Source organism: Microcaecilia unicolor, chromosome 2 (assembly GCF_901765095.1).
Source record: "Microcaecilia unicolor chromosome 2, aMicUni1.1, whole genome shotgun sequence".
Taxonomy (NCBI): domain Eukaryota; kingdom Metazoa; phylum Chordata; class Amphibia; order Gymnophiona; family Siphonopidae; genus Microcaecilia; species Microcaecilia unicolor.
Window position 1 is genome coordinate 522,264,974 of NC_044032.1, and position 124,154 is coordinate 522,389,127.

Consider the following 124,154-nt stretch of genomic DNA (forward strand, 5'->3'; position numbering starts at 1 on the left):
AGGTTTCCTGAGCTATTTTCCAGGTCGTCTACCTTTGCAGATAGTTCCCAGTGTTCTGTATTTTGTCCATAGCTTCCCATAGCAGAGGGAGAAGCATCTTCTAGTGCTTAAGTTTGCCTGTCTGTCTGCGTCAGCCAAAGACTTTCAAAGTTGGACAGTTACTCAGGTCACTCCAATTTAGGTTCAATCACTCTTTCTACTGCTGCGGCCAGCTGTGTGATAGTTGTTCAGTTAAGAAGGAAGCCTGCCCTACAATGGCTGTCCTTCCATCTTGCCATCCACTGCTCGGGTCTTATCTCTTTCTCGTTTCAATCCTTTTCTTACCATGTTGCCCGGTGATGTTGCTAAACATTTGTCATTTGAAAGGGCACTTTAATGGTCATTCACAAGCTGAAAAGTGATGATATAGATTCTTATAAGATTAAAAGGGGCGCGAGAGTCTCTGAGAGCATTAAAACGTGTCTCACCCTCTCAGTGCATCACATGGTCTTATTCTAAACTAGTAAAAAAGGCCTGTTTCTGACACAAATGAAACGGGCGCTAGCAAGGTTTTCCTCGGAGTGTGTATGTTTGAGAGACTGTGTGTGAGAGAGAGAGTGAATGTGCATGTTTGTGTGTGAGAGAGAGAGTGAGTCTGGGTGCGATGTGTCTGTGAGAGAGAGAATGTGTGTGTGTGAGATAAGAGTGTGTGCAAGTGCGTATGTGAGACGCAGTGAGAGAGAGAGAGAGACAGAGTGTTTCACACAGATACAGTGTGTGCGAGAGAGAGAGTGTGTGTGTGAGACATAGACTCTGTGAGACTGCGTGTATGAGACCAAGAGAGTGTGTGAGTGACTGTGTGACAGAGAGTGAATGTGATACCGTTTGAGACATAGAGTGTGTGAGAGTGAGCGAAAGACATTGGACTGTGAGAGATGAGAGAGTGTGTGTGTGACAGAGATACCTCCCCCCCCCCCCCTCTCTGGTGTCAGGCCCCTCTCTCTCTCTGGTGTCTGAGCGTTACTGTGCAGGACGCTGAGCTCTGGCTGTGCTTCAAGGAACTGACCAATCCTAATTAATAGAATGCACCTCCAATATTCTGAAGCCGAGAAACCTCGTGTGGTTGGCCACTTCTGCTTGTGACGAACCTGGAAGTAACATGATGTCAATTCAGGAGATGGATACAAGAAGAGTAGGAATGCCCTCAGCCATGCAGTCCGCTTACAGAATGTTGGAGGTGCGGTTTTATTATATAGGATAATTCTTCTAACCAATCAAATGTATGAGTCCAGAATGGCTTACAGAAGAGTCGATAAATTACAATACAGCAATATGTGAACACAAAACAAAGACAAACAGCAACTCTCTGTATCTCATTCTTAGCTCTTTCCTTCCTCTTTCTGTCTATTTCTACTTTCTCCTCATTTGGTTAATTTATGTTGTTAATTTTAGCAGTACTTTGCAGTTGTGGATGACTGCCTTCTCTAAACTGTCCTATCTGTGGGTTTGAAGGTGGTGAGGCTAATCTGGGATTTTATTATTTATTTGCTGCACTTGTATCCCACATTTTCCCACCTATTTGCAGGCTCAATTGGCTTACAAATATTACAATGACATATACACATTATGGAATAAGAATTCACAAACTGAGCACAATTTTCTATGCAAAGATTTATTTACTAAATAGGGTGCATTAAACATTACCTCAGAAGTGTGCCAACAACTACGACAGTGGCATGACAGCTTGCACCTACTAATTCGCACATTAACAGCAGATTGTGTCAGGAGGCAGGAACAGAGTGGGTGTTGGGAGGAGAATAGGTGTGCAATGCATAACGTGGTGAATGCCACAGTAATTAATATTCACTAACTTCCATTGTGCAGTTATCATGGGTTCACTTAGCACCTTCTCGATAGGAGGTGCTAAGTTCAGCATGCTAAATGCAGCCATGTGTTAATTGTAGGGGATGTATTGGGCATGCTGCCAACACAGTGTGTAGCCTCTGCACCTGATACACACTAATTTGTGCCTATATAGTTTACAATTTATTTATACTTGATAGACCCTTTTATCTGCTCATACAGGTCAAAGTGGTTTACAATGAATAATTACACTGCATTACGTTCAAAATGTTAACACTTAAAAGACATCCTCTCCCCAACAGTGTGGGCTATAATATATGATCGCACCCATTGGTATTTTTATGTTCTTCCTCAAGCCCAGTCAATAGGGGTTTATGCTGTGTACAATTCTTATACAGCTTTCAGTAGCATTTAATTCTATTTGACAGCCTTCTCAAATCACTAGTCAGCATAGCTTCCTGTCCAGCCTCAAACCCAGTGAACCGAGCTCGAGCTTCTATCCCTAAACCTCATCAGAACCCCAGGTTCAGATATGGGAAATAGATATGTGGTATGAACAACTGAAGGGAAAACTTAGGGATAGTAGTGATCACCATCATCATGTCTTATCTTCAATCTGAAGATCAGCAAGTATGGTATACTAGTTCAATTTGTGAAGGAAGAGAGCCTTCTGGATTGTATTTCTGGTATGGTATGTCAAATTTTACCAACACTTTATCTGCAGTTTTAGTGCAGTTTGCTCTCCCACTCTGTCAGTGTCGGTCTTCCGCCTTGTGTCTGTGGCAGAAAAAATCTTTCCAGAACCAATTCCAAGAAGGGGGTCCTCTTTACTAACTTGCAACAAAGTTTTGCAGTGACTGTAGGTTAACGGCTAAAGCTGACATGGGGTAGGTGCAAGACCTCTACTTTGATAGTTGTGGACAGTCCCAACAACTTGATGTTCGATTACTGCAAAGGAAAGTTCTACACCTTGTTAACTGAACTGCAGATAACATAATAAGTTAGTTACAGTATTCAGGTGTTATTAGCTGTTCAGTGGTAGGGTCAAATTTAAGATTTTGGCATTCATGTGCAAGAGCAGACAGCAGATCCAAGAGAGCGGGATGGAGAGGGGGTGTCAGATGTCAGAGAGGCAGGAGAAGAGCAGGGGGAGGCCATAGTATCACAGTGGTGACACTTTTAAGCAGCACATGCACTTGGCCTTAAACTAAGTGGGGGTCGACTTCTCTTTGGCCAATATTTTGGAGCCTTCAAATTTTGGTGCCCTAGGCAGTTGTGCATGTTGGCTGTGCCTAAACCCACACACCGTTCTATATTATCTGTCATGTAACAGTTAATACGCAGTAACTACCTTTGCATTAACTGTAAGGCACATTCTCCAGTCCATTCTCCCATCCCTTAAACATTAGGCATTAACATTTAAATTAGTGTAGTAACGCTGGGTTTCCACATTAATTGTTAGCATATTACTTCATTAACAGCTAACTCAGCTTAGTAAATAGGCAGCTGTAGATCTCATTTTTATGCACAAAAAGAGACCAAATCTACCTCTTCTATCAAATGAATTCAGGATGGGTGGCCTTGTATAGGCTGTACAAATACGTTCAGCTAGATCCTCACTCAACTTCCTAAAGGAAATTAATCAGATGGAGAAGGACTGAGCAACAGAAAAAAGCACAGGCATTTGCAGCACATTTCAGAGGTTACCATTGGACAAGGATATATTTGACATCCGATTTTTGTTTGGGTTTTTTTTGTGTGTGTGTGTGTGTGGGGGGGGGGGGGGGGGTTGTTGCTGTTATTGGAGTTTTTCAGAAGCATGGACTTCATTGTTTCTGTGTCTTAAATGTCATCTTCAGTTAAATTCGCAAACTGTTACTGTTCAGAAAAACAGAAGTCGCCAATGTTCCCAAAACCTGCTGCTGGTTGAATAGTGGCAGAGGCTCATTTATATTCAGCGCCCTGGCTGAAAGAAATAAGAAGCCAAGCTCTCACAGGAAATGGCAGAAATGAGATGCCGTGCTAAGAAAGCTGGATAATTATAGAAACAAAATATCAGCTCTTTCCACAAGACAGCAGTTTCAGCAAAAAGATGAGAGAAGCACTAGCCCCCTTTCATTCACCCAGATCGGTACATTCCAATTTATCAGAACAGCTGAGTATTTTAAAAAATGACCTGCAGGCAGTATCAAATACATTTGACAGAATAAGAGCAAAGGAGTTAAACAAGGAAGGAGAAAAAAATAGGATTTATCGCATCATTAATAATCTTGCAGACCTTAATTCTGCAACATTCCAGAATTACATACATGGTCAAATATTTCCTCATCCTACAAAAGGATATCTGAGATAATTCTGGGGACATTCAGCCCTGTCCTATATCCTCCTTTGTATAATTATTTTGTAACATCTCCTTAGTACACAGAATACAAAGTCAGGGAAACCTGAACTGAAAACAGAGACACTGTTGGAACTTAAAGACTCAGAGGGCAGATCCATAGGCACCTCTTTCTGAGATTTCCCACAAACTAAATAAGTAAACAATCACAATCCCCTCTCTTATCCCCACACTCCCCATGAACAAATCTATAAAACATATAATTGGACATCATAGGCTGATAGTCAGTAGACCTTAACCTGCTGAATGATTTATCCGATTATCTACAAATGGATTTTCATTGAGATATCTGCTTATCTCAGCACTGCTGAATATCACAGGTTAAAGCTATCCAAATAATGTAAGCTGTGGCCCAATATCACTGCATAAAATTAAGTGGTTAACTGCTGAATATTTTCCCCCCTATTTTGAACCCTGCTCCTGGAATGCTCATTTTCCCTCTCAAACTTAAACTGGATACATTTTTGGCTGGACATTGAGCAGTTTGGCCAAACTTTACTCAATCTGGGTCTGTGGAGGAGAGAATTGAAAGTTGGCAATTTATCTAGGTTAGGATCATTTGAAAACTGGACCCCTAAACCTTTGAAATATTAAACTTTAAATGAACATTCAGATGTGGTATCACTTCAGTGTAGCAGGATGCCAGAATGTTACCTTCTAAGAGGAGGAACATTCTGGTTCCTTGTTCCAGAGTACAGCCATTCATAGCAATGACAGGAGGACTAGTATGAGCAAAGTCCGGTAGGAGGTGGTCTACAAATTAGAGGGAAGTATAAAAGAAGGTATAGAGAGGTTGCCTAGGGTCATTCTTCCCTAGAAAGTGTCCGTCATAGAAGCCAACGTATCAAATGTTTGGGAGGTGCTAAAATCAATGGAAATTATCCCTCCCTGGACACAGTCAATGAGTTTGCTCAAATACTACAGGTGCTCTAGCACTCACAGCACCATAGAGGTGGCTCGTATGAGTCTAGTAGAGTAGGCGATGAAGCAGTGGGCATCCATGTTAGGCATCACAGACCAAGAAAGGGATCTAGGTGTCGTCATTGATGATACATTGAAACCTTCTGCTCAGTGTGCTGCTGTGGCTCAGAAAACAAATAGAATGTTAGGTATTATAGGAAAGGAATAAAAAACAAAAATGAGGATATTATAATGCCTTTGTATCACACCATGGTGCAACCGCACCTTGATATTGTGTTCAATTCTGGTCGCCGTATCTAAAAAAGATATAGTGGAATTAGAAAAGGTGCAGAGAAGGGCGACGAAATGATAAAGAGGATGGGACGACTTCCCTATGAGGAAAGGCTAAAGCGGCTAGGGCTCTTCAGCTTGGAGAAAGGCGGCTGAGGGGAGATATGACAGAAGGCTATAAAATAATGAGTGGAGTGGAACGGGTAGATGTGAAGCGTCTGTTTACGCTTTCCAAAATACTAGGACTAGGAGGCATGCAATGAAGCTACACTGTAGAAATTTAAAACAATCAGAGAAATATTTCTTCACTCAACGTGTAATTAATCTCTGGAATTCATTGCCAAAGAATGTGTTAAGGCGGTTAGCTTAGCAGAGTTTTAAAAGTTTTGGACAGCTTCCTAAAGAAAAAGTCCACAGACCATTATTAAATGGACTTGGGGAGAATCCACTATTTCTAGGATTAGCAGTATAGAATGTTTTGTACTTTTTGAGGATCTTGCCAGGTATTTGTGACCTGGATTGGCCACTGTTGGAAACAGGATGCTGGGCTTGATGGACCTTGGTCTTTCCCAGTATGGCAATACTTATGTACTTATGTATCCTGCTCTGAGGCCCATAAAGGACTTTGGTCCCCTATCCCAAAGACCATGGAAAAGGAGGAGATGAAGGAAGACGCCTGGAGTGGTGCTTATTTCCCTAAGAAAGGAGAGTAGGAGATAACAGTTTAAGCCAAAACCTCAGCTTAATCCCATAGGGCACAGAGAGCCAGCACAAGGAGAAAGGAAGGGATCATAAGAGGATAAACAGAATAAAGTCACTACAGTGTTCCACAGTAACAGTGGAACCCAGCAGTGAGTGAGAGTCCATGTGGATGATCTAGTGTGAGAGAAGATAGGACTCAAGCCCAGGATGCATCCTACTTGCGTTAATCCAGCAAGGTCATGCACATCATGGAGTGAGAGGAGAACCAAGTCCCTTATAGGGAGGAGGAATTTGCCAGTGTGTAGAGTGTCTGCACAGAGAAGAAGGAGTAGATGGAGTGATCAGGGTCTATTTCAGGCCCTAGGAAATAGAACTGCACTAAGAGACTGAGGCGGAGAACAGGTGCTTTTAGAGGCCACTAGCCAAGCTGATTCAGTCAATGGATACTCAGTTCTACATCTACACAGATGATGTGCAGCTACTCATACCCACTAAACCAAACTTAACCTCAGCCCTGACTAAATCAACTACCTATCTGCAATTCAAGAATGGGCTAAAAATAACAACCTCTGCCTGCCCTGAACCCAAGTAAAACTGAGCTCCTATGAGTCCCTCACACACTTAGGCACATACCTGCCATCAAAATCTCTTTTGGGAGATACAAACTTCCCTTTAAGTCACATGTCAGGAACCATGGGGTACAGCGAGATTCAACACTTATGTTGATCTCCCAAATCCAAGCAACCTTCAGGAGCTGATTCTATCATCTGCAACAACTACTCTGCCTCTCTCTATACCTTGAGAAGGCAAGTCTTGTCACAGTGGTTCATGCCATGATAACATCAAGACTGAATTACTGTAATGGGTAAAGTGTAATAGGATTTGATATACTACCTTTCTGTGGTTAGGTACATGCATGCCAACTTAAGATCTATTCTATAACAGCAATTTTGTGCACAAAACAAAACAAGCAGGAGCGCTGCGCCACCAACACTGGACAGGACCATGGGGTGGGGGGGGGGGGAGGAGGAGGCTGTAGAGGAAAGAATCCAGAGGGAGGGCTACCGGCCCTGCTCTGAAACAAACAAAAAAAAAAGCAGAATACTAGGTAAACAATTTTTAAGAAGTATTGCAATGCTATATCCCACTGGTCATGATCCAAAGCAAATGGGATGCTTCCTTAAAGGCAATTCCAGTTGCTCCACTTTGTAAAATAATCAGCCCCAATCCCTTCATGAGATACTAGGGATGAACATTGCTGGTCTAAACAGGATCAGCTGTTGGTCTGTATGGTACATTGCCTGGCCTATTTATTCATTGCTCTACAGTTTCCTCAGGAAGGGAGTCTGTAGAAGAGAACATGGGGGGCTACGTAGGGGAGTCTGGGAGAGCATCGGGGGGGCAGTGTGGAGGAGAGCATGAGGGACAGTAGAAGAGAGCATCCGGGGGGGGGCATGTAGGGGAGTCAGAGAGCCTGAATCAGGCTTGTGCTGGTCCTGTCCCATGGTAGCAGCTGTGTGGAGGAGAGCATCAGGGGAGGGTGGCTGTAGAAGAGATTCAAGGGGCTATGTAGGGAGTCTAGGAGAGCATCAGGGGTCTGTGTGAAGGAAAGCATGGGGGAGGGGCTGTAGAAAAGAGCACTGGGGGGGCTGGGTGGAAGAGCATGGGGATTGTACAGGACAGCATGGGTGGGGCTGTGTAGAGGAGAGCATTGGGTGTATAAGCTGGGGAAGGATGAAAGAGAAGATAGCATGGTCAAGGAAATGGCTGGAGAAACAGCATGAAAATATGGTGGGGGCGGGGGAAGGACTGGAGAGGCAGCTTCAGAGAATGGAGAGGAGGCTGTAGAGGACAGGACCAGAGGCTGCTGTGTAGAGGAGAGCTGTTTTGTCCACAAAAGAAGTCTGCATTGAAGGGGCCAGAATATGAAAATAGACCAAGTCAAAGGTAGAAAAAAATAATTTTACATTTTAAATTGAATTTCACCTTTGGAAAATGAATTTATATAAAATCAAAACCTTCCAAAAAATCTCATAGACTCTAATAGCACCACTTCAGTCTGATGGAAGGAAAAAAGCCTCAGAATTTATGCCCGCACATAACAGTACTGAATTCTTATTCAGTCATTAGCAAAAACCTAACTATAATACTAAGTGATTCAGTTGTATTTATAAACTTCTCTTTAGAGAATACTCTAATGTAGTCTGTAAGGTTGCTCAGATCTTCCCAATGCTCACCTGAGTTGTCCTGTAAATCAACCGCTGCATCAAGGATTTTTATACTGGATCAGAGTTTCGCTATCAACTCCATTTACATTTCTGCAGCCAAACAGACAAATAACTCGAGTGCAGCATGAAAGTAATAATCATATTAGAACCAATCTCTAAGTTACTCGTGCTGCTCTATTCCTTGCAATTGCTTCAAAGCACTTCAAAATGGCATCTTGCCATTCTTATAGAATCGAAAAAAAGAAATTCTTGCTAGCGAGACAGCAGGATTTAGCTGGTGTGTGCAGATAATGGTAGGGCCACTCTGTTGAAAGGAGTCTAACACACACGCAAACTGTGAGCAAGACTTGTGTTGACATCAATACATTGCACTGTTTATTTATTCTATATTTCACCAGGGATTTCCAAACTAATTCAATATAAATTCTACTTTAAAATCAGCGATCACGATTGCTACTGCGTTGTTATTTTTTGAAGTCCGGTTGTGGACTCTATGTGGTGCCTGAAGGGTGACACAGGATGGTTGTCATGAATTTTTGCGTATATCTCTCCGACTACACTGTGAATAGCCTAACTTCCAAAGGATACCATAGTCTGATGGTGTCATGAACTTATGCCGAATAGTCGATACTGTTCGGATCATTGCTGTGATCAGCCCGACTTTCAAAGGACACCATAGCACGAGCCAAGCACTAAGGATAAGTGAATGAATACATTTCTATATTTCACTATATAAGGTTTTTATGAGGACAATAAGGAAATTAACCAAACTTCTTTTTGTAGAATAGCTTGGCTGCAAGCCAAAGACCCTAGGTGGGGACAGAAGGCAGAGGCTTGATGTATTAGTGTGAGTACGGGGTTTTTTCCTTGTCAACATATGTTGAATCGTGGGTAGCTCTTCCAGGTTTTTTCCCGATATTGTTGGTTTTGTAGTTTGATGTCTCACTTTGCTAATTAAAATATATAGTGAAGGAAAAATAGAGTTTTTTTAGTTCATTCGTTTTTCTCATGTATACATGAGGTTTTTTTTCTCTCTGTTTTTCTTTCACTGAGACCTAGGATAGTACTCTACTCCTGACTTTAATAGTGGATTGAGCATACTTTAAGTATTTTCCCTATTAGGAGCTTGAGGTTTCCTGTTGATTAATTTAAAACTAATGATTTCGTGGGTTTAATCCTTTAACAGCAAAGAGAGACAACTACAAAACTTTTGTTTCAAACTCTCTTTTTAAAGTACTGTTTATTTATTTACATTTGTAACTGGGCAATCTGAAGGAAATCACCACCATAATGTTAATGAATATGTTAGATATTAAACCCAGATGCAAATAAATGTGCAGACAATCTGAAGTCCAAGTGCATGGTGTTTTAATACTGGGGCTTTAACACATGGTCTGAGGAGTAAAAAAGTTAGTTTTCCATCTAGCATTAGTCAGGATTGCATGCCTTTCTTCTATTTTGTTGAGTATGAAGGACCCACAATTATTTCTTTGTTATGTAGAAAAAAATGGGTCAAAAATAATAAGTTAAGAGGAAGAGGAACTGAAGTGATCCCCTCACCAAATGTAGAATAAAGGGGGAGGTGCCACAGCTGTGAATGAAAAGTCAAGGTCTGGAATGCAAACACTTAAATGATATAATACAATAAGATGTATGTGCAGAACAGCATTCCAGACAGGTACATGTGCATATTGTACATGCTTACAACTACAGGTACTGATATAATTTTTCTGCACAATTCTACTAATGAACACCCATGTGTACATGCCACGATGAGTGGCATGCTCTCCCGAGTATGTGCAAATTTGTGTGCAAACTATTCACAGACATGCAAGCTCAATGTGGCTTACATAAACCGGAGAGAGAGAGAGGGAACTCCAGGTGATACCAGATACAAATGAGAATAGTAGAGCACACTTTTTCTATCGGTTCATCAAGAAATTGTCCCAACATTGATCTTCAACTTTCTTACAATTACTTTTCTGCTTCTCTACCCACTCAGATTTTACTTTTTCTTCTTACCTTCAAGTCCTCAATCTCCCTTCTTTTTACTGCTTCTACCTACTAGCATTCCATCATTTTTCTCGTCTCCTTTGCAGCCCTTCCCTCAACCTTCCCATATCTTATTCTGTTCCCTAGCCCTCCTAATCCCGTCTCTCTCTTTCTCTCACTTCCTTCCCCATCCAGAATTTTCCCTTTTTCTCTTTCCTCCTCCATCCAGAATCTCCCTATTTCTGCCTTCTCCAGGATTGCACCCAGATGTCTTCCCTCTCTCCCCATCTCCCCCTCATCCCAACATCTGATCATCTCACTTCTCCCTTTATAGCATCTCATTGCTCCATGTCTTTCACCTCTCACTTACAACTAAGTCTGCAATAATAAAACAGTAAGCACAAGAGGACTCAGTCTCATGGAAAGGTTGGCCCTGCATAAGGAAGCTGCTGGCAGCAAACTGGTCAGTAACCCCATGTGCTGTTGCAGAAGTAAAGAACCAGAAGAACGAGAAGAGAGTGCACTGGCAGTTAGCAATGTCCAGAGACATCCGAGTCTGTACAGCAGAGGAAAAGCAGATAAAGGCATTGAGGAGGCATGCTGTGGCACTAGCTATATCTTCAGTAATACCTAAAGGGCAACAGGAGGAAGCCTTGTGAAGGCATGATGCACAGTGAACCAGTCACATGAAAACCTAAACAGGAGAGAAAAAGGAGCACATAGTCACTAATTGTAGCACAGGAAAACAGAAGCTGAGTTCTAAGTAATGACTGAGCAACTGGGTGTATGCTTCCAGGTTTGAGGAACAGGGTAAAGAGGATGATGAAACATGCTTGTTAAAGATGAAGAGAAAAGTTGTATGGATGAGGGAGTGGAGGAGTGGCCTGGTGGTTGATGCAGCAGGCTTTGATCCTGGCAACCTGGGTTCAATTCCCACTGCAGCTCCTTGTGACCTTGGGCAAGTCACTCAACCCTCCATTGCCTCAGGTACAGCAAACTTAGAATTTGAGCCCCCTAGGGACAGAGAAAATACCTGTATATAATGTGTACAATGCTGCGTACGTCTAGCACTATAGAAATAATTAATAGTAGTAAGAAAATTAAGTATGGATTAGACAGTTGCACAGGGACAGAAATTTCACCCATCCCCATGCGTCCCCACTGGGATCTCCTCCATCCCCACCCATCCCATGTGCTAAAATAACCCTTGTGGTAAAATAATTCATCTTAACTGTTGCCAGTGTTGACAACTTCCCCTTCTCAGTGCTTATGGGGATTTCAATTCTATCAACCATGTCTATTAATTTTTTTTGCGCTATTATAATTGGCATGGCACAACGAAAGGATAGTTTTAAGTTTTATTAAACACTTTCTATCCCGCCCAACAGAACAAACTATCTGGGTGGTGTACAGTCTAAAAAGAGGAAGAGAGAAGAAATGGATGTACAAAACTGACAGGAGACAAGAGGAACTAGGGTAGAACTACAATGTAGAAAGGAAAGGAAGGGGGGGGGGGGGGGGGGGGGGAACTACCATCCAGGTAAGAGAAGCCTCATCTGAAAAAGAAAAATAGGTAGATAGGTAGGATAGGTAGGCTGGTCTGGCACTACACTACTGTAGGAACCCCACAGGACCTGCATCCATCCCTGCAGGAGTCTTGTAGACATGGAGGGGATCCCTGTGAGAACTGCAGGATTCCCACTAACCCCATTCCTGTACAGCTCTGTAGTATAGATAAGCGTTCTAAGGTGACCGAGAGAAACTAGTAAGCCTAGCTAGAGGGAAAGAGAAGGGGGGTTGGGGGGGGGGGGGAATGAAATTTTGAATGGATGAGACTGGAGGAAAATGGGTGGGTGGGGGGGGGGGGGGGGGAGCGGCAGAGTAAGAAATCAGGGAGGCTTTCAGTGCTTTTCTTTTGCCAAACTAACCTTCCCAGTATCCGCACAGCTTTGCTCTTGACATTTTAATTTGGGTTGACTGGCCATGTTTACAACCCATAAACTCACTGCACTTTGTTCTCCCTGTTAACTTTATACAACTCAAGCACTACTTGCTGCACCATAACTATGGTCCCTTATGAAATGATTCACTAATGCTTTTTTACTATTCTGTATCTATGGGAAAAGACTTGATGAATCAGGCCCTTAGTCACATATATTAAAGTCCTACAGTTACATATTGATTTTCCCCCTTTAGTTATGCCCAGTAGACCCTGCCTCATTTGTCAGACGATTCATTTCATGTTTATTTAATATTGCTATCATGAAGAGTAATAAGAGTATTTATTATTTATATACCACCGTCAATATACAATCTGTACTACACAGGATAAATCAAATAGTGCAATCCCAAAAGAAAATGCCATCAAAGGAAGAATTGCCGAAGACCTCACTGAGTGATGGAATGGGAAAAATCAAACCAAAGCTCTTGTGTTTGCAGGTCCATGCTCTGCTGCCATCATACCATACTGCTATTGAGTATTAAGAAATAGCATAAAGCTTCTTTTATGGAAATATACTTATTTATAATGTTTGCTAGACTTAGTTTAAAGAGAAATCAATGCAACTTATATCATAAAACAAAGAATGTTTAAACATCAAGGCATCACAATACAATATTAAAACATAGAACAGGAAGAACTCACCTATTCCTGTATCTCTAGTCACCTGTTACCTACAAATTAGCAAAAGCCACAAGACCATCTCAGTCTGGGAAAGCTATTCCACACCACTGTCTTAGACACATTAGGGGCTAGATTTATTAAAGTACACCACCATGTTAGTGCATACTAACACAAATTAAAACAAGTTATTTACCACATGTCCTATTTTATGCAGTGGGACCAATTTACTAATAGCATGTATTAATAGTGTTAGCTAATGTAGTAGTGCACTGTGTACCCCAAGCGAGGGTTGAGGGTGTGCCGGTGGAAAGACTCAGGCAGACAACAGGATATAAGCAAAATAAGTACAGTGCACTCCATTTAAGTGCACGTTGGATAAGTGCATGCTCTATTTAATTGCATGCTGTACTTCGGTCCCGTTTTTGGCGCCATCAATTTCTATGGGGACAAACTTCGGTTTAGCGCACCACTGATAAGTGCAAGATTCGCTTATATGCATGGTTTAAGACCGCTCCTCTGCAGGAAAGATTCCGCATAAGCGCACGCGTGGAATATGGAAGCCGATTGGCATGTGACAAAGGGGCGGTAAATTTGAAATCTCATTGGTTAACTGCCACAGGCAGAAGAAGCGAAAGAATGTTGTTAGAGTGTACACTGGAGTTGTCGTCGTTGCACAACTGTAAGACTTTAACACTGGCTGAACGAATAGAAGTTCTTAAAAAATTAGAAAACAAAGTCAAGCATCTATTGCTAAAGAATATGGTGTCAACCCCAGTCAAATTTCACGTATCTTGAAGCAGAAAGATCAGCTTCTGGAAGACTGGCAAAACAATACAAATCCACACCGGAAACAAAAACGGGCGGGAAAAGCTGATGAGGTAGAAGATGCTCTTCCTCGGTGGTTTTCTCAAGTCAGGAGCAGACAGTTTCCTGTCAGTGGTCCACTGCTTATGGAGAAAGCTAATCAGCTAGCTGAAAGTCTTGGACTAACTGAATTCAAAGCCACTGTTGGATGGTTTGAAAGATGGAAGGACAGGAACAACATAAAATTCAAGAAACAGCATGGTGAAAAACAAGACGCTGATGACTTTGGTGCTGAAAATTGGGTTGTTTCAGTTCTTCTTACCATCTTGAACGACTTTGCACCTCGTGACATTTTCAATGCTGACGAAAACAGTCTCTACTGGCGAGTGATTCCTGATGGAACACTTGCATTCAAACAAGCCAAAACTACAGGAAGTAAAACGTCGAAGGACCGACTGATGATCCTCCTTTGCTGCAATATGGATGGGAGTGAGAAGTTGGAACCACTCATCATTGGAAAGAGCAAACAGCCCCGTTGCTTCAAGAATGTTAAGCAACTTCCTGCGTCATACGAGGCTAACACAAATTCATGAATGACTGGGGAAATTTGGAAGCAGTGGCTAAAGAAGTAGACACTAGAATGCGGGCACAAAAGCGTCAGATTTTGCTGCTTTGTGATAATTGTGCTGCACACAGTGATGATGTCAGGCTGTTTAATGTCAAGGTGGTCTTCCTGCCACCAAACACTACCTCTCTGATCCAACCTATAGATCAGGGCATAATAGCCAATTTCAAACAACATTATCGGGCTCTTGTGCTACGTCGTCTGATGAGAGTTATGGATGACCAGACTGGCAAGGATAAACATGCTGTTGAACTGGCTCGTAATCGATCATTGTTGGATTCCCTACATATGCAGAAAGAAGCCTGGAATCATGTTACACAGGCAACCATTGTGAACTGCTACAAGCGGGCAAGCTTTGTTAGGGATGTGGAGAGGGACGAAACAGATGCAGCTGTTGCAAACACATCAGATGAACAGGCTATTGACATCCCAGACAGTGTTACTGAAGAGGAGTTTCATCACTACGTAGCTGTTGATTACGATCTCAAACAGCTGACAACAGCACTGATGTCCAGATATGTGCCTATACGCAGGCAACGGCTGATGAAACAAATGATGAAATGTGCAGCGAGGCACATGCTGACGAAATTCAACAACCTCCTGTCACTTTTGCAAGAGCGCTGGAGAGTCTCAACACTGTGCGGGCCTATCTAGAGGTCACTGGATGTCAGTGCTATGACAGTTTTTACCGTCTGGCAGATGTAATCTATGGAACTCACAGACACAAGAGTGTACAGAGGACTATGACCGATTACTTCAAGTACGCCTAACATCAGTTAACAGAGACTGTATACTGTATGTATAATAAACAGTACTGTATATATGTTTATCAGATGTCAAGCTTTTTTGGGTCACAACAGTTAAGTGCACGCTCCGGTTAACTGCATGTATTTCTTTGGTCCCAGACCCCCAGTTCCCTGAAAGCACTCACAGACATTCTTTATCAGTCCAGACAGAGAGGCAATAAATAATATTGTTTATTCTCTTTTAAAAATTGAACAGTGGAACAAAATAGTGCAATTAGTAAACAATAACAGGTAACTGAAATATGGATCAATTATAGCACTAACTAAACATTTGCATACTTCCTAGAAAGTATTTGGGGTGATTAGGGCATATATTTGTTCACAGAGCTTCAGCAAAGAGATTTCTCTCTCTCTTCTCCCAGGCTGAAACTGACGCAACAGCCAGAAACAACTGCTGGGTAATTTCAAACTCCAGGTCAATCATGCCCAGTCAGCAAGTTTTAAAAGTATACTGCTCACAGTACTTTAGATTCACTTCTTCACTAAGTGAAACAAAAAGAGGGCATGCACTTTTTTTTATAACAACTTTAACATAAAACATGCACCATCTGCTGGCCAAACTAGAGAAATGCACTTCAAGAGTTAAGGCAATTTTACAGGTTTAAAACAAAATATTTCTTCACAGATTTGTATTAAGGGGAGACTCTGGTTGTGGCTATGGAGATCAGTCAAAACATAAGAGGCAGCTTTGATGTAGGTGTGATCCTGCTTTATTTACTCCCCCCCCCTTCTGAAAACTGAAGTTTAGTGAAGGCTAGACACAGGCTTACTTAGTTGCCTGGCAAAGGGAACAAAATGTCTACTATAGTAAAAACTTTAGCAATAAGGGTTGGGGTTGTGCTTGTTCATTTAGATGATGATTTAGATCGTGGGGGTACAGCCAAATGTATTGTAAGGAAGAGCAGTGGTCCCTGGTAGTATCCACAATTTTCCTTACCTTACTCCCCAAAATGGTGTCTCCACTATATAGAATGTATGCTAACCTCATATTAGTGTCCTCAAAGGACAGACTCATACAGTTACACAAGATGTCTGAGGATGATAGCAAATGCTGAGATTCTGGAAGACATATCAAAGACATCAGATGTGGAGCATGTGTGTTCCATACTCGGCTGCCTCAGCATAACATTGAGGCCAGATCAGGCTGGATTGGAAAAGTTTGCAGCCTTTTGGAAGATGATATGCATATATTGAACCAGATAAAGTTGATGCACTGCAAGCTTGGCAGATAGCATTGCATCCTGGAATACTTTCTTGTCTAAAGAGGGAAGTTATCTATGTGGGCTACCATTAAGACAGGCTATTTTACCACTAGCTCATGCTATTTTAGCACAGGTCTCATTTTGTGCAATGAGACCTAGCTACTAATAATCTGGATTTACAGTAAAATAACCTATCTTAATGGTAGCCCACATTGATAACCTGCTCCCTAAATGGTTCACGAGTTTGCAATCTTTATCAGGAGCCATATTTCAAAATTTTATTTATTTTTTTCATTCCCTATTCAACTACCACTGAAGAATGCAATAGCTTGACTGGTGCTGGCTGAACTTTATACTTGAATCCATCTTTTTAGACAAAGACAGGGCCAGATTAACACTATACTGAGCCCTAGGCAAGCATACATTTATGGGCCCTTAACATAGATCCCCATGTCTCACTTTTCTCAACACCCCCACCCCCCTCTACAGAGTCACAATCACTGTTTCCTGGGCTCCAGCTCTCACATGCAAAAATGAATATAAAGTCCAGAAAACACTACTCTCCCCTACCAGGATGTCATCTTGAAGCAAGAAACTATTTCCCTTCCTTGAGAGCATAAGTGCATCACTAACATGAAATGATCTCATCTTGCTGAAAAACAGTGCAGTATTGTTGTAATGATATAAGAGCAACTCATGCCAAACTTTACTTCATCAACCCTGTGGCCATATCAAATTCCAGTTGCAGTTCGTTTGTAGGGGCAATGTCAGAACTAATAAAGATGCAACTGTTGTGGAAACGTCACCCTTTCTAGGACCTAAATTATTTTAGAACCATGCTCCAGGCTTTAGCTGTGTATCAGTACTACTTCATGTTTCTCCCTTTCTCTCTCCTATATAAGCTTCAAGTTTTTGACTGGCTCAAACTAAGATTGTCACCATTTTTTTTTTTTTTAAATATTTACAAGGGAATGGTCTGGTATATTTGAAGAATACACTGGAACAGCATATCCCACGGCAACAATTTCACTCAAGTGGCTTTATTATCAGTTCCCACTTGTAAGGCAGTAAAGAAAGCCAGGGCAAGGACAAGAGTGGTTTCTGTGATGGCCCCTGTCCTCTGGAATAAACAACCAGTAAATGAAAAATAAAATCAAAACTATCTTTGCTTCCACAAGAAGTCAACACTTTGTTTTTTCCCTTGATGAGCAGTCTGAATTCTGCAGTTGGTTCATAGAAAACTAAAATGTCCCGATACCTAGGGTAGTCAATTTTTATTTTCTCTTGGATATGTTGTTTTGGATTTTGTTTTTATTTTAGTTTTGTATTATATATGTTTGCTATATATTTTAAACTTTGCACACTGCCTTGAGCGATCTTTTAAAAATTGAGAAGACTCAGTATTAAATATGACAGAGCAATTTTCAATGTTTCAGATGTGCCCACCAATCTGCAGCTGGGGAAAAAACCTGTTTTTATGTATTAATATTTTATTATTTAGCTGACACTTTTTCAGTGGTAGCTCAAGGTGAGTTAGATTCAGGACAGTAGGTATTTCCCTGGTCCCAGAGGACTCACAATCAAAGGGCCCTTTTGGTAAAATTTAGCACACGTTAAATGCTAAGAAGCCCATTTTATACCTATGGGCTTTTTAGCATTTAGCACATGCTAATTCCATTAGTATGCACTAAGCTTTCGCAAAAGGGCCCCTAAGTTTGTACCTGAGGCAATGGAAGGTGGGCGACTTGTCCCAGGCCACAAGGATCATCAGTCGGATTTGAACTATTGCAACCTCCTGCTTTAACCACTAGACTACTCCTCCACTCCCTGTTGAGTTTCACTTTGAATATTAGATTCAGCAAAGACTGAATACAAAAGAACAAACTGATTTTGCAACTGCATTCCTGCAGGTACAAATCACAAGCTGTAAAATATATATGCCCACAGCTGCCTCCTTTTCTTATGACTTGAAGTACATGTGCAAGATACCAGGTGCTTACTTATAGTTGTTAAGAGGAAGACAAATTTCAGCTCCTTGAATTTACTTACCTAGGTTACTTTATTTTTTTTCAACACTTTAAAACTGCCCACTCACAGGTCTAGGCAGAGTACAAAGAAACATGGCTATATTCTTTTGAGAACAGCTCTTTAAAAGACAAAAGATATTCAAATAGTCACAAAAAGCAATTTTTGTCTTATAAAAGTGTTTTAATTAGGTGTCATGTATTTCAGATGTACAAGAACAGCACATACACTTTGCATGTATGCATACATAAGTGTAATATACAATCTTTTAGCTACCATTCAATACATAAGTATTGCCATACTATGACAGACCAAAGGTCCATCAAGCCCAGCATCCTGTTTCCAACAGTGGCCAATCCAAGTCACAAGTACCTGGCAAGATCCCAAAACAGTACATTTTATGCTGCATAGCCTAGAAACAAGCAGTGGATTTTCCCCAAGTCCATTTTAATAATGTTTAACAGACTTTTCCTTTAGGAAACCATCCAAACCTTTTTTAAACCCCGCTAAGCTGACCACTTTTATTACATTCTCTGGGGGGGGGGGGGGGGGGGGGGGGTTATCAAAAACCAGTGGGTCATCTCACTTTCTTGCTAGTCCAATATATATCCTCTTCTGTATTCCCCCTCCCCCCATTCATATGGTATCCAGCACCAGAGCACAAAAAGGCAGTAAACAAGTAAGAGCAGGAGCAGGATAACAGCTTAGTAGAAAACAGAAGAGGGGCCAGCAGCAGCAAAGAATGTCCATGGCCATGGTTGATACTTGACTGCACTCATCAAAAGCAGCCAAATGCCTGCTCCGAGCTGGTGTTATTTCTGCGGCAGTAAAGCAGTTTGGGTTTGTGGGCTGTTCGTCTGAGCATTGGGAGGGAATGAAAAATTACCTCTTGCACTATCCTTTGGTGCACTCGTTGTCCTCTGCGCTAGAGCCCTCCAAGCATTCAAGTGCTAGCAAATGCGGGCACTAGTCTGGAGCTAATGGCGTCTAGCGCTTGCATTTGCTTCTGAGCATTGGGGCCTAGGTGGGAAGCAGGGGATCCCATCCTAGGCGCAGAACAGAGTCTGTTGGAGCTCAAGGTAGTAGCCCAGAGATATACACCTTGGTGGAAGGAGTGGATAGACAAGGGAGTCTGGTCCAGGGAGAAGATCGCTTGTTACATTAGTGCTGCAGGCATAGTCTTAGATTGTTCCACCCAGAAGGGATGGGTAAAGGACAGGAGGAATTGTAAATATGTACATTCTGTAGGAATTACAACTAGAAGACTTACACCATATCCCTGAGTTTGGCTCTGGATATATTAGAAAGTATCAAGCAGGATTAACAAACTAACTGTTCCATTTGCAGGTTTGAATTGCCTATTGCAGAAATTCAGTAACGTTCCTGTTGGTTTACATAAGACCTAGACTGGAGTCTTTTCTTTGTGTGTGAGAGAGTGATCGACTCCCTATTGAAAAAAGGAACAAAAGTAAGACGAACTAGCTCAAATGCTACGGTCTTCCAGATTTTTATCTGGCCCAGGCCTGCGCCCAGCTCAGTACATGGAGTGGTAAAGCAAGGCAAAGTAAGGAGAAAGACAGTTTTGTTTTGTGGCCCAGGTTGAGGGTTCCTGACCTGGAAAGCTAGTCGGTGCCCAGGACGATGGAGAGTGTGAGACCCAGGTTACACAAGCATATAATTAATCTTCTAAATGCCCTTCAATTAGAATTACCATCTACTCAGCAAATGAGCACCGAAATCTGCTGAAGCACACATTGCTCATAAAAAAAGAACAAAAAAAAAAAACCCTCAAAGGGCTCTGAGCAACAACCTTTCTTAAAAAAAAAAAAGAAAACCAAAACTGATGATCACACAGTATAAATGGCTTTTTTCAGAAAGCATTTTAGAATTGTATATGGTAAACTGCTATGCCAGCATTTACAACTGCAACATAATCTTTATTCCCTTATCATCAGATTAGCTATATGTGATAGGCTTCCTTCAGATTGCTGTGTTCTCTGCACCTAACTTGAATGATAAAGTACTTTAAAAAAAAAAAAAACAACAACCCAAAATGAAACACAAGAATGCACACCATTTGTACATGCAGACGTTTTAAACCCTATCCAAAGTTTTATTCTGAAGCTTAAAATATGACATAGTTGATGTCAGATAAAGCAAAGTTACTCACCAGTAGCAGGTGTTGTCCAATGACAGCAGGTTAAGTATTGTCAAACCTGGGTGATGCCACCTGATGGAGCCCGGTGTGGACACTGACTAGCAAAGATTATTGAAGAACTTTCTAACCACGTTCCACCAAAGAGAACTGGGCTACAGAGGAGGAGTTCTAGACACCAAACAAATTCTTCAGGACTGCCTACTCAAACTGGCTGTCACGTAGGGTATCCTGCTCAAAGCAATGAGATGTGAATCTGTGGATAGATGATCACGTCACAGCTTTGCAAATCTCCTCTATGGAGGCTGACGTCAAGTGGTCTACCAATGAAGCCATGGCTCTAACATTATAAGCCTTGACATGATCTTCTAGAGTCAGTCCAGCCTGGGCATAAGCAAAGGAGATGCAATCTGCTAGCCAAGTAGAAAATGTGCATTTGCTGATGGCTACTCCCATCCAGTTGTAGTTAAAAGAAACAAAAAGCTGGGGGGACTATGGATTTTAGTCTGCTCCAGATAGACAGCTAAGGCTCGCTTGCAATCTAAGGCAGAGGGGTACCCCCTATGCAAACCATTAGCAGTGGATATGTGGTAGCCTGCATGTTTTCTATCCTCCCTTCCTTCTCCCCCATGGTTCAGCAGCAGCTCTGATTTTTTGATCCATTCCGTTCCATTCACTCCCTCCGCTCCCCAGTATGAACAACAGCACTTCCTTTCTGTCCCTCCCGTGTCTGTTTTTAACTTGCCTGGAACGCTGCCAACATGAGCAGGTGCAGCGATTCAGTCAGCTGGCCTCAGGGACTTCCGCTAGGTCACATCTAGACTCCGATGATGCAACTTCCTCTTTCTTTGGAAGTGGGCCGCAGCCTAGCGAAGGTCCCTGAGGCTGACTAACAATCGCTGCCGATATTGGCAGCGTTCCAGGCAAGTTAAAAAAAAAAGACACAGGAAAGGGACAGAGGGTTGTCTGGTGCTGGTTCCTGGTGGAGGTGGGCAAAAAAGGGATGTCTGGTGCTGGTGGGGGTGGCAGAAAGGGATGTCTGGTGCCGGTTCCTGGGGAGGATGTCTGGTGCTGGCTCTTGGTGGGGGGTGGGGATGGAGAGGGAGAGGTGCAGCTGGGGAAGAGGAGAAAGGGAGGGGCTGATGGACTGATGGGATGGCAGTGCAGAGGGAGAGAGAGGTAAAAAAAAAAAAAAAAAAAAAAGAGAAACTGGATTGGGGAAGAGGAGAAATGCAGACCACAGGGGGAGAGTAAGGCATAGAGGGAGACATACTTTGCGGTTGGGCAGGCAGGCAGTGCTTTTGTTCGATGGGAGTGGCTGAGCTTGGTTAGTTTTCGGGATGTCCTGGTTAGGGGGGAGGATTATACCCTTTGAGACACCCAGTATCTCTCACACACAAAGAAAAGACTCCAGTCTAGGTCTTATGTAAACCAACAGGAACGTTACTGAATTTCTGCAATAGGCAATTCAAACCTTCAAATGGAACAGTTAGTTTGTTAATCCTACTTGATATTTTCTAATATATCCAGAGCCAAACTCAGGGATATGGACAGCATTTAATTGGTGGTGGTGGTGGTGGGGGGGGGGGGGGGGGGGGGGGGGGTCAGGTGGTTGTTTTCAGAGTGTCTTGAAAAACCCAAAGGGCACTCTGAATTGGGTTGATTCTGTGCTTATTATGGAGGGGAGGAGGAAAGGGTGAATGGGGGGTGTTGATTTGATTGGTGGGGTTTTTGTTTATGTGGTTCTAGGATCTACGAGGAGGTAGAGGTTGTCTGGTTACATATTTGGCTGTATTTGTATGACTTGTTATAGCACTGAAAATAAAACATTTATTGATACAAAAAAAAAAAAAAAAAAGAGAAAAAGCCAAAGAGACAGTGGGAAAATGGAATGGAAAATAAAATGGTCACACAACAAAGGTAGAAATACAGTATTTTATTATGAATTTATTAATTGCAATCTGTCTGTCATTGGAAATGCACAGTATTTCAATTTCTATTTCTCTAATATTGCTGTATATGCTGAGACTGACTTCTTGAGGTTTCCAGTTAAGTTTTTTGCCTTAATATCTATATTACTGATGTTTTGGTCCAGTGGCGTTCCTGGGGCAGAGGGAGCATGGAACCAACGAAGGACAGCTCCTCCTCCTCCTCAGGGGGGGGGGGGGGGCGCATCGGCAATCCGCCCCGGGTGTCAGCCCCCCTAGGAACACCACTGTTTTGGTCCCTGGTTTCATATTTGTTGAGGGTCTGTGTGTGTCTTGCATGTGTGACAAGGGTGTGGTCTGCTGCTAGCATATAGTTTGAGTACAGATTGTGTAGAAGTCAGTTTTGTTCTGTTTGCTCACTAGGTGGTGTATTAGTGTTTTAGGACCCAGTGTAATATTTAGAGAGAGAGAGAGACTGAGGGCAGGTGTGCAGAGACAGAAAGAGAGACTGAGGACAGGTGTGCAGAGAGAGAGAGAGACTTGAGGGCAAGTGTGCAGACAGAGACTGAGGGCAGAGAGAGAGAGAGAGACTGAGACAAGGCAGGTGGACAGAGAGAGGGCAGGGCACCTTATTCGTTCCATTAAGCCACTACTAACTGAGTCCGCTTTAAACACCTTGATTCATTCTCTAGTCATTTCTCAATTACACTACTGCAATTCACTCTTTTTAGGTCTCCGGATTAAAGACTTTCATCATCTCCAATTGATTCAAAATACTGTCATCAGAATTCTTCACGATTTAAAAAAATATGATCATTCACGAGTATTGCCACCACTGTGCTCTACAGCTGAGTCTTTTGTTTTGTTTTTTCAACATAAGGAAGCCACATAGCCATATTTCTCTTGGTATATCCACCAGCTTTAATACAAGAGATTTATTTGACCCGTGATGCAGGCTTTGATGCCGAAACACGGCCGTGTCGGGTCGTTTTGAAGCTGCTATTAAAGATTTCCTGATTTCCTCTTCAACCTGTCCTCACTTTTTTGTTCATTGCCTTTGATATGTGTGAGGTTTTTCCTCCTTTTTTTGTTTTCCTTTCGGAAAAATGTTGCCAGAACCGACTAGTTAAAATAGAACCCCGATACTACTTTAGGAAAGAACTTCGGGTGCATGTGGAAAACTACTCTATTGTGGTGAAACACTGTAAGGTGAACCAGCTACTAGGATCTGAAGAAGCTCACTGACCCTGCGAGTTGAAGCAACCACTACCAAACACAAAATTTACCAGATCAAATACATCACATGACAGGAATCAAGTGGCTTTCATCAGCTTGTGAGGACAACGCTGGTCCCATGACACAGGTGGAGGTTTGATAGGGGGCTTTGTCAATAGTAAACCTCTCATGAAGCCAGCATCTAGAGGTGATAAGCACTAACTGCACTTAGATGAACCATTATAGAGGGTTTTCAAAACAGACTCAGAGAGATGCAAGAGGTGGTCAAGCAGTTTTTGTATAGGGCAAGTGAGGGGGATCTAAGGTCTTGCCCTCACACCAGACAGCAAACCTCTTCCACTTAAATAATTAATACCTCTTAGTAAAGTCTTTCCTGGAAGCCAGCAAGATGCGAGAAAGACCCTCCGGCAAATCTAAGGATTCAAATTCTACACTCTCAACATCCAAGTCATGAGGACCAGGGATTGTAGGTTGGGATGCAGAAGGGATCCCTTGTTCTGAATGAGGGTCGGAAAATACTCCAATTTCCACAGATTTTCAGAGGACAACTTCAGAAGAAGAGGAAACCAGATCTGCCTCGGCAAGTAAGGGGTGATTAGGATCACAGCTCCCCAGTCTTGCTTGAGTTTCAGTAAAGCCTTCTCTATGAGAGATATTAGATGATATGCATACATAATACCTTCCCCCCAATGCAGATGAAAGGCATCTGATGCTAGTCTGCCATGTAATCTGAGCCTGACACAGAACTGAGGGACTTCAATGTTGCGATGAGTGGCAAAAGATCCACCGAGGGGGTGCCCCACTCTCATAAGATCTTGCAGGCTACGCCCATATTGAGACACCTCTATAAGACTGCAAAACCCCGCTCAGTCTGTCAGGCACTTGTCCTTTCCTGGTAGGAATGAGGCTCGGAGGACCATTCCGTGAAGGGCCCACTTCCACATCCCCTCTGCTCCTGACACAAGGGTTAGGATCCCGTATGCCCCTGCTTATTCACACAGAACACTGCAACCTGGTTCGAATTAGAATCAGATTTTGTAGCCAATTTCTGAAAATTCCACATGGCTCTTAGCTAGATGAGGTTGATATTATTATTACTAGTAAAAAAGGCCCGTTTCTGACACAAATGAAACGGACGCTAGCAAGGTTTTCCTCGGAGTGTGTATGTTTGAGAGAGTGTATGTGTGAGTGTGAGAGAGAGTAAGTCTGGGTGCAAGTGTGTCTGTGATCGAGAGAGTGTGTGTGTGAGAATGAGAGTGTCTGCAAGTGCGTATGTGAGACAGTGTGTGAGAGAGTGTTTCACACAGATACAATGTGTGCGAGTGTGTGTGAGACACAGACTCTCTGTGAGACTGAGTGTATGAGACTAAGAGTGTGTGTGAGTGACTGTCACATAGAGAGTGAATGTGATACAGTGTGAGACAGAGTGTGTGAGAGACAGTGTGTGAGAGAGAAAGACTGACTGTGAGAGAGAGTGTGTGTGTGACAGAGATACCTCCCCCCTCCCCTCTCTGGTGTCAGGCCCCCCCCCTCCCTCCCTCTCGTGTCAGGCCACCCCCCCCCCCCTCTCTCTGGTGTCTGAGCGTTACTGTGCAGGACGCTGAGCTCTGGCTGTGCTTCAAGGAACTGACCAATCCTATTTAATAGAATGCACCTCCAACATTCTGAAGCCAAGAAACCTCATGTGGTTGGTCACTTCTGCTTGTGACGAACCCGGAAGTACTCGAGGGCGGAGCTTACAGAGATGGAGCCTGAGCTTCAGAAGCTTCAAAGCCTTCACTGAAGCCAGGGAGTCAGCTTCAGAACGTTGAGGTTGGTTTTTATTATATAGGATTATTTATTGCATTTGTATCCCACATTGTCCCACCTCTTTGCAGGCTCAATGTGGCTTACAATACTTCATGAATGGTGAAATTACATTAGCAGATAGACATTTTGTGTTACAGAGTATCTTTGGTAACATGATAATGGCTTACAGTGTATCAAGAATGGCGGAGAAGCATTAGAAACTAGACTATTAATGTTACAGAAGAATCTTAGGGAACATGTTAGAACATGGAAGTAAAATAGTAAGTAGGAACAGTAGTGCAGTTCTGAGTCTGTGTGGAGGAATGGTGTGTGTTCTCCTTTATTGATCTTTGTGGTAAACTTTGTTGGAGATGGGTCTTCAGTAGTTTTCGGAAGTTGGTTAGCTCGTAGGTCGTTTTTAGGTTGTGCGGCAGTGCGTTCCATAGCTTTGTGCTCAGGTAGGTGAAGTTTGACGTGTGCATTATTTTGTATTTTAGACCTTTGCAGTGGGGAAGTGCAGGTTAAGGAATGTGCGGGATGATCTTTTATCGTTCCTGGGTGGTAGGTCAATCAAGTCTGACATGTAGGCTGGTGCATCTCCGTGAATAATTTTGTGAACTAGAGAGCATATTTTGAACGAGATGCGTGTAAGTGGGAGCCAGTGTAGTTTTTCTCGTAAGGGTTTAGCACTTTCATATTTTGTTTTGCCGAATATGAGTCTGGCTGCTGTGTTTTGGGCTGTCTGTAGTTTCTTGATTATTTGCTCCTTACAGGCGGCGTAGAGTGCATTACAATAATCTAGATGACTGAGCACCATTGATTGTACCAGGTTGCGGAAGACATTCCTTGGGAAGAAAGATCTTACTCTCTTTAGTTTCCACATTGAGTGGAACATTTTCTTAGTTGTGTTTTTCGCGAGGCTCTCAAGTGTTAGATGTCGATCTATTGTTACTCCAAGAATTTTCAGGGTGTCTGAGATTGGAAGGTTCAGATTTGGTGTGTTGATGGTGGTGAATTTGTTCGTGTTGTATTGAGAGATAAGTATTAGGCATTGGGTTTTTTTCTGCATTAAGTTTCAACTTGAATGCATTTGCCCATAAATGCATGATATGGAGACTTTGGTTGATGTCCTTGGATATTTCCTTTAAGTCTTGTTTGAATGGGATGTAGATCGCTATGTCATCTGCGTAAATGTATGGGTTAAGGTTATGATTCGATAATAGTTTGGCCAATGGTATCATCATTAGGTTGAATAGAGTTGGTGAGAGGGGGGATCCCTGTGGGACTCCGCATTCAGGTGTCCATGTGGCTGAGGTAGTCGAGTTAGATGTCACTTGGTATGATCGTGTGGTGAGGAATCCCTGGAACCAGTTGGCTGGTGGACGTGAGGATCGCCTGGTGACTTGCCTGCCTGGTGCGAAGGTGGCGGACCTCACGTGTCACCTAGATAGGATTCTAGATAGTGCTGGGGAGGAGTCCGCTGTCTTGGTACATGTGGGTACCAATGACATAGGAAAATGTGGGAGAGAGGTTCTGGAAGCAAAATTTAGGCTCTTAGGTAGAAAGCTGAAATCCAGATTCTCCAGGGTAGCATTTTCTGAAATGCTACCTGTGCCACGCGCAGGGCCCAAGAGACAGGCAGAGCTCCAGAGTCTCAATGCGTGGATGAGACGATGGTGCAGGGAGGAGGGCTTTAGATTTGTTAGGAACTGGGCAACATTCTGGGGAAGGGGGAGCCTATTCCGAAAGGATGGGCTCCATCTTAACCAGAGTGGGACCAGGCTGCTGGCATCGGTGTTTAAGAAGGAGATAGAGCAGCTTTTAAACTAGAAATGGGGGGAAGGCCGACAGTCGCTCAAAAGAGCATGGTTCGGGATAAGGTATCTTTCAAAGATATCACCATAACAGGGAAGATAGAGTATCCTGATAGTGAGGTTGCAAAAGAGATTGTAGTAGATCGGGTATCTTTAAATAACAATAAAAATCAGACAAAAGATTGCCAATTAATACTGTCAAGTACTAAGCATGATGTACTTAGGAACAACAAACATAGTTTGAAATGTCTATATGCGAATGCCAGGAGCCTAAGAAATAAGATGGGGGAGTTAGAATATATTGCACTAAATGAAAAATTAGATATAATAGGCATCTCTGAGACCTGGTGGAAGGAGGATAACCAGTGGGACACTGTCATACCGGGGTACAAATTATATCGTAGTGATAGGGTGAATCGGATTGGTGGAGGGGTAGCATTGTATATTAACGAGAGCCTTGAATCAAATAGATTGAAAATTCTGCAGGAAGCAAAACACTCCTTGGAATCACTGTGGATTGAAATTCCATGTGCAAAGGGGAAAAGGATAGTGATAGGAGTGTACTACCGTCCGCCTGGCCAGGACGAACAGACGGATGCGGAAATGTTAAAGGAAATCAGGGACGCAAACAAACTGGGCAACACAATAATAATGGGGGATTTCAATTACCCGCATATAGACTGGGGTAATGTAACATCTGTACACGCAAGGGACATAAGATTTCTTGATGAAATCAAGGACAGCTTCATGGAACAGCTAGTTCAGGAGCCGACAAGAGAAGGAAAAATACTAGACTTAGTCCTTAGTGGTGCTCATGATCTAGTGCAGGGGGTAACGATACGAGGGCCGCTTGATAACAGTGATCATAATATGATCGGTTTTGATATTGGCATTGAAGGAAGTGAAACTAGGAAATCAAGTACGCTAGCGTTTAACTATAGAAAGGGTGATTACGACAAAATGAGAAAAATGGTGAAAAAAAGACTGAAAGGAGCAGCTCGCAGAGTAAAAAACTTGCATCAGGCGTGGATGCTGTTTAAAAACACCATCCTGGAGGTTCAGGACAAATATATTCCACGTATTAGAAAAAAGGGAAAAAAGACTAAACGTCAGCCGGCGTGGCTAAACAGTAAGATAAAGGAAATCATTAGAGCCAAAAAACAATCCTTCAGAAAGTGGAGAAGAGAACCAACTGAAAGTAACAGGATAGATCATAAGGAATGCCAAGCCAAATGCAAAGCGGAGATAAGGAGGGCAAAAAAGGACTTTGAGAAGAAATTAGCGTTGGAAGCAAAAATACATAGTAAAAACTTTTTTAGATACATTAAAAGCAGGAAACCGGCCAAAGAGTCGGTTGGGCCGCTGGACGAAAATGGTGTTAAAGGGGCGATCAAGGAGGACAAAGCCGTAGCGGAGAAATTAAATGAATTCTTTGCTTCGGTCTTCACCGAGGAGGATTTGGGGGGGACACCGGTGCCGGAAAGAATATTTGAAGCGGGGGAGTCGGAGAAACTAAACAAATTCTCTGTAACCTTGGAGGATGTAATGGGTCAGTTCAGCAAGCTGAAGAGTAGTAAATCACCGGGACCTGATGGTATTCATCCCAGAGTATTAATAGAACTAAAAAATGAACTTGCGGAGCTACTGTTAGAAATATGCAATCTGTCCCTAAAATCGAGTGTAATACCGGAAGACTGGAGGGTAGCCAATGTTACTCCGATTTTTAAGAAAGGTTCCAGAGGAGATCCGGGAAATTATAGACCGGTGAGTCTGACGTCGGTGCCGGGCAAGATGGTGGAGGCTATTATTAAGAATAAAATTGCAGAGCATATACAAAAACATGGACTGATGAGACAAAGTCAGCACGGATTTAGTGAAGGGAAGTCTTGCCTCACCAATCTAATGCATTTTTTTGAGGGGGTAAGCAAACATGTGGACAATGGGGAGCCGGTTGATATTGTATATCTGGATTTTCAGAAGGCGTTTGACAAAGTGCCGCACGAAAGACTCCTGAAGAAATTGCAGAGTCATGGAATCGGAGGTAGGGTATTATTATGGATTAAGAACTGGTTGAAAGATAGGAAGCAGAGAGTAGGATTGCGTGGCCAGTATTCTCAGTGGAGGAGGGTAGTTAGTGGGGTCCCGCAGGGGTCTGTGCTGGGTCCGTTGCTTTTTAATGTATTTATAAATGACCTAGAGATGGGAATAACTAGTGAGGTAATTAAATTCGCCGATGACACAAAATTATTCAGGGTCGTCAAGTCGCAGGAGGAATGTGAACGATTACAGGAGGACCTTGCGAGACTGGGAGAATGGGCGTGCAAGTGGCAGATGAAGTTCAATGTTGACAAGTGCAAAGTGATGCATGTGGGTAAGAGGAACCCGAATTATAGCTACGTCTTGCAAGGTTCCGCGTTAGGAGTTACGGATCAAGAAAGGGATCTGGGTGTCGTCGTCGATGATACGCTGAAACCTTCTGCTCAGTGTGCTGCTGCGGCTAGGAAAGCGAATAGAATGTTGGGTGTTATTAAGAAGGGTATGGAGTCCAGGTGTGCGGATGTTATAATGCCGTTGTATCGCTCCATGGTGCGACCGCACCTGGAGTATTGTGTTCAGTACTGGTCTCCGTATCTCAAAAAAGATATAGTAGAATTGGAAAAGGTACAGCGAAGGGCGACGAAAATGATAGTGGGGATGGGACGACTTTCCTATGAAGAGAGGCTGAGAAGGCTAGGGCTTTTCAGCTTGGAGAAGAGACGGCTGAGGGGAGATATGATAGAAGTGTATAAAATAATGAGTGGAATGGATCGAGTGGATGTGAAGCGACTGTTCACGCTATCCAAAAATACTAGGACTAGAGGGCATGAGTTGAAGCTACAGTGTGGTAAATTTAAAACGAATCGGAGAAAATTTTTCTTCACCCAACGTGTAATTAGACTCTGGAATTCATTGCCGGAGAACGTGGTACGGGCGGTTAGCTTGACGGAGTTTAAAAAGGGGTTAGATAGATTCCTAAAGGACAAGTCCATAGACCGCTATTAAATGGACTGGAAAAATTCCTCATTTTTAGGTATAACTTGTCTGGAATGTTTTTACGTTTGGGGAGCGTGCCAGGTGCCCTTGACCTGGATTGGCCACTGTCGGTGACAGGATGCTGGGCTAGATGGACCTTTGGTCTTTCCCAGTATGGCACTACTTATGTACTTATGAGAACATTGCCTCTGATTCCAAAGTACTCAAGGATATGTAGTAGTATTCCGTGGTCAACGATATCGAAGGCGCTGGACATGTCAAATTGTAGAAGTAGTATGTTTTTCCCAGTAGTGATCATTTGTTTGAATTTTGTCATGAGTGTAACTAGTACGGTTTCAGTGCTGTGGTTAGATCGAAATCCTGATTAGGAATAGTGAAGTATTTAATTTATTTAAGTAATTTGTGAGTTGTTTGGTCACCATCCCTTCCGTTAGTTTGGTTAGTAAGGGAATGGATGGAGATGTTTCCTGAGCAGACCAAGTTCCTTGGGTGTGAAGCCCATCTACATGAGCTCCCCATCCCAGGTTGATAGCACCTTCTGAGGAGGTAGAATTTAGAATGTTAGTACCACAGTCCAATTTGGCCACCAGAGAAAGCCATGAGTCAACTCTGGTGGAATCTGGATTACATCCACTAGACTCCCAGCCACCTGAGACCACTGGGAAGATAGGGTCCACTGGGCAACTCTCAAATGGAGCTGTGCCATGGAAGTGACATATACTGTTGAGACCACGTTGCCTATCAGTCTCAACATTTGTCGAGCTGTGACCTGCCTGCTGCTTTGGACCTGCAAGGCCAGTGCTGTTAAGGTCACTGCCCTCGCTTGTGGGAGAAAAGCCCGAGCCTACAATGTATTAAGCAGGATTCCTATGTACTCCAGTCACTGTGCCAGGAGAAGGTGGGTCTTGAGGTAGTTTATCGCCAACTCTAGTAACTCCAACACCTGAATAGTTAGGTGCATTGACTATGTCACTCCGTCCTACGATTTGTTTGTGATTAGCCAATCATTCAGATAGAGAAAAAAAATATTCCCAGTCTGCGCAAATATGCTACAACTACTGCTAGACACCATCAATACCCTGGGAGCTGACGTGAGCCTCAGAAAATCCCTGATCCGCAGTTGGCACAAGTGACCTTGATACCTGAGCGGATTGCAACTGCAACATCTATGCCAGCCCCTTCCTGAGCATGGTTTGGAACTGCTCATTGAAGGTAGGCATCGGTAAAGGCAGGAGTGTGTGTGTGTGAAAAACACAGCCTATGAATCCATCAGTGACAAACTGGAAGTGGGGGAACTAGCTGCTCCGAGACTTGCGCCCCAGCACCTCTTCCAAAGAAGGGGATCACTCCTCCTGGAGCCAGCGCTTCTCAGGTATCAGTGTTGCTGATGCCCTAGAGCTCCCAGTACTGTGCATTGAGGACCAATGCTTATACTTCTCAGGCTTCCCCTGATGCACAGTACTGCGGTCCTTCAGAGACGAAGACATCAAACCAGTGCGCAACCTTGGTGTCGGATCTGATGCTAACCGGTTCCAGGGCCTAGAATCAGCACCTGAGGTCAAGAAAGGTGGAGACATTCTCGATGCTGATGCACTCCTAGTGGTAGATGAAATTAGGGCTACGATTCTGGTGCCAACAACGTCAATGTATCTGCTTTCAAGGAGCCAAAAAGTCACTCTTGTTGAACCAGTCGCACCCTCTGTGTCCTCAACTGCATTTGAAACAGAGAGAGCAAGAGAGTTAGGCTCATGGTCAGGCGTAAGGCACCCAATGCACCAACTGTATGGGTCCATGAAGGAAATCACCTGATTACATTGGGTGTACCTTTTGAAGCCACTGAGGGTCTTCTTGGACATCAAGAAAAGAACTGCAGCCAAATTAAACTTCTCAATTGTGAACAATAAAAAGGGGCAGCGTTTAAACTGAGGTTGGTGCTCCGGTCTAAAAGGACCTAGCAACCCGTGAACAAGCAAGGAAACTTTTAAGACCCGAAAACACTATAAAAAAAAAGGGAAAAAAGAATAAAATTAAGATTAAGGGAAAAAAAATACCCTCACAGGAATGCACTACAGATTACAGAAAATACCACACCAAAAGGAGAAAACAATGACGCCTCCTCCTGTCAGCATCCACACTGGGCTCTGTCGGATAAGGTCACCCATCTGCGAGAATATAACTGGCCTGCTTATCCTTGGAGAACAATTTTCATGTGTACAGAGTTAAAGATGAAATTTTAAAGTGCAAGTTTTTCTCAATAGCAAAAAAATGTAAGATTAAGTATTTTACAGCTAAACATTTTTGACCAAGCAGTGCAGTTTCTACCTGCTTCTTTAGGCTTCAGGCTCAAGTAAAATCAGCCTCTAATTCAGTGTTTACCAACATTTTCAAACCCAAGGCACATTCACGTTAAAAACAATGGTTATTGACACACCAGCATCTGGACAGCAGGCAGTGTGAACATGGAGAAGAGTCAAATGGCCAAAAGAACAGTTAGGGAGGCACTGAAAGCTCCATTAGAGAACAGAGAATTAAAGGGAGGCAGGTAAAGGTGGGTGGGTAGGGTGAGATGTTGCATGTATGTGGCACAAAGCAAGGCTTGGCTATTTAAGAGCCACAGCACATATCCTTTGTTGCTTCAAGATGCTGAGAGCCGAGCCAAGTGCTGGTCTGGACGTCATCATCAGATTGTAGTGACTTTCTATGCACCCCTGAACATATCTTAAGGAATACTGGTTGGGAAACACAGTTTCACTAACCTTCATTTTATAACTGACTGACGGGTTTTCCCAATATACCTCTGCAGCATGTATCCTTGACAAAAAGCCATAGATTGTGGCTCCCTAAGGAACATGAAACACCTGCACCTTGAATCTGGTCATAGTTATCACTATTATGCAATGACTGATTCTCTTCCCAGCTGGAATTGTGATCCTATAGTTTTGTTGTTATTGTGTTTTTGTTTTGTTTTTTAAATAATGAAGATAATTGTATATCAGGGCTAGCAATTTTCTTGCAGACTGTGTCACTAACATTACTCAGTGGCATAAAATACCACTGCATATATTAGTACCTGGTCTGTTTATAAGATAGTTGATACTACTTACAGAGGTATGTTTATGAAGAGCTGCCAATTCTCCTTTAAGGACACTAAAAATAATTCCTTAACTACTGTACTATAATGGAAGAAGCTTCCACAAAGACATCATTTGTTTTCTTACATTGGATCCAATGGCATCAGTTAGAAATCACTTTGTTCTTATTCTAAGGCATGGAATTTGATAATACAGTATTAGAACTTTTTATTATTACTTTTTTGTCTGAGGTACAAGTCTAGTTGGAAACTATCCCAACTCTGCCTGCTGCCGTTTATGACAGAAGGATACCAAAGTTAAGGCAACAAAAGCCATCATTAGTAGTTGCCAGAAATTTCTCTTTCCAATTAGGTTTCAGCTTCTTCCTCTTATACATTCCAGTTAGCACAGTGACAGTGTGGTTACAGGGCCTGTGAATCATAGCACTCTTCATAACTTAGTAGGTGAACACCTGGAATCCCACATCAAGGTGCTGCTGTCACATAACTATGACAGTACCCTCAAAGGGATATAAACACTAGTCTGATTAGCAAGAATAAAGTCCAGGACTAAACCTAGTTTGCAAAATAGCACCACAAAACACTGCCACTAAGCAAACTAAGCAACAAAACTTCTGAGAGTTATCATGAGGTCAACATTCAGCCAGGGTGTTCCGAGTACCATTTAAACATCAACTACTGGGATAAAGTAAATCTGGATATTCAGGACCATGCTCCAGATTTGCCTTCTGGCTGTTCTAACTTTATCCAACTAGTTATGCGATTAGCATATTAAATATTGCTGCTAAACTGATAATGCCTAAATCCGCCCAAGCTCTGCCCAGGATCACGTGGGCATATAGTGCTAAGGTAGTCTATAAGGATATTCATCAGCGTTACGCAGATAGTGCCACTGAAAATCCACAGATAGGGCCAATTATCTAGATGAAAATGGCTGTTATCTGGATGCATGGCTTTGAATACTGACCCATAAATGATTTTATAATCACAGAAAATAAGAAAAGCAACTAAAGTATACTTGAAATACAGAAAGCATGATAAGTACTGCTTCCAGTTCTTTACACAAACTAAGAATTCAATATTTCCGGAATCAATATTCCCTACAACTCTTAGTGTTTGTTGTTTCTGCTACCTGCAAAATTTTAATTTTACTGAGGACCACACTACATTTTGTGACCGTTCATATTGTTAAATGAATATGAACTGCAAAGTCAACTGTGCTAAATACTTGTTAAGCAAATAACGAATTCCACAGTATTTCCCAAGCCTTTCCTGGTGAGTCTACAACCACTCAAGATTTTTGGGATATCCACAATGAATATACATTTGAAAAGTTTGCCCACACTGTAGTCTCAACCTATAACATTTATCTTATGCATAGTCTTTGCAGATATTTTGAAACTCTAATTGAGGGCACAGTAATAGGGTTAGGAAGGTCTGCACTTCATGCATTAGTGGGAAATGTTGAAAATTAGAAAGTATGTGGAAGAAAAAAAGAACAGGGGAAAATAAAGTTTTCTGTGTAAACCACCAATTGTGGGGTACCCCCTGCTGCCCACTCAGAGGAACTTCAACATTAGAGTGTCACCCACCCTAAAAGTTCCATCCTACCCTTCAGCAGCAGTGATAAGAGACTGCATATTTCAAGTGGATAAATTATCTTTAGCTGGTTCAATGTGTAGAACATCTTCTAGATTTCCTGATAACTCTCCTACCAGATCTGCATTTTGGCTAGAATTTTCAATTCCAGATCCAGTTTGGATTTCTTTTTGGAAAGTCTTCAGGCACTTGTCAAGTCTTTTTATGAACGAATCCACATCTTGCTTTTTCATTCCAATTGCTGAGGCAGCATTGAGGTATGCACAAGAATAAGTATTTGTATGAGACATAAAACCTTTGAAAGTGTAGCCATTCACAATTTGCACTGAGCCAAGAGGCACAACCCTGAGAGAAATAAAATAATAATAATAATCTTGTTACTTGTATTACAGACCAGCACTGAGGTAATTTAAAAGTATTTCAAACACATCTTCTCCTTTAAGCACAATTCAACTGAAACACAAACCTACAAAATTTACTGAAAGAAAAATATTCGATTTGGTCTACATATAATACTGCATAAATGCTATGTAATCTAATTTAATCTAGACACTAAGAGACATATTTTCAAAGCACTTAGACTTACAAAGTTACATGGTAACCTATGAAACTTTGTAAGTCTACGTGCTTTGAAAATGAGCCCCTTAGTATGCCTTCTCTTAAAAAGGTCCAAAGCGGATAACATAAAATAAGCCAGTTATAGTACTGGGATGATTACAATAAACACACATATAGAGAAAAGCCATTACAGAAAAAAATGTACTGCATAATGTTTAAATATTTATGACATAAAAAAATGTTTTAATGCTTTCTAATGCTGCAGCAGCCTGATATATATAAAAAAGAATTCTCTAGTACCTGATTAAAACTTATACCTCTAGCAGAAGAAACTTAACACTGATCCACTGAATGTAAGTAAGTCAGATATCAGCACTCCTACATGAGTCAAATATGCTGAAGATTGCCCTAGCAGAATTTTATGAACTATACAGCCACATTAAATCTGATGTGGGCTGTATTAACAAAGGAGGAGCTTTATAGTTTTTAAACCAAAGATCACCTGGCTGAAGTATTGAATTATACTGTAATGGACTATATGCAGGTTGTAAGGTCCAGCTTCTGAAACAACTCCAGACTGCCCAGAACACAGCGGCCAAATTGATATTCAACAAAACAAAATATGATAGTGCTACACCTCTTCGACAAACTGCACTGGCTCCCTATCATGGCCCGCATTACCTTCAAACTTTGTACTCTGGTCCACAAGATAATCTACGGTGAAGCCCCTGGTTATATGATTGCCCTAATTGACCTTCCAGCCAGGTATAGTATCAGATCATCTCGTACCTATATGAATCTTCATTATCCTAATTGCATTGGTCTTAAATCTAAAACGTCCTATGCATCCAATTTCACCTACTTAAGTTCTCAAAGGTGGAATTCATTACCAAAAAGAGTGAAAACGATACATGACCACCTAGAATTCAGGCGAACTTTAAAGACCTATTTGTTTTGTAAGGCATACCCTTCTGAATCTGCTTAGCTGCTTCAACCCTGCACTGATTTAACAGACAATGTTATTTCTTATTTCTTTGTAATTTATTGTTCCCATCTACTTCTACCTTCCCTTACCCTATTTCTAATTGTACTTTAACATTGACCCAATACGGTGTCTTTTAAGCCACATTGAGCCTGCTAGTGTGTGGGGAAAATGGGGGATACAAATACTGCAAATAAATAAATATGATGTGGGCTGTATTAACAAAAAAAGAGTAGCTTTATAGTTTTTAAACCAAAGATCATCCTGGCTGAAGTATTTTTGCAAAATTTGGAGTCTCCAAAAACTTAACAGAAATTCCGGAGTATTACAAACAATCCAGATGGGCAAGTATCAACATCTGCATTAACAATGCAAAAAGATCTTCAAAGAAATATGAACTGACTAGTATAAAAGGCCCGTTTCGGTAGGCAATGAAACGGGCACTAGCAAGGTAATCCCCCCCTGCAACGTCCTTCCTGTCTCCCCTGCCCCCCCTGCAGTCACCCATCTGGTCTCAGGACCTCCTCCCCACCAACCCTCCTCTGCCCCTGCAGCCACGCATGTGCAGCAGCCCTCCTCTCTCCCCTGCTCCCCCTGCAGCCACCCATGTCCAGCGACTCTCCTCTCCCCCTGCAGCCACCCATGTCCAGCGACCCACCTCTCTCCCCTGCCCCCCCAGCAGCGTCCCTTCTGTCTCCCCTGCAGCCACCCAGCTGGTCTCAGGACCCCCTCCCCACCTCACTCTTCCCTGCCCCCCCCTGCAGCCATCCATGTCCAGCGACCCTCCTCTCCCCCTCCAGCCACCCATGTCCTGCGACCCTCCCCTCCCCCTTAGCGCATCACCCAAACCCCTACCCCCCCCCAGCGCATCACCCAAGTCCCTACCCCCCCCTCGGGCACATCAACCCCCTCGCCACCCGCAGCCGCCAATACTAACGCTGTCCGGCCGCTGCTGCGTCTCCTGTTGAGCAGCAGCGGCCGGTACAAAAAGAAAAAAGCCAAAAAAAGATTTTAAACCTGAAACACGGCTCCGTAGACAAGCATCTGGCATTGGCTGTCATCTCTGCAGCTGCTCCTCTTCTCCCCTCTGACGTTGCTGCACTCCTCCGGGGTCTTCCTGCAGGGGCAGTGACATGGAGGGGAGAGGAGGAGCGGCTGCAGTGACGACAGCCAGTGCCAGATGGCTGTCTACAGAACCGCGTTTCAGGTTAAAAATCTTTTTTTTGGCTTTTTCCTTTTTGTACCGGCCGCTGCTGCTCCACAGGAGAAGCAGCAGCGGCTGGACAGCATTAGTATTGGCGGCTGCGGGTGGCGAGGGAGTTGATGTGCCCGAGAGGGGGGGGGGGGGGGGCACTGAGAGCTGATTGGTAGGCAGGGGGAGGAGTAGGGAAACCGGTTTTGCAGGGCAAGGGCTTGGGTGTTGCGCCGAGGGGCGGGCACTGACAGATGTTTCCCAGGCAGGGGGAGGAGTAGGGAAACCCCGTTGCCATGGAATCAGCTGTCAGTGACATCACTTACATCAGTGCATTCTAAACTGCCTAGCAGACCACCTCCGAGGGAGCCACGGTACCAGGCACATTAGAACGTTGGAGGTGAGAATTATTATATAGGATAGGTCCTAGCTGTTTAAGATAGAAAAATACTTGATTACAATACAGTATGTATAACCCTCACTAATCCTTTTCAAATATCAATAGTCACTCTCCTGACATCACTATCATTTGGAATTTAGGAGGAGAAAAATTAACCAAATATATTCCCCACATCATCAGCACAGAGTTGGATTGGTTCATCAATTCTGTATTAATTTTACATATATTTATAACTAGTAAAAAAGGCCCGTTTCTGACACAAATGAAACGGGTGCTAGCAAGGTTTTCCTCGGAGTGTGTATGTTTGAGAGAGTGTATGTGAGAATGACTGTGTGAGAGAGAGAGTGAATGTGCGAGTGTGTCTGTGTGAGAAAGTGTGTGTGCAAGTGTGTATGTGAGACACAGTGTGAGAGAGTGTTTCACACAGATACAGTGTGTGCGAGACACAGACTCTCTGTGAGACTGAGTGTATGAGACCAAGAGAGTGTGTAAGTGACTGTGTGACACATAGAGTGAATGTGATACAGTGTGAGACAGAGTGTGTGTGTGAGAGAGAGAGTGAGTGAGAGTGTGAGAGAGAGAGAGAGAGTGAGTGTGAGAGAGAGAGAGAGAGAGAGAGTGTGAGAGAGAGAGAGAGAGAGAGAGAGAGAGAGAGAGAGTGTGTGACAGAGATACCCCCACCCCCCTCCCTCTCTCTGGTGTCAGGCCCCCCCCTCTCTCTCTGGTGTCTGAGCGTTACTGTGCAGGATGCTGAGCTCTGGCTCTGCTTCAAGGAACTGACCAATCCTATTTAATAGAATGCACCTCCAACATTCTGAAGCCGAGAAACCTCGTGTGGTTGGTCACTTCTGCTTGTGACGAACCCGGAAGTACGTGATGTCAATTCAGGAGATGGATACAGAGAGCAGGAATGCCTCAGCCATGCAGTCAGCTTCAGACTGTTGGAGGTGCGTTTTATTATATAGGATAGGTTTTTAAGGTACTGATTCATGTTTTAATTCTGTATTAACATAGTTACATCATGTGTATGCATATGCATTCTTTTAGAACTACCTGGCTATAATATACATCATATAGTCAAGTCTGTACACATCATTTTATTGTTTCTTAAATATCCTATATAATAATTTGCACCTCCAACGTTCTACGTCTGGATGCCTGGGTTCGTAACACAAATTCCCATTGGTCTGTCCTCGCGTCTAAACGTGATGACGTCAAAGGGCGGATCAGTGAGAGGGAAGGGAAACCAGCACCAGCCAGCCACAGAACGTTGAAAGTGAAGATACAATCGCGGGAGAATCGCCCCCTCCCTCCCCCCTGTCCTCCGAGTTCCAGGCCCGCCCTCTCCCTCTCTGAGTTCCATGCTCCCCTCTCCTATGAGTTCCAGACCCATGCGCCTCCCTCCCTCTCTCCTCCGAGTGGCAGCTCGACCTGCGTTGCCCGCCCTCTTCTCCCAGTCCTCCGCCTGCCCCTCGCCTTACTGCGTGCAGCCCAGAATTTAAAAGTTCTTACCTCGGGGTCCGGCGGCAGCAGTGAAAGGCGAGCAGGCACAGCACTTCAGCCTGCCTTCCTTTCTCTCTCAGCTCTGCCTCTGGTCCCACCCTTCCGGAAACAGGAAATGAGGGTAGGACTAGCGGCAGAGCTGAGAGAGAAGGGAAGGCAGGCTGAAGCGCCGTGCCTGCTCACCTTTCACTGCTGCCGCTGGACCCCGAGGTAAGAACTTTTAAATTCTGGGTAGCACGCAGGAAGGCGAGGGGCAGGCGGAGGACTGGGAGAAGAGGGCGGGCAATGCAGGTCGGGCTGCCACTCGGAGGGAGAGGGAGGGCAACGCGGGGGGGGGGGGGGAACTTGGAAGAGAGGGAGGGGGGCCAAGCTGGAACTCGGAGAATAACCTTGCTAGCGCTCGTTTCATTTGTGTGAGAAACGGGCCTGTTTTAATAGTAATATATAAATAAGATTGAATGCATTGTTTATAGTATTTTTCATCAGTTCATTCATGTGGTTCATTCTGTTTTTATTATTTACACATCATGTATTTGTGATTATTTCATTTTTTTATACATACATATATGTTCACATTTTATCATTATTTTACCATATTATTATAGTTGACGTATATTATTATTGCATATTTATTAGTTTTTGTACATTCTCATTTGAATATCCATTTATCTGAAAGCTTGATATGTAAATCCACAATTTCATGTTTAAGTAATTGCTGGTTAGAAGCAACCTCATTGATTTAACATAAGTGTAATGCATTGCTTTGCCACTGTCTTGGTCATTTTAGAGACACCTATGACTGCCTAAAGAGCTCATTTTGATAATTAGCTGATCTAGGGGCCATTTTACAAAATGGCAGTAGGGCTACAATGCGTGTAGCGTACGCCAAATCGACAGTGCCGCCTGGTTAGCGTGTTCACCCAGCAATAATTTTGAAGTTGGCACACGCTGTTTCCCACAGTAGAAAATATTTCTCTATTTACTACCGCGGGGGCGTTCCCGGTGGTAATCGGCAACATGGTCACACTCATGCATGCTGCATGAGTATCCACATGTAGCGCATCGGATCTTACCGCTAGGTTAATGGGTGGCAGTAAGGGCTCAAGCAATAAATAGCCACATGCTATTTTTAATTTTAGCGCACAGCCATTTACTGCCTCCATTTTAAAAAGTCTTTTTCTCAGCTGCGGTAAAAAAATGGCCCAGCGCATGCCAAAAACATGCGCCCACACTACTGCAGACCACGTTTTACTGCGGCTTAGTAAAAAGGACCACCTAATTTGAGAGCCTCTACAAATTTTTTGATGTACTCTAGACTCTTGTTTTTCTCTCGCTCACTGACGCAGTAGCTGTGTACTCCGCTGCTTCGCAAGTTAACGACAAGCACTTTTATTTTGCATTGTTTGAAGGAGAAAGAGAAATGTATTTGACAATTTAAACTTTATCTTTATTGTGGACACGCACAGCTTTAAAGATATTATTTGGGGGACCTTCTTATTAGAACGCTTGATAAGTTTTGTGGTTTTTAACGATACAGTACTGAATTCTGTTTAGCTTCGTTTTTCTACTATAGTTTGAAATGGTGGTTTAAAGTATTCTCATATAAGATTTTCAGATGAGATATATTTGAGCTTAGTTATGTATTTTTGAATAATATGGAAGTTATATGGTACTTTATATATTGTTTCCTTGTTTTTTCATTAATTTCTAGCATAACTTGGATTGATTCTTTCTGAGACGCTGCGCTTTATAGAATTTTTGTACAGGTTTGTTTTATGTCCAAAACAACAAGGAAAACCAAAAACTTCCACAAAGCAGTACAAACAAAACAGGCACAGGAGTGGAAGCAGCTTTTATAGGAAACGCGAGCATAACTGCTCGCGTTTCCTATAAATGTTTGTTAGCTTTTTAAGCTGTTGACAAGACGCTGAACGCAAGGTTTACCCTTCTTGTACAAAAATTCTTATGAGTCTCCTCAATTAGGGAATCCTCAGCAGCTCACTCCTGATGAAAGGTTGACAAGCCGAACCAGTCTGGCTGGGACTTTCTACAGACAGAACGTACACTAAAGGTTACGTGTTTTACAAAACAGTATCATCTTGATGCTTCAGCTTCTTCCACTCCTGTGCCTGTTTTGTCAGGTTTGTTTTATACCAGTTTTTGATATTTCACTATTGATTTAGATTTGGGTTGTAATGCTCTTCTTTATCAGCTGTCTTCTTACCCATCCCTTAATTATGGGGCATCTTTTTTTATATATGTATATGCTCTTTTGGATCTTTTTTCACATCTTCCTCTTTCTTTCCTATGAAGGGGAAATTTAAATATAATGTTTTATTGTTTTCTTTTATCTGTTTTGTATCTTATGTTTTGTAATTTTTATTTTATGTATATGTTATAGATACCCGACTCCTGATGCAAGCATCCTTATTACCAAAACATGGCCCGTGTCGAGTCTCCCTTCCCTTCAGTTCCCCCCCACCCACATGGGATTCCAGCACCTTCCCTTAAGCTCCAGCATCCCCCCCCATGGGACTTCAACTCCAGGCCCTCCCAGGATTCAAGCACCTCTCTCCTTTCCCTTCAGCTCCAGCCTCCGTCCCTAATGCAGCTCCAACACATATGACCCTTCCCTTCAGCTCACCCCCCCACCCGCGTATCCACCGCCTCTTCCTTCAGCTTCAGCCTGCCCCCTCCTTCCTGCGGGTGTGGGTCCAGCCCCCTCTCCCTACCAGCACCTCTGCTTCCCAAGCTCCAGCCCCCCCCCCCCACTTTGCCCCCCTTTGGATCAGGCATTGGCATTTTGTTTTTCTCCCTCTCCCCGCTGTGTCTCTCTATCTTGCACTTGCAGCCATGAGGAAGATCCCCCCCCAAGGCTGCTCCGGGGCTTTCCCTCTGCCAGCTACCGCCTTCTGATGCAACTTCCAGCAGGGAGGGGGAGGGAGGAAGGAAGGAAGAGACAGGCATGCCGGACTCATGGTAACCGCATTTTATTTCTTTTTGTACCACAGGAGCAAGGCTTTTTACTGCTCCCGCAGGGCAGTAATAAGTTTTATTCCCGTACCCACGGTAAACATGATAATTTTTTTTTTCTTTTTACAGCAGGTCCCCATCCCTGTGACATTCTCTAAATATGAGTTTAGTCAGTGGATCCCAAACCTGGTCCTGGAGGCACCCCAGCTAGTCAGGTTTTCAGAATATCCATAATGAATATTTATGAGACAGATTTGCATGCAATGGAGGCAGTACGTTCAAATCTCTCTCATGAATATTCATTGTAGGTATCCTGAAAACCGACTAGTTGGGGTGCCTCCAGGACCAGGTTTGGGAACCATTGAGTTAAGTGAAACCACAACAACAAGGGATAATAATAAAATGAGACTAGACGGAAAAATCATTACAAAACAAAAATACCCACACAAATATTAGACCAATCAAACATAACATGAAAAAAGGTTTTCAAGTGCTCATAGTTAGTGAGAAGAAAAACAGAACCTGCGGTGTCAGAAAAAAAACCTCTCAAGTTTTAATCACTGCACTGAACCATTATAAATCACCAAAACAGTTTTTAAATTGTAAAACTTAAACAAAAACAAAAACACAGAGTTATAGTGAAGGTATCCAAAGTGCACTAAATTTTCAGTGAAACGTTTTCAGATAGGAAAAATGTTACCAGAAGAGTAGTTATCTGGACTGGTGATCTGAATGCAAAATCTTAAATATTCAAAGCATGAAATACAGGTCCTTCACATAGACCATGTTTCAACAGACTGCCTCAAGGAAACCATCCACACCAAAATCTCCAATTAAACACTCGTTACAGAAATCTTCATATTCTTCTCAGGGCTCAAGTCCAGTTTATAATTGTAGCTCTCAAAGGGCAAAGCTAATATATGAACCAATTTTCATATTATGTTTGAGTACTCTAATATTTGTGTGGGAGATTTTTCTTTCGTGATATGACACATGACTTATCAGATCAAAGCAAGGATACTTCTGAAAAGATTCCTTAAAAATTACCTGGCTCCAGAAACTTGTCTTGTGAAAAGCATGGATCCCAACTGAGTAACAGCAGTGCTACTCTGTTCATCTAGATTCTTTAAGGACACAGCTAAAAAAGAGAAAAGTAAATGACATTACATTACTGTTTAATTCCAAATAGTTTTCTCTGAGGTAATCTTCCACACACTATATAATTTCCACATACTATATATAAACCACAAATGCTATTATGCATATCTGTTTATCATGTGCCGCACACAGTCAAGGCACTGATGGTCTAATTTCTCTTTGCAATCCTCTTTGTCAGCTTTAATGGAAAGGTTTGAGGAAAAGGGGGATTTCTCTAGCTTCAAACTGAATTTTAATAAATCAATGGCTTTGACTACTAAGGAAGAGGTGAGAGGGAATTGGGAGGGCCACTTTCCATTACAGTGGGCAACCTCTTATGTTCGTTATCTGGGGATACAGTTGCCTTGTAAAACTTCTATGCTCCATGATATATCTACTATAATAAAACTCACCCTCAACGTTCTGAGGACACTGACGTCAGTGAAGCCAAGCCCTGACTTCCTTCAAAAAGGTTTGTGGTGGTGAAGCCACCAAAATCGCTCCGGGCCCCACCCTCGAGGGCGGAGCTATTGCAGCACAACGAAGGGGTTGGCAGGGAGGGAGGGAGGCGGGAAATCGCTCCGGGCCCCGCCCTCGCCTCAAACGTCATGATGTTGGGGCCGGAGCAATGGCAGAACAACGAAGGGGTTGGCCAGAGGGGGGGTGGGGGGGGGTGTTGGCAACGAAAACCTTGCTAGCGCCCGTTTCATTTGCTCCAAAACGGGCCTCTTTTACTATATATATATATATATATATATATATATATATATATATATATATATATATATATAAGCAGTGGATTTTCCAAAGTCAATTTAATAATGCTCTATGGACTTTCCTTTAGGAAGCTGTCCAGACCCTTTTAAAATCCCGCTAAGCTAACCGCCTTTACCACATTCCCTGGCAACATATTCCAGAGTTTAATTACACGTTGAGTGAAGAAACATTTTCTCTGATTCACATTAAATGTACTACTTTGTAGCTTCATCGAATGCCCCCTAGTCCTAGTATTTTTTGGAAAGAGTAAATAATTCATGTCTACCCATTCCATTCCACTCTATTTTAAAGACCTCTATCATATCTCCCCTCAACCGTCTCTTCTCCAAGCTGAAGTGCCCAAGATGCCTCAGCCTTTCCTCACAGGGAAGTCGTCCCATCCTCTTTATTATTTTTGTCACCCTTCTCTGTACCTTTTCAAATTCCACTATATCTTTTTTGAGATGCAGCGACCAGAATTGAACACAATATTCGGGGTGCGGTTGCACCATGGACCAATACAAAGGCATTATAACATCCTCACTTTTCTTTTCCATTCCTTTCCTAATAATACCTAACAGTCAATAATACCTAGCTGCCATAGCACACTGAGCAGAGCATTTCAATGTATTAACAACAATGCTGAGATCCCTTTCTTGGTCGGTGACTCCTAACGTGGAACCTTGCATTACGTAGCTATATTTCGGGCTCCTCTTTCCCACGTGCATCACTTTGCACTTGCTCAAGTTAAACATCATCTGCCATTTATATGACCAGTCTCGCAGTCTTGTAAGGTCCTCTTGTATTTTTTCACAGTCCTCTCGCGATTTAACAACCTTGAATAACTTTGTGTCGTCAGCAAATTTAATTACCTCACTAGTTACTCCCATCTCTAAATCATTTATAAATATGTTAAAAAGCAGCGGTCCCAGCACAGACCCCTGAGGACCCCACTATCTACCCTTCTCCATTGAGAATACTGAAAACAACTCTCTGTTTTCAATCCTTTAACCAAATCACAATAGGACACTACCTCCTATCCCATGATTCTCTAATTTCTTCTGGAGTCTTTCATGAGGTACTTTATCAAAACGCCTTTTGAAAATCCAGATACAAAATATCAACCGGCTCACCTTTATCCACGTTTGTTCACCTCTTCAAAAAACTATAATAGATTGGTGAGGCAAGATTTCCCTTCACTAAATCCATGTTGGCTTTGTCTCATTAAATCAATGCTTTTGAATATGCTCTGTAATTTTGTTCTTTATAATAGTCTCTACCATTTTGCCCGGCACAGACGTCAGGCTCACCGGTCTATGATTTCCCAGATCCCCTCTGGAAACTTTCTTAAATATCGGCGTTACATGAGCTACCCTCCAATCTTCTGGTACCATGCTCGATTTTAAAGATAATTTACATATTACTAACAATAGTTCCGCCACTTCATTTCTCAATTCTATTAGTACTCTGCAATGAATACCATCCGGTCCAGTAGATTTGCTACTCTTCAATTTGTCAAATAATACATCCTCTAGGTTTATAGAGATTTCATTCAGTTTCTCCGACTCGGCAGCTTCGAATACCATTTCTGGCACAGGTATCACTCCCAAATCTTCCTCGGTGAAGACCGAACCAAAGAATTCGTTTTCTCTCTCTGCTATGGCTTTGTCTTCCCTGATCGCCCCTTTTACCCCTTGGTCATCTAGTGGTCCAACCGATTCTTTTGCCGGCTTCTTGCTCTTAATATACCTAAAAAGTTCTTATGATGCGTTTTTGCCTCCAACGCAATCTTTTTTTCAAAGTCCCTCTTCACCTTCCTTAATAGCGCTTTGCATTTGACTTGACATTCCTTATGCTGTTTCTTATTATTTTCAGTCGGTTCCTTCTTTCATTTTCTGAAGGATTTTCTTTTAGCTTCCTTCACCTCACTTTTTAACCATGTCGGCTGTCGTTTGATCTTCCTCCTTTTTTTAACACACGGAATACATTTGGCCTGGGCTTCCAGGATGGTATTTTTCAACAGCATCCACGCCTGATGTAACTTTTTGATCCTCACAGCCGCTCCTTTTAAGTTTTTTTTTTCACCATTCTTCCCATTTTATCATAGTCTCATTTTTGAAAGTTAAACACTAACATATTGGATATCCTGTGTATACTTACACCAAAGCTAATATCAAATCTGATCATATTATGATCACTGTCAATATAGAGGTAATTGAAATAACCCATTATTATGGTGTTGCCCAGTTTGTTAGCCTCCCTAATTTCCTTATCTCACAAAGCCAGGAAGCTTGTTCTTAATTTTCTATTATCTAACCCCATTTTTAAGGGGGGGGGTATTATTTCCATACTACACCCCATAGGTTGTGTGTGTGTGTGTGTGTGTGCGCGTGGGTGAAGGGGGTTTTATTTTTTTGATGGGACTGGGTAGTTCATATAATTTGGGTTGCTGTAGGTAGGGGATAGTCATACACTTCAGATGGCTTGTATTAGGAGTTGGTTGACTGAGGAGAATACTACTACTACTACTACTACTTAACATTTCTAGAATAGAGAAATCTCCTCTAGTTACTTATCTGCTTCTGCATACAATTGTTTTGTGTCATGACAACTATGTTAGTAGTACATGTTCAAAAACGTTTTGTTGTATACTATTCCATATATTGTGATTTTTTGTTTTTATTCAGTACTTGAACGTAAGTACATAAGTATTGCCATACTGGGAAAGACCAAAGGTCAATCAAGCCCAGCACCCTGTTTCCAATAGTGGTCAATCCAGGTCACAAATACCTGGCAAGATCCCGAAAAAGTACAAAACATTTTATATGCTGCTTACCAGCATTAGGGAAACAAGGAAAGGAGGTTTTTGCCCATGATGATTTAAAGGACCTCCCTAATGCTGGTTTACCAACGACGGAGTGTTCCCTTATAATGTGAGGCTTTTTCTCCTCCTATTTATAATTATTTTGTTACATCAGGAAAGTGTATGGATATTTTGTAGGGTTATATGAGACTCCAAATGGAGTCAGGAACATATGTACAACTTCTCTATTTTCATTTCTTCCTTACCACCTGTTTTCTCTTATATTCTTTTACTTTCTTGTCTGAATATCTGGAATGCCTTTACATTTAATAATTACAGATTGTAAACTGCTTTGTTTTGACCCCCCCCCCCCCCCCCAAGAAAGGTGGTGGTATATCAAATAAAAGTAACAATAACCAACAGCTCTGAGAGCTTGTTAGATCAAGTTATTTTTACATCCTGAGATCTATCAGATGCCATCATCCAGGTGTCAGGACTGTGTAACCAGCTGCAATGAAACTTGTCCCCTTAAAAACTATTATCAAATTTTAGATTCTTGCTTACTGTTGGAAACCCGAGTATGAACACTGTTTCTACTGCCAAAGAAAGCACCAGTCTAGATTGCTTTCATGTCTGCAAAGTAATAATTTGAACCAATTCCAACCAGAAGCCAGGGAATTGGCATTATAAGCACTTTAACACTGAAGATTCATATACAAATTCAGCACTGTTCATGTACAGAGAAAGTTGTACATTAATTTTTCATTGTTGACTGGCAAAATGCACCTCCCAAAATCATATACTAGAGGATTGATATGCATGTTAAAAAAAACCAAAAAAAACCCATTAATTACAGAGTATTCTTTCTTTCAAATGATGGCATAGCAATAATTTTCACAACTCACAAGTGAGATGTACTAATCTTGCAACACACAAGACTAGCTCAGTCAATCCAGGCATTTTCAAAACGGTCACAGTGCTCTCATTTAAGACAGAGTAATGTTCTAGACAAGAAAAAGGGCATGTGGCAACTAGATTTCATTGGAGGAGTCTTAATGCTTTTCCTGTAGCTGAATTTTGTTCTCTTGCAATTTTTTTCCCAAGCCCTACCAAATAACATGATTTTTGTGTTTTGAAAAATATGAATGAGACAATCTTTACAAAGCCTCAATGAAGTGAGAATGTCCGTGTATATCCTTACAGGATATACACAGACACATAACACTGGACAACAGTCCATAACAACCTGGATAAGAATTGTGTATTAAAAAAAATCCAAAGCAAGTAAATTAGTAACACACCTAAAGAAATAGGATTGTGTGGTGTATCCAACAGTTTCTCATTGTAGACCTCTGATAATTTCCTTAGTTCATTTGCAAGATACACATACATGTCCTATAAAAAGATAAACAGGACAAAACTTTGCAATTAAATTTGTTGGTTTTTTTTTTTTTTTGCAAGACTCAGACCAACTAAAATTTGTTCCTTGTTTTAGTTTAATTTATCAGAGAAGATATTTAAATGAGCCCAATAATGATCAGGATACTGAGGGAATAAAGCAAAGTTACTTACCTGTAGCAGGGTATTCTCCAAGGACAGTAGGACTTGAATCTTCACTTATGGGTGATCACCGATGGAGCCTGGGATGGGAAACAGTGCTTCAGCAATTTATTTAGAAGTGATGAGCATACTCACCACACATGCATGCCTGTTCCTGCCTCTGAGGGACCTCCTTAGCCTACTACTTAGCTAAAGGAATACAGTTCCATGGGGTAAGTCTTGCTGTCCTTGGAGACCACTTACTACAGGTACATAACTGTTTTCTCCAAGGACAATCAGGACCGTAAATTCAAACTATGGAACTCCCTAAGCCCAAGCTGCCTGCAACAAAATAAAGAGGGGAAGGGGAACCAATTGGTGCCACAATAGGCAGTTTTTGTTTCTTTGGAAATGGAATGGAAATGCTGAATTGGGATGGGGGAGGGAAGAGAAGGTGACGTAATGGAATGGGATTGAGGAAGATGCTGGCTTGGTAGGTGGGGGGGGGGGGGAGAGATAATGCTAGATCAGGCAGGGAGGAAAAAGGGATATTGGAGGATGCTGGACATAGGGTGAGAAGAAAGATAGGGGAGATGCTGAAAATGGGAGATGTAAAAAAACGATGGGGGGTGGGGACAGGGATGGTGACAGAGAGGGGATATGCTGGACATGGGATATAGGGAAGATGCTGACATGGAAGGGGAGAGGGACATGGAAGGATGCTGGATACGAGGGGAAGAAGGGTGATGGGAAGAGATGCTGGATTGACGTAAGGGAAGGAGGATATGCTGGATAGAAGGGGGAGAGAGAAAGAGTAACAGAAGGAAAAGATACTGGTCAGATGAGTAAAAATAGAGAGGGTGCTGTACTGAAGGGAGGAAATAGAAAGAGAAGGTGCAAATCTCTCTCATGAACATTTATTGTGGATATCCTGAAAACCAGAATAGCTGGGGTGCCTCCAGGACCAGGTTTGGGAATCACCAATCAAGTGGCTCAAAAGAAGCTGAAAGACACTTGGTTGGAGGTTTTATAAGAAGAAAGCCACGCATAACTAAACAACCTATGGCTGTACAAATGATGATAGACTTCAAATGCAGTACTGTACATCCTCACAGAGTTAGTCTTTAGACCTACCTCTGATAAATATAGAGGGCATTTAAGCAGTTTTTGTGTAGGGCAAGTGAAAGAATCAATGGCCTCTCTAACACCAGACAGTAAACCTCTTCCATTTAAAACGATATGCCAGGGGAGGCCACTAGACCACCAGGATTTGTTAAGGTAGGCCCGAAGAGGGCCTATAGGGTGGTCAGGCAGCTCGGAGAACATATTTGGCAGAAACCCAAACCTGAATTATGGGTCAGCTTCAGTGCCAAATCCAAAGTTTAGGTGGCCTCTATCAAGAACCCGTCCTTAGTTTTAGCTGTGATGCAAGTTGGGATTTGGGGGGACCTTACTGTCTTGGATGAAAGAAGAACCCTCTCGAGACTGAAATGAGTGTGAGGGTGGAGGATACTTATGTCTAAGACAGTAATAAGCCTTTCACTGCCTCTGCTCCAATAGCTCCTGGAGGCCGATCTTAGGTTAGAAATGGGCCTGGAGAGGGCTTTAAGGTGTGACTATGCTGCTTGATGAGAGAGAGCACCTTATCGGATTCCACGGCACAGCAAACCTGTCTGCACATCTTAAGGTCTGAGGCTCACACCCAGGCAAGTCTTTGGGTGCCTTTCTCAATGGCAAAAGTTCTTGATGCTACTCTTTTCCTTTGGCTATTACTGAGCAGAATTCCTTGCCTTGTCTCTATCACCTTATCAGAGGAGCACAGACTCAGACTCACTCTCAGTGAAGTCAATTGGTAAAATGAGCTTTTGCTTGTCTCGAACTTGTGGAGGCCTCCTATGGTGTCAAGTCACCAAGGATTTTCACTGCATCAGCGAAGCTTCCTCCCCTGATGCACTGGAAATGGATACTGGTGCAGCCAACCTAGACTCTGAGTCCCCTGCAGGTCTCGGTTTTGAGGCATTTCTTTCAGGTAGGCCATGGATGTTGAGTATCTATTAGATCACATCTGCTGTTGACATAGATGTTAAAGCTGCAGCATCATGTTGAGTGAAGTAGTACTACATCCACTCTTCAAAGTCTGCATAAGCTGCTCCTCCAAGGCTGCCATCAACAAAATAGTTCTGGCATCACGAAAGGAGTGAGTATCAGAACGGGAATCTTGGGTCCATGCCCTCTCTGATGGCACGAAAAGGTGAACAGTCCCAACTTTAAGATTTGAGGACACCAGTGACCTCTGTGCCATCCTTTGATGGAAAATGATGCTGAGACCTCTCAGCCTCCCGCCCGATACCCTGCATTATGTTCCCTTGGCACCAATGAAGATAAGGTTGAATCATTCTTCTGCTTCAGGTGGGATCAATGACTGCTCCCAGTGGGCTCTACCAATGCTCGACATCAAGGGTGACCAACAGGTGAATTTTCGAAACAGAAGGGTGCCTATCTTCCAACACAAATCGGGAGATGAACGTCCTTCTCACAAGGTTGCCCAAATCGGCATAATTGAAAGCCGATTTTGGGCGCCCTCAACTGCTTTCCGTCGCGGGGACGACCAAAGTTCACGGAGTGTCGGCAGTGTAGTGAAGGCGGGACTGTGGCATGCTTAGGAGATAGGCGTCCTTGGCCAATAATGGAAAAAAGAAGGGCATCCCTGACAAACACTTGGCCAACTTTACTTGGTCCATATTTTTTCACGACCAAGCATCAAAAAGGTGCCTGAACTGACCAGATGACCACCGGAGGGAATCACCTCCCCTTACTCCCCCAGTGGTCACTAACCCCCTCCCACCATTAAAAAAAAAAGTTTAAAAATACTTTTTGCCAGCCTCTGTGCCAGCCTCAGGTCCATCGCAGCAGTATGCAGGTACCTGGAGCAGTTGTAGTGGGTGAAGTACACTTCAGGGAGGCAGACCCAGGCCCATCCCCCCTACCTGTTACACTTGTGGTGGTAACTATGAGCCCTTAAAAACCCACATGGAGGTGCCCCCCTTCATCCCTAAGGGCTATGGTAGTGGTGTACAGTTGTGGGGAGTGGGTTTTGGGGGGCTCAGCACCCAAGGTAAGAGAACTATGCACCTGGGATCTTTTTCTGAAGTCCACTGCAGTGCCCCCTAGGGTGCCCGGTTGGTGTCCTGGCATGTGAGGGGGAACATTGCACTACGAATGCTGGCTCCTCCCACGACCAAATGGCATGGATTTGGTCGTTTTTGAGATGGGCGTCCTCGGTATCCATTATCGCCGAAAACCGGGGATGACCATCTCAAAAATGACCTAAGGACGACCATCTCTAAGGTCAACCTAAGTTTCATGATTTGGGCGTCCCCGACCGTATTATCAAAACGAAAGATGGACGCCCATCTTGTTTCGATAATGCGGGTTGCCCCGCCCCTTTACAGGGTCGTCCTGTGAGGGCGCCCTCATGAAAACTTGGGCGCCCCGTTTGATTATGCCCCTCCAAGTCACTTTCAACATTGATGCAGCTCCTCGACCCATGATGATCAATGTTTCCAATGCTGATGGACCAGTTTTCTGAAAAGCTTTTCTCTCTGCTTTTCTACCATAAAATCACTCTGATCTCTATGAACAACAATACAATGAGAAGGTTTATGGTCGAGTATCAAGCACTGCAGACACCATAAGTGGGTTTTCATAATGCATATGGTCCTGTTGCACAGGAAAGCATCTTGAAGATGCTGAGGGAGTCTTCTTTTGGGACACAATTCATCCAGAAAAATAGCAGCAGTAAAATCAAATGACTTAATGGTGACAAAAATACCCTGGCCAGGAAATCAAGAGCCAACACCAAAATTTAAAAAAAAAAAAAAAAAAAAGGAAATAAAACAAAGTTCAGTGAAAACTAAGGAACTATTGGGTAGATGTGAAAGACTATGTATGCCACAGCAACAGAATTTCAACTTCCAGGAGTGAAAATAAAGTTCAGAATTGCTGAGGCAACTGCAACAGAAACAAAGGTCCAATTGGCTCAACAGAAGATTAAACTGAGGAGGTCCAATGCTACAGCGGCATTAGAGAACACGTGTGCAGGCTTAGTGAGACTGCCCAAACACTTCTAGAAAAAGTTGCTATGGTACTGTGTCCCATAGCAGGATCCATTGTTGAAGCTACCCATAGTCCTGCCTGTCCTTGGAGAAACACATGTAGCAGAGATAAGAGTATAATTCTCAAATATCAGCACTTTAACTTTTTCATTTGGTATGACAGACAACAGCAATATGATCTCACTGAAAAAAAAACCTGGCATCAGAACTACTCTAGCAAATTATCAGATTTATATAGTCCTTTCAACGTGTTTTAAATATATTTATTTGGATTTATTAACCACCATTATGAAGGGATTCAACCAAGTGGTAAACAACAGGTGTTGCTTGATATAAACAACTTACATTGTATTAACAGCATATAAATAAAAATAATAAAATGACTAAATGGCTGAGTAACACAGTTAAAACAATGAGATGAACTTGAAAATAAGCAAATTAAATCCTACCAAATGGCAATACAATACAGTGTCAAATATACACATGAAAACAGCGGTAGAACATTCACACATTAGAAATTTGATAAATGTCAACACAATACAAATGATACACCATTATAGCCAGTATGATACAACATTCATATATAATACAGGGGTGGGCAACCTTGGTGGCTCAAGGGCAGCAACCCAGTCAGGTTTTCAGCATTTCCACAACGAATATGCATGAGATCTATTTGCATATAATGGAGGCAGTGCATGCAAATAAATCTCGTAAACATTCGTTCAGGAAATCCTGAAAACTGGACTGGTTGCAAAACTCAAAGACTGAGGTTGCCCACCCCTGATATAATAGATATTATATTCATAAAGTTAGCACAATGCAATGCAACATATTAATACACAGACAAGATGGGAAAAACAAAGGAGATAAACAGGTGGGTGAGTAGATTGAAGGCAAATTATATGTACAGTAAACAAAGGAATATGGTACTTGGTCTAAGCTGCAGGATACATGGCAAAGTAGTCCACATGCAGAGTGAGGAGATAGTTGCCACAAACATGGCTGTAAAGGAGAAGGGCCAGGCTTTCGCCTGCTTCCTGAAGCAAAGGTAGGTGTAGCACTACCGGGAGTGGGCTACAGTGTGGGGGCTACTCCTGAGAAGGCTCACTGGCAGGTATCACATCCCATGATTTCTTCTGACAAGGGTAGAGTTACAGTACTTCTTGAAAGGAGCGTAGAGGCCTCAGAGATATGTAAAGGGCTAATTAGTTCTTTAGGCACTCTTGTCCAATTTGTCTGAGGGCCTTGAAAACCAGAGATAAAGCTTTAAATTTGGCCCTCTAAGGTACTGGTAGCTAGTGCAGTTTCTAAAGGAAAAGTGTGATGTGGTCACACTGTTGTGACCCTCTATTAGTTATGCTGAAGCCTTCTGAATTCACTAGAACTGGTACAAAAACTTTGTGGTCTGACCAATATCTAAAGTAGTGGTTCCCAAACTTGATCCTGGAGGCACCCCAGCCAGTCAGGTTTTCAGGATACCCAAAGTGAGAGAGATTTGCATGCCCTGCCTCCACTGCATGCAAATCTCTCTCATGAAAATTCATTGTGGATATGCTGAAAACCTGACTGGCTGGGGTACCTCCAGGACCAGGTTTGGGAACCACCAATATAAATTACAGTATTTTTGTTGTCACATCACACCATCAACCAATGTGATCAGACTAGAGAAACACATTATGGGGCAATAAAGGAAATTCAGTGACCAGATAGGGAAAAGCAGTTGGCAACGTTAGAAATTTTATGCTGCACAATTCCAAGATAAACTGGAAACAGACTGCTATAGAGCCCAGTTCCCATCTCAACTTTGCTTCCTCTTTTCCCTGGCACGGATAATATCAGAAGGAAAAACACATTTGGACATCTGAAACTGCAGGCCAGATCCAGCCAAGGCTCTGCCCAAGCTCTATAGGAACAACTTTAAAACAAATATGCAACTAACTTAACTAAGACTGTGTACACTCTTCCAGTACACCAAATCCTTAAAAGCTACTAACCAGAAAATTTCTTTTGAGAGTGCTTCAAAGTGAAATACTTCTTCAAAGGAAGAAGTTTCTTGGCTTAATTCATAATTCAGGTTTCTGGTACAGAGTTGAGGGTGATGTAGCATTTATACTTCAAGTCTCTGAATAAAAGGTAGAGGCAAGCAAGGGTCCCATGATAGCAATGTCATAAAGAAACACTTACAATCTGCTTTCTGTCCCACTAACTAAACATTTAAGAACATAAGAATAGCCATACTGGGTCAGACCAATGGTTCATCTAGTACGTATCCTGTTTCCAACAATGGCCAATCCAGGTCACAAGTACCTGGCAGAAACCCAAATAGTAGCAACATTCCATGCCACCAATCCCAGAGCAAGCAGTGGCTTCTCTATGTCTATCTCAATAGCAGACTATGAGCTTTTCCTCCAGGAACTTGTCCAAACCATTTTTTTTTAATCTAGATACGCTGACTGCTGTTACCACATCCTCTGGCAAAGAGTTCCAGAGCTTAACTATTCGTTGAGTGAAAAAAATATTTCCTCCTATTTGCTTTAAAAGTAATTCCATGTAACTTCATTGAGTGTCCCCTAGTCTTTGTATTTTTATTTTTTTTTTTAACTCTTTCAAAAAGATTCACTTCTACTCATTCTACACCACTCAGGATTTGATTTATACACACAAGGCACTGAGGGTTGAATATGGAGGCTTCCGAACAAAGATGAATAAGGACATAGGACAGCATTTCTAATCTACGATAAAGGATATTTTAGGAGGAAATGTTTAACACTGAACTTTTCTGGAGATAAAAAAACAAACACAAAAAAACACAGGGTAATTTTTAATCTAATATGTAAGGTGGGTTTGTAGCTTCAACATCTGTTATTTCGGAATATGGGGAAAACAAAAACAGAGATCCTCTATGCTTGTCCCATGCTTTCTTGAATTTACCTCCACTGGGCAGGCGTTTCATGCATCCACCATAATTTCTATAATAAATATTTCCTAAGATTAATCCCCTTTCACCTTGATCTTACGATCCCTCATTCCAGAGCTTGCTTTCAACTGAAAGAGGCCTGACACCTGTACATTTATATCACACAGGTATTTAAAGTCTATCATATCTCCCTTCCCCTGTCTTTCTTCAGAAAAGAAAGAAAAAACTGGAATTTGAGAAATTACTCTCTCAAAATTCCAGTTTTTTCTTTTCTGAAGAAAGACTTCGTGTAGTCTAGAAATAGAAATCAACATATTCTATAGAATAATGGTGTATTACTGTGACATGACAAAACCTTTTTGAAAAATACTTCAGAAATGAGGAAAAGCTGTTGGGCCAGAAGATTCATGTTCCTTCTGGTTTTATAGAAAAGAGAAGTAGCTGTAAATTTCCTTTCCTTGAATCTGCTAGACTAGTCCAAATATCTGGGTGCCTTCTACAGTTTTGACTCTCCCAGCTGCTTAAGTGAAGGTTATTCCCACCTGTCCTGGATTGTGTGTCTGACTTAATCTGCCCAATCTGTATTGACTAAAGTCCTTAAAACACAGTTGCATCAAAGCCCTCCTTAGAGGAGAAGTTTCTGCCTCTGGCATCCTGTGGTTTTTTTCTCTACCAAACCCTTGACTAGTTTTTCCAGCTCTCCCTAAAAAAACTTTCCCATAAAGGGGAGTTTGTTCACCTGAGCCTTAGGTGCAGTATCTCTGCCCAAAGGTGCAGCACTAACCATCTTTTTGCAGTGATCTCAGTGAACATGTTCCTAACGGTGGTCGTTATCAAACGATATAAAGCATCCATATAATCAAGACTAGTGTAGCAGGGTGAAACCACATTTCCTTAACTGAGAATCTTTTAAACTAGGTTTTAGTTGACATTTGGAGAGAACTATTTAATACAGGCATTCTCTCATATCCATCCTATTAATAAGCTTTGGTTTGCAGTGGTAAAATAAGATATTTCAAATTTGTTCTTCTGGCAGTATTTCAAACATTATTCACTTCTCCATTAATCTCTCACTCTTTATCACTCCCTGGAAATAGATCTTTGCATAGCAAAGCCCCTGTTGTAAGAGATGAGTGAATACACTATTTAAAAAAAACAAAACTGAATAAGGCTTATGAAAATTACATTAATGGTCAGTAGTGACAGGTGAAGCCTTGATGAATGTTGCTGTTGCTATATGTCCTGCACTGTTGTCCTGGGTCCAAATATAAATGCTTCTAAATTTGTATTATTCCTAATCAAACAGAATTGATGCAAAAACCAAGAAATGTAACAGGCAACAGACTCATAAAAGGACTGTTCATTCTCCTATTTGACCTCCATCTTTCCCGGTATTCCAATTTTTAAAAAAGGAGATGCAATAGCTTTTTAATTAGAAAAAGGGTTCTCAACTCAGTCCACAGCACATACCTAGCCAGTCAGATTTTCAGGATACCAACAAAGAATATAAAGGAGATAAATTTTCATGCACCTCCTCCATTATATACAATTTTTTCTCATACATATTCATTGTGGGTATCCTGAACACCAAAAGGTAAAACAAAAAAGGAGGATGACATATCATATTGAAGGTGTCTGCAAAAAAGGGACGACATCTATCATCATATTGAAGGTGCCTGCAAAAAAGGGGTGACGGCTGTCAACACATTGCATGTACCTGCAAAAAAGGGATGAGACAGCTGTCAACACATTGCATGTACCTGCAAAAAAGGGATGACAGGTGTCAACTCATAAAATGTGGATAAAAAGAGGGTAAAAAAGAGGGGGGTGACATCATCATATTAAAGGTGCCTGTAAAAAAAGGGTGACAGCTGTCAAAAAATTAAATATACCTGCAAAAGAGGGATGAACACATTGCATACACTGTAAAAAAAAAAGGGATGACAGCTGTCAGCACATAAAATGTGCATAGAAAGATATGATTCCACCAGTCCTATTTATATGAACATAAAACTATAGTATATCTGTTTGTGTTTTATGAAAAATATTGCATCTATTGAACCAATAATAATTAGTTGTAATGAACAGCCCACATTACATTTATTACAACCAAAAGGGATGGAGAATGAAACTATAATCCACTTAGGTCTAAGAGGTACATAAATACTGAAATGAATAAATGAATGAATATTCACTGAATAAAAATCATACCCACTCCAAAAACAAACTGTGCAACAAAGAGAAAGAAAAAGACAATATCATCACTCAAAAGTGCTAGGAAGTACTCAGAATCAAAACAAAATGCTGGGTCTGCTCAGATGCCAAACAAACTTAGAGAGAATAGCAGCTAAACATGCAGCAGTAATCTAATGTGAACTGCACACCAAAAGAAACTGCCACAATACAAACATAGAACATGCAGTATAATTGAGTTTGTTTTTTTGTTTTAACCTTAAAAGAAATACATAAAAAGGCGTGACCCAATGCAAAGCCTTAAATACTATACCAAAATGCCAATGTAATTATACTTACTGTAGGAAATACTACTAAGCATTTCTATAGCGCTACTAGACAGCGCATGCAGTGCTGTACACTTGAACATGTAAGAGACAGTCCCTGCTCGACAGAGCTTACAATCTAATCAGGACAAACCGGACAAATACGGGATAAGGGAATTACTTAAATCCAATGCATCGTCTCAAACCAAAGAAAATGATACTAAAACACAGAATAAAATACACAGAAAAACTCTGTAAAACTAGTATCAAACCATAAATGTCACACGTTTAAGTGGGGTACAAGCTTTTAAAATAAATAAACCACCAAAAATAATGGAATGAATTCTTACTGCAAGAAAAGCATGTCACTCAGACACATTCATGTGAATAGATTGCAGTGCAGAAATATAAAGGTAAGGGGATGATGGAAATGACATCATCCAACACGGGAAACGATTTGAATTAAAAAAAAATGTAAACAAAATTTTATAAAAACCTGAGTGGTAGCACCAAATCAAACTGATGAAACAAACTTATGAACCACTGTGTGTCTAAGCTGAAGGAAACAAATGGTTTATCAATTACTGCAGGAATATGAACTGCGTGCCTCGAAAACAGTACTGATGTGCCCAAGTCATGGGCCCCAAATAACTGTCTTGTATTCAAACTAAATATGTGAATGTGTTTTTGACACCATATAAATATGACCATTCTGTTAAAAGTGAGCACCCTATCTTGTAATAGTAATCGTATGGAAAAAAAAAGCCTATCATGCTTCAAAACAGTTGAAAAAAAAAGAACCATGATGTATTTTGATATGTTATGTATCCACCCTAATATATTTCTGATAACAATATTCAGGTAGAATTGATCTATTTTGGATTTATAGTTTATGTACAATTAGAAAAAATGTATATAACTTGGAAACATGTTTGTATCTCTCATTTTGTTTAACATAATGATGGCCCCACTAGCCACTGCCCTATCCAGGTTAGGTTTAAATCCTTATATTTACGCAGATGATGTAACTATATATATACCATTTAGTAAGAATTTGGATGAAATTACCAATCTAGTCACTCTTGGACTGACCACAATGGACAAGTGGGCCAATTCTTTCCACCTGAAATTAAATGCTGAAAAGACCCATTGTTTAATTTTATCGTCTCAGTATAACGAATATAATCCTATCACTTTAAATACTCCCAAACTTTCTTTACTTATCTCAGATAGTTTGAAACTACTTGGGATTACAATTGATCGACATTTAACTCTGGAGACTCAAGTAACCAACACCATAAAGGAAATGTTTTATTCAATGTGGAGACTCAAACGAATAAAACCATTTTTTCCTTGAGACGTCTTCCACAATCTGATACAATCTATGGTCTTAAATCAGATGGATTACTGCAACGTTATATATACAGGATGCAAAAAACTACTCAAGAAATTACAAACGACTCAAAATACTGCGGCAAGACTGATCTTTGGAAAACCCAAATTTGAATCTGCAAAACCACTTTGAGAGATTCTGCACTGGCTCCCTATTAAAGAATGAGTAGCCTTTCAAGTATGTACAATAATCCACAGGATAATTTTTCGGCGATGTCCCTGAATATATGCTTGAGTTAATTGACTTAACACCCACAAACAGATCCAGTACCTCACGATCATACTTGAACTTGCACTACCCAGACTGTAATGGCCTTAAATACAAGTCAATTTACCTCCAACTTTGCATACATAGGCACTCAACTGTGGAATGTTCTACCCAAATCAGTAAAATCTACCCAGAACTACCTAAAATTCAGAAAATTATTGAAATCAGTATTGTTTAAGAAGGCTTATTCCCCAGGTTGAACTTAATTTGAATTAACATTTACCATTAATAAGAGCCAAGGACACTAATTACTTGTTATTATCTCTTGACTATTGCTGTTTAATAGTTACTTCCTATCTTATTCTCAATTTATACAATTGCTTTTTATTGCACTGTAGCCTTACTACAGATTTATGTAAGCCACTTTGCGCCTGTAATCAGTGGGAAAACGTGGGATATAAATGTAATAATAAAATAAATTTTACATTAAGAATTGATGTGATGGGTATTGTTGTTTTCTCTTTTCAATGGTATAGAAGGGAGATTTGGCAAGATGTACATTTTTCAAATAAATGCATAAAAAGAAAATGTGCACTAAAACCACTGTAATGCAAACTGGAGGAGCCCTGGCTCAACTGATGCAATTATTGGCTCAATTAACATCTCCAATCTGCAAAAATCAATTGATCAGGCAAGCCAGAATTATTACCACTGATAAGAAAAATATTTCCCTTTCCAAAAGGAGTAATGTTCTCAAAATTGCTGACCAATAACCTGTCTACCTACAATGCATAAGCAGTTCACTGCATAAGACACAGACAGAATATATAATCACATTGAGTGGAGGAGTGGCCTAGCAGTTAGAGCACAGGTCATGACATCCAGAGGTGCCAAGTTCAAATCCCACTGCTGCTCCTTTTGATCTTGGGTAAGTAACTTAACCCTCCATTGCCTCAGGTACAAACAAATTGTGAGCCCTCCTGGGACAGGGAACTACCCAGTGTACCTGAAAGTAACTAACTTTGAGCTACTACTGAAAAGGTGTGAACAAAATCCAAATACATAAAAAAAATAAATAAGCAGTTCGCTACAGTAGACATAGACAGAATACATAATCACACCGATTCCAAATGCATCATGGTGATAAAAGTGGAATATAATTATAGAAGACTAGTTAATGCTGACTAAAACCATCATAGACAGTGCTAAATCTCAGAAATTTCACAGCATAAAATGATTATAAGAAAGCCTTTGATAGCATCCTAAAAATTCCTGGGCTTTGCCTTGAAATGTACAAAATAAACTCTGGGTTGGCTGAGTACTTAAGTTCCCAATGAAAATGTAGCAAACTATATTCCATCTGATCTATGGACAGGTCATCATATTTAACAAGTATCAGCAAATAATATTTGTGTAATAAAAAGCTTTTTCAGATGGCATCAGGATGAGTTTTATCCAAAGACGTGCCAAAAGTCATCTTTCTTTAAAGGAACATTGAGCAAAACTGATCACCTCTCTGACTAATATAAAGGAACTTGAAGACGAAGAAGCAACAAGTAACTGAGAGAAAAGGACAACAAAGAATATTACAGAAGATAAAAATTGATGTTGAACAGCACAGAATAAGGAAAGCCAGTGGATTACAGAGAAAGACAATTTACAGCAATAATTGGAAAAATCTGATTAGAACATACATACGTAGATTCTCTAAGGAACAGCTGGAAATAGTTACTCATCTCATAGCTGCCTGTAAAAGTTATAATGGGAGAAAATTTCTATACAGAAAAGCACAATAAGATGGCATACCTCATCCATTGGAAACTATGTAAAAAAAAAATTACCGGAAAAGCACTGGGATCAAGAGAATTATAGATAACTAGTAAAAAAGGCCCGTTTCTGACACAAATGAAACGGGCGCTAGCAAGGTTTTCCTCGGAGTGTGTATGTTTGGGAGAGTGTATGTGAGAGTGACTGTTTGAGAGTCGGAGTGAAAGTGTGATTGTGTGAGAGAGAGCGTGAGTCTGGGTGTGAGTGTGTTTGTGAGAGAGTGTGTGTGTGAGAATGAGAGTGTGTGCAAGTGTGTATGTGAGACACAGTGTGAGTGAGAGTGTGTGTGTGTGGGCGAGAGAGAGAGTGTGTGTGAGACACAGATTCTCTGTGAGAGTGAGTGTATGAGACCAAGCGAGTGTGTGAGTGACTGTGTGGCACATAGAGAGTGAATGTGATACAGTGTGAGACAGAGTGTGTGAGAGTGAGAAAGACATTGTATATGAGAGAGAGAGTGTGAGCCGTGCCCTCCCAATCCATGGCCATCTGTCCCCTGCCCCCTCCATTCATCCTTTTCCAGCAATTCCCCTCTGTCCGTGAGCCCTGCCCTCCCAATCCATGGCCATCCATGTTTGTCTGTCACCTGCCCCCTCCATTCATCCCTATCCAGCATTTCCCCTCTCTGCTTGAGGCCTGCCCTGCAATCCATATCCATCCATGCCCATCTGTCCCCTCCATTCATCCCTATGCAGCAATTCCCCTCTCCCTGAGTCCTGCCCTTCCAATCCATGCTCCTCTGTCACCTGGCCCCTCCATTTTTCCCTATCCAGCATTTCCCCTCTCTGCCTGAGGCCTGTACTGCAATCCATATCCATCCATTGCCCATCTGTCCCCTCCATTCATCCCTATGCAGCAATTCCCCTCTCCCTGAGTCCTGCCCTTCCAATCCATGCCCATCCATGCTCCTCTGTCAACTGGCCCCTCCATTTTTCCCTATCCAGCATTTTCCCTCTCTGCCTGAGGCCTGCTCTGCAATCCATATCCATCCATGCCCATCTGTCCCCTCCATTCATCCCTATCCAGCAATTCCCCTCTCCCTGAGTCCTGCCCTTCCAATCCATGCTCATCTGTCACCTGGCCCCTCCATTTTTCCCTATCCAGCATTTCCCCTCTCTGCCTGAGGCCTGCTCTGTAATCCATGTTCCTCTGTCCCCTGCCGCCTCCATTCATCCTTTTCCAGCAAGTCCCCTCTCGCCCTTCCATGACCCCCCCCCCCTCGCATCCATGCTACGCTCTCTCCCATGTCCCAGCCTGGCCCGCCCTCTTCTTCCCCCCCCCCCCTTCGCATCCATGCCCCCCCCTTCGCATCCATGCCTCGCATCCATGCCCCCCCACCCCTTCGCATCCATGCTTCCTTTTTTTTTTTTTTAATTCTTTTTAACTTTACCTCCGTGGCGGTTCGTGCAGCGAAGCGTCAGGGAAGGAGGCGGCGCTCCCGACGTCTAGCTTTCCCTTCGCTGTGTTCCGCCTTGTTTTGAAGGCGGAACACAGCGAAGGGAAGGCTAGACGTCGGGAGCGCCGCCTCCTTCCCTGACGTTTCGCTTCCGGATTTGTTTGTTTTGTCGCGAGGGCGGGGCAGAGACGGCTGGCTGGCTTGAAGGCTTCACACCACGAATCCCCGAACCCTTCAGCCTCAGCCTGGGAGTGACGTCAGATGGCTTCAAGGCTTCAAGGCTTCAAGGCTTCAAGGCTTCAGGGCTTCAGGCTTCAAGGCTTCAGACTTCCGGCTTCAAGCTTCCGGCTTCAGGCTTCAGGCTTCAAGGCTTCAGACTTCCGGCTTCAAGCTTCCGGCTTCACAGAACGTTCACGGTGCGTTTTATTATATTAGATGATGATGACGAGGTTATCATTACTTGAGACATCTCCATTGCAACCAACACAAAGCCTAATGCAAGAAAACTGGGTGAAGTAGTAAAGGAGAAAAAACAAAACAAAACGAAGATGACATCAATCATATGCATCATATGGAGAGAGAAAAGATCCTCAAGTAACAAGCAGTACAATAAGCAACCAAGAAAATGGGTCAGAAAGATATAGAATTTTTCCATTACTCTGGATGCCACAAGTATAATTAAAATCACTTTGATAAATTACCTATACATATATATTTTTGAACTTCAAAAGAAATTTCTGTTTGGCAGGAAACTACTACTATGGTGGGCATTTGCAGCAAAACAGAGAAAAAGATCATACTCCCTGGTTTAGGCATAAGGTTCAGTACTGTTATGGCATGTGCCCCTTGTATACAAAGCTCCTGGCAAAGAAGTGTGCTAAAAAAAAAAACCTTACTAGTACTTTAGAGTTTCTTGTGTTCTTTAGTGAATCTACTTTGTGGAAGTGTTTACTGGTCAGTGTTCGCCAGTTTTCTGTATTTTCTAATTTGTGTTTAGGTTCTTGGTACAGGTATGGAACACAAGAGAAGGTGTATTGTCTGGGAATGGACAAATATGGTAGACAGGAAAGGGATAAGAGAAAACAAACAGAGTATAAGAGGATGTGGCAGGGAGTGAAGAGTCAACTCTTCAGCCAGAAGCTGTCAGGGGTCTGACTACAGGCATTGAGAGCTGAGGCTGCAACTGGGACATACACCTCACTCCATCACTGCCCCTCTTTCCAACCAACTCTCCGCACACCTTGCAATTCACATGCAATATTATAATTTTTGGCCTTTTCTCGTATGTGGGCAAGTGATAGAAGTCATTCAGCCAGTTACAGTGGGCATGGAAGAGGCAATCCAAACAGCACCTGCCCTTTGGAACCTGCTCTCCACGTCAATGAAACTCAGCATCTCCTCAGCTTTCAGTATGGAAACACTGAGGCCGAAGAAAATCAGGTGATTGGAATCTCCCTTGATTCATTTTGCCATGGCTAATATCCATGACTTACCGCAACCACCAAGCAACAGTGCTGCTGCTGAGGTGGTCAGAACTTGCAACCTGTCAGTGCCTCACCACAGACAACAGGAGGACCTGGTAGAACAATTGGCAGCAAAACTGAAAGTTTATTACAACAGTAGTACAGTGGAAGGGTGGTGGACCTTACGAAACAAATAGAAAGGATATGAAGATAAAATGAGGCGCTGGCTGCCCATCTAAGCTCAAACAGAATTCAAAATGGCCTGTATAATTTTTTTTAATTCTAAATGGCTGTTGCTCTGTTTCTTACTCACATTTTACCAAATCCTGCAATTAGATCTTCATCACATTTTAAAGAGTCTTGCTGCTTGGACTTTCCTTCAATCAAGCATACTCACTTTAAGTGAATTTTAGAAAGTTTGTTTGTATTTCGACTCAATCTTTCTGATGTTTAAAATGGATGTTATCACATAGCTGGCGATTTCCTATTAGGGGACATATCCTTGATACAGCACTTAGCAAAACATGTCGGATGGTTAAGTCCTCGACCCGACACTCTTATTATTCAGATGAGTATATATTGGAAATACTTTAAGAATATTACCTAAATACTTAAAAAGTCTAAATGTTTGAACGTTATTGTGAGTGAATCTATGAAAATAGAACTTTTCGATCTTTTGATCAGCGACGTGCTGTAAGTCTTTCACCATGAACAAGTTTGCACTACCGAGACCATCTTGATCTAAATTTATTTTATGCTGATGAACACCAGTCTTTCATGATTTTCAATTTAAGTTCTCAGTAAATTATTAAGCTGGTGGTTACGGTATATAATATAGATATGGCATAAAGAAAAGTCAAATCACATCCCCATAATACAGAGGGCACCAGAAATGGTTAAGCCCTCTAATAACTGGCTTCAGTCCTTCAAAGTGTTCTTGAACATCAGGTCCTATCACACTAAGACAGATTGAATTTCTAAACTTAACTTGCGTCTCTCAGTTGTTCTCACTGTTGACATCTCAGTATAATAAATCCCAATAAATAAAAATAAACAAACTACAAATATAACAGACTACTGAAATAAGCTGTACACTGAAGGATGGAAATTAATCTAATGCAGCTATTAAAGCCATAAAATTTAACTTGGAAAGGGTAAAGGGGGATGTAACTTTTAAGAAAACACATTAGGAGGCACGTTTTCAAAACACTTACAAAATTACATAGCAACCTATGGAACTTTGTAAATAGAAGTGCTTTGAAAATAAGCCCCTAAATGTTTAAATCCTAAAAAATGAAATACACAATCTTCCTGTTTTTATTAGTCAGCCAAGAGTATCTTTTCCAACTATTTTTCTTTGGAGAGAATGCCAGAACGCAGCTGTTAGCAAGAACAGCAAAGAGAAAGATGTAGCTGACCCAAACCTCTGAAAAGCATCTACAAACCAACTAATGGACAAGACTTTGTGATATTATGGTAGAGTCCAATCAATAACAGAACTGCACATGAATTAGAAACGAAGATAATCAATCAAACACCACATCAGTACTGAGTTTCTTTCCCAAGATACCTTACTTCAGATTGCATGCTCAAAAAACCCCAAATACTGGCTATGCATTTTCCATTCTTATCAAAAGCATCCTTAATAAAGTGAAAGAATACAGACATTTAATATCATACAAAGCTTTTGACACCAGAGACACAAAGGGTGGCCAATCCCAAAGCTGAAGATTTACTACCGCAATGCTGGAAATTGATGGCCAATAAGGAGAAATTAGATCTTACCTGCTAATTTGCTTTCCTTTAGTCCCTCCGGACCGGACCAGGATTGGACTGTTGGGTTGTGCCCGCCTACCAGCAGGTGGAGACTGAGAAAAACTCTGACTCTAGAGAGCCAATAGGAGCCCTGGCCATGTGACCTTAGCCTCAGTATTTGAATAACAAAGCAGGAAAGAAAGAAAGAACTTCTGTGCCGTATGGAATCCTAGCAGCCACAAATTCCTCGGCAAAACCGAGTACTAGAGCTCACCAGCAACTCTCACCAGAGAAGTGGTATGGCCCATTTGTATTAGAGCTCGCCAGCAACTCTCACCAGAGAAGTGGCATGGCCCATTCATATTAGAGCTCACCAGCATCTCTCACCAGAGAAGTAGTATGACTCACTTAAGGTTTCATATATATTCCATCAACTGAGCTCACCAGCAACTCTCGACAGAGAAGTGGTATAACATATTTAAGGCTTTATATCTATTCCAGCAACTGAGCTCACCAGCAACTCTCACCAAAGAAGTGGTATGACCCATTAAGGTTTTATATATATATATATATATATTCCAGCAACTGAGCTCACCAGCAACTCTCACCAGAGAAGTGGTATGACATATTTAAGGTTTTATATATATTCCAGCAACCGAGCTCACCAGCAACCACCAGAGAAGTGGTATGGACCACGCAAAGTCTTTTTTTTTTTTTTTTTAATATATATATACAGTATCATCTGTTTGTTTGTTTTTTTGAAACATTCCACTTCCAAACTTAATAAAAGAATCTAAAGAGTTGATAGAACATGGGAGGGGCCTGGTCCGGTCCGGAGGGACTAAAGGAAAGCAAATTAGCAGGTAAGATCTAATTTCTCCTTCCTTAGCGTCCCTCCGGACCGGACCAGGATTGGACTGTTGGGAAGTACCAAAGCAGTAATCTTACGGGAGGGACAGACATTGAGAATGCGGTAGAGTCCCTGAAAACACCCAAACTAGGATGAATACGAAGCCAAAAGCTTGACGATCCAAGAACCGCCAATAAACTAAATAGAATAACTACAAAGCAAAAAAGCTGAAAAGTCCAAGCGACGCTGAACATTGTCCCCTACCAAGTGGCCACTATATAATGTCCCCCTACTGCACTATCTGTGCAGCGCAAAGGACAGAGAGACTCGAGAAAAACAAAAAAACGACTGAAAGAAAGATGGCAAAGGTAGAAGCAGAGCCGCCTGTAAACAAAAAACTGCAATGAATCTACCTCAGCTGAGAAAGTGGAAACCGAAATCCTGAAGTACAATACTCCCGATATCGTAGACTATTGCTGACCTAGCAACAGATTGGAAGTATGTAAAGCCTGTCAGTGAGAAAGTACCTGATCACTAGAAGCTAAATAGGTAAAAACAAGAATGCAGTTAAATACTATGCAGAAGAAGAAGGTAGCTAAATCCCTGCTGCAAACTAGACTGAAGGTGCAAATAAACTGACAGCCGCTGCAGTTACCCAACATGAAGAAAACATATCTCAGAGCGCAATTCAAATGAGAGAGAAAGAATCATCTGTAGCTGTTGCCTCTGCAAGCAGATCACCTGAGACTCTTGTCGTAAACCCCAATTAGTGAAAACGGGAATAAATCAACAGTAGACACTTGTTAGTACCTTTCATCTGTTAGATACATATAGAAGTCCATAAAACACTACACAGTTCCAGGAATAACATGTATAGAATGTTTGCACGTTTAGGAATCTAGCCAGGTGCTCATGGTCTGGATTGGCCGTGGACCGAAAGGTGGGCTCGATAGGACCTTTGAGCTTTTCCCAGTGTGGAATTACATATGTACTTATGTAGTAGTACTATAAATATACATATATATTTTCACAGATGCAGCCATCAAAAAACTGCTCACTGTGTATATGCTCCCGGCATACTTGCAGGAAGAATGCTCAATCTCAACCACCAGACCCACGTGCTGCACTAGTGAGAATACAGAGGCCAACTGAGCGGAGGGAATCCCATCCGAGATAAATATCTGGATACGAGAGGGCATCTATCTCTGCCGCTGACAAGTCTTTTTAGCAAGAGAGTAAGCGAGGCACATGGAAGGTCAGAGCGAAAAGAAATAGTTCTAGAACTGGGACCTCCCCTTAAGGTACTATCCACTGAGAACTCCCAGAAGTTTTTTTTTTTTTTTTTTTTTCCCAATGGTCACGAAATTGACGGAGTGAAAAGCTGCCAAAAAAAAAGACTACCGAGACTCCAAAGAGAATGAAGAAAAAATTCCTTCTTGGGAGCTAGAAAGTAAAATTTTACTCTGCAAAATAGAGCAAGGTAATGGCCGAAGGCCCAAGAACATCCAGAGAAAACAGAAAGTGGGACGCTTGTAGAGAAGACAAAAACAGTCTGCGCCAACGTGACTAAACAAAGAGAGAAAAAATAGAGACATGCTACGAAATCTAATGAGATCACACGAGAGCTCAAAAGAGAGATCAAATGAGAGACTTGGCTACACGCCCCCCCGTAACCTAGAGTGTGCCCGAAATGCACCACCCGTTGCTTGACCTGACAACTCTGCCAATAAGACTGTCTGTAATGAACCAGACATCTAGGAAAGGATGAAACGAGGAGACGTTGTTTCATGAGCGCTGCTGCTACTACGACCATAACTTAAGAAAAAAGTGCGCGGAGCCGACGCAAGACCGAAGAGCAGGGCAAGAAAACTGGTAATGAGGACCTTCTCATCATCCTTGTATCGTGGACATTACTCCTCCTATACTGAGATGTACTAAAATCTACCAACCCACACCCATAAGAAATGAATGTGGTACTTGCAACCTGGATTGACCACAACTGAGGACAGGATGCTGGGCTTAATGGACTCTTAGACTTTCCCCGTATGAAAATACTCATATACTACGCAAAAATGCAAAGGAAGTGAAAGAATCCCCTTCCAATTGAAAGGAAGGTCTGGAGTGAGGACGTATAGATTGAAAATGAAAGGATCACCATACGTTGCGCGTGGACTGAGACACACTGGCCTTTAATTTTACCGGATCTCCCCAAACCTTGTATCATGTCATGCCTCCTTCCTCACTGAGAGTACAGAGATGAACAGACGCACACTCACGAGATATGAATGTGGTATTTGCAATCTGGATTGACCCCATCTGAAAACAGGATGGGGACTCTTGGCCTTTCCCATTATGGCAACACTTATGCCCTTATGGCAAAAAAATGCACAGAAAATGAGTGAATCTCCTTCCAAGAGAAAAAAACTCTGGAGAGAGGAAGAATAAAATGAAAATGAAATGGAATAGACTTGGAAAATACCTATTACGGAAAAGGTGGTGAATTTGTGCCACAAGAGACAAGACTGTACCTGACGTCAAGAAAGCTTGAAACAAGACCCTAAAATCTGTAAGGAAGAGAAAGGGATAGCAGATGTTATGGATGGTCATACTGGACAAAACCAGAATGTTTACCATGTGCCCAGGCTGAACAGATAGAGGAAACAAAAATACAAGTAGATGGCGTGAGGACCTCCCACTATCCTTAAGTGGGAGAAAATGCAAATTGACCGGATAACTTTACTCCCTAAGTTAACATATATCTTGTAAGTCCTAGAAGAAAACTAAGATAACACATGAGAAACTCCAAGACAGTTGGAAAGTAGAGAAGACGTGAATAAAACATGCCTTCTAAAGCAGTTGAGAAAACTGGGTGCTCGGTAGACAGGACTGAGTCTCCTAGAATATGAGAACCATCTGAACCATGTAGCCTATGCAGCTGTCATCTGCTATGCCAAAGAGAACGCATAGCCATGAAAGAAAATTGCTGAAAGGAAGTAAGACCTTAATGTCCAGAATTGCAAAGTACGCAACAATTGAGTATCAGACAATGTATTTCATTGCACATGGCATCTGAACCATATAGCCTACGCTCTAGAGAACGTTTGTTAAGATCTTAAAACACAGTATAAGAACATAGCCACGGAGGAAAATTTCCTGAAAGGAATTAAGATCTTATGTCCAGCATTGTAAAGTACCAAACAATAGACTATCCGGCAATGTAGTTCTATCCACATGGCACCTGACCCAGATAGCCTATGCCATAGAAAATGTTTGTTAAGTTCTTAAAAACACTGTATAACATCATAGCCAAGAAGGGAAATGCTTGAAAGGAACTAAGATATTATGGCCAGATTTGTAAAGTACTAATCAATTGACTATTAGACAATGTAGTCCTATTCACCAGGAAATGAGAAAGACACAGAGTGACGTACACTGGACCCCCATAAAAACTGTGCTAGACAATAGCAAAGACCTTTCCTCCAAACATCACGCACAAGGGAAAGGAATAGGAAAATGGTTATTTTGGAGCTGAGATACAATTTAATTCGCCCCATTGTCTAAAACAGAGAATTCCCGACTGAGCTGCACTTTGAATCGGAGTCTTGCCAAGAACAAAGAAATCGCCAACTGAGCTGCACTTTAATTCACAACATTGCTAGCAACCAAAAAGTCCACGACGGAGAAAAAACAGAGGGAAAAACAAAATGAGTGCCATTCGCATCGTAGCATTTCTTTTTTTTTTTTTTTTTTTTTTTTAATAGCTAGAAAAATACATGTAAAAATTAATTTCAGGGAAAATATACTACCAATTGCCCCAACTACCAGAGAAACAATATCTCCTTTCCATTGCACAAACAGCCAAACACAGTAAAAGCAGAAAAACGCTGCCACGTCAAGGGAAATTGCAGCTGCATGCAAAACAATGGCGGCCAAGCGCGCCAAAATGAGAAGAATAAAGTTCAGGGGAGAAAACCACTAACTGGACCGACGAAGAAGCAGGAAATCCGTGCCGCCGAAAAACAGATAGCCTCCGAGGCCGCACAAAACATGGTTTAGCCTCTGGCCCGAACAGGAACCGTCAATACAGCTCCCAAGCTATACAGACCCGTCCAAGAGCGAGCACGCGCTTAACAGTTCGCGCCTCTTTTTTTTTTTTTTACAACTACCGCCGCTAACAACGCCGGATAGCAGAGGAAAAATAATGAAGATAACAAAAAACCGCCGATTAAAGTCACAGATGCTGACTTTTCACTTTTTTTTTTTTTTTTTTTAAATAGCTCCGCAAGAAAAGATAATAAAGACTCTTCAAACAGAATAAGACAGAAGAGCTACCTGCTCGTTATAAGCCTGGGGAAAGCAAAAACTACTTCCTTTAAATTCCTTTCATTTGAATTAATTCTTTTAATTTTCTTTTACTTGATTTAATTCTTTAAAAACAGCTGCCTATTAAAAGTGGCTGCCTCTCCCAAAGACGGTACACCTTTCCAGAGAAAGGGATGGCCCTTCCCTGCTAAGCCAGGGAGATGGGGAGGAAGGGGGGTGGACTCGAGACACCCGAGTTTAACACCCCAGAGGCTGTCAAAGAAAGAAAAGAAACCCTGTCAAGCCTCTAATTATGATTCCAGGCACAGAAGAAGTATTATAAATATATCTGTAATATCTTATAGAGAAAAAGAGAGAGAGAGAGACTAATGGGCTCACTTCCTACCTGCTGAGAGACTGAGAAAATACTGAGGCTAAGGTCACATGGCCAGGGCTCCTATTGGCTCTCTAGAGTCAGAGTTTTTCTCAGTCTCCACCTGCTGGTAGGCGGGCACAACCCAACAGTCCAATCCTGGTCCGGTCCGGAGGGACGCTAAGGAAGTGAGGTTTTTCTCACTGGCCCCAGCTCGTTTAAAACTAGTTCTAGCAAAAGCACGTTACAAAAACTGACATACTCCAATCATTAAACAGAAAATAAAATTAATTTTTTCTAACTTGTTGTCTAGTCATTTTATGTTCCTTATTGTGTTGGTCTCGGTCTCTGCTTTCCTCTTTCTTCTAACTTTCTTGCCAGAGTCTCCTTGTCCATTTGGCACTTCTTTTCTCTCCATGTCCACCAAATATCTTCTGTGTTCTTTCTACCTGACCCAGCATCACTCCTGTGTCCTTGTCTCTATCTTCCTACCATGTTGAGCATCTCCCATCTGTGTCCCTATTCTTGCCCTGTCCAACGTAACTCTTCTGTGCCCCTGTATCATCCCCACCAGGCCAGCATCTTTCCCTCTCTTTTCCCTTCCTCCTGCTGTCCTCCCCAGGATCCAACAATTGTCCCTTCACTTCTCTCCCTTCTACCATGTGACCCCCCACCCACCCATCTATCATCTTTCTCCATAATCCTGGTATTTCTTCTCTTCCCACTCCTGAGGGTCCAGCAAGCATCCGTCTCCCATTCCTCCCTCCTGCACCCCCCCCCCCCCCCACACACACACTGCTGATGGGTCCAGTATTGCTCTACCTCCTACCCCTTCTGTTCAGCATCTGCCCTTTTCCGTCTTTCAGCCAGCATCTTTCCTTTCTTCCCCCTTGCTTCCAGTACCTGCCCTCTGTCCTCTTTCTGTCCCCCTTTCTAACCAGTGTCTCCTTCCTTTTTGTGTTCTTAATCCCCCCTCCCTCGAGAACACCCCAGCCACCACAGTTGCTGCTTTTACTGACCCACAGCAGCAGCAGCAAAAGAGCAGACAACACTCCCAGGGCCATTGTTCCTCTTCTAGTGGCTGCCAGCTCTGTTCTGAAACAGGAACGTGAAATCAGAGGGGGTGGGACTGGCAGCCACAGGAAGAGAAACAATAGCCCCACGAGTGTTGTCTGTTTTTGCTGCTGCTGCAGGTCAAGAAAAGCAGCAACAGCAGCAGGTATGGAGGCAGGAGGGAGGTGGGGGCTTAATGACTTTGCCGAACATGTTAGAGGGAATAGAGAAAATGCATGAGACAAACATTTAGGCATGTGAGCTGGAGGAGGAGCCTAAATGCATGCAACCTGGCATGTCTGGACACTCACCATCCTGCACAAATTTCTAATTGTCAATAAAATGCCAGCAGTGGTCCTTACATGCAAATGCCCATTTCAACAGGGTCTTTTCCCACAAAATCAAAATGGAAGAAAGCTAGTCAATCAGGCCCAAACACTATGTTGTGGCTTCAGCTTTGCCAAACAAGTCTAAAGTGAGAATCCTGATACCAAATCAGGTCCTCTAAAATGTTAGGTGGTAGTCAAAAACCAATGAAAACAATGTATGCCCCCTCTCCAATCATCCCACAGAGTGCTTTCACATACGTTTGGATTGTGGAGGGATCTCAAAAGGGTTGATGGGAGAAGGGAGGCTTAGGGGTGTGGGAGATGGGGGTGGGGTTGTTGCCTTACGTGATAATCTGTGTTCTAGGTGCTTGCTATTCTGTAATTGCTTGGCTTCTTTTGAATAAAAACATTGATTAAAAAAAAAGAAAAGAAAACAACCTAAGTTTTCACTAATATGGGATAAAAACTCAGATTACCTAAGATAATAAATCACAGCATTTAAAGTAGACATGCTAATAAAAAGGACAATTTTTTTTTTTATTTCTAAAGTAAAAGATTTGTTTTCTTTTATTATTTGTAAAGACTTTTCTCTTATGCCAGCAATTGCAATGCAGTTTTTTTGCAAAGTAAATTAACAATATTCTACTATTGGGTATTTTTTCCTAGAGCAAATCAATAAATGACTTCCAGATAAGATACCATTGTGGGAAATTTGACAGTACCCTAAGCAAATATAAACCACAAGGTCTTATCAGAAAGAAATAAGAACACATTGATTTTCAGCATTATATTTAACTCTGAAAAGCACTGTTCAATGAATAATCGGCATAACCAACTGAAGTTCAAGAGTCCCACATACCCACATCCTAAATGTCAGCTACATTTCTCAAGAAATACACAGCAAAAATAAATCAATATCACAACAGTTTCAACATATTATCCAGAACACTTGACAAAAAATAAATTACTTTTCTACACTTCATTCTGAATTGATTTTCAGCCATTAAAATAATGAAACCGAAAATGGAAGAGGGAAGCAAAATCTCTCCTAAGGGAATGCTGTGTTAGTACAGATCAGAATTCAAAATCAGCCTTGCAAGTGAGGTTCCTGGCAAGCAAGAAAAACTAATATACATAGGAAAAAATAGTTTCTCGTAGAGCATTCAGGTTCATGCACAAAACAATAAAGTGTGTTCATCTAATGCTGCTGCACTAACTCAGGGGCAGATGCAGAAAGTTTGTGCAGACAATAGCACAAGGTACATGATATCTGTGCACAATTTTTCGAGCACAAAATACAGAACGGGGCTTTATATAGAAGCTAACCCTATGCAAAACCTTGCATTAGACACCAGTGCCCCCATGTAGAGAAGCATGCTGAAGACCAAAGGCAGATCTTGAATGCCAAGTCTGAGGTAGTATATATGGATTTGCTTGTTCTTCCGCAGGAGCATCTGAGAGGATTTAATTCCTGCAAACATACAGAATCAACCAACTTTTTTTGTGGCCTCCATGAAAAGCATGTGCAAAAAAGAGACAGACAGGGAAGGTGAAGTGTCTGTGCACAGATCTAAGCAGAAAAAATTGAACTGGCAGCATGTGCTGAAATGTTATAATGTGAATATCAGAATTGTAAAATTTTTATGCAATGAATAGCATTCCATCACATGTGCACGTGTGTGCCAATATGCTTTTCTGCAGCACAATGCCCTAGCTTCCCTTATCACAGAACCTTGTGCATGAACGTCTGGTGTGCTCCTCCTGATTAAACCACAAGTTTTGAACAGGTCCTACTGAACATAATTTTATGATGGTGATCAAAAGCTGAACATTACATTTGGGCTTGAATCCATGTGCTGATGACTAAATGCATGGCTCTAACACAAGCTTTTTGCAAAGGCCCATCAGTTCAGTTTTACAGCTGCAGTACTAACTCTATGATTAAGAAAATCAACTTGCCCATTTTCCATCTTGGTTTCTCTTTAGACTGTTCCAGCTTCCATCTTTTGCTATTAATTTTTACATTTTTTTATTTTTAGAGCATGCAAAATCTCACTACAGTGGGGGAAATAAGTATTTGATCCCTTGCTGATTTTGTAAGTTTGCCCACTGACAAAGACATGAGCAGCCCATAATTGAAGGGTAGGTTATTGGTAACAGTGAGAGATAGCACATCACAAATTAAATCCGGAAAATCACATTGTGGAAAGTATATGAATTTATTTGCATTCTGCAGAGGGAAATAAGTATTTAATCCCTCTGGCAAACAAGACCTAATACTTGGTGGCAAAACCCTTGTTGGCAAGCACAGCGGTCAGACGTCTTCTGTAGTTGATGATGAGGTTTGCACACATGTCAGGAGGAATTTTGGTCCACTCCTCTTTGCAGATCATCTCTAAATCATTAAGAGTTCTAGGCTGTCGCTTGGCAACTCGCAGCTTCAGCTCCCTCCTTAAGTTTTCAATGGGATTAAGGTCTGGTGACTGGCTAGGCCACTCCATGACCCTAATGTGCTTCTTCCTGAGCCACTCCTTTGTTGCCTTGGCTGTATGTTTTGGGTCATTGTCGTGCTGGAAGACCCAGCCACGACCCATTTTTAAGGCCCTGGCGGAGGGAAGGAGGTTGTCACTCAGAATTGTACGGTACATGGCCCCATCCATTCTCCCATTGATGCGGTGAAGTAGTCCTGTGCCCTTAGCAGAGAAACACCCCCAAAACATAACATTTCCACCTCCATGCTTGACAGTGGGGACGGTGTTCTTTGGGTCATAGGCAGCATTTCTCTTCCTCCAAACACGGCGAGTTGAGTTCATGCCAAAGAGCTCAATTTTTGTCTCATCTGACCACAGCACCTTCTCCCAATCACTCTCGGCATCATCCAGGTGTTCACTGGCAAACTTCAGACGGGCCGTCACATGTGCCTTCCGGAGCAGGGGGACCTTGCGGGCACTGCAGGATTGCAATCCGTTATGTCGTAATGTGTTACCAATGGTTTTCGTGGTGACAGTGGTCCCAGCTGCCTTGAGATCATTGACAAGTTCCCCCCTTGTAGTTGTAGGCTGATTTCTAACCTTCCTCATGATCAAGGATACCCCACGAGGTGAGATTTTGCGTGGAGCCCCAGATCTTTGTCGATTGACAGTCATTTTGTACTTCTTCCATTTTCTTACTATGGCACCAACAGTTGTCTCCTTCTCGCCCAGCGTCTTACTGATGGTTTTGTAGCCCATTCCAGCCTTGTGCAGGTGTATGATCTTGTCCCTGACATCCTTAGACAGCTCCTTGCTCTTGGCCATTTTGTAGAGGTTAGAGTCTGACTGATTCACTGAGTCTGTGGACAGGTGTCTTTCATACAGGTGACCATTGCCGACAGCTGTCTGTCATGCAGGTAACGAGTTGATTTGGAGCATCTACCTGGTCTGTAGGGGCCAGATCTCTTACTGGTTGGTGGGGGATCAAATACTTATTTCCCTCTGCAGAATGCAAATAAATTCATATACTTTCCACAATGTGATTTTCCGGATTTAATTTGTGATGTGCTATCTCTCACTGTTACCAATAACCTACCCTTCAATTATGGGCTGCTCATGTCTTTGTCAGTGGGCAAACTTACAAAATCAGCAAGGGATCAAATACTTATTTCCCCCACTGTACATCTTGGCTCCTATTTTTAAAACTTTCCACATAACTTTATGCTCTTTTTTCACATCACACAGAGCAGTGGGATATCAACTGTGGTTTTGATAAGCAAAGCACAGCAGTGTCCTATTTTAATCAGTTTTCTCAACATTAGAAATGGCATAGTCTGAGGAACTTTTTAAAACTTTAAAATAAGACTGGCCGTAACATAGTAACATAATAAACAACATAGTAATAAATGAAAGCACATGGTCCATTCAATCTGCCCAACAGTCACACATTATCCATTCATGATTAAAATCAACAATGAACGTGATATTATATATGTGACCATGGTCTTTCTTTGGTGTTTCTGGGACATAAACCACAGAAGTCCGCCCAGTTCTATCCTTATGTTCTAACTACTGCAGCTGTCATCAAAACCACTACCAGAATCAGTTTTGTCATTTACAGGATCCCGACCATAAAGGTCTGCCCAACATGGTCCTTGATTCCGGCTACTGAAGTTGCCATTGAAGCTCTTTCCAGCCCATCCTAAATTGGATTGTCATATACAAAACACAGACCTACAAAGTCTGCCTGGCATTGGCCTTAGTTCTTCACAGCCAGTCACTCACACATCCACACACCTGCAACCACTTAAGGTTTTTTTTTTTTTTTTTTAATACCATCCATTTTCTAAATAGAGATACTCTGTGTTCATCCCACGTTTTTTTGAATTCCGTCACTGTTTTTGTCTCTACCACCTCCCTCAGGAGGACATTCCCAGGCATTGACAACCCTTTCCATGAAAAAGAATTTTCTGACATTACCACCCCACAACCTCAGCTTATGTCCTCTGGTTTTACGGTTTCCCCTTCTCTGGAAAAGATGTGTTTCTATATTAATGCCTTTCAAGTATTTAAGCATCTGTATCATATCTCCACTGTTCTTTCTTTCCTCTAGGGTACACATATTCAGGTCTTCTCATACACCTTATGGCGCAAGCCCCGTATCATACTTGTTGCTTTCCTCTGGACTGCTTCTAGTCTTCTTACATCCTTAGCAAGATACGTCCTCCAAAACTGAACACAATACTTCAGACGGAGCCTTCGCTAGTGACTTGTACATGGGCATCAACACCTCCTTTCTTTTGCTGGTTACTCCTCTCTCGATGCAGCCTAGCATCCTTCTGGCTACAGCCACCGCCTTGCCACACATTTTTGTCACTTTAAGATCCTCGCACACCATGACCCCAAGATCCCTCTCCCTGTCTGTGCATATCAAACTCTCACTTCCTAGGACATAGAGCTCTTGGATTTCTACTCCCCAAATGCATCACTTTGCACTTCTTTGCATTCAATTTTAAATGCTAAACATTAGACCAGTGGTTCCCAAACTTGATCCTGGAGGCACCCCAACCAGTCAGGTTTTCAGTTTATCTACAATGAATTTTCATAAGAGAGATTTGCATGCAGTGCATACAAATATCTCATGACGATTCACTGTGGATATCCTGAAAACCTGACTAGCTGGGGTGCCCCCCAGGACCAGGTTCGGGAACCACTGCATTAAACCATTCTAATTTTTGCAGACACCTTTGCATATTTTCCACTCCCTTCGGGGTGTCCACTCTTATTACAAATTTTGGTGGTTATCCACAAAAAAGGCAAACCATACCTTTTAACCCTTCGGCAATATCACTCACAAATATATTGATCAGAATCGGCCCCAGTGCTGATTCCTGAGGCACTCCACTAATCACCTTCCCTTCCTCTGAGTGAATTCCATTTAACATCACCATCTGGCATCTGTCCGCCAAACAGTTTCTAATCCAGTTCACCACTTTGGGTCCTAACTTCAACCTGCCAAAGTTTATTTAAGAGCCTCCTATGAGGAACCGTGTCAAAGGCTTTGCTGAAATCCAAGTAGATTACATCTACTGCACGTCCTCGAACCAATTCTCTGGTTGCCCAAAGAATGCAATCAAATTTGTTTAGCATGATTTCCCTTTGGTAAAACCATGTTGCCTTGGATCTTGTAACTCATTGGATTCCAGAAGTTCACTATCCTTTCCTTCAGCAGTGCTTCTATTACTTTTCCAGTAACCGAAGTGAGGCTTACCGGTCGGTAGTTTCCAGCTTCTTCTCTGTTGCCGCTCTTGTGAAGAGGGACCACATCCACTCTTATCCAATAACACAGAACCTCTCCTGGCTCCAAGGATTTATTAAACAAATCTTTAAGAGGACCCACCTCAATATCCCGGAATGGATGCCCACAGTCCACTCTAAGATTTAAGGCTACCAGCAGTTTGCCTGTCCCATGAAACAGAGATTGGTTGAGGCTGCAATGGAAGCTGGAGGATGAAGTAACAGTGGCTAGCATATCTGGGTTTAAACAAGGTTTGGACAAGTTCCTGGAAGAAAAGTCCATAGTACATTGAGACAGACATGGGGAAGCTACTGCTTGCCCTGGGACAGTTAGCATGGAATGTTGCTACTATTTGGGTACTTGTTTCCTAGATTGGCCACTACTGAAAACAGGATACTGGGCTAGATGTACCATTGGTCTGACTCAGTATGGCTACTCTTATGACACTATTTATCCAGTTGTGTTAACTCTTATGTTGTTACGACACTATTTATCCAGCTGAGGTTCCATGGAATTGGAGAAGAGCAGATGTGGTCCCTCTTCACAAAAGTGGTGACAGAGAAGAAGTGGGAAATAAGCTGAGACAGGAGAGGGGCATGGCAAAAATTTAAAAGTATGTGTTGAAAGGTTTTCCATCTCAAGATATATTGCAGTTTGCCAAGAATTCAACACAAAGTAAGAAGTATATTGACAATGGGCTTTGAGAGTTGTCACAGGCCAATTCCACTGGTAAAGCGAGCTACTACATATAGAAATAACCTTTTGCAAAAATTCCTCCTCGATCTCCTGATATAAATATACACATCTATCTGTGTAGTAAGCCAGGGGCTTTCAACCTAGTCCTCGAGAAACACTGTCAGTCTAATTTTCACGATATCCATCAACAAACAAAAGAAATTTCCATGCACTGTCTCCATTGTTTGCTGATCTCTCTCATGCATATTCATTGTGGATATCCTGAAAGCCTGACTGGTTGGGTGTGTCCCAAGGACCTAGTTGAGAATCTCACATATACTTTTGAAAATACAACCAAACGTGATAAATATAACCAGGAAAAAGTGTGGACACCAACAGGTGCAAATTTAAGAGCCCAGTTTTCCTAGAATAATTTTCAAAAGCAGTATTATGTGTGTACTTTCACTCTAAAAACCAGCAGAATCCATAAAGAATAAACTACATGCATACTTGACCCATGTATGCAATTATAAAATTACTCCCTCTATGCCTAGCATCAACAGAGAAAATTATATGCATAGTTTTAGTTAAAATAAAATAGGACAAATTGCTAGGAGTATTTCCTAATGGTTCCTCTTGTTACGCATCCTGCTATTGAATAGAGAGCACTGAACAAAAGAACAAACAAAAACATGGCCACTTTCTCAATCTGAATTATTTCTGAAATGAGATAACCAAGAAATCAGCTGACGCATACAATGAAACCTTTATAAAAGCCCCCGTTTATAAAACCATCACCAACTCATTAGACGTTCTGCTTTCATTCAAGGGAGTGCTAAACAAAGAATAGAACTACTCATTATGAAAGCAAACCTAAGGCTATGTTTTCTGCAGAGTTCGACGAGAACCAAGTAAACAAATGGCAATTAAGGTTGAAGAATGCTTCCCTTATGATGGTACACTGGAGACCCAATACAACATGGACTTTTGTGTCTACAATAGTCATCCAAATTATAATCAAATTCACACTATATTAGTTCTAGTGTAATATGTAATACCCACAAAAAAGATGTAGTCCAACTGCTGACTGCATTAAAATTGATCCAGGTCAACGGTATATTTCCCACAGTAATGGTAGTAGTCACTACCTTCCACAGATACTCCTATTTTGCTCTATTTCCCTTCTAATTACATTGTGACCTGCTATTAGGTAAAGAGGAGGAGAAAGGAAACATTGTCCTAAAATTCCCTTGTTTTATTTTCTTTCTCCATTTGTTCTCAGCTTCTGTTGATTAGATTGTACGTTTGTAAAACCTATATATACCTTGTAGCACTATACAGTTGTAATGGTAGCAGCAATTAAGACCAGGCAATGTCAATTTTCTAACATATATTGGGAGTGCTGCCATTTCAATTATTTTCAGCCAGATTCTTTTTAGGTTTACGCTAAAATGACATTCAGCATCAGATATCTTGAAGATAAAATACAATTTAGAGAACTATAGCCTCTGTCAACTGCAGAGGATGGAAAAAATGCATAGCAAAAGAGTAACTGTCACACTAAATTAAACATACTGCTGTGGTTACATGATGAAAATCCCTTAAAAGTCTAAACTGATGTTAATAAAGCAATACCTTAATGCTCATGGAACTCTCGGATGTTGTCATTGATCACACATCTTTATTGAGGGAAGTGAAAGATCAAGCACTCATTCAATTGGAACAAAGAGATATTTAAATTGTGTGCATCGGAACCTGAAAGACTGGATGTTGCTATTAATTGGAAGATATTCAACTCATTTTTTCCAGATGCAGTGTTAATTACTTGCTATATTTTTTATAATATAAGATGGTTGGCCTAGATGTAACAAGCTAATACTTTGTTATGTGAAATATTTCACTCATCTGCATCACATGATCTGATCTCTTGGATCTTTGAAGTCAGAGCCATTAAAATACCATGATCTAGGCTCAAATGTTACAGTAAACTCAGTAATGACACAGGCTCTTTCCCCAATGATCCAGCCGCATCATCAATTAAAGCAAATTTAACCTGCTACACTATGCTTGGGTTTAGAAACTCGACTGATGGTGATCCAAGTAATCAAGGGCATCTATATGATCACGAATTTGCAGAGATGCTGCTCTTGCAATAAGCTTTACATAAGAGGACATACGTTGTCAAAATCCTAGGAACTGAGCATGGGTAATCCAACACAAAGTTCAAAGGGTAGGGGTGGACAAAGATTTCACAGCCAGGTATATAATGTAATGTTACATTATATACATGGCTGTGAAGATCTCTTGGTCCAACCCTACTCTTTGAACTATATCTTGTTAGCCATAAAACCTTTGTTCAAGAAGGCTCACCTTTCTTTCTTTTAAGAGTTGCTTATATCCATTTGCACCCTGGGACAACAGTGTAATCAGAACATCTAATGAGGGAGAAGCTGAAGCTCTTCCTAAAAGCAAAATATATAAAATGGAAAGTGTATTTAAAAAACATTTGACTTAATTATTAACAACAGAAAGGTCAAGCAACTAAAAAAATAAAAAATATATATACACATATATATATATATATATATTTTTTTACCTGGGTACATTTTACTGATTTCCTGTATGAAAGACTCATTAAAACCAGCAATGATAGCACCACCTACTGGAACCATGAAGTTTTTGTCCAGGCTCTGAACAAAGGCATCTATTCTGCCTACACGAGCACCCTGGAGGTGGAGATAGAGATAGATATTAGAAGCACATTTCTCATTATGGCCACCACCAAGAACAGCAGGTTTGTCTAGCTCAAAAAATATATAATGGAGTTTTTTTTGGTGAATACCTCTTCACAACAACCTGAGCAACTTCATGATGTCTCTGCACTGTTAGAAACCCCAACAGAGGACCTAGTAACAGCTTCAACCCTGTTAGTTACTTTAGCTCTATCTTTGGATAAAGCTTTAATAATGAGAAAATTTTTCAGAAGCAGAGACAATGACTTCCTGGGTTTCAAAGTACGAATATTCCCGGATGTGTCTAAAGATACCCAAAAAAGACGCAGACAATTTCTTCTATTAAAACCAGAGGTCCTCCGTATGGGAGCCACTTTTCTCCTACGATATCCTTGCAAATGTATTGTATATTATCAGCCAGTCAAATATGTTTTTTTTGATTCCTTGCAGCTTTCCGAATTTATAGTAGCCAGAAGTTCTCAACAGTAAAGCTTTGAATGTATATGAGAACCATAGAAAACCGATTTATAATTTCTTGTAAAAATTCTTGTTAATTCTCCTTAATTGTTAATCTTGGATCCCATTTGTGGACTGGAAGTACTAACTCAATTAATATTAATATGTTTAAATTTCTTCATTAGTAATTTCTGAGGAATGTACTTTTTCTTTTTCAAATATGGTGTTTATGATATTTGAAATTAATAAATATATTTAAACATTAAAAAATATATAATGGAGTTTTAAGAGTAAGGGAATCAATAGAAATCAAACAAAATTAAAACATGGAAAAGAAAATAAGTTGATACCTTTTTTATTGGACATAACTTAATACATTTCTTGATTAGCTTTCGAAGGTTTTTTTTCGAAGGGAAAAACCTTTAAGAATCCTTAATTGTTAAAGTGGAAAAAGCAAATAGCATGATAACTCTATGAATGCTTAAACACATGGTGTGGTGTTTGCCTGACCCAATTAGTGATACAAGTACCTAAATGTATGGCTAAAATGTTAATACTGGTGGTGACTGATGTTTCAATATGACTGGATTTATCTGACAGGCTGTGGCAGCAAAATCATCTAGTAGCTGGTACGCTATGAAGCTATTTAGATTAGACCATGACGACAGAATCAGAATAGTAGTTGACTCTTCTTGGCAAATTGCAAGTTCTCCAATAACTACAAATCCTAGAATATATAGACACTGACTGCAGTTAGCTTTGGGGTGGCATTGGGAAGTGAAGGTATATGCAGCTACTGATCCAGACTTGGACTTTGCAACTCTTGTTAAGCTCAGACTTGGAATCAGTTACAGTAGTTAATACCCTACAATGGAGGGGTGGTTCCCAAATGCATTGAAAATTTCAACTTCCAACTTTTTCAATGTGGTAGCTCTTATTTATTTACAGCCTTTTTGAAAGAATTCACTCAAGGTGGCGTACAGTAAGAATTGTTATACGTGGTGAATTGTTGCAGCCTAAGTTTGAATAAACGGATGATATTTAGAGGTCACTTAAGGTCAGTGACACTCAGTTATCTAGAGCACTTTATTACTACAGTATTTGTATACTGCTAATGAAAAAGTTCATTAAAAACCCATAGTTATGTCTATCAGTGTGTAATAACCGATATAGTTTTGTAACTTTCAGCTGCACAAGACTATTGGGAAACGTACTTATTTACATACTTATATTAGTCCTGATTAGCTCTTTGATAATGTTGCCCAAGATCCTACTGTAACACTAAATGTGTATTTTCTGATACATTTCCACTATTCATGATTATTGTAAGCCACATTGAGCCTGCAAAGAGGTGGGAAAATGTGGGATACAAATACAATAAATAAGAGTAATTGCCAACACATGGAAAGCACATACTTTGCTTAAAAATTTCATAGAGTCTAATGTTTTAACTTGTGTTTGGCCATAATCTGAGCATTTTAATCAATATAAACTTTTTAAAAATTCTTCTTTAACAATTATCTCTATCAAGATATAGTTTTAAGTATAATAGCAGCCTCAAGAGTTGTTATGCGGATCACCAACAGTAGTCATTCTACTGTCTTGGAACAAAAAGTAATGTGCAATTAAGGGGGCTTAGTAGACCCACACTTCCTCACTGTAGTTCTACAGGCAGTGCCACAAATATGTGAATCACTGGGCTGGTTAGCAAAGCCATGACTGGAATGAAACTTCCAGTTATGGCAGGTCCTGTTTTCTTCTACCAACACAGGATATGCAAGCAAAGAACAAGGGACAGTTCACGACACACAGTATGAGCTGCATTTCATTTATGAAATATGGTTAACATTTCCAGAACAAAAGAATGAAATGCAACTGAGAGGTTTTGTATGGTTTATCATCCTGCTACATGCAAAATCTGATAGAACTGCCTTTAAGAAATGCTTTCCCAATGTCTACAGATTATCTCATCCTTCACTTTCCAAGCCACAAGAAAATCCACTACAAATCAATTCACAATGCAGGCTCCATCTATCAAGGTACAAAGATATGAAATTCTTTACAAAAAACACTAAAATATGTTACCTATTACCTTAAAATTTTGCAAACTGTTAAAAAAAAGCATTTTTACTTAGTAAATTCCTCAGCAATGCTAGTAACCGTTAACTCACTGGCACACTCGTTACCTTACTCGTATTGTTTACAAACTAGTAAAAGAGGCCCATTTCCGACAGAAATTAAATGGGCGCTAGCAAGGTTCCAAGCCCCCCTCCCTACCTCCCCTCCGAGTTCCATGCCCCCTACCTCCCTCCAAATTCCAGGACCCCCCTTTCCCTTCGAGTTCCAGGACTGCCCACCTCCCCTTCGAATTCCAGGACCCCTGCCCCCTCCCCTTTCAGTTCCAGGACTGCCCTCCTCCCCGAGTTCCAGGACCCTCTTCCCTCCCTCCCCCTCGAGTTCCAGGACACCCTGCCCTGCCTCCCCTCCGAGTTCCAGGATCCCCTCCCCTCCGAGTTCCACGCCCTCTCCTCCTCCAAGTTCCAGACCCCCGCGCCTCCCTCCCTCTCTCTCCCCTACGAGTGCAAGCATGTGTCCTCCGGCAGCCCCTCGCCTTCCTGCGTGCCGGCTGTAATTTAAAAATTCTTACCTTGGGGTCCGGCGTCAGCAGTGAAGGCGAGCGGCGCTTCAGACTGCCTTCCCATCTGTCTCAGCTCTGCCTCTGGTCCCGTCCTTCCGGAAACAGGAAATGAGGGCGGGACCAGAGGCAGAGCTGAGATAGATGGGAAGGCAGTTTGAAACACCGCTCGCCTTAACTGCTGACGCCGGACCCCGAGGTAAGAATTTTTAAATTACAGCCGGCACGCAGGAAGGTGAGGGGCTGCCGGAGGACAGGTTGTGCTTGCACTCGGAGGAGAGAGAGGGAGAGGAGAGGGAGGGAGGGGGGGGTCCTGTAACTCGGAGGAGAGGAGAGGGAGGTAGGGGGCGATTCTGTACTCACTTCCAATGTTCTGTGGCTGGCTGCTGCTGGCTTCCCTTCCCTCTCACTGATCCGCCCTCTGACGTCATCGCCAGGACGGACCAATGGGAAGTGTGTTTCGAACCCAGGCATCCAGACGGAGGTGCAAATTATTATATAGGATGGCAATGTTAATCGCACAATTCTAATTATACTTCTACTATAACCGTTTATTAATTGTAATGCCCTATTATGAATGTTTAATGTTAGCCACATTAAACCCCAACTTGTTTGGAAAATGCAAGATACAAATGTCATCTCTCTATATAAAAGGCAACACCAACGTTCTATGAAGCCTCCAGCCGGAAGTGTGAAGGGGGCGAGATATCCGGTTTCCCTATGAGTGTCTGCCCCGCCCTCTCTGTAACACAGTCAGTGAAGGAAAACAGCAGAGCACGAAATCAAATCGCTGGCTCTGTAACAGTGAAGGACTCAGAGGGGGGAGGGGAGAGAGGCCAGAGGGCAGGGACACACACACTCCCACATGCACACAGAAGAAAACATTGCTAGCCCCCGTTTCATTTGCATCAGAAACGGGGCTTTTTTACTAGTAAATAAATAAAAAGTTAAAGAAGATATTTGACAGGTGACAGAAGTTAAAAAAGAACTGCAACAAAACAGAAAAACTGAGACAGCAGCTGAAGAAAATTGTTGCAAAATTGTGAAGGACACAGCTGAAAGTGTCATTAAACTAATCCAGGACTTCAATGATAGCATCCCTAAAAGCTAGAAACAAAAGCAATTTCTCTTTTGGGTTGTACCAGAACACCAGAAAGTTTCCAGAAGCAAAGAGTCATTACTGGCTGAACAAAGTCAGAGGTATGGTTCAGGTAGAGATAATAACTTTCAGTTCAATCGCCACCAATAAACATTACTGCCGTTAGCTTCAACAATTCTGCCATAAATATTATTAGAAAGAACTTAGTTAATACTTTGTTTAAATCTGTCTGAACAGTGAAAGCAGCTGCTTCTACTCCATCATATGATACATGCTAAGCAGCTAGTCATTAACTGTTTTATCAATACTATTTCTAGAAAATATAGGTGTTGTGAGCAACCTCATTCATAAATGTTTACACTGCTGGTCCTTAAGTACAGAATAAAGTAAAACAGTACCACATGTGACATTTTAAACTTATATTTGGGTGTCACCCTCCTGAAGGGCTTAAAATCTGTGTTTTATACCCAAAGCAATACACAGTGAAGTGATTTTCCTAAAGGTCAAAAACAGCATCAATGGGAGCAGCAGGATTGGAACCTTGGCTTCTCTGATTTTCAGCTCACTGCTCTAAACACTAGGCTACTCCATTACTCCAGAAGATAGAGGTACTGCCTATTCCCCTGGGCTAGACTTCCACAGTTTGAACCATGGAAAAAAACTATCACACAGTTCATAAAAACACTCCAGTCTTCAAATACCAGAGAATGACATGGTCACTAAACTCAGACCACCACGGGTAGAGAGGAGATCGCTAACTCCAGACTCCGTTCCTTTTATCTCGCCGCACCTTATGCCTGGAACAGACTTCCTGAGCCATTACATCAAGCTCCATCCCTGGCCACCTTCAAATCCAGGCTAAAGGCTTACCTGTTTGATGCTGCTTTTAATTCCTAACTTGTCACCTGCTCATAACCTTTATCTTGTCTTCCTCTCTTCAATAGTCCCCTTTCCCTATGTGTCCTATCTGTCTGTCCTACCCTTATCCCTTGTTTGTCCTGTCTGTTCTGATTTAGATTGTAAGCTCTTTTGATGTCTTTTCTTCATGTTCAATTGTGAAGCGCTGCATACGACTGGTAGCGCTGTAGAAATGATTTGTAGTAGTAGACTGCCACCATTTCTGCAGTAGCTCAGACTGTTTCCCGTAATTCCACAGCAAATAAGGGTTTTTATTCAACTGCCAAAACCATGTAACAGCGGAACACGATAGGCCCTGGCTATAGAGGAGTAACTATAATCGAGTTCATTATAGAATAAAATTATTCCCTTCACAGTGACAAAGCACATACTAGATTATTAAAACTTATGTTAATCACATACATTACCTGCTGGATAAGATGCATGCATTTTGAAGACTGAACTCCATATGCATTATTTACAATATGTGGAATATCATACTTGGCACACATTGAAGCCAACTCTTCCAATCTGCAAACAAAAAAACCTTGTACTTAATTAAATTAAGCGTCAACTTATCCATGCTGTTTCTAAAAGTTAATGGCAAAATGAAAATGTAATTCTACAGTTAGCTAGCATGAAGCATTAAAAAGGTTCTTATAGTCCCCCCCCCCCCTTTTTTAAGAGTGAAATATCTTCATTTTCAAATGCTCAGAGAGCTGCTTAGCGTGAAGTGGAGAAGCCTAATTGTTAATATAGTGGGCTGAGAACCTGTGGAACTGGGTTTAATTTCCACTGTGGCTCCTTGTCACAATGGGTAAGACACTTAACCCTCTATTGCCTCAGGTGCAAAAACAAGAGTGTGAGCTCACTAGGGACAAAGAAAGAAAAAAAGTACTTGCATATAATAAATTTAACACAGAAAGGTATACAAATCCATGACCCTTTACCCTTTAGAGAAGTTTGGGTTCTCGAATGTAGATCGATCAATCATCAGAAGCTGAGAGGTTAAAAGCATCAAAGTTTGTTCAACCATGGAACTGTCTTTACCTGACTGAAGGTCTACTGACTCACTTAACATTATTTTACAAATAGTTAATAAAGGCCAAAAGGTAATAAGTCAACTGAAAGGGTGTCCAAACGAGGGAGCAAGTGATGCCACCTCCATGAATGACTTCCTGAGGAACTCCACTGGTGAGCTTCTATGAACTAACCCAACCCTAGAAATAAGAATCAAGTAAGGTGCCAGGCAGCAAAGGTGGACCAACAATGATCTGGGACCCCAGGAAATAAGGATCATGGCCCCTAACCACCTTTTAAAAGTGATTAAACTAGATAGAGGCTAAGGGAGAGTAGCTCGGGCACTGTCCTATTGTCCCACTGCCAGGCAGTGTAACACAGAGGATAAATAACCACAAGACAGAGACAATAGATCTTAAATCCCTTGCTTATGTGAGGCCAGAACAGGAGCAGCACTTCAACATAGCACAGAACAGCCAGACACAGGAGCCTCTCCACCTATGAATAGAGATTAAGAGGAGAGACTGTGTAGGGGATGGACTTAGAGTCGCTTCCAAGTTAATAAAAGTTGAAGGAGTGATTTGGAGAGCTGAAGTCTGAACTGGGCAGCATGAAAAAAAAAGGGAAGAATAGAACACCTGGCTCTTGCAGCTCCACTCGGAAATAGCTGAAATGTGGAATCAAGTGGCAGAAATGAAGAACAAAGTAGAACACTGTGTTGAGGACCTGGAGGCACTATAACAAGAAAAACAGGCCTGGCAAAAAGTAATGAAGACCTGTTATTGAATATTAAGAACATGGAGAACTGTTCTTGAAGGAATAACCTGAGTGTGTGGGGCCTGCCTTCTAACAATAGGAAGCGTGTCCTATGTGGAGTAAATACAAGGAATATTCAACGATAAAAAGCAGATCAAGAGGAAGAAATGCCAAAGCTAAAAACATAAGCCCACCGTGCACTAGCCACTAAGCTAAATGCGGTGGGATTATCTGTTTCAAGTATTAGTTTTGAAGTCTGGTTTCTAAACGCGATTAAATCACTCTATGGGTCCCCTACTGCCAGGCTGTTGGTAAATGGTATGAAGTCCCCAGTGCTGGAGGTACAGTCAGGCACTAGATAGGGTTGCCCCCTCTCCCCCTTACTGTTTCTTTTGTACTTGGAGCCACTGCTGCGCACGATTGAAGCAAGTTAGAGAACACTGGAGAAATGTTAAGCATTTCCTCTTGTACACTATAAAATATGAAGATAATCAAGAGATGTCTAGTTCCAAAAGCTGAGAAAGCAAATCAGACTTCTCAGAAGGGGGGGGGGGGAAAAAAACAACAACTTTGCACAATGCTGGGGAAAATAGAACAAACAGCAGTTATATCAGCAAAAGACACGATATCCTTCCTCCAGGCAAGAAATATGTTCTAATTAGGAACATTACAGACCAGCACCAAAACCTGGAAATTGTCTCTGTACGCTGTAATTTTACTTTATGAATTGATCTGTAAATTCTATCCCTTTTTAATCACATTATGTACTACTTTAGCAACACATAAAACTGTCATGCAAATAAAATTATCTGACATGTAAAGGCATCTATATAAATAATTTTCACCTGCAACATTCTGAAGCTCACTCTGTGGGAGGGAAACACTGAAGCCCTGCACTGTTGGTAGGCTAGGCTGTCAGCAACACTCACTCTCACTCATGCACCACTCACTGTCACTCATAGACCCGCCCTCAACCACACCCCATCCGCACATAATTCACAACCCCAAAGTTCTAAACGAAGCCCATGACTGTGTGCTCCACCCTCGCGTCACAACGTGATGACGACGAGGGCGGAGCACTGACACTCCACGAAACGCGATTGCCCCCTGCCCCTCGGCGGCCATTTTTCATACTGAACCCGCATCACGGAGCGGACAGGTGCCTGGAGGGGGTTGGGGGACAGCTGGGTCGCTGGACACCAAAACCTTGCTGGGGGTTGGGGGGACAGCTGGGTCACTGGACAACAAAACCTTGCTACCGCCCGTTTCATCTCTCACAGAAACAGGCCTTTTTTACTAGTTTATGTTTTTCTCTTCCAATTAGCAGTTACACCCTCTTTATGCCGGCAGGAAAATGTTCTATTATCTACCCCTCCTTGTGTTTTTTTGCATTTGATAAGAGCTTTATTATTGTCCTTTTGTCTGCTCAGCCTCAACCATTTACCAGTTTTGTACACTACAGTAATATTAACTTTTCTTGTACACATTTTAATAAAACAAATGTCTAAAGGGGTCCTTTTACTAAGCCACGCTAAAAAGTGGCCAGCGTTGTCAGCATGTGGGTTTCCTAAGCGCTGCGGTCACTTTTAGCGTGGCAGTAAAATGTCTGCATTGCCATATTTTCCTTTAATGACCACATGCTAATTTCTCAATTAGCCCATGGCCATTACTATGAGTGCCCATACTGACACCTATTTTGTAAGCGTTAAGGGCTCCTGTGTTAACCCTGGAGTAAATTGGAAAGTGTGGCAATGTGCCCGCTATTCGATTAGTGCAGAACACTACTCTCTGTCTATAGTCACGCCTCCTACACTAAAAAAACAAAAAAGTATTTTTTAGCACAGGATTAGCGCGCGCTGATGGGCACACTACTGTAGGACTGTCCCACGCTAGGGGCCCTTTTACCAAGCCACAGTAGGCACTAATAAATACATAAAAATGAGATGAATGGAGAGAATAAGAAACTTTGTGAAGTGTTACCCATGAAAACTTCATGAATGGTCTGATCACCTGATTTTTTTCACAGCTAAGAGGGAGGAGGGCGGGGAGGGAAAGGGGATGCGATTTGATATACTGCTTTAAAATCAAAGCAGTTCACATATTATGCAACGTACGTATTTTTATATTTGGGGCAATGGAGGTTTAAGTGACTTGCCCAGAGTCACAAGAAGCTGCAGTGAGAATTGAACCCGGTTCCCCTGGTTCTACTACTACTACTACTACTACTATTTAGCATTTCTATAGCGCTACAAGGCGTACGCAGCGCTGCACAAACATAGAAGAAAGACAGTCCCTCCTCAAAGAGCTTACAATCTAATAAACAAAAAATAAATAAAGTAAGCAAATCAAATCAATTAATGTGAACGGGAAGGAAGAGAGGAGGGTAGGTGGAGGCGAGTGGTTACAAGTAGTTACGAGTCAAAAGCAATGTTAAAGAGGTGGGCTTTCAGTCTAGATTTAAAGGTGGCCAAGAATGGGGCAAGACGTAGGGGCTCAGGAAGTTTATTCCAGGCGTAGGGTGCAGCGAGACAGAAGGCACGAAGTCTGGAGTTGGCAGTAGTGGAGAAGGGAACAGATAAGAAGGATTTATCCACGGAGCGGAGTGCAAGGGAAGGGGTGTGGGAAAGGACGAGTGTGGAGAGATACTGGGGAGCAGCAGAGTGAGTACATTTATAGGTTAGTAGAAGAAGTTTGAACAGGATGCGAAAACGGATAGGGAGCCAGTGAAGGGTCCTGAGGAGAGGGGTAGTATGAGTAAAGCGACCCTGGCGGAAGATGAGACGGGCAGCAGAGTTTTGAACCGACTGGAGAGGGGAGAGGTGACTAAGTGGGAGGCCAGCAAGAAGCAGATTGCAGTAGTCTAAACGAGAGGTGACAAGGGTGTGGATGAGGGTTTTGGTAGAGTGCTCGGAAAGAAAGGGGCGGATTTTACGGATGTTGTAAAGAAAGAAACGACAGGTCTTGGCAATCTGCTGGATATGAGCAGAGGAGAGAGAAGAGTCAAAGATGACTCCAAGGTTTCGAGCTGAGGAGACAGGGAGAATGAGAGAGCCATCAACAGAAATAGAAAACGGGGGGAGCAGGGAGGTGGGTTTGGGGGGGGAAATGAGAAGCTCGGTTTTGGTCATATTTAATTTCAGGTGGCGTTGAGACATCCAGACAGCAATGTCAGACAAGCACGCTGAAACATTGGTTTGGATGCAAGGTGAGATATCAGGGGTAGAAAGGTAGATTTGGGAGTCATCAGCATAGAGATGGTAGGAAAAGCCATGGGATGAGATTAATGAACCAAGGGAAGAAGTGTAGATAGAAAAGAGGAGGGGACCAAGAACAGAACCCTGAGGTACGCCGACAGGCAGAGGGATAGAAGAAGAAGAGGATCCACCAGAGTGAACACTAAAGGTGCGGAGGGAGAGGTAGGAAGAGAACCAGGAAAGGACAGAGCCCTGGAATCCAAGTGAGGACAGGGTATCGAGAAGTATGCTGTGATCGACAGTGTCAAAAGCAGCGGAAAGATCAAGAAGAATGAGGATGGAATATTGACCTCTGGATTTAGCCAGTAATAGGTCATTGGAGACTTTAGTAAGCGCAGTTTCGGTTGAGTGAAGAGGGCGAAAACCAGATTGTAGTGGGTCAAGAATAGCATGTGAGGACAGAAAATCAAGGCAGTGGCGATGAACAGCACGCTCAAGTAATTTGGAGAGAAAAGGAAGGAGGGAGATGGGTCGGTAATTAGAGGGACAAGTAGGGTCGAGTGAAGGCTTCTTAAGGAGAGGTGTGACCACAGCATGTTTAAAGGCAGCAGGGACAGTCGCAGTGGAAAGTGAGAGGTTGAGAATGTGACAGATAAAAGGAATAAGAGCAGGAGAGATGGCATTAAGAAGGTGGGTGGGAATGAGATCAGAGGAACAGGTGGTACATTTTGAGGAAGAGAGGAGAAGTGTAGTTTCCTCAATAGTAACTTCAGGAAAGGGAATGAGGGGAAGGAGAGAGAGGGGAATGGACTAGTGGAGGGAGAGGTGGTGAGGTAGAGAAAGAGCGAATGCTACATACCTGTAGAAGGTATTCTCCGAGGACAGCAGGCTGATTGTTCTCACTGATGGGGTGACGTCCACGGCAGCCCCTCCAATCGGAATCTTCACTAGCAAAAGCCTTTGCTAGCCCTCGCGCGCCCATGCGCACCGCGCATGCGCGGCCGTCTTCCCGCCCGAAACCGGCTCGTGCCGGCCAGTCTCATATGTAGCAAGACAAAGAGAAGGGAAGACACAACTCCAAAGGGGAGGCGGGCGGGTTTGTGAGAACAATCAGCCTGCTGTCCTCGGAGAATACCCTCTACAGGTATGTAGCATTCGCTTTCTCCGAGGACAAGCAGGCTGCTTGTTCTCACTGATGGGGTATCCCTAGCCCCCAGGCTCACTCAAAACAACAAACATGGTCAATTGGGCCTCGCAACGGCGAGGACATAACTGAGATTGACCTAAGAACTTATCCAACTAACTGAGAGTGTAGCCTGGAACAGAATAAAAATTGGGCCTAGGGGGGTGGAGTTGGATTCTAAACCCCGAACAGATTCTGAAGCACTGACTGCCCGAACCGACTGTCGCGTCGGGTATCCTGCTGCAGGCAGTAATGAGATGTGAATGTGTGGACAGATGACCACGTCGCAGCTTTGCAAATCTCTTCAATAGTGGCTGACTTCAAGTGGGCTACCGACGCTGCCATGGCTCTAACATTATGAGCCGTGACATGACCCTCAAGAGCCAGCCCAGCCTGGGCGTAAGTGAAGGAAATGCAATCTGCTAGCCAATTGGATATGGTGCGTTTCCCCACAGCCACTCCCCTCCTGTTGGGATCAAAAGAAACAAACAATTGGGTGGACTGTCTGTTGGGCTGTGTCCGCTCCAGATAGAAGGCCAATGCTCTTTTGCAGTCCAATGTGTGCAGCTGACGTTCAGCAGGGCAGGAATGAGGACGGGGAAAGAATTTTGGCAAGACAACTGACTGGTTCAGATGGAACTCCGACACAACCTTTGGCAAGAACTTAGGGTGAGTGCGGAGGACTACTCTGTTATGATGAAATTTGGTGTAAGGGGCCTGGGCTACCAGGGCCTGAAGCTCACTGACTCTACGAGCTGAAGTAACTGCCACCAAGAAAATGACCTTCCAGGTCAAGTACTTCAGATGGCAGGAGTTCAGTGGCTCAAAAGGAGGTTTCATCAGCTGGGTGAGAACGACATTGAGATCCCATGACACTGTAGGAGGCTTGACAGGGGGCTTTGACAAAAGCAAACCTCTCATGAAGCGAACAACTAAAGGCTGTCCTGAGATCGGCTTAACTTCCACACGGTAATGGTATGCACTGATTGCACTAAGGTGAACCCTTACAGAGTTGGTCTTGAGACCAGACTCAGACAAGTGCAGAAGGTATTCAAGCAGGGTCTGTGTAGGACAAGAGCGAGGATCTAGGGCCTTGCTGTCACACCAGACGGCAAACCTCCTCCATAGAAAGAAGTAACTCCTCTTAGTGGAATCTTTCCTGGAAGCAAGCAAGATGCGGGAGACACCCTCTGACAGGCCCAAAGAGGCAAAGTCTACGCTCTCAACATCCAGGCCGTGAGAGCCAGAGACCGGAGGTTGGGATGCAGAAGCGCCCCTTCGTCCTGTGTGATGAGGGTCGGAAAACACTCCAATCTCCACGGTTCTTCGGAGGACAACTCCAGAAGAAGAGGGAACCAGATCTGACGCGGCCAAAAAGGAGCAATCAGAATCATGGTGCCTCGGTCTTGCTTGAGTTTCAACAAAGTCTTCCCCACCAGAGGTATGGGAGGATAAGCATACAGCAGACCCTCCCCCCAGTCCAGGAGGAAGGCATCCGATGCCAGTCTGCCGTGGGCCTGAAGCCTGGAACAGAACTGAGGGACTTTGTGGTTGGCTCGAGATGCGAAGAGATCTACCAAGGGGGTGCCCCACACCTGGAAGATCTGTCGCACTACACGGGAATTGAGCGACCACTCGTGAGGTTGCATGATCCTGCTCAACCTGTCGGCCAGACTGTTGTTTACGCCTGCCAGGTATGTGGCTTGGAGCACCATGCCGTGACGGCGAGCCCAGAGCCACATGCTGACGGCTTCCTGACACAGGGGGCGAGATCCGGTGCCCCCCCTGCTTGTTGATGTAATACATGGCAACCTGGTTGTCTGTCTGAATTTGGATAATTTGGTGGGACAGCCGATCTCTGAAAGCCTTCAGAGCGTTCCAGACCGCTCGTAACTCCAGGAGATTGATCTGCAGATCGTGTTCCTGGAGGGACCAGCTTCCTTGGGTGTGAAGCCCATCGACATGAGCTCCCCACCCCAGGAGAGACGCATCCGTAGTCAGCACTTTTTGTGGCTGAGGAATTTGGAAAGGACGTCCCAGAGTCAAATTGGACCAAATCGTCCACCAATACAGGGATTTGAGAAAATTCGTGGACAGGTGGATCACGTCTTCTAGATACCCAGCAGCCTGAAACCACTGGGAAGCTAGGGTCCATTGAGCCGATCTCATGTGAAGGCGGGCCATGGGAGTCACGAACTGTGGAGGCCATGTGGCCCAGCAATCTCAACATCTGCCGAGCTATGACCTGCTGGGACGCTCGCACCCTCGAGACGAGGAACAACAAGTTGTTGGCTCTCGCCTCCGGGAGATAGGCACGAGCTGTCCGAGAATCCAGCAGAGCTCCTATGAATTCTAGTCTCTGCACTGGGAGAAGATGGGACTTTGGCTAATTTATCACAAACCCCAGTAGTTCCAGGAGTTGAATAGTCATCTGCATGGACTGTAGAGCTCCTGCCTCGCATGTGTTCTTCACCAGCCAATCGTCGAGATATGGGAACACGTGCACCCCCAAGCCTGCGAAGTGCCGCTGCTACTACAGCCAAGCACTTCGTGAACACTCTGGGCGCAGAGGCGAGCCCAAAGGGTAGCACACAGTACTGGAAGTGACGTGTGCCCAGCTGAAATCGCAGATACTGTCTGTGAGCTGGCAGTATCGGGATGTGCGTGTAGGCGTCCTTCAAGTCCAGAGAGCATAGCCAATCGTTTTCCTGAATCATGGGAAGAAGGGTGCCCAGGGAAAGCATCCTGAACTTTTCCTTGACCAGATATTTGTTCAGGGCCCTTAGGTCTAGGATGGGACGCATCCCCCCTGTTTTCTTTTCCACAAGGAAGTACCTGGAATAGAATCCCAGCCCTTCCTGCCCGGATGGCACGGGCTCGACCGCATTGGCGCTGAGAAGGGCGGAGAGTTCCTCTGCAAGTACCTGCTTGTGCTGGAAGCTGTAAGACTGAGCTCCCGGTGGACAATTTGGAGGTTTGGAGGCCAAATTGAGGGTGTATCCTTGCCGGACTATTTGAAGAACCCACTGATCGGAGGTTATGAGAGGCCACCTTTGGTGAAAAACTTTCAACCTCCCTCCGACTGGCAGGTCGCCCGGCACTGACACTTGGATGTCGGCTATGCTCTGCTGGAGCCAGTCAAAAGCTCGTTCCCTTGCTTTTGCTGGGGAGCCGAGGGGCCTTGCTGAGGCGCATGCTGCTGACGAGAGCGAGCGCGCTGGGGCTTAGCCTGGGCCACAGGCTGTCGAGAAGGAGGATTGTACCTACGCTTACCAGAAGAGTAGGGAACAGTCTTCCTTCCCCCCAAAAATCGTCTACCTGTAGAGGTAGAAGCTGAAGGCGGGAGAACTTGTCGAAAGCGGTATCCCGCTGGTGGAGCTGCTCTACCACCTACTCGACGTTTTCTCCAAAAATGTTATCCGCACAGCAAGGCGAGTCCGCAATCCGCTGCTGGATCCTATTCTCCAGGTCGGAGGCACGCAGCCATGAGAGTCTGCGCATCACCACACCTTGAGCAGCGGCCCTGGACGCAACATCAAAGGTGTCATACACCCCTCTGGCCAGGAATTTTCTGCATGCCTTCAGCTGCCTGACCACCTCCTGAAATGGCTTGGCTTGCTCAGGGGGGAGCTTGTCCACCAAGCCCGCCAACTGCCGCACATTGTTCCGCATGTGTATGCTCGTGTAGAGCTGGTAAGACTGGATTTTGGCCACGAGCATAGAAGAATGGTAGGCCTGCCTCCCAAAGGAGTCTAAGGTTCTAGAGTCCTTGCCCGGGGGCACCGAAGCATGCTCCCTAGAACTCTTAGCCTTCTTTAGGGCCAAATCCACAACTTCAGAGTCGTGAGGCAACTGAGTGCGCATCAGCTCGGGTCCCCATGGATCCGGTACTGGGACTCGATCTTCTTGGGAATGTGGGGATTACTTAGTGGCTTGGTCCAGTTCGCCAGCAATGTCTTTTTGAGGACATGATGCATGGGTACTGTGGACGCTTCCTTAGGTGGAGAAGGATAGTCCAGGAGCTCAAACATTTCAGCCCTGGGCTCGTCCTCCACAACCACCGGGAAGGGGATGGCCGTAGACATCTCCCGGACAAAGGCCGCAAAAGACAGACTCTCGGGAGGAGAAAGCTGCCTTTCAGGGGAGGGAGTGGGATCAGAAGGAAGGCCCTCAGACTCCTCGTCAGAGAAATATCTGATGTCCTCCTCCTCTTCCCACGAGGCCTCACCTTCGGTATCAGACACAAGTTCACGGACCTGTGTCTGAAGCCGTGCCCGGCTCGACTCCGTGGAACCACGGCCACGGTGGGAGCGTCGAGAGGTAGACTCCGTCGCCCGCACCGGCGAAGCTCCCTCCGCCGACGTCGTCGGGGAGCCTTCCTGGGAGGCGACCGCAGTCGGTACCGCACGCGGCACCGATGTCGGAGACCTCACCCCGGGCAAGGGGCCAGCCGGCGCCTCACTCGACGGTACCGGTGGCGCAAGCACCCCAGGTACCGGAGGGGAAGGGCGCAACAGCTCTCCCAGAATCTCTGCGAGAACGGCCCGGAGACTCTCGTGCAGAGCGGCTGTGGAGAAAGACGTGGAAGCCGATGCAGGTGTCGATGTCAGAGTCTGTTCCGGGCGTGGAGGCTGTTCCAGGCTGTCTATAGTGGAGCGCATCGACACCTCTTAAACAGAGGGTGAGCGGTCCTCTCGGTGCCGATGCCTACTGGGTGCCGACTCCCTCGGCGACCCAGAGCTCTCGGTGCCGATATGGGAAGAGGACCGGTGTTGATGCTTCTTCGACTTCTTGGGACGAAGCATGTCACCGGAGCTTCCCGGCACCGACGAGGAGGACGCAGAATCCAGCCGTCGCTTCCTCGGGGCCAAGGCCGAAGGTCGGTCGGTCTCGGGGGGGCTGTACCGCAGGAGCCCTCAGGGTAGGGGGAGACCCACCCGAAGGCTCACCGCCACCAGCAGGGGAATGGAAAGCCCTCACCTGCACTCCAGTCGAAGCACCACCGTCCGACGACATCAGCAGAAGTGGAGGTCCCGGTACCACCGACACCGACGCAGCCTTCCGATGTCTCAGCCCCGATGCAGAGGGTTGATGCCTCGATGCACTCGATGCAGTCGCGGCCGAGGACGGAGGTCTGGATGCTGTTGACGTCGATGCACTCGATACTCCCGGTGCCGATGAAGAGCCCGAGAACAAAACGTTCCACTGGGCCAATCTCGCTACCTGAGTCCGCTTTTGTAAAAGGGCGCACAGACTACAGGCCTGCGGGCGGTGCCCAGCCCCCAGACACTGAAGACACGACGCGTGCCTGTCAGTGAGCGAGATTATCCGGGCACACTGGGTGCACTTCTTGAAGCCGCTGGGAGACTTCGATGACATGGGCGGAAAAATCACGCCGGCGAAATCGAAACTCGTAATTGCAGTAGGCACCAAAAAGAGGGGGACGAAAAAATTCGACCCCAGGCCTCAAAAGGGCCTACCCCGAAGACGAAAGAAAACTTACCGGGGCAAAAACTGAAAATAGAGGAAAGGGAAAAAGACCGAAAAGGTCCTCTTCCGAAATCCTTTTTTTTTTTTTTTAGCGAAAGTCAAAAAGAGACGCGCGAGGTCGACTTAAGGGGCGCGAACGGCGTAACACGACCGTACCGAGCGCGGACAAAAGAAGACTGGCCGGCACGAGCCGGTTTCGGGCGGGAAGACGGCCGCGCATGCGCGGTGCGCATCGGCGCGCGAGGGCTAGCAAAGGCTTTTGCTAGTGAAGATTCCGATTGGAGGGGCTGCCGTGGACGTCACCCCATCAGTGAGAACAAGCAGCCTGCTTGTCCTCAGAGAACAAGGTTTATCTTTTGAACCTTGTTGTGAAAGAATTCAGCAAGGGTCTGAGGAGATAATGAAGGGGGAGTTGGGGGAGGGGGCACCTTGAGGAGAGAGTTCAATGTGGTGAAGAGAAGTCGAGGATTAGAGCCAAGAGAGTTGGTCAGTTGGATATAATAATCCTGTTTGGCACGTAAAAGAGCAGATTGGAAGGAGGTCAGCATGAACTTAAAGTGTAAGAAATCAGCAAGGGCCCGAGATTTCCGCCAGAGCGGGTACAGGAACGTAGGTAGCGGATATTAGAAGTCAGCCAAGTTCTCAGGCCACGGCACTAGCCATTAAGCTATGCCCTTCCACCAGTCATCCTCCTCAGACTGACCTAACTTTCCTATCTTGAACCCCCCTCCCCCCTCCCCCCCAAAAAACAACAAAAAACATTTTCTATAGTTGTTAGAACTATAGATGCAGACGTCTATTACACTTGAGTCCAAAACAGTATTTCAATTCTTCTGGAATTTTCCAAAAATTAGTTCTGAAAAAAACAGAAGATAACATTCTTGCTTTCTGATACTAAACACTAGCCGTTTCTGCTTTCTCTATTGGCCTTTAAATTAGAAAGCTTGGTGACAGAATATGGGAGAGGATCTTGTTAGTGAATTAGGTATAGGAACTTGTACACAAAGGAAACAGCAAAGCCTGAATCAGCCTACAGGTGCAGGAAGACGACAATACTGTAACGGAATTTTAACACTGGTTGGACATATTGTGATGTTTGAGACACCCTCCTAGTCTCCCTGTTGTCTTTTCATATCTTATTGCTCTGCAAATACTAATATGAAGGGAGAAGAATTTACCTGGATAGCTGGCTGTGCGTTCCTGGAAGGCTTGCAGCAGGAGAGGGGCAAGCAGAATTACCAAGAGGACAGATTCCCCAGGTACTAAATCCTTCCCAGTAGTGCTTAGTGATGTCTTTCTCAGGACATATAATCCCTGGAAGGGAGAAAACCTAGCACGGTCTCAGGAAGGGAGGTGCTCCACTCCTGTGGTGCTTTCCTGGAGGGAAGGGAGTCATTCCTTACAGACATGCCAAGACTTAGATCCAGCCTATGCTCCTGACTCAGTAAGCAGTATACCATGGGAGCCAAAGTGAGGCTTGGAAACGGGTGGGCTGTTTCTCTCCAGGAGGACACTGAGGTAAAAGGAGGACACCGAGGTAAAAACCTGCTGTGATCTGAGAGAGGGAGATGAGGGAGGAGAAAGACAGCAACCTGCCTGAGGGCAGGGGAGACCTTCCTCACAGAGAGCCAGCTGCAAGGAGTAAAGGGCTACCTAACCCAGGGCAAGAGGACCCTAAAGTTAATGCAGTGCTTGGTTAGAGAGAGAAGGGGAAGAACTGGTGTCCAAGTCCTCACCAGGGAAATGCTGTCATGGGACAGGGACCGACCTTCCTGAAGAGAAAGAGAGAGAGAGACAAAGAGAGAGAGATGGGGGGGGGGGGGGGGGGGGGGCTCAGGATCAGCCATGTGAAGAGTGCAGTGACTCTTTCCGAACAGTCCTACAAAGAACTGGTACCTGGTCTTCACTAGAGAAAAGCTGCCAGAAGAGAGCGGGGGGGGGGGGGTTATAATGCCGTTGTATCACTCCATGATGCAACCACACCTCGAATATTGTGTTCAATTCTGGTTGCCACATCTCAAAAAAGATATAGTGGAATTAGAAAACAGAGAAGAGTGACGAAAATGATAAGGGGATGGGATGACTTCCCTATGAGGAAAGGCTAAAGCGTCTAGGGTTCTTCAGCTTGGAGACAAGGTGGTTGAGGGGAGATACGATAGAGGTCTATAAAATAATGAGTAGAATTGAATGGGTAGATGTGAAGCATCTGTTTATGCTTTCCAAAACTACTAGGACTATGGGGATGCGATGAAGCTACAATGTAGTAAATTTAAAACGAATCGGAGAAAATTTTTCTTCGCTCAACATATACCTAAACTCTGGAATTCGTTGCCAGAGAATGTGGTAGGGGCAGTTAGCTTAGTGGGGTTTAAAAAAAGGTTTGGACGGCTTCCTAAAGGAAAAGTCCATAGACCATTATTAAATGGACTTGGGGAAAATCCACTATTTCTGGGATAAGCAATATAAAATGTTTTGTACTTTTTTGGAATCTTACCATGTATTTGTGACTTGGATTGGCCGCTATTGGAAACAGGATGTAGAGACTGTGCTAGTGGGTAGTCCTAGCCTATGGCTGTGATCAAGTTGGGGAATCCCCTGATCAGAGAGAGGTTTATTAAGGGCACAGCTCTAGGCTGTGTCCTATGGAATCAAACTGCAGCTGGGTTAGGGAAGGAAAAGAGAAACCTTTCCTGTGCTGTATTAGCATTAATTCTTTTGACTTTATATTTTATTTTGAATCCTGAAGCACATGTCATAGGGACTTGCGCTGTGTTTTGGAGACTGAACTTTGCATAAGGAATCTAATTCTCTTTGCTGACTAAAGAGCTCTTTATGTTTTGGAACCTGGTTGCTGTGTATGTGAGCTGAAATCCTGGACCGGAGTGGGATCTGGATCGGGGGATCCTGACCTCTTCCAAGTAAAATGTAAGAGGGAGCAGACCTGGTGATATAGACCGTGCCACGCCCTGGTGTGACATTACAATATGCAGATAGCAGTGGTAGAACAGGATTGAGAGATGGTGACAGCTGATATTTGTTACATATGGGAACAGATATGCTCAACTGCACATAGATGCTTGTGACAAAATCCATATTTCAATGGAACCTAAGGACTTCCCCACCAAAGAACAGTGTAGACACTCCTTAATGACTGGCTCTGTATCAAAGGCTATTTTATTCACATATATGTTAAAATTAGACATATGTGCTTGACACACAAAGACATTTATTTACCTGTCAGGCACTCTAGGAGCAAAACAAGATGTTGTTGAATGAATACAGAGAATGTTCTCAGGCCCGAGCTCTTGGATTTTTGCCTCCACTGTCTTGAGGTCTGTACGTAACTCATCTCCTTCTAACACATTCTCAATCACCACAGGCTCAAAACCTAAGGTCACCCAACAAAATTAAACATTTACTATCTTTTAAAAGAGATCGAATTTGTTAGCTAAAAACATTAAATGCATACGTATACAGTATTTACCTTTCAATACGTTATTGAATAGGCAGTGCTGCTAAGCTTGCTTTGAAATCTAGTCCAAGTACAGTACAAGTTTTAAGGGACTGAAACTATTTTCACTTCTACAAGCCAAACTACCAGGAAAAGGAACCTAAAGTTGAGTGGCTCTGATCATTCAGAAATAGGGTTGCCAACTTTCTGAAAAAAGAGAAAACACCCACCACTTTTGCCCCTTCCCTGGATCCTCCTCACCCTACCCCAGTCCTGTCCCTTGTACCATTATCGTCTACAATGAATGGTTTATTCATCTGACTACAGAATAGGCATACCTTTATCTGAAATAATAAGTCTTGATTTCCACTTTTAAAATGTCATTTTATCCATGGAAATTACTTATTATTGCCCTCTAAATGTTCTAGAAAATAAAAGTAACATATTCATAATGTAAATATTAACCTTAAGGAAAAAAATATTTATTCCAGTTAACACATCCCCCAGAGCTCTCCATACAAAGGGACCAGCCCCTAGCTCCCCTCCATTCAAATGATCTCCCAAAGTTGGCATCTGCAACCTTTCAAAACAGAAGAGCCATGTTACTTTTTAAATATTGTGCAAAATAATTAAACTGCCACAATCCTGTCATGAGTTCAGACACTCACGGTTTCTTCCTATGTCTTCACACTCAGCATACTCTCTTCCCCCATCCCCATCAGTAGCCCCATACAGTCATATTCTCTCTATCCTCTTCTTCCATCCCCAGCAGTCACATTCTGTCTCAATCTCTCGTTCCCTGTTCCCAGCAGTCATATTCTGTATTTCTCCCCCAACTCCAGCAGTCACATTTCTCTCTTTCTTCCTCACTGTTCCCAGTAGTCCTGTTCTGTCCCAAGAAACCAAACTCTCTGTATTCAATGCAATACTAGAGAAATAGAAATACATTTTGTTTATTGCACTGTGCAAAACACAAAAACATCAAACATGCACATTTCCCAAAACGAACAGAAAAAAAAAAATTCCTGCAAAAGAGTGATCAAGAAAAACTCTGCATAATCCTGGGAGAAAGAGGAGAAACAGCAGCTGTAAGAAGAAAAGTATATTGTAGTCTGTCACCAGGCAAGAAATGTGACCTGACCAGGGACAATGCAGACTAGGTTCAGAACCTGGGAACTGTCCTCATATCGACCTCTCTGAACACTGTGCACATTTCCTTGTCTACATTTATTTAGATTTAGCTCATAACTTTTCAGTAGCAGCTCAAGTTAAGTTAGTCAGGTAACACCAGGTATTTCCCTATCCCAGGAGGGTTTATAATCTGAGTTTGTACCTCAGACAATGGAGGGTTAAGTGACTTGACCAAGATCACAAGGAGATGGGCTTCCCTGATGTATTTTATTTTACTTGGATTGTTCTCACATCTTTTTCAGTAGCAACTGAAGGTGAGCTACATTCACGTACACTAGGTATTTTCCTGTCCCTGGAGGCACTACAATCTGTACCCGAGGCAATGGAGAGTTAAGTGACTTGCCCCAAATCACAAGGAGCAGCAGTGGGATTTGAGCAGAGCACCCTGAATGTCAAGTCCTCCCCCCTCCCACCCGAGTGCTCTAACCACTAGGCTATTCCATATCATTTCCTTGTTTATTCCCCCCTTTCTTCATATATTAGTAATGTACTACTTTAGCAACACAATGTAAAATTGTCTTGCCAATAGTTACCTGAATCTTTCTCCCTCCCTCAACCTGGTCCCTAGTAATCACATTTTCTGTCTTCCCTGGCCCATCTTTCCCTTTAGTTTCTCCCTCCCTCCCACCTAAGCTACATAATACTATTGTACTGTTTCTCTCCCCTCCCCCAGTCTAAGCCTAAAAGTGATATAAACACAAAAGAAGTAGGTGGAGACTGCCCTCTTAAAGGCACAGAGGCAGTGGCATTCCTAGGGGGGGGCGGTGGGTGCGGTCCCCCCCGGGTGCACGTTGCCAGGGGGGGGGGGGGGGGTGCCGCGCGCACCTGCCCTCCGTTGTTCCATGCTTCTTCTCTGCCCCGGAACAGGTTACTTCCTGTTCCGGGGCAGAGAAGCAGCATGGAACAACGGAGGACAGGCGCGCGCGCGGCACACCCCCCCCCCCCCCCCCCCGGCGGCGTGCACCCGGCGGGGGGGGGGGGGTGTCCGCTGCACCCGGGGGGCGGGGCAAATCGGCGATCCGCCCCGGGTGCCAGCCCCCCTAGGAACGCCACTGCACAGAGGGTTATGGGCTGGTCTGCAAACTCCTGCAAGAGTAATTTGATATTGCCACAGTTCATTTACTTCAGCTCCTCTTGTGTAGCACAAACTGGCTTTTCCTTTGACAGCAGCCAGCCTGTTCAAGTGAAAATATGCCAGGCCAGCTTCTTAATTTATATACAACTTTAGCATAAGTTTCAAAAATGCATAGGAGACCAAAACAAGCAGGATGATATAGGAAGACATTAAAAAACTGCTCCAGTACTTATTCACCAAGAATGAAATACATTCATCCTACATCCCCTATCCCCTCCTCCAACAGTTGAGGGAGAGGAGATGTGCAATAGGAGTACGTTTCCCAAAACCAACCCACCAAGGCCCTGCTCTCTTTTCCTAGTTATTATTTGCCCACATAAAAACTCTCCTGCTCCTCCCCACCTATCCTCTCACAGTCCTCTCTCACGTTTTTCCTCTTCCCCCTCCTCCCCACCAGGCCAGTATCATGGTGATAAATGCTTGCATGTTTCCTTCCGGCTCCTTCTAGATCCTAGTTGGTCATCTCACCAGCCAAGAAAATCTGTTCACCTAGCAAGTAGATTTTTGCTACCTTGGATACAGACATACTAAGACTGTATGTTAAACACAAAAAGTGTTGCCAGTCATAAGCATTCTTCCTGTTGTCTTCTATTTAGCATAGGGACCTATCTCCACCCCTAGTTTATTCAGAAGATTTTTCAAGATCTTAACTAATCATACAGACATGGACAGAGAGGAAAAGATAGATCTTCTATTCAAGGTCATCCCCAAATTATATTTATTTTATTCTGCTATTCCTCACAAAATAATCTCAATAAAAATAAATAAGACAAGTGTTTTGAGGCCAATCAGAACCAGTTTGAAACAGTGATTTACGCTTTACTGATCCACTAAGAGTGCTGATAGAACTCTTAGGTGAGAAGAACATTCTAGTTCACAACAAGCTTCTATTTTACCTGCTGTTATCATGGATTTAAAACAGGACTTCTGGTCTATCCTTGGCCAAATAATGAATTTTGCCTTTGGTCTCTTGTGCCGCAGTGTTAAGAAGCAAAGGGTCAGGCTCATACCAGTTGCCATGGGAACTACAAAGCAGCTTGCCACAGCTCGAACACCTAAACACAAAAACGGGTTAATACATAGAAAGTATTCTAATTATATGCACCTACTTACTAAAAATTTCCCTTTTTACACAAAGTTAAACCTCATTACTTTTCTCAAGCATTTAGAGAAATATAGCTATGCTCTCTGGTATTACTTATGTTATCAGAACTGATCTGTTAATAACTGTAGTTATTTTACACTTTTTAGATATTTTATTGTTCTGTTTATGATTGTTGCCATGACTGTTATATTTTTGGTTTAGGTTTTATGTTTGGATTTTTTTTTATTCCTGCCTAGAACCATTAATTATTGGCAAGATAATATATTTAAATAAATAAAAACAAAACACATATACCTGCCAGTTTAATTATGTTCAGCACTACTGAATTTGTTAATTTGTTCAAAAGGCTAGAACCTGCAGCCTTGGGTTGAACAGCAGAAATATCACCTGACCTTCCGATCCCATGTATCAACCTGTACAAAAAAATAAACAACAAAAATTCAGAGAGATTTAACATTATATGACATGAGGCAATGTGCTTCCCCACCTAATCAGGTACACAATTATCCCAATTCCAACCTTTTATGGAGCCACATATTGTGACTATTTGGCCACAATCATAAATGGTACAGAATCAAGCAACCCTCAGGCATAATCCTGACACCAAGAAACAGCAACTAATGGTTCTATACACACACCAATATATTTAATCATCTCCTTATCTAAAAAGGAACAGTAATATGATCAATGTAACCCATATAGTATTGCTAACCAATTATGTTTTTTTCTTGGAGAGTTCAAGGACCACCAAATAATAACATCCAAAAAAATCTTTGGAAGTTGTACTATATATGTCTATGTGCAAATTTGTTTATTTCAAAACAAGCAACTCCAGAAACAAAAGTCTATATCAGACACCCTTCTACTACTACAGATAAAAGTTCATTTTGTCCCAAATCAATTTTTTTAAACAGCTTTCTTCCAGGTCTCTCAGCTGAGTGAAGCACGGCCAAAAAGGACGTTTTTATTATTTGGGTGTGAATAATGGCCAAAATGGAAGGCTATTTTAGTGATGGACGCTTTCAACTGCACTCTCCAATAAAACCCCGGCCAAAATGGAAGGCTAATTTTGTGATGGACGCTTTCAACTGCACCCTCCGATATCAGTTGATCAGGTGAGCGGCGGCGTCTTCGGGTGGCACAGAGGCGTATTTGACATGCGCAGTGCAGCCAGCATAACGCTTTACTGCTCTGCACATGCTTGACCGGCCGATTCTCCGACTGTTTTAAGAAGGAATAGAGAATGCAAGTGAGCTACAACGAGTAGCTCATTTGCATTCCCTTTCCTTGATGCATAGCCGTTCCCTACCGATTCGCTATGGAATTCGGTACAGAACGGCTCTGACGACGACTTTAGTGCATCTTGCCCTCTGTTGCTAATCTTCATCTCATCCACAAAGAAGGTATATTTCTCCTAAACTTTCAGCAATAATGCTCACAAAAATATTGAGCTGAATCAGCTTCAGGATGGATCCCTGAGGCACTCTACTACTCACCTTTCTATTTACCACCACCCTCTGTCCCATATCTGTAATCAATTTCAGATCCAGTTAACCAGTCTGGGTCCCATCCTCATGCTGCTCAGTTTATACATGAGCATCCTATGAAGAAATCCTGAAGCTCTGCAGAAATCTAAGTAGACTACATCCAGTGCATGTCTTTGATCAAGCTGTCACCCAGTGAAAAATCTATTGGATTTGTTTGGCAGGACCTACCTTTGGTAAAGCCATACTGTCTCAGATCTTACAATCCATTGGATTATAGAAAGTTCACTATCCTTCCCTTCAGAAGTGCCTCTATCTATTACCTTTCCCACCATCGAGGTAAGGTTTCTCAGCTACCACTGTCATTCCTGCAATACTCCTGCCATTAGCCATGTTTTAAAAGCATAAAAAAATGGCCTGATCAGGAATGGGATTTGATTGATATATCACAAACCAACCCAGACCAGTTGGATCATATTCTAGGCAAAATCAATTATGACTTTTCTGACAGACTAGCACAATGTTTGCTTACAGGCTAAGTAATCTAATTTAATTTTGTTTTTCAAAGGTTTTTATGATGCTAAGTGTGTGTTTGCCTAGTTTACACTGGTTTTTGAAAGTGCCTCAACACCCCCACCATTAAGATAAGAGTATGTACTTTACCTTTGGGTGGGGAGGGGAATGAGGTAGGGTTAGAACACAAAGTACATGCAGTGATTTTCATGTGAAATCACCATGCATACTTTGCATCTGCATAGTTGCAGGTGTAAAATAAATGCCAAACTCCATGGTGAGTTCTGTACCAGAGTGTGCATGCCAGTACATATTCTATGGGAAAAGCCACAAGGGTTTCTCTCTAAACATGAGCTTGCAAAGCAGCCGTGAAGCTGCACAGGGAGACCAAAAATTGTACCCCTGGATATACAATCACAATAATTCTCTGTACATACAGTAAAATTATCGATTTTCATGAAAAATAAAGCAATAAGCCAAAAAAATAAGGTTTTTACTGGACTAACAGTACATTTCTAGGCCAGTTTGCAGGACTGATGTTCCCTTTCTTAAGTCAAACAGACTGAGCAGATAGAAGCAAAAATATGATTGCCCAAATCTACAATGATTGTGTCAATGGGATAAAGGGAAGGTGGGAGGTAAATACATTACAGTGGTAAGGTGGTTGCAGAAATAAAAATTATATCTGGTAGTTTAAAAAAGAAAAAAAACAAAAAAGCAAATTTCTTTGAAATCCTTTCATTTTAGTATTGAAGGGGGTTCTGCTAATGGGGGGGGGGGGGGGGGGGGGGGGGCCCGAGAGCAGAGACAGCAGGAAACAAGAGTTTGACCTGATAGTTTCCCACAGCTACTTTGCACTTCTTGCTTTGCTGGAACTGGTGCCTAGATCTGGTGAAAAAAACCTTCATTCACATTTACCTTTGGATTTTCCCATAGTTTAGATCCCGTCCTATATGCTTAGTCTGGTCACTGAAGCAACAGCCCTAGCCATTAGCGGTCTTTCTGAAACTATGCTATCAAGGGACCCAATCTGGCCACCAGGTTATCACTCCTTAAGTAATGAGCACAGCTCCATCCCACCACAGGCTGTTAACAACTCTCCAGCCACCTCAGCTAACCCAATGAAAATATGAAGAAGGGACATTCTACATGGTAGTACACAGCATTTCTACTAATCCACCAAGACAGCCCTAGTATTAAGTGTATAATTTCAAAATTCAAAGGGTCAATATTTAAAGCAATTTAACCAGCCAGAAACTGCTCCTGGACAGTTAAATTGCTTGTTTGGGAATAACCAGTGATATTCAGAGGCACTTAAACGGATAGTGCTGATGAAAATGTTCAGTAATTGCCAACGTGAAATCAGCTATTTTGGGGGTATTCTGGGGGCACAGTCAGCACTTAGCTGGTTGTGCCAATATTCAGCACTTAACCAGCCAAGATAACCGCAACAATAGGAATGCATAAGTCAGTCTTATTTTTATGTGGTTCGCCATAGCTGGTTAAGTGCCGTATAGCATGGGGATGCCTCTAGGATTCAAAATGGCAGATCTAACTAACCTCTGAGCGTGTCTATTCCTTTTGCTCTTGTTTACTCCTCAATGGGGAAGCAAAACGAATGCCAGCGGGGGGTGTGGTTGCACAGTCTGTGGCTTCCTCCCTATCTGGACCCACGGACTGATTTGCGATGCAACATGGAACTGTTCGGTCTGAGGAAACTCTGGCTTTGATGGAGCCAAAGGTGGGAGCATTTGCCACATCTACTGGAGATGTTACTCTCAGCCCAGACCAGAGAGCACCCCCTCTTATAACCACAAGCAGAAAGCTTACCCCTCTCCTCTCACCCTGCCCATGCATTACCCTGGCACTCACATTAGATAGGGCCAAAGTGGTCTGTAAGGATACTCAGCGGCACTATCTGGATAATGATGTTGAATATTCAGACAGATATCTAAGCCATCAACTCTGACCTCCCTAGGAGCTAGCGTGGCAGAGTCTCAAGAGTCCCTCTGAGGCCTGGTCTGCGAGATGTGCAGCCCAGAAGGGCCCGGAGTTGGCCAGAACAAGCAGTGGGGAAAATTTGGGTCAGTTTACAGCTCTACAGCCTGGAAGTTTGGAAGAACAAACTTCTGACAGCACTACAGGTTTGACTTTGCCATTCTTTCTCAGCCTGTAGTAGTCAATTTGGAGACAATTTGGGAGACTTTTGCTGAACTTACTAAATTACGTTTTACTCACATTAATGACCTGGTAGAAAAGTCCAGACTTTAAGAGGAAAAGAGGCTCATGATAAATTGGAAATGGCTTATTTAAAGTTAATAAAATTGAATAATCAGTGCTTGCAGTTAAAGATTTACAAATTGTTTCGGTAAAAGCTATTGCTGTGAAATTAAAAATTACATCTCACACCTGTAATCTGTGTCTGGTAAATTTTCCTCAATTACCTTTGATGTCAGTGAAAAATGTTTAAAAAATATTTGAGAGAAGTTTGGAATGTTCCAGATTTCAAAGTTCCACCTACAGTTCGAGAGTAGTACTTTGCCAAAAAAACATGTTACACAGGATCAGAATTTATCAGTAGAGGTTGAAGTGAATAGATTGGATGTTACTAATCTTAGAGACTTCAAATACCTCCCCATAGGACACCCCACAGCCCAATAAAACAGAAACATGAGCTAGAATAATACTCTTCGAATCCTGAACACCCAGGCACCAAACCCCTATCAATAGACTATATTCCGTACAAAGGAGTTCCAAACCCTCTCCCATTTAGTCGATACCCTCTCTCTCAGCCTTCAAGCGCTCCATGTCACAAATAAACTGCAGTTTCCCCAACCATTTCAGTATAGATAGTATTTGCTCAGATTTCCTGTAAGAGGCAAGGGTTAAGCAAGCTGCCGCCAAGGCCAAAAGCAAATTCTTATGCTGATGTACGCTCAAGGTATGTGGACACCGACTAAACAAGAATACATCCACCCTTCTTCCTACCACGATAGATGATACCCCAAGGCAGACAAGGTCTCTTATTATGCGATATTCATTTCAAAACCTCACTCTGGAGAGTTTAGAAATGTTTTGGATACTATATCAGGCTGCTGCTCTAGGGTATTTAACTACCTTCTGGCCTGAGCTCCACCACTCTGACTCAGCCTCCATCAGGGCAGGTTAGCACCACCTGCCTTAAAGGTGGCTAAACTACAACCACAGTGAAGGAGTATTGCCACTATACCACTCACTCCTTCACATACATATATTTCCTGATTTAGCAAGAGAGATGCAGAAGAAGAAGATTTTTTATTATGTCCAGGTGTTTTACAGTTAGGAGCACAATTTTATTTTTTTACAGTTTCCATGTCAATGTATTAGTTTTCATTTGGTCGAATATATATACATTTTTTGAACCAGCTCATTTGACCACATTTTTGGCAACTGAAAGAACTGGAACTAGCAATGTGAGTACTGAGGCTTTGTCTATATCTTCCTAATTGTATTTAAAGCTCTCATTGTGAGAAGGCAGGGTAACCATCTCGTCTTCCTGGGCTCAACCACGGTTCTTGTCTGTGTGCAGGAGCTTAGACGCTGACAGCTGCATGGAGCGAGTGATATAGCCATCCATGGCGTAGCAAGGGTAGGATGCGGTCAAAGAGCCAAAATTCAGGGCAACAGGGGCTAATGCTAGCAGACTAAGTGGGGCACCCAAGCAGCTCACCAACTACATATCTGGTGCACTCACAGTATCACGTTACTCTGTGTGTCACATTCACTTTATTTAAAATCTATTATATACCGCCTGCAGTCCAAAAGTTATTGAAGTAGTATACTTTCAGGTACCATAGATATTTTTCTGTCCCTGGAGGGCTCACAATCTAGTTTTGTACCTGAGGCAATGGAAGGTTAAGTGATTTGCTAAGCTCATGGGCAAGTCACTTAACCCTCCATTGCCTCAGGTATGAACAGATTGTGAGCCCTTATGGGACTGGAAAATACCCAGTGTACTTGAATGTAACTCACCTTGAGATACTACTGAAAAAGGTGTGAGCAAAATCCAAATAAATACGTAAATACATAAGGAGCTGCAGTGGATTTGAGCCAAACTGCCCTGGATCTCGGCCTCCTGCTCTAACCATTAGGCTACAAACGTTTCTGCTGAGTCAGGGGGGCCCTTTTACTAAGCCTCGCTAAAAGTGTCCAGCACTGTTTGCAGCATGTAGGTTTAGTGTGGCGTTAAAACGGCTGCATTTGTATTTTGTTCTGTAATGGTCACGCCCAATTAGCGAAGGATCCCTTACCACCTATTTTGTAGGAAGGGCTCCTGCGCTAATTGAGCAGTGTCACGTCTGTGGTCGTGACCACCCTCAGACTTACCCTATTTCTGGGAATCAGTGTCTGTGCTGGTTTCTGTCTATTTCTGAGTTGGCTCTGTTTCTGTCTCTGGGTGCTGATTGCCTCAGTATACTGCACCTGTGTGGGTTTAACCTCTCTGTGCCTCAGTATACTGTTCCTGAGTTAGCTCTATCTCTGTCTCTGTGGGCTGGCTGCTCTAATGGCTTCACTTCTCTACACTTGTGTGTATTGGGCCTCTCTGTACTTCAGTGGGCTGTTCCTGAGGTAGCTTGTCTCAGGCTGGGTGGGCTGGCTGCTAATTACCTCACTAGACTGCACCTGTGTGGGTTAGGTCTCTCTGGACTTCTGTATGCTCCATGCCTGTGGCCTGAAGGGGTGACCTCATCTGTCAGGGCCTTCTTAAGGAACTGGTGTGCTAGTCTTCAGTGCCTTTGCATTGCCTATGCCTCAGCAGTGCCTTAGGTCCCGAGGTTAGTGTGCTGTTTGCACAGTTAGCTTTCCTTGTCTTCTCTTGTGGGCTTCCAGCCCTTCTGCTTTGCTAGTTACTATCACCTGTGGGCTTTGCCTTCTGGCTCAGGGTGTTATTGCTCATAGGCTTTCTGCCTAGTCTACTACTTACCTGTGGGCTTCTTGCTTTCCTGCTCAGGGTATTTGCTCTGTGGGCTTCCATCCCTTCTGTGTCTATTGTTCTGTGGGCTTACAGCTCTTCTGTGCCCATTGCTCTGAGGGCCTCCAGTCTATCTGTGTATATCCCTTTTATCTGTGGGCTTCCAGGCCTTCTGGGTGTATTACTGCGGCCTGGGGGTTTCCAGCCTTTCTGTGGGCATCTCTCTGACCTGTAGGCTTTCAGCCTGTGTATATTATTCTCTGTGGGCGTCTAGCCTTTCTGTTATCCCTGCGCAGTGGCTCTGCTCCCTGTCTGAGGTTGGTTAGCGGCTGATGCTGCAACCATTTCTCTCCTTTCTATCTGTTAGCTACTGTAGCTCCAGTCTAACCCTTCCTCTGGCAAGCGTAGCTGTTATTCCCATTCCCTTGAGCTTAGCTTGTATGTAGCTCCTGTATCGTGCTTCTCAAGCCTGAACCCTGCTGTAGGACGTTGTTCCTGGATTCCTTGTGCTTTCCTGTTCAGCTCCAGCCCAGCCACTCCAGTCCTGTCTACTTCAGCCCGTCTTAGGGTTCTCTGTTTCCTGTTGGGTGGTTTTGCCTGCTGCTGCTGCCACTTCCGTGACAGCGGCCCAAGGGCTCACATTTCCCCGAGAGACCTGACAAGCAGCATGTGGCAATGTGCCTGCGCTATCTGATTAGCGCAGGGTAAGCCTACTCTCCACTGATAAGACACGTCTCCCATGCTAAAACAGAGAAACTATTTTTTTAGCTTTGGCTGATCGGCACACTACCACGGGACACCTCGGCGCTTTCCCGCAGCAGTGCTTTTTGACACAATAGGCATGCGCTAGTGCCTACCATAGCTTTGTAAAAGGGTCCCAGGAGCTGTGCCTATTCCTTTTGCTTTGATACCTGTTGTATGTATTGTCTTGTTTATGCTTCTCACTTAACACTATACTGTCTTCTGACTTGCTATACATTTTTTTATTTTGCACTATGATTGTATATTATTCCTTGTACCAAAAGAAAAGCTCAAATGAATAGACTCTTGATTGTTCCAGTCTTGGAGGCCCATTTGTGTTGCTTCCATTTTTGTACTTCTGAACTCTCTCTTCTGCTACCTTACATATTATTTCTTGTACCACTTTAGATTTTTGGCAAATAATTTAACTGCTAACTTTGCTTCAATATAAAATTCACAATCTTAATAAAAGCATTTCTATTTTTCTGCTTTGCCTTAGGCTGCTATGAAAAAGAAAAATAGCAGCCTATGTGCCAGCAATTACAAAACACTCCACAAAACATACTTTACCTGTAATGACGGCGGGCAACTAAGCCTGACGCTACCCTTCCTTCTCTTTCACCAACACCACAGTTGCCTAGAAAGTTGTTGCTATCCATAATGGAAAGTTCATGGAGAAAGAGTTCAATAGTACTTTCATCCCATCCAGACTCTGGACATTTACCCTTAAAGTATAAATAAAATATGTGAGATGTGTGGTTGGTTTACAAAATACAACTCAAAATGCAATGACATACACATTATAAACTATAAATTTTCAATGAGAAAAAATATAGAAGCACTCAAAATAAGAAATCAAAAGCACTGAGTGCATATCTCCACACCTTTTGCCATAGCAAAAGCTAAGGGCTCCTTTTACAAAATATGCACTAATCAATTAGTGTGCGCTGAATGCGAAAAAGCCAATTCAATTACCATGGGCTTCTTCACATTCAGCGAACACTAATCCATAGCGCTGCTTTCTAAAAAGAGCCCAAAATTAGCTCAAGTCCAAAAATCGTTTTAACATAGCCCATATTAAGTTAGAGCCCAGCTATATGCAATCACAGTAGAATGAAGAATCAAGTTGTTTCTGTTGTATTAAATCAATTTGAAGTAAAGATTTAAATACACCAAACACCGAACTGCAGAGAAAAAATAATAGGAAAAAAAAAGTTATTTAAAAAAAACCTGTTCTTCTGTATCTCAGACCTGCGACTGAGAAGATTAATTTCAATGATCCAAAACAAAAGCAACAAAACAGTGAATGTTCTTGAGTGAACCAAAGCTCACACCTGAATCCAATAGTTAATCTACGGCAAGACTAGAAGACTACTGTCCCCAGCCCACCTGAAAGAACATGAGGTACTCTACCAAGAATAAAAGGGAAAAACTGAACCATCCTACAAGGCAAAGTTGGTACACACTTATCCTAAATGACTTGTGGAGGTGTATTTTCAAAGCACTTAGACTTACAAAGTTATATGGTAACATATAGAACTCTGTAAGTTTAAGTGCTTTGAAAATGAGCCCCAAATGCTATTACTGTTGCAAAAGGGGATTCCACCACTGAATTAATGGATATGAGGTTACATTCACTTCTTTTTTGTTTCTAATTACTTACTGAATATTTCTAGAATCCTTTCACATTGAAAGTGAAGCGTAGGGTGTGCGTTATCAGCAAACAAATGTTTATTTTAAAGCATTTTAAATCTTATGTGAAATAGCAAAATATAAAAAATATGTAAGGGACTGCATATAAAATAAGAATAAACCAGGTTCCATGTGGCTAAGAATAAAAATAGCAGATTTTAAATGTGCCACAATCTGAAGTAACATTTGTTCAACAAAGTGCTAATACACAACATAAGAATAGCCATAGTGGGTCAGACCAATGGTCCATCCTGTTTCCAACAGTGGCCAATCCAGGTCACAAGTACTTGGCATAAACCCAAATAGTAGCAACATTCCATGCTACAAATCCCAAGGCAAGCAGTGGCTTCCCCATGTCTGTCTTGATAGCAGACCATGGACTTTTCCTCCAGGAACCTGTTCAAACCTTTTTTTTTTTTTTTTAACTCAGATATATGCTATCCTCCAGCAATGAGTTTCAGAGCTTAACTATTCTTTGAGTGAAAAAAAAGTCCAATTTGTTTTAAAAGTATTTCCATGCAACTTCGCTGAGTGTTCCCTGGTCTCTATATTTTTAGAAAGAGGAAAACATTGATTCACTTTCAGCACATTAAGAAGGTCTGATGATTATGGACTACTTTCAGACGCTAGACAGTACAGCAGATTTCAAGTGCTCTCGCAACCTATGCAACCTGCCTGCACTGCCTTGCAACAGAGAAAATGAACAGAGCAACTATACCAAGGAAACGGTGCTCCAAGGACTTTATAGTGCTGTATTTTCTAACTCATTGAGTTTAACTATAATGAACACTGCACTAATAGGATCTGTTTTACTAACTGCACTTGTTGTCAACGTATTGTTTCAAAATCTTAAACCCAAGACGTAACAAGAACCAAAACGGGATGTCAGTATTTCCCCTACAACCTTGGGGGGAGCTCCAGTAGAACGACTGTTTGTCCAGGGGTTGCGCAATTATCAGAGAAAACATTTTTCAACTTGCTCTCTACCTGGCAACTTCAGTTTCATTTTCAGCTGCCCTGTATTTTTTTTCTATTAACAAATCCCATCACTCATTTTCTCAGAAACAAAATGCTGTCCGTCCAAAAGCACTGTGCCAGTCCTGCATCTACATTATAATTTGTGACTAGAAGCTCAGTGGAAAAAGCCACTAACTCTATCCTAAAGGCCACCGGAGAACAGCTAAGAGGAGGTCAAAGGATCGGGTCATACCGTGTCTAACAGCTGACGAATAAGCAACTCGTGTGTACGGCGGCCCTGGGAGCCCTGGCGCACATAGGCCGGGGACACCAGCTGCTCGCAGGCTGTAAAGTTATCACCATTCATAATTCCGAGCTAACCAGCAACAGACAACCACCACCAAAATTCGGTATGTATGAGCTCCCACAGGCTGGCTGAGCTTTGCCAGAGGTCAGTAAGTGTGAGGTTTTTTTTTTTTTTTTTTGCCACAGGTTACGCATGCCGTCCGTGCAGTTACAGTCCGGCTCTGCGTCGATTACAGCGTGCCCCTCCCCCCGTGGTGAAACGCACAAGAGGCGGATTTCCCCCCTAGCAGCCGCCATATTAGTACTCCCAAAACAAAGCAAAAAGGCAATCAGCTGCTGTATCCACGTTGTCGACGTTGTTCATTGTTATTTTATCTTATTTACACAGAGGAACTATCACAACGGAATAATCCTTCATTGCTCAGGGTACTAATTTGTCCTAAATCGTAATCACTGGGGCATTTGAAGGGGCTGGTTAGGTTATAAGACACCCTAGTAGAACTGGTGCTGGGATTTTTTCACTATCAGTGTCTGCTATGATAATCAGGTGCTCAACATTCCGAGTTTTTATTTGTAACTACAAAGGTTTTTTTTTTTTTTAAACTTTAATTAGGTTGTGTCAAGCCTCTTAAGACTTGTTAACTGTAAAGTCTCAATATCTTGAAGTATAACCTTGGCACACCAGTACACACCTGAAGTCTCTTTATTTTCTGAAGTTTCCTTTATTGAATAAACACAGATAATTTACTCACAGTCAGATGTTCAGAAGTGTTGCCCCAGGGCACAGAGACTCCTAATTTCTGAGAGCTGTATCAGTGGTTGGAGGTAGAAATCTGAAGAGAGGCAGCTTTATTGCAGAGGTGAGAAAATAGTTGAACAGGTAGAAGTAGCTCAGAGCTGGGTGACTGGAGAGTGCAATATCTCATTAGGAAGATATATTCAAGGTAAAAAACCAAGTTCGTTCCAGGGAGTTTAGCAGGACAAGTGTTGTCTGAAGCAAGATGGAGAATGCCTCATGGAGAGAGAGAGAGAGGCTGAGAAGGGCTCACACAGGCCCAGGGAGGAGGGGGTAAAGAGACCAATGGGGTCAGAGCTTGCCATCAGGTGGCAAGGGTGGCCCTAGAAGACAGCCCTCGATTGGAGGGAAAGGTCATACCTGGCTGACCTTTCAGGACAGAGATAGTAAGGATGACCAGGAAATGATAGCAGGAAGATAAAGGAGCCAAGCTTGGCTGAGAGAGAGAAGAGGTCCACGCAGCAGCACAAGCCAATAGTAACAGTTCTTATACAGACAGGCAGGTGTGGCTGCATTACCTGTGAACTATGTTACACACAATGCATTGCTCACATATCTTTGCAGTGAGAACTGCAGCAGTGAAAATCCTTAGAAGTGAGAATACCAGTGAAGGCATTAAACACATTTTAGGGTCACACTATAAACTAGTGCAAGGCTGTCGGAGGATAGACACTCCCCGCCTGGTATCGGTAGATACCACTATCATTATTATCACAATTTATTAAATTAATAGCTTGTAAAGTCCATTATTTGTATTCCAGCTGTGGAGTCATTTTCTTCATCACAAAGGAGCTGAAACGAGAGACAGACAACAACAACACTAGACAACACAAAAGAGAGAGAAAGTCTTTGATTCTCTGGTCTTCACGGGTGGGTGGTGACGCTCTGTGCTTGTGCTTCTTCGGGTTGTTCAAGAAGCAAAATCTTGGTGGTGGGTCATACAGGCCATTCACTGTAGACAAGATGCTTCGTTGGGTGCACTGTTGCACTTGAGTGGAGACCCAAAAGGTGAAGATGTCCTTTTTTGGGTCCCAGCTTAGGCCAAGGCTACGTTGAAGTGAGGGTGTGTCCACTCCCAAGTCTAGGTCCTTCAAGTCTCTAGCACGGTCTACTGAAAGGAATGACTCATCTTTACTGAACTCTTTGTTCATTATATTCAGGAACTCTTTATCTTCTATGGAGAAGGCAGGTTTGTCTTCATCTTTGGTGGTCTGGAACACTGAGCTTCCCAGGTATTCTCCAAAGTCTGCTGAAGAGACTGTTTTGTAGCGTGTTGGGACAATGCTCTGTTCCTTGTGAGTGGGAGAGTCTTTGGTGGTTAGATGGTTGGTACATGGCTCGAACAAGGAAGAGCGCCCGCTTTCTTGGAACATTGGTGTAAAGTACATTGACACTTGCCTTTCTTGTTTGCTTGAGGCTTACGTTGCCTACTGTTGTCCAACCCAAGTTGAGTGGGTTTGCATAGGGAGCATTGTGTGGGCCCTTGCATGATTCATGGATGTCCAGGGGGTCTGGTGCATCTCTTGTCTAGCAAGAACGAGATCTCAGCATCTGGATTCAAGTGTGCGAGCTGGTCAGTTATGGACCTCTGGTGTGGGAATCTCATCCTTGTCGTCTGATATCTGGTCACACTTGACTTGTGTGGGTGACCATGACATGGTATTGCCATCCATAGCCTCTATCACATAACCGCTTGCTGTTTGCCCTGTTGCCTGTACAAGTTTTGATGCTGTATGAAGAGTAGTTTTGGTGGATGTCGAACAGGTCATAGCACTCGGATCTTGTGAGGGACCTGTTGGTCTGCTCATCTATGATGACATATATTTTGGCTGCTTTGTCACGCTGTCCTTCAAGATGCACTTTGGCCAGGTGTGTCTTGGTGCAGGATCTCCCTTCACTTCAGACATCTTTGTGCATCTCTGACTGACTTGGAATGTTGGTGCCCTCTCTTTCTCTGTCTCCCCGCCATGATTCGACTCGGGGTTACAGTTTGGTTTGGCACCATCTGGGTGTAAGGCATAGACGTGCTGGTCGCTTGTTTCCAACATTCTGTCCCGCAGCATCTTTGAGGACATTGGCCTTTGCCTCAAGTCCAGCAATTTCTTTGTCTTGCTGGAGCGCCTCTATCATAATGTCCAGCTCGGCCTTTTTATGTGCGGCTTCAGCCCCTTCTGCGTACTTCCTCAGCCTCCATCTCAGCCCTTTTGCGTGTTTCCTCACCGCCATCTCAGCCCTTATGTGTGCTTCCTCAGTCTCCTTATCAGCCCTTTTGTGTGCTTCTTCAGCCTCCAGCGCAACCCATTTTAGCTTCAGGGCGGAGGCGACGGCGAGATTTGGACATCTCTGCCATAGCCCACGCCTGAAGGGCCGCCGAGCTAGCTGTCAATTAGCTGGAGTGGTTTGTTGCACGTGACCTGGAGGATCTTGAGCTTTTGGATGTATGCTTAGAAGAGTGAGAACACAGGGAGATACTGTCTTGCGGGTCTACAGTTGCATTCACTGCTTTCTTTACAGCCTTTGCTACTTCAGCTCTACGCTTCCGGTCTTTGGCTTCTTGGAATGCCTTTCTCAAAAGACTCTGATCTGTATTTGTCTTATTTAAGAACTGGTAATACTCTTCTGCCTTTTTCTTGTAGAGTGCATAACTGGTCTGTAGTAATAACAGACAGGTGCCACTGTCTGCCCCTGCCTTTGAAATAATAAACATGTTTCTTTCCACCTCATGCCAGAGCATATATAGATTCTCCCTATATTTTTCCTGTTTCACTTGGTACATTTCCAGAGCCTTTTGGGTTAACTTGCGAGTGTTTGGTGCATCAGATTCTGCCATTGTGTGCTTGCTTGCTTGTCTTTATTGAGTGAGGAGTCTGCTCTTGTATGAGTGGAGGCAAGAGGTGTAGAGACTACTTGGTATAAAAGCTGTGCTGGGACTTGCTTGCAGTTGCTTCACTCTCTTCACTGACTTAAAAAGAGGGTCTGCCTTTCAAGCTGTTGAGATCAGTACTGGATCAGGTTTCAGTGATAAGATAATGAGCAGAGGAGATGGGAGGGGGGAGAGTAGCTCTGAGTCAGGGTCCTTCCTCAATCAGTCTCTTAGCAACTAATTGCTTCCAACCCTCCTTGCCCAGAGGATCTTTAGGACTCAGATTTCTGGCTTTGGCTGGAGGCAGAGAGGAGGGGGAACTTCAGAGCACCTTCAAGGTAATTAGCACAGAGGTGTGACAAATATAACACAAAGAACTCAAGTTGGAAGATTCCGTCTCACTCTGATATCCTGCTTCAAAGTTTCAGATAAATTCTGCAACGGTCACTTTCAGCTAATTTCATTTCTTAATCCTTCTTATGCTTGCTTAAAATGTTAAAATCTTCATAGATTTGCCAATACAAAAACAGTTTTCTTCCTGACTTCTCTGGCTGCCTTTAACTGCTGATTACCCAGAGGGGAGGGGTTGCTCTTGAGCAGGGGAAAGGTGCTTGAAAGACAAAAGGAAGGTTCTTGACTTAATTTCTCTTAGGAAAGTGGTCAGTGCTAGCACAGTCTCTCAAAGATTCTGGTTTTAAACTTTCACAAATCTTCTGTTTTTTCATAAGCTTAACTTTTCTGATAAATGCACTAAACAGTCCCAAACATTGCTTTTCTTAGTTACAAGTTCTCTTGAATGCAGGTCAGTTAACACCCAGCATAATACAAGCAGAGTTACTTGATTCACTTTTCCTTTCTGGTTTGATTAACTTACGTGAATCTGTCTCTTCACAAGCTTAACTCTTCTGATAAATGCACTTAAACAGTTCCAAACATTGCTTGTCTTAGCTAAAAGCTTGCTTGTGTGCAGACCGGTTATCATCCAGAACGTTTGGTTTTTACTTGATTCACCCTTTCATTCCTGGTTTGATTAACTTACATGAATCTGTCTCTTCACAAGCTTAACTCTTCTGATAAATGCACTTAAACAGTTCCAAACATTGCTTTTCTTATCTAAAAGTTTGCTTGTGTGCAGACCGGTTAACATCCAGAACATTTGGTTTTTACTTGATTCACCCTTTCATTCCTGGTTTGATTAACTTACGTGAATCTGCCTCTTCACAAGCTTAACTCTTCTGATAAATGCACTTAAACAGTTCCAAACATTGCTTGTCTTAGCTAAAAGCTTGCTTGTGTGCAGACCGGTTAACATCCAGAACGTTTGCTTTTTACTTGAGTCACCCTTTCATTCCTGGTTTGATTAACTTACGTGAATCTGCCTCTTCACAAGCTTAACTTTCCTGGATTTATTAAATGCAGCTGTCACGTCTGTGGTTGTGACGCCTCTCAGACTTACCTTATTTCTGGGGGTCAGCTTCTGAGCTGGCTTCTGTCTGTCCTTTCTGAGTTAGTTCTGTCTCTGTGTGCTGGCTGCTTCCAGCATGGCTCTAATTACTCCACTATACCGCACCTGTGTGTGCTGCCTGAGTTAGCTCTGTCTCTGTGTGCTGGCTGCTTACAGCATGGCTCTGATTGCTCCACTGTGCTACACCTGTGTATGTTGAGCTTCTCTATGCTTCAGTATGCTTTCTGCCTGCTTCTTGGTTTGTGCTCCCCTCACCCCCCTGGTGACCAGAACCGGTGGCTGCCATAGACTGTCTTGCTGTCCCTACCCGTTCCAGGCTTCAGCCCAGTCCGGATCTTCCAGGCTGCCAGACTTGTCTTTCTTGTTTGTGCCTGAACAGCACCCATAGTTGCCTTGAGATTGCTGCAGCTGAGCCTCAGGTGCTGATGGGCTTTATTAATCACCTAGAAACTTCTGTGTTTGCCTTTGCATCGCCTAAGGTCGCTGGTATGCTCTGTGCACTTCTGCCTAGCCCAGTTTATTGTCTGAGATTCTTGCCTGATTCTAGTCTAGTTTTTGTGTAGTTTTTTTTGTACTGTCTTGCTTGTTTTCCTCTTGTTTGTATTTCTCTGTCTAGTTCTTGGTTGTCTGTGTTTCTGGTTTAGTGGCTGCCTGGCAGCTTTCAGTTCTGTCTCTTACCTGTCTGTGTTTCCTTTCTTAGTGGCTGCTTTGCAGCTTTCAGTCCTGACCCTTAAGCCTGTCCATTTCCTGCCTAGTGTAGTATTGTCTGTCTGTGAGTCCTAGTCCAGTTTCCTGCCTTGCTGCCCATGTATATTCCTTTCCCCTCTGACCCTTAGTCCTACCCTGTTCGGCCTAGTTGGTTTCCAGTTCCTGCCCTGTCCGGTAAGTCCTGCCGGCCACCTGCACCTGTGGGCTCAACCCCTGGGGAATGGTGGTCAAGTGCAGGTGAAGTCTAGCTGTCCCTGCCAGAGTTCTGCCTTGTCTGGTGTGCAGTGGTTTTGCCTGCCGCTCCTCGGCAGTGGCCCAAGGGCTCATGAACCCAGGTTCTGCTTTGAAAGCCTGACAGCAGCTCAGATGGCTCTTTTAAAGGCATGCTTGTCCTGCTGAAACTTTCTTCATTTCCTTCAATAACTATTTAGTTTTTACCTTGGTTTTTTACTGTCAAGCCTCTTAAGACTTGTTAACTGTAAAGTCTCAATATCTTGAAGTATAACCTTGGCACACAGTACACACCTGAAGTCAGTTTATTTTCTGAAGTTTCCTTTATTGAATAAACACAGATAATTTACTCACAGTCAGATGTTCAGAAGTGTTGCTCCAGGGCACAGAGACTCCGTAATTCTGAGAGCTGTATCAGTGGTGATCCAGGCAGCAGCACAAGCCAATAGTAACAGTTCTTATACAGACAGGCAGGTGTGGCTGCATTACCTGTGAACTACGTTACACACAATGCATTGCTCACATATCTTTACAGTGAGAACTGCAGCAGTGAAAATCCTTAGAAGTGAGAATACCAGTAAAGGCATTAAACACATTTTAGGGTCACACTATAAACTAGTGCAAGGCTGTCGGAGGACAGAACAGGTTGAAACCTGGGGTTATTTAAATGTTTTGGGGGGTTTTTTCAAAGTAGCTAGCTCAAAAGAGAAAGACAGATGTGGAGAACGTGCTCCTTTTCTTTTGTGGAATGCACTTGCTATTTTTTATTGCTACTATTTAAGAGAAAGGTATTGAATAATCAGAGATGAACTGCCTTTATGCAGAAGTACAATCCAGAGTCAGTCTATATGTGCCAACATTTTCCAGATCTGTTGTATATATTTATTCTTCTTAAAGTCTGTTTGGATGTACATGGCATTTAAAAAAAAATCTTTGTCTCCTGGTTTTGCGTTTGTATATAGATGAGTCCTGTTAAATTTATTTGCATGTTTAATTGACTTTTTGATGTACTGACATCCTGAAATTTGAAAAGTCAAGATTCCAAAGCTGCATTGCAAGCAGCAAACATAGCTAACCCGAATGAGAAAAAAATCAATTTGTGTTCTGATTGTCGCAAACGGCGACCAAAATCCCCTCTCCGCTGGGAATGTTCCAATTGTTCCAACACAGTACATAGTAATGATAGTAGTGATAGTAATCTTTTAAGGCAATGGTTCTGAAAGAGGTGGAGAACTTTGAAAGATATATTGAACATGTAG

General features: G+C 42.9%; 1 protein-coding gene across 1 annotated transcript; it reads right to left on the reverse strand.

Annotated features, from left to right (window-relative positions):
* Positions 1 to 32,357: 32,357 nt before the first annotated feature.
* SEPSECS (Sep (O-phosphoserine) tRNA:Sec (selenocysteine) tRNA synthase) lies at positions 32,358 to 116,932 on the reverse strand. The gene is made up of 11 exons (XM_030191246.1): positions 116,780 to 116,932; positions 114,448 to 114,602; positions 106,483 to 106,601; positions 105,980 to 106,138; positions 102,541 to 102,694; positions 88,092 to 88,194; positions 82,441 to 82,570; positions 82,215 to 82,306; positions 48,688 to 48,781; positions 43,738 to 43,828; positions 32,358 to 35,427 (listed from the first exon to the last, which is right to left on the reverse strand). Exons 1-11 carry the CDS (start codon positions 116,891 to 116,893, stop codon positions 35,127 to 35,129), a joined length of 1,512 nt encoding a protein of 503 aa, XP_030047106.1. The 5' UTR covers positions 116,894 to 116,932; the 3' UTR covers positions 32,358 to 35,126.
* Positions 116,933 to 124,154: the final 7,222 nt, after the last annotated feature.

Coding starts and splice junctions, on each gene's coding strand:
- SEPSECS (XM_030191246.1), bottom strand. CDS start 116,893: ATGAATGGTGATAACTTTACAGCCTGCGAGCAGCTGGTGTCCCCGGCC. Junction 106,602..114,447: donor GTTGCCCGCCGTCATTACAG/GTAAAGTATGTT, acceptor TTTTTTGTACAG/GTTGATACATGGGATCGGAA. Junction 43,829..48,687: donor ACACAATCCTATTTCTTTAG/GTGTGTTACTAA, acceptor TCTCTTTTTTAG/CTGTGTCCTTAAAGAATCTA.